The following is a 144,179-nucleotide window of genomic DNA, read 5'->3' as shown; positions in this document are numbered from 1 at the left end:
ACAAACAGTAAATTTATACATGTGCTAAAGTCCAACACCCCATAAAAACACTGGGTGTTTACGTTTTCAAGCTATTTAACACTCCATTTGTGTAAATGCTCTCATAATATTCTCCTCTGCGCCTGTTTTACGATGAGAAAAGGTCAGATGAAAAGCTGCAATTTGTAACAGTTTAGAAAAGGAAAATCACAGAAAGTAAAAGAAGTACTAAGAATTTTCCAAATGCCATTACTGGATTTAGCTGAGGACAGATGAGTCCATCCATCGTCCATACCCAAGGTCACAAGGGGTTGGTGTCTCTCTCCAGTGGTCACTGAGAAGGAGGCGGGGGCACCCTGGACAGGTTGTTTAAATTTCTGTTTCTGGACTCAGTTTTATGTGTTTGGATTTGTAATTGGAATCACTTCTCGTAAAAATTCTGTTGAACTCTTAGACCTTTTATATTTGCACCCACCTTTGCCTCACACTTGCCTGCACTAGATTCCTTACATGCATATTTGGATTGTGGGAGACCAGGACCTGGGGTGTTTGGGTTTCTTTTGTGTTGGTATTCTGATCATTTATATGTGGTTTGATTCTATATAAAGGTAAGGGTAAAGGCAAAGATAATTTTATTTATGTAGCACATTTTCAGCAACAAGCTGGCATTACAAAGTGCTTTACAGGAATTAAAAGGAAATGTAAACAAAATAAAGGAACGAGCAAAAGAAGAAAAAGCTAATAATGTTGATCCAAAGTAAATAAACTAGATGCTCCTGTTCAGGGTTGGAAGTTAAGTATAAGTAAGTCTTCTCTGGACTTTGTAAGTGTGCTCTAAATTTGTAAAAGTAATGAGTACTCCACCGTTTATAAATACTAAGTGTTCAATGTTCTGGAAGATTTTTTTCTGGATTCTAAGTTTGTTGTAATTCCTTTTCTGGGTTGCAATAATAGGAGTCTCTCTGCATAATAATCTAAAAAATAATCTAATATTGGTCTAAATAGTGAGTACTCTACAGTTTCTAAAAACCAAATTAAAATAAACTGAGTCTCTGGATTCCAAGTTTGTTCTAATTTCTTTTCTGGGTTAAAAGTAAGTACTCCACAGTTTCTAATAAAACAAGAAGAAGAAAGGACACATTGGGGCAAATGGCAACATTCAGACAAAACAAAGGATAAAACAAAGACATGAGTGAAGGTGGTGACAGCACAGGGCCATGGAACCACGTTGCTCAGCCTGCCGGCAGAAGTCCGATAAGATGTTGTTATCAAGGCTTGATGTCCTTGGGAGCGCTTAGCTCCACAGCTGCATGGATAACAGGAGGGGGTGTTTATATATGTTCACATATCTTCAAGGAGATTGGAAACATGCAGCCCCTCCAAGGCAACACGGGAAAAGCCTATTCAGATATAGAAAGTCTAAGGTCGGGTAGATTATAAATTTCAATCTTCCCTAAGGTCTCTCCGATACATCTCAGTTCCCAATCATCCAAATTAGTTTGGCCGTTCCACTGAACCGAAACTAGCAACTTATCCAAGATTGATTCCATCCGGTTGGTGAGTTTTTGAGTCCTCAGCTGGGCTGCGAGTCTCAGCAAGACTCACATCCAACTTGGGTCTCTGTCCACACCAACAGTCTGAGTGTTCGCCAGTTCGGTCAAGTCTGTTGCAAATTTGTTGATAAGCCAGAAATCCACAAGCTGTTTGGAGAAGAAATCCTAGTTTTATCATGAATAAATCCAGGGTGAATCCTGCCAGGTGTGTCCCTGCAGGACAAGAGGGCTCTCCTGTGCCCAGTCTTCTGGTCGAGAAAATTTGATCAATTGCATTGAGAGACCGGTTGACCAGATCCATAATTTGGAGGATATAGATGTTATGATATTCTTTTCAGTTTTCTGAATTCATTAGTGCCAGCAGGGCGTTGTCACTTGTGTTTATTTTTTTTAGTTAAGTCTTGGGTTTTGTCCTTTGAATATGTGAATTTATTTTCTTAGATTACTATTGGGCTTTCCCCTTTTGGTTTGGAGATCATTTAAGTTGTTTTCCACTTCCTCTATGTTAATTATTCTCCTTCCCTCAGCTTCCTCTCCTTATATTCTATAATAATTAGTCTTGATGTACATAATGTAAAACTACAAGGGAGAGGAAAACACAACACAAAGGAAAAAACAATCTATTGTTTCTAATTTAATTTTAATCATATTTTTTTAAAGTACAGTTTGATGTTCATTTTGTAAAACAGCCACATAATAAAACACCACTGTACAAACTGTGAAGACAAAAATATGTTTTGGTATTACAAGAAAAACAAATGATGTGAAGAAAAGGAAACTAAAGACCTGAAACTAGAGAAAGTTTCATTTTAAAAGGTTGCAAGAGGAAAATATCAGTCAGTGACATTTCAGATCCTTTTAGCAAAATGCCTTATTTACTGTCAGCAAGAAGAAATCACGAATCGACGTAAAAGCAAAACTACAAAGGCATTATGAGGAACCATGCCTACGCCGCCTCCACAAGTGAATCTCTAAGCATCTGAACACACCACAATTTGTACCAACCAGCATTTGAGAAGTTTCTTTTTCTAAACCTCCGTTTTGCTTATGTTTCCCCTTTAAGAAATGAGGAATTGGTTTTTACTCACAGATATTTTTAGTAAAATAATGAAGCAGTGATCAGCCTAACATTACTTCTCCAACCCATCATCTGTTTGTACTCCCCACTTCAGCTCATTACCTCCATTGTATTTTAAGCTCCATTGTAATTTTACCCTCCCTTTCTTAGCTGCACTTTTTGTCAATATACTGTCAAAGGAAGCAACCTTTGTTCTTAAAGAATAAAAGCCTCACCTACATTCATAGTTCAAATAACATGAAATGTCAGCTGGCTTCAAAGAAACTTTTGCTTAGAAGTACAAGTGGCATCCAATGTTGTGAAAGGTGTCAAAGTACAAAACACTTGAAATGTTTCTCACAAAAGGTTTCCCTTTTTTAATCTTGCAGTATTTTCTGTAATCCTACTGCAGATCTTCAATGGTGAGAAAATGCTTCTGAAGCATGAATGTCATGTTATTCAAGGTGTTTTAAAGGACATGATTTATTTTTTTCAAGGTGAAAATGAAATGTTATTTATTTATTACATGTTTCAGTTTCTGGATCTTCTCAAATCCACAGACTCATATGTATAGGCCTGCATTTTGAACAATTTAAACATACCTTTTTAAATGTAAAAATGTGACAAATAATCTCATGCTCTTTTTTTCTTGTCTGACCACAAAACATTTGGTCTCTAAAGCAATATGAAAGTAAATCTGTAGCATTTAAAGTTATAAATTAGTCTTTTTGAGGAAACAGAATTTTTTTGTCCTCCCTTTAATTTTTTTCTACCGTTTGGTTTTGATGTCGTTTTCTTTTGTTGAATGAAGCTCTTGAACTTGTCTCTCCTGCATGCTGAGACATGCACTTGGATCCCTCTGTGTGTAAAACAAATATTCTCACAACAGTCATATCAACAGAGCAGCTGGCAGAGAACAAAAAATCTCAAGGTGTGTGTTACTGAGAGGGCTGGATAAATGCAGGTGAGTTAATGAAAAAGAAAAAGTAGATGGTGACGGGAACATATGGGGAAACAAGGATGGAGCAGACAAAAGACAGCAGAGCAAAACAGAAATACAAGAATCAAACGTCTGAGATCAAAGACACAGTACAAGCAAGAGCAAATATAGCAATTATTTATTATTTTCTTCTGCTTTGATTGAAGCTTTTTATTTTTTTTATTTTTTGGCAAAACTTTAAATTCCAAGGCTCTAAAACACAATCCAGCATTTAACATCATCATGAAAGATTGAAACTGCCTCTGAAAGTACAGGAGCGCTGCGAGGATATTCTGTTCTTCCAGCATATCTGGATCCACGTTTGGAAGGTTTTTCCTCTGTAATCTGATTACAATGAGTTCCAGTGAATGCAACAATAAAAGCAAGACAAATGTTACTCAAATGTTGTGTCTTTGCTGGGTCACAGCACTGATATGAGGCTGATCATTTCAAAACGACTCTCAAATTTGATCATAATTTGGTTCATAATTTGGTTTTTTGCATGTCCATTCATGGAAATGATGCACGCTTGTAGTGTGGAGAGTGGATACTCTGAAAGACAATATCTCTGTACACATTTCTACCTGGCAGCTTTGAAAGTGGCATTGGATTTGCAGCTTATGATTTAGTGCTGAATCAAAGCCCCTTTGTTGTAAAATGTTTTAATTAGTCAAAACCATATTTCCGTATTTGATTTCTTTTGGAACAAAATCTGAAATATTTTAACTGGTTAAACCCAACTTGGAGGGATATGAAAAACTGAGCTGATATTCTTCAAAACATGATTTGAGATTTTGGGTTCCGTTTGTGAAAACATAGAAATGAGCATTTTTAGGAAGGAAAATATCTTACAGTCTGAGAATTGCAGCACAGTTTTCAATTTAAGGTGATATTCCTGCAAAAAAAAAAATTGTAGAAGGTGCTGTAATTATTTGACAAATTATTCGCTGGCACATATGATTGGGCAACCTGTCACTTAGTTTCTCGCTCTTATAATCAAGTATTATAAGGAGATGAAGGCTGTGTTACAGACAAATACCTGAGCACCCAAAAGTGAATTAAGGTTAGCAGTCATAAAGGTTTTCTTTAAGACAGCATCAGCAGAACTCAAAAGATTTTCATAAGAATAGCATTCTGGTATGTGTCAGCCTAGATGTTTGGCCTGTGATAATATCTAGCATACCGGAAGGGGAGATATCACCAGGTGTTAGAGCCAACGTCTACGTGACGGCATCTGCACACATCACACACGTTGGGCAAATTGCCTAATAGGAAGAAAAAAAACTAATGATTACAGCTTCTTCTCATTGTATCAGATTCACATGTTTTCTTGAAGTTTTTAGAACTTCAAGAAAAGGTAAAATGTTAACATACTATTTGTTATTAATTCTTCAAGAACTTCAATGACTCAAGTCTATGCTTTTATTTTGAAGTGGTTCCTTTTATTGGAAGGAGGTTTGTTCCGTTTATTTCTTCTTCTTGACGTTCAGTTGGTCTGTTTGCTGTTTACTGTTGAGACTGGTGCCGCAGTCACTGACGATGTAAGTTGTGGTGTTAGTCATGTGTCATGAATGGGTGGATGTTGGTTGTCACTTCTGACAGCGCTTCTTGGTCGGAAGTGTGTTTCTATAGTTTTTGAATGTCCGTTTTGCTCTTGGTGGTTGGGATTTAGTGTTGAAACTATCTTTGTATTTGGCTGTTGGTCTTGAGATTTGGGCATTTGGAAATAGACTGATTCCAGGTGCTGTTCTGCATCATTCAAATTTAAACAGTGCTTTAGAAAGGGAATGAATGCTGATATTTAGGGTTTGTTTGCTCACAGATGTTAATTTTTAAATAGTAATTTGAATCTGTATTATTGTATTTTCAGAAACTGCTTCAATTTATTTGCACCGGTCTTCAGTGAACCATTTAAACACCCTGATGACCAGCGTGCTTTCTGACCGGAGCCCTATCGTGATCAGTTAAGAAAATCCAGCAACAGAGGTCAAAATCCTCAACACTATTGGAAGAATTCAAGGGAAAACATGCCAAAGTGATAAAGATTACTTTATATATTCAATTCCAGGATGTACATTTGTGTATTTTTTCTTTCGTGAGACTTATAGCTCCATTTAAATGAATCTTTCAAAAAAAAAAAAAAAGACTTTAATGGAGGTACGTGCTCCGTTAAACACCCAGAGACACACATGTTGCATTCACTCCGTCTTATTCATGCCGTGTTTTACCAGTTGGCTGTCAGAAAGAGTAAATCAACAGGTGTTGTGTTTCTTATGTGTGTATGTGTGATTTTTTTTTTCCCCCTTGGTGGGTGTTTCAGGGGCTTTGTTTGACAAATTACAGGACATGAAGTATGGTGTGATATCAAGTCAGGCCTTTCAGCTGGCTGAGCACAATCACACAGATACGCTCTCTGTAAAAACTCCTCTGGGAACCGTCGTCTGCAGCTAAACTTATTGTCACAGAGAACAAAGGTGTTAAGCGCACCAGCATTTCTAGACTGTCTGAAATGATCAGCAAATTCCTTTCTGCTGTGCTTTTTGGCTCCATTTCATGGGGGACAAAAACAAATTTCCTTCATTTGCTAAATTACATCTTGATCTTGTCACACTGAGGAAATGAGTGAGTGCTTTTTGGTGCCTTGATGTTTCTTTATAGCAGCTTAAAAGAAACAATGCGGTACAGAACTGCCAAATGAAACAGGATCAAGAGAAGAATATGTCTGTTTTTAATCATTTTCACCTCAATCTTTTGCTGTCTTTTTCCTCCAAACAACTGTTCTGAATGGAAGTCACATAAATACTCCCCCTTTAAAATTATAGTTTTTGTACATTGCGCTTTACTGGAATTTCAAGTTTCATGTGAAACTTGAAAAGTAGGACACCTTTGTCAATGTGTAAACACAGAAAGGAGAGCATTGTTGGAGAGGAAAAACAAAATAATCTCTATAGCTCCTGCAGAGGAGCTGCAGAGATTCACAGCTCAGGTAGAAAGGCAACAGAGATCCCAGTTTAACATTTATCACAAGGAATGGAGGGAACAAGCAAACATATGGAAGAGGAAACCCTTGCAAGATGAGACAAAAACTGTACTGACCCACATACAAACACTATGATTTTCCTCTGCACAATACAGTGTCACCATCTTCTCCACAATGATTTATGGTGGTGGAAACGACATGCTTTGGGGCTGCCTTTCTTCTGTAGGGATAGGAAAGATCATCAAGTTAGATGGATGGAGCTACAAACAGGATAATTATGGAATAAAAAAATAAAGATTTGATAAATGGAATGAGATTCAGCTTCCAGCAGGACAACAACCGTACACATACAGCCAGGACTGTATTTGAATGATTTAGATTAAAGGAGAATGTCCCAGTCAAAGTCCAGAATTAAATCCTATTGAAAAAACAGAATTGGCAAGATATGGCCGAAATACATACACACATGCACAACACATTATTCAGTCTTTTATATACAATTCTAAAGTTATGTTCTTTTCACATCAGAATTCTGTTCTATTTTCTTGTAGTTCATCATCTATGAATTTTCAAAAACATTGAACCATAGTTATAAAATGAGCAAGTCCAAAGAGTCATGGGATGAGATTGCATTTTTTAGATGTTGGCTGTACTTTGTTTTCCAGGAAGGAGCAAAGGAAGCTGGAAACCTGATTTCTTTGTGACTTTGCAATTTTACAGGTTTTCTACTTCACTATTTCAGTCCAACTTGACAACATTCAGAGTGTCACGCTCATTTGCTAGGATTTGGAGATTATGTTTACCATGCAATTATCTTGTGAAATGCCTGTCCTGCTCATTAAAGCTCACCTGTAGTTTAAAGTGTAAGCATTAGTCTTTGGTATTCTTGCTGTGTGTTTGCAACTTACTGCTGATCTGCATGTAATCAAGCATGAAGAAATAGGCGGATATTGCACGCCTTATTTTGTGCTTCTTGAACATGTGTAATGTCACAGATTAGAAAGTTAGCTAATAGATCTTGTACAAATCACCCACCATAAAAAACCCCATCTTTCTCAAGTGTTATAAAGTTTTAAAATAATTCCTCTGTTATCTGACAGATTTTAAATTTCTTTGTTATCTTTTTGTTGTGATGATGACAAGGGAAGAAATTCAAGGGAATCAAACAGAGATAAAACATCTTAATAATTTTAAGTGTAGAGGTACCGGTCAATTATTTCACATCTCTATATAACAAATAAATGTTGCTTCTTTTTTTTTTGCTTATAGTTTTTCCATCTACTAGCTGTTCTACTACGCGTGTAATAACAGACAGTCCATTTACAAACATACAAGTTCCAAAGTGTTTTCTAGTTTAGATAAGACACCAATAAATCTTGAAATACTTTGTACCATGACAATAGAGCTGAATCTAAACTAATCTGGGCTAAAAAGTAACTAAGTATTTACAGCACAGAACTAACCCACATCTTATCTGTTTGGTGTTTCTGTCAAAGAAGAGGGCACTAAAGAAACTACTAACATTTTGCTACATGAATGTGCAGAATTAGGGATTTCTGCAAAGTCAAAGACACAATGCAAATTGAGAAATGAGTTTCCTTCACAGCGTGTCTGGTTTTTCCCTTTGAGACAGTGTGAGATGCTCAGGAGTCACTGCTCCTCCAGATCCTGTAGATTTGGCTCAGGTATCTTGTTAAGTTGCCTCCTGGATGCCCCCCTGCTGAGGTGAAAACTGCTGTCCCTGCAACCCAAACCCAAATTAAGTGGAAGAAGATAAAAGTTGAATTCAGATAAATACAAGCTTACACAAAACATCCAAAATAGTTTGCCAAGTTTTTTGACATGAGATACTCCGAGTGGCATCAGCCAAGTAAAGGTTCAAATTGAGATGAAGATTTTACCGCAGCTCAGTATGTACCTTTGTAACCCAACATCAAGGATACGCTACACTTCGCAACTTCCCATCTTCACACATGGGTGTGTTTGATGAGTGAGCGACAAAGTATGCAGGCATCCCACTCTGCAGGAATATGTTCACCTGTACGCACAGTCTGCCGAGGACATCCTGTCCCAAGTCCTTATAGTTTCAAGAGTAAAATATAATGATTTACACATTTAAAAGCATAAAAACATTTTTTCCTTAAGAACGAACTAAAGTTAAGATAAGGATAAGGAGATGGCAGAGATTAAAAAACATGACGTCAGCATCCATTTCAGGTGGGGATTACGACTCACCTGCTATGTATTTTGTTCAAAGGATGTAGATGACCACACATTCATCCCAGAGGTTCATTATCAGTTTTAACGTTTATTAGAAATATAGTAGAGTTATTAGTGAAAACAAACACGTCCATTCTTTCTTGTTGATGTTATAAAATTCTATCTATATTTAGCACCAAACTTCTTATTTGTTCCCTTAGAGAGAATATTAACGTAGTTAGACAAGAGGTGTGGAGGACACAGTGTTCCCGGACTTGCCAGAGACAATGACATTGTCTTAGACAATTTTTTTGAAATGAGAACATGGATTGTTTAAGTTCCAAACATTTCAGAAGGAATACCTTTTGACTGAATAGGTTAGCATAGTTTTCTGATTATATAAGGATCAGAAAATTAATTTTTGAAATGATAAGCAAAGTAACATCATTTAGTTAAAGTTAGTCATAATGAGCATTAACATTATGGATATTTGATATTTTTTGTGAAATCCCAGATGCATTCCATTCTGTTTTGGAGAATGCCCTGGTTCTACATCAGTTTGGACAAAGCAAATCTCACAAAGTCTTTTTTTTCTTCTTTTAGGTTATCACAGTGAGCAAGATGCCTGAGAGACTGCGGGTTGTATGACACAAGATTAAAAGTGTAGATATGGACAAATACGATTAAATGTTTTTGTTCATATTTACCATGTTGCCTCATTTCTTCCAGTGTCATGCTAAGTCGTTTCTTGTGACGTCATGATCTCAGGTGTTGCCAGGATACATTCAAAACAGTCCGGTGGATTACGGTTTCAACCACACCTTCTCGCCGTCTATGGTGTATTGAACATTAACATTTTTTATTTGTTTCTTTAACAAATTTACAAGTTTGGAAATCTGGATCACTTGAGGTAATATTTGATGCCATCAAATGATTTCAATCACTAAAATTGAAATCCATTTTATTTTATTGATTTTGTTTGAATATTTTAAGGAACATTTATAAACTGTTATTATAATTAAAGCTGAACTAATTCAACAGTGTCTTCCTCTTTATATGTATATGAACATTTTTACAAAAAAGAAAAGATGCTTGTTTTTGTTTCCTCTGTTATAATTTGATATTCAAAATGGGTTTTTTTTACTGAGAATAAAGCAGAACCAAAATCAATTTCCTTACAAACATTAAAAAAAATCTGACTCTGATTGTTCATGCTTTATTTCACTCCTGCATAGATTGCAAATGTATATTTACTGGTCTCAGTAAAACCTCGTTGGTCATCTGCTGTTTCTTCAAAATGCAGATCTAAGCTTTTTGACCAGATCCTCTTTTTTGCTCCCGTTCTGATACAGTCTAAGTTACTGATCTGGAGTTGTAAAGCACTTCAGTGACATAGTCACACATTTTCTTTTTTCTTCTCCAACCGTCTGTCACCACCATAGAGTTAGAGAGCAAAGGTTGAGGAGGAACAGAAATAGCTGCCAAGAAGAAGGAAAGAGAAAGACCAAAGAAAAGATTTAACAGAAAAGTTAATGGGAATCTGCAAAAAACTGTTGGGACAAAGATGCATCCTAGACACCAGGATAGATGGATGATCCACTTTTGTGACATTTAATAGACTCTGACCCTCTTACCTTCCTCCTGTTGTCAGGTCTTTTCTATTTTTTTACAAACATCTTCCTTAGTTACCTATTAGCAATAATTACAACTGGAAAAAGTCCAGACTTGATCGACTTTATCATCAGTTTCCCTCAGTTTACAGAGAAATAGTATGTCTTATCACCAATAGTCCAACAGTTAAGCCACAAAAATGGCATGTAATTATATTTATCTAAGTCATTATGGCAACTAATAAAAACATTGTGATAAAAATATATTATCTTTGTCACAACTTTTCAATGAAATGCAAGTTTCCAGCAGTATCATAGCAGCTTTCCTGCAGTGGAACTAATAAAGAGGATAGCATCTTTGTCGCAACTAGGCCTCCTTTTCAGAACCGGGGAAAAATTTTTGCACAAGCTGCCAAACACCAAATGCAATAAATCAGATCACAACCTGTCGCACAGTTAATTGTGCAAACTGTATGGATAGTTTGTATATGGCTTGCAGATTTTGAGAACTAGGTATCTTGTCTGCAGTCGATTATCTTTGAATGACTTCAGCTTATAATTAAAGGGGTTGAAGCTCTTTTTTTGTTTATTACAGGTATTGATTTGCAACTGCTTCTGCTTGTAGATTTTGTTATTAAGGCAGGCATTAGTACTTTAGGTGAAATCTGGTGAGATAAGAATCGACCCCTAAAGCATGGAGCACTTCCTGATCTTCGACAGCATCTGAACTATGTGACTTTCAGCTTAAAATACAGTAGATGGCAAGAGAAACAGGGTCTGATTCGGGTTCAAAAGCAGCTTAGCAGCAGAAATTGCTGGCTCAGGAAGCTTTCCAGAGACCAGAGGCAAATTGTGCACAATGGTTGTCAGATCTTTTACACTTTTCCCATGTAATAAATCCAGGTTATGAATATTCTTTACGTTTCAGGCTAAATTTGGTGGGAATGTAACTCATCAGAGCCACTTTCCCACCGAGGACCCGGGTTTTCACACAATGTCCCATTGTCTGGTCAAGTGCCACAGCTTCAATGGCAAACATTCAAAAGGAGCAAAGTGTCACAGCCCTGTGATTTGGGTCAGTTTAAAGGTTTGGTGGAAGAAAGGGAAAAGGGGGTTAGGGTTAAATCCAAAATTGGCATGGGGGCTTGGCTTTGCTACATGAAGGAGGAAAGTGTACAAACGCCTTGAACGCCTTTCTTCAAGATCTCTACACATTTTTGAGCCAATATTGCAGACTTTTTCTTGTTCAGATTTATATAGTCTGTCTTTTGCCAATATGGTACAAAAAATTAATAACTATCTCGGTTTAAGTACAGAATAAACCTGTGACTTAGGTAATGGACAGATTGATGGATAAACAATTTGATTTGACAGAAAATAAAGTATGGAAAACCAAATATTTTTGCCAGTTTTACACTGACCTCAAAAATCCTGAATCAAAACTCCACAAATGTCCAGAGTCTGTAGAAATTCTGCATTTACCAAAGTCCTCTTTTTGAAGAAGTTCCTACTTTCATAATGTATGGTGGTTGTAGGTGACTAAGCGCAGAAGAGCAGAGGTGTGGAGTGGATAATGAAAATATTTAATGAAAAAATGATAAATTAAACTTACAAAACTCACAGCTGTCCAGGCAGGAACAAGCCTCAAGGAAAAAACCATGGGAATAACAGAGAAGCGACGAGGAGGAACCAGCAAGGAGTAACTGAGGGAGAGGTGCTTAAGTACTGGGAGGTTGAATGCTGAGACAAAAGACCTAGCTGATGAGCTAACAGGTTGCAGGTGTGACTGAAGGGGGCAGGAGGCAGACTGAGGACAGAGAGAGAGAAGTGGCACCAGGTAACAGGAGAGAATAAACAGGAAAAATAATCAAACATTAAAGAAATTCTAGACTTAAAAAAGACAGAATTACACTAGAATGACAGAGAGTAACTAGCGACAAGAAATAAACATAACTAGAAACACTAAGAGAAAACTGAAGTGAAAACAAAGCAGACCTAATAGAAACACTAAGGAACACCAACAATGACAAAATTTAAAACCAAATTCAAAGAACCCCAGATCCTACAGCCTCTCCGTATAGAGTCGACATGACCGCTTACTTTTAATGCCTGAATGATGCAACTAAGAGAGATGGTTTACCAAACAGTGTAATGTATATATGCCAGCAAATGTTTACTATTTTAAAAATGTTTCTGTTGTTTTCAAAAATAGGTAGAAAATAAAACACAAATCCTACAAAAAAAAAACAAATTCCTTAACACATGGAATGTGTTACGGGACACATAACACATGTTTTATGTGTTCTCGTCCCTCCAGACGAGAAGGAATTGTTCTTCCTTCTCATCTGGAAAAAGAAGTCTGTGTTGCATATTAGTGACTAAAAATCCAGGAATGGAGACCAGTGCCTCCTCTTGTGGTAATGACTACTGCATACGAGAAGGGCTTGGGCTTGTGGTTAACGTATAATTTACATTGCCAAAGGTGTCAACGAACTAGAGTAACCCTTTCTAAGGTGAGGCCACAACTTTCAGCCAATAGGAACAGGTCTAGAATGAGGCATTTTTCTCAGCCAATCAAGGGCTTCTTGTACCCTCCCCCTGGTTTCAGCTCTTTTTTCAGTTCCTTGTATTCCCTTTCATCCTTTTATAAAATTGTGTTTTATGAGTAACAACCCACTCCCAGAGGCGGAAGTGGTATTTAATCGTTAATGTGTACCAGTCAGGCAGTATTTTTTCTTTCTCTCCTTCCCCTAAAGCTGTTGTTCTTGTGGCTGTTGCGTTTTTCTCCCACTCCATTGTTTGGCACCCATTCATTCACAAAAACCCACAACACTGGGGGAAATCCCTCACATCCACGTCTGCTTTACTCCTGAATATGTTTGTTTGCTCTCTGAACAGCAGTACATGCTTTTTGAGATCATACTTTTATTCAACAAAGCAAGTTTGAGGCGGAGTCCACAGCCTTGCTTGCTCTCAAATGTCCCACTGCGAGTGTAATTTGAGGTGGGAGTACTATCATCTAACATCAGCTGTTGCATCATCCACGAAGCAGGTGTTTCTGTTTCTAGCTCACCATGGATTCCCACAGAAACTCCGAGCTCAGGTGGTATGTACAGTGATAACTCAGGTCCGGAAGGAAAGATAACCTTGAGATATAAGTCCATCTTCTTAATAAGGCGCTTCCCTCGTAAAACCCCTTCAGGAAACTCTGTACATTGGACATAGATGAAAAAACTCAGCTATAACAGATTTGATTATCTTGCTTTGAAATTTAAATAGCTGTCAAACTGATTCGGGCTACAAAATGTTTTCTGATTCTGAAGAAGGGGATATCTTGTTTCAAATATCAAAGAACAAAAGAAAAACTAAAACAGCTTGGAAAATTAAAAAAGATACACAGGAAAAACAATGCATATATATATATATATATATATATATATATATATATATATATATATATATATATATATATATATATATATATATATATATATATATATATATATGAACTCAACTTTTAAGCTATCTGGGTTTGTGTATTCTTTGATTGACTCCATTTCTAACATCAAACAATAACATAAAACATCATGACGAATGAGACAACACTAATTATAACACATAACTGGTTTTAAATTCAATAAATGTTAACAAAGGCCCTCTGCACCAAGACATAAATATAGTAACACAGAAGAGCAGTATGAATAGAAAAGACTGTTTTGTTTGAAATGCCTTTAAACAATTACAGATGTAAAATGTTTTCAGCAAAACAGTAAACGTTGTTTGTTGTCACGCCCAGGAATTAACTGAATTGAATTAACACTCCTTTCTTCACTTTAAGGAAACTTAAAAAAAAAAAAACACCCGATTTAGAGTTTATTTTATCTTTAAATTCCTCATCTATGAATGAGTTAAAGAGAATTGGACAGGATGTGGGTGATTTCATGCTTTAACACGTTACCTTTGTGCAGCACAAAAATGTACAATCCATTATTTTTGCCTGACTCATTGGAATGTGGTTAAAACAGTAGCTGGGTAGTGCTGACAGAAAATACGAAACTAAAGCCGCATTCGGGGAGTGGAATGTTTGTTTTTCTGAGCTTAAACTCTTTTATAATACCAATGATTTACATTGCTCTGGAATGCGGGACTGCACCTGATTCACACCAAGTTTTAACATGTGACCTGGTTTAATTGGATGCAAGTAGACCGTTCACACCAGGCTTTAAAATTCATTCCACATGATCAAATCACAGTTACTCCCTCAGAATGGGGATAAATTGGAGCCCCGTTGCAAAGTGGATTGTCGATATGTTCATTTGATTTACTGACGCTGCTGTGAAATCCCAGACATGTAGTCAGTTGAGCTCTGTTGTAATTCAGGACTAAAGGGAGACAAATGATTCGCTGTGGCAACCCTTGAAGAGAAGAAGAATGTGAAGATAAACCACTGCTGTGGCAGCAGCTGTTTAACCATTTTAAAATCTCAAACCTACCTCAGATACATGTTGGGAAGAATTGCTCATTTCCATTAAGAAACACTCATTTCTGTAGCAGTGGAGCAGGCAGCACCCCATATACATAGGCTGGTCTTTGGTGCATCTGTTCAGGATTCAAATCCTCATCTTGAGAACTTTGTTTCATGCCGTCTCATTGCTGTCAATTAAAGCCACTAAAATAACAAAAAAATAAATAGTAAACCTGACATGAAATTTTTGGTGGTGGGAAATGTGTCATGTTATCTAAATAAAGCCATTTTTTAGATACAATCATACAGTTTCAGGCTTTTCTCCTTTTCTTTTCTGCGAGTCATTTAATCTACCACGATTCTGAGATTTAATTCTCTGTCTGGCAAAGGAATTTATTTAACAAGCAGCTTTTGGAGTCATGTGAGCTTTAGATTGTGGGAAAAGAAATCCACCTGCCTGGAAATCCCTGCCACCAGCCCAAGAAGGACCAATTTAAGGCATAGATTATTTTATCTTAGTTACATGCAGCTAGGTCACCGGGTAAACGCTATGACCTCTGGCAGAATTACAATACAGAATCACGATTTTGTCTAGTCAGACACATGAAGAAGCAATCTTGTGCAAGTGGTCTGTGGCTGGAGGGGCATTTGTAGTGTGAACCAAAAGTACACACAATGCGCCAAAACTTTATCAATCTAACTATGAACAGATTAGCATGCTAACATTAGAAAATGTGTAAGAAAGGTTTTCTCAGTACAAGAGAGGAAGAACAGACTGGACAACCAAGGATCATGTTAAAAAAAGATTCATAGATTACATTATTTGCTTTAATTTCACTAGACTTTATGTTTTGAACCGTTGGAACATATATATGGTGAAATGGTGGTTTGCCTGTTTCTCTCACTGAAAGGCAAAACTTTGCCTGTTTGTATTTTTGCAGCTTGTATAACTGGCTTTCCTCTGGGCACTCTGCTCTAAACCTCAGTCTAAAAACAGTCTTGGTCTCAAGACAGTGTAAAAATGTGTGTGTCTGCATGGTTGCCTGTCTCATGTGACCTGTCAAGGCTGTATCCCAGTAGACCTCTCACCCATGGACTACTGGGATAGACTCCAAGACATTGCAACCATGAAAGTTGGTGAAAGTGGCATCACAATCACAGCCAGTGATGCAGAAACACTGATGGTTGAATGAAAATCAAATATGCAGTTTGATTCCAACGATACTTTTCAGTGTTTCCCAACCTGAAACCTGAAGCCTCGGGACTCCCCTGATCTTAAGGCCCAAGGAAGTGGTCCTTAAGGCCACTTCCCATGGTTCCCTGCTTTAACACACCTGATTCAGACAACTGCACTTTAGCAAACACCTGTCGATCATTCATCAATTGAATTCACGGATACTGAGGCAGTTAAGCACCTAAAAAATGAGGTCCAGGATTGGGAAACACTTTAAATAACATGGCAAAATAAAATATCATTCTGATGTTTTTATACAGCTTTGCTACATGTTGCTCTCTAAAGTATCTATAAGACAAAAGTCCAGTTTGAGTTTCTAATGACCAAATTGAGCTTAAAACCCAGAATTGTTGCAAGTTATAAATTTAAATCAAATGAATGTTAAGAGCTGTGGAAAATTTTGAGCATCAAAATATTTTCCTTGTTAAAGCTGAGAAAAACAGTTGCACAAAACAAGGGCGGTGGCACTCAGTTCTTTTCTCAATCTGTTTCTATTTTGTTTTAATAGTGTTAGTGTTTCTCTAGTCTTGTTTCCCGCCTTTCTAGCACACCATGTCCTAGTTTACAAATGATTGCACGCTGTCCCAATTAACTGCATTCTCAGTGAATAATACATTTTCAGTAGTTTTTTTAAATTTCCTTTTATTTTGCATAGATGTTTCCTTTTGACTTCGGTGGGGATCACAGTTTTTTCTGTGCTTCTGATGTGGCGTTCATTCATCGTACACAGTTTACAGTTTGGCATGAGGCAGGTTTGCAGCAACTCATGTACTTTGCGCGTGTTTGCAGCTGGAGCAACAGTCGCTTAGTTCCCATGCTTCATGTGCCAAATTCTCCAACCAGTTAGGGTGTTCTTCCAGTTGCGTTTGCCTCCGGTTAAACGGATGATTCATTGGTAAGTAGGGCTAAACTAATAGGGAGGAATTTGTTTGCACTGAGTTGAAAGGTTAGCAGCTACTTTATGCAAACTGAAAATACCAGAGAGAGATGCTGCAGGTTGATGCTTCAGCAACAAGGAGCCTTGACCTTTAGTGTGAACCTCACTTCATTAACCAACAGGACTGATGTCTTAATTCTCGTCTGCTCTGCATCCCCAGAACCAGAACCAAACGAGGAGAAGCAGCATTCAGATTCTATGCACCACAAATCTGGAACACACTTCCAGAAAACTGTAAAACAGCTGAAACATCTCAACTTAAAACCCACCTGTTTAGTGTTGCTTATGGCTAAATTAGGGTTAGAGTGTGGGTTTTGATGTCTTTGATGTTTTTAATGTTTTTATCTTTGCTTTTCATCTATTTAGTAATGTCACATACTGTTTTTATTTCTTCTTTAATTATGTAAAGCACCTTAAAATGCCTTGAATTTCTTTTAAATGGTGTTTTAACTAAAACTCTGAGGTGTGAGAATCCTTGTTAAATGGCATTTTAACTAAAGCTTTGAGGTTTAAGAATCCTTGTCAAATGGCGTTTTGACTAAAGATCTGTAAATTCCGTCCTGTTAGGCGACGGGGCCTGGATTATACCCGTGTTAAACGGACGGTGGAGTCCGGCGACGACAGGCGCTTAAATTCTGTAATTAAAGTATGTTTTTTTTTTTTTTTTTTTTTTTAATGTTTTTAATGTTTTATATTTACTTTTCATCTATTTATTAATGTCACACACTGATTTTATTTCTTCTTTATTTATGTAAAGCACCTTGAAATGCCTTGCTGCTGAAATGTGCTGTACAAACAAAATTTGATTGATTGATTAATTAAGGCTTGCAGCCTTTAGCTAAAACTTGAATCATTGACGAGCACTGTCTCAGCATAACAACTGCACTAAACTTTTTGAAACGTTGAGTTTCTTGTAAAGATCTAAGGACCTACTAAAACAATGTCACTGACCAAAGACACATTTGCAAAATTAGAAGTTCAGTTTAATCACAAGTTTCCTTCTTGTTGCTGCCTTTCAAAAGACAGAAGCAGAACAGCAGGTAAAGTAAATATGCCAATACTTGTGTGTTCAAGGACCTTTGTTGGCATTTTTGTCTCCAGAAACCATTTTTTCCCTCCTGTGTTTAATTTCTTATTACTGTGTTCAATTTCTAATTTATTTCCCACAAGCATCTACTGATTAGTTTCACCATGTTACTGAAAATAGATAAGATTGCAGCTTTGGTGAAGTTTCACTTTGTCCATTTGGACAATATACTTTTTCGGAAATAAGTGACCTCTTGAGAATGTGCAGACTCCAAAAAAATATTCATGTTTATTCCAACTGGAAAATAAAGCTCACTTAGGATATAGACCAAAATATTGACATGCCTTTTCTCTGCGCTTCTTACTTTTGTTGTTTGTTGTAAAACTTTTGTAATGTTTTGTTATGCAGGTTGAAACAAAACAGTAAAAACAAAAGAAAATCTGTTTAGTTTTTATGGAGTAATAATGTTTTTCATTTTATGCTTTTAAAACTGAAAACGGTTTAAAATCTTTTCTATTTCTTCAGATTTCTAAGAAATTGCTTTTAATGAAAATCATATATCAGTATATATTGCAGTGGTTTTTGAAACTATCCCCTGACATCACCTCATATAGTGACTGGATGAACTTATTGCTCTCTGCTGTCTTCCCCAAATATGAAAGAGTTTTAGACGTGGTATTAAAAGCTTAACAATAAATCCTCAGTCTACAGGAGAGTTGCTCTGATGAAAAGTGAAGTCCCCTTTGCGACAGGATCCATCTGCAGCTGCTGGGAACCGGACCGTGAACACACGTCTGCGTTTGATCTGTTGTAAAAAACAAAAAAATCAACCTGCAGATTATGTGAATCAAATAATGTGGCATCAAAGTCAATACCTTATATACAGCAGCAGGATTTGGAGCAGTAGTGGTTCAATAGTCACACTCCACGCTAGTTACGGCATAAAACTTCTCCTGTGGCGAAGTACAAGTTATTTAAATATAAATAATGATTCTGGCTCCCGTCCATGTTGAGTAAAAATCTTTATGCAGATTTAACTCAAAACTTCCATCATAAAGCTGATTAGTTTGTTAAGCAGATAAAATAGGCGTCATGTGAGACGCCAGCTGTTCAGGCATGTGCAGCGAAGCAATAAATGCATCCCACATAATCCAAGCCAAAGGTTTACTTTCTTATGTTTAATATCAACTGAAATTTAAACTTGTTAACGTGTCAATAATTTGTGTTTTGTATGTAAACAAGATATTTAATTGTGAAAACTAAGTTTTAATTTAATGAGGAACATTGTCATGAACGTGAATTGAAAACCAATTTAACTTTTTAAAGAACTTAGAAGTGAGGACTTCTGCTGACAGAAGTCCTCACCCACTTTCCAATGCAGCTGTAGATGGAGACAGGATCTTCAGGACAAGGAAGGACCTGCCAGAGACATGAATCCAGTAGGTGAACCCTACTGGGCCCCCAACTTGAAGGCAGAAACAAGATCCTGAGAAGGTGAATCCTCACAGACCCCTTTGTCTGGAGCAGGAATCTGAGGATGACGACCCTTTTGGGTAACCCTGGTCAGAGAATTAGCTAGGGACCTGAAGATGTGGATTTTCATGAACTCCTTCATTGGAGATCAGAACTTGAGGAGGAACACCTTCCTAGCTGAGACCAGACATTAGGAGTCAACCCTAATGCCCTGGGATCCCTTGTTGGACACAAGAGATTGAAGTAAATCTTCCTGAATCCCTTTCCAGAGGCAGAAACAGGAGCTTAACCTGTCATTCACGAGAGGACCCAAATTTGGGTCCTCTCGCTGTCCTGCAACTTTTAGATGTGCCTCTGCTGCACCACACCTGAAAAGAATAATTAGGTCATTAGCAAGGCTCAGGAGAACCGATCTACACAGGGAGGAGGTAATTAAGCCATTTCATTCCACTGTTTTTTACCTGTGGCACATCTAAACACTGCAGGACAGCGGCCCTTGAGGACTGGAGTTTGACACCCCTGTCATTGTGAATGACAACCTGTGAATGACAGGTTAAGGTGGTGGAATATGGTAAATGGACTGAAAAAGGTGGTGGAATATGTTGGTTTTATGTTTCCACCTGGCTCCCCTCTTCAAGCTCAGCAACTGGATCTAATGGAGGTTGTTCTCCAAACTTCCACCAGGAGCCAGAGCAGCTATCAACAGAGTGGCTCAAGGACAACCTCCTTCCAGAACTTTGTGTTTTGACAGGCTGGCTTCCCGAAGGCCTGCCCAAACTCTACTTTGTTGGGCCAGCCTCCCGACTGACCACCTGAACTTTGCATCTCATTTGAGCTGAATTGTTTTTAAGTTTAATTACCTCCATGCAGTTTTTTTTTGGAGAGAGTCTAGTGTTGGATTTTGATCCTTTTCAGTGTTTTCCTGTTCTTCATCAGCCAAGTTTCTCAGTCCACCTTAGCTCAGTCTGTTCTCACCCTCTGTGACTCTTTGCTGGTTTTTTCTTGCTTCTGTTGTTTCACTCATGTCTGCTTTTGTCTCATTCTGATAAGGTTCACATCATTAAATCAGGTTTTTTTTTTTTGCTTAAACTCAGTGTCCCATCTGCCTACCTGCACTTGGATCCTACACATTCAGTACATTGTTCATGTTCTGTGACACATCTCTGCCTCCCCAGTCCTGGATGGATATTAGGAGTCCAGTTACAACGGCAGTGGGCTGAACTGTTGTAGAAACAATGGCTTGCTTATCATCTGTGTGGCTGTAAAGACAGCTGTCACATCAAAACAGTGATGAGACGATAAAAGAAGCAGCTTGGTCGATTTTAGAGTTTTTAACGCAAAGTAGAAAATAAAAGAAGTGCTGCAGTGATTTAGATTACAGCAGCCTGATAGATGAATATGTCCAAGGGTATGCAGAGAGAAACAATCTGTTATCAGTCAGTGTTGAGGACAGGAAGGCATCCTTCAGGGTCACTGATCTGGCCTACAACTGATATGATTTATATGTGACTGATATGAAGCCTGGTGCTCCTTTGCAAAACACAGAGAGACATTCAGTGTATTACAGAGACAAATAGAGCATTTATAGAGGCACGAGGAACAAAATCATGTTTTAGCTTCTTCTGATATACATTTTAATCCCTTTAAGACAGTCACAGCCTCATTTAGCACTTGCAGTTTCATTTCGGTTTTATCTGGGTGCTTTCATGCCAAGATGGAGCAAAGGTCTATGTAGGAATCCAGGAAAAATGCTAATTTGGCATTAATAATACTTCCTATGCAATCAAAAATTACATTAAAATGCTCCTTTTAAGTTCTTAGCATTTGCATGCTAACATTATGTCAAATTCTTTGATTTAAAGCAGTGTAAAGAATTATGTCTCAGACCTCACAGGAACAATGTATAGTAAGTAATATGTAAGAATTTTTTAAATCCTTTCTAAGCAGATTATTTTTCTAGGCATGTCTTTGTATTCTTTGCACTCCTTTTGGCTTATTCCTAAGCAAAAATCTCACTACAAAGCTCCAGACATTGTACAAGATCTAGATGAGAAGAAATTCCCAGCGTAGAGGCTCAACATGTGGGGTTGATTTATTTTTACAACAAGAATGAAGTTCTCTTATAAAGATCTTGCTAATGATTCTATAAATTAAGAAGCTAGGTTTTGTTGTCGAGATATCTAATTCTTGGCTTCTTTACTTTAACTGCTTATTGTTTTTTTTCCATTTCAATCTAAACATCACAAGCCTCCGTTGTTTTTTTTTGTTTGTTTTTTTGTTTTTTTTTGGCAAATCAATTTTTTTATGCTGTTATACTTTGAGCTTTAATTTAAGGTCACAATTAAAATAAACTTTAAGAGTCATTGATACTGCAGAATACATAAATGTTATGTTTTTCTTGTGTAGCTGAGTAGCTTTAAGGTGTCGTAATCTGTGAGTCTTCATCGTTTAGGTTCTGTCTTGTTTGCTCTTGGGTAATTTTGTTTTTTTTTTCTTATTATTATTGACACTAAGGTTGTCCCATATTTATATCATTCTTTCTTATTGAACTTCTTAGTTTTTTGCTCATTATGTGTCAGTGTAAGTTTCTAGAAATAGTATTTTAGTGTAGTTCAGATTAATTTCAAACACCCACATCCTTGTCATATGGTAAGACGCAAAAGGTCAGAGACTCATTGAGCATAATACACTGAGTGGTGCTACAATATTTTTTTGTGAGTTTCTACATATCCATTAATCCCCTTTATGTATTCCAAGAACAAGAAAACAATGAAAGTAATAATAAAAAGATAAAACTGCAACAAAAGACATTCTGGTTGTAGTTGAAAGCGAAGAAGACTTCGCTGGTGGGTGTTTGTATTTGTACTTACAGTCCAGAGTGCACCATGAACAGGTGGGCAAACAACCATGCACACACATACCAAGGGCAATTTAGCATGACCAGTTAACGTGTAAGTTATGTTTGTGCATTGTGGGAGGAAGTCCTAACCCCCACATACATGGGAAAAATTAGCAAACTCCATGCAAAAAACCCCCCCAAATATTTCATAAGCACTAGTTAAATTAGCACAGAAATCAGTGTTGTGTTCAAGACCACCTAACCCGAGACCAAGACAAGACCAAGACCAGAGTGTATCGAGACCGAGACAAGACCAAGACTTTTGGGGTCCGAGACCAAGTCAAGACCAAGACCGAGGGGAGTCGAGACCGAGTCAAGACCAAGACCAGCGGCCTGCGCTACATGACACAATAAAATGTAAAATATGATCGAAATTGCTTCTCAAAATAATCTGAAAGATCCATATTCCCATAAAAACACCGAGATATTAAATACTTAATATATTTTACCAATATTAAATATTCCATTTCTGTGCTAAAAAGTGTGATGGTCTCGTGCCATCCCTAAAAATATAACGCCCTGGGCATTTGCCCATATTGCTCATATAAGAAACCACCACCATTAAACATAGCAATTGAGGCAATGCCCTGAGGGTAAATAACGCTCAACCATGAACACTGACCAAGGAGCAACAAGCAAGAAGTGACCAAACAGAAGACGCTCACCGTGACTGTTTTCACTCTCTATCCCAGTACATGAAGCCAGGTAGTCTGACACCATGGTAGACATTACTGCTGCCACTTGAACAAAAACAATCAAAGAGCAATGTGCATGCTCTGCGTGCTCTTTCGTTCTTGTGTTTTAGTTATTTGTTAATTTAAATATTAACGTACATAATTAAATAAAATAATGATGCAGTGTACAAAGAGCATTACTAGAACAAAGAACGGGTGTTCTGTCAGGTCAGATCGTCATACGCTTAACACGAACTCACGGTGTTCTGTCATACGTTGTCAGATAGTCGTACGCTTAGCTCAGACATGCATATGCTGTCATTACCATATGATTTTATTTAATCAGCAACATAGAATCATGACGTAGATCATTATTAACAGTTATTAACAGTTGAATGGCATCCAGCTGCAGCCAGACCTGCTTTAAACACACTTTGAAACCACGACAACGCATGTATATCCATCTAGTTATCACATTATGTCATATTATAAACAATTTAATTACTTATTTTCGTCATAACTTGTTGCGTATACTGACAACTACGCTGACGGTCGGACTTCTTAAGGCGCATGTGCTGGCATGGTACTCACTGCATGTATGCTATTCTGACAGCGTATGGCTATGTGATAGAACACCGGCTATATCTGTCAGACACGTCATTACCATAAGATTTCATTTAATCAACAACATAGAATCATGACGTAGATCGTCATACACTTTGTTATTAACAGTTGTATGGCATCCTGACTTAGCGGTTAAGTGAGTTTTACACGGGCGTGTGTTGTAGCTGACTCCAGCTGCAGCCAGACCTGCTTTAAATACACTTTGAAACCATGACAACACATGTATATCTATATAGTTATCATTGAAAACAATTTAATGACTTATGTTCATCATAACTTGCTGTGTATGGTGAACTGACAACTCCTCTGACGGTCGGACTTCTTAATGCTTAATGCATGTATGCTAACCTGACAGCGTATGGCTATCTGATAGAACAACGGCTCTCAGTGAGTGATACTCCAGTCCTATCTAATAAGTAAAGAGCCGTGGAGAAGAATCGACTGTTTCTGAATGTCACCTCACTATATTGCAGACTTTTGGACATAGCGTTGTCCCATATATGCGACAAGTCAGTCTACACCTCCGCACAATAATTCAGCACAGTGAGTGATAACATTTTTCATCACAATGCTTATGTGTCTATACAGCTAGCTTTGCTAACATCACGTTAACGGATCTTACCTTCTTTGAGCTACTTTTCTAAGTGACGAAAAAAGTTAGACGTTGTCTCCACCGTCTGTGAAAGCAAAGCGCTGCTGAGTTAGCTGTGGCCATCGGATTTCTTACTATTTATGCAGCACTATTATATTACTGACGATTAGACAAACATTTTCTGCCGCTGAGAGAAAACCACTGCGCATGTCCTGGAGCGCCGCGTGCGAGTGAAAGGTGGGGAGGGGAGGAGGAGGGAGAGTAAAAGGTGAGGAGGGGAAGGGGGAGTAACAGAAACACTTAGTTGCTTGGATTTTAATCTGTGCGTTTTGCATCCACTGAAAACAAAGATGTTAACAAATAAACTGGACAGTATGTTGTACGTTTAGTGATATTTTCACAGTTGCGGTCTTGACTGGTCTTGAAATAAAATGCCGAGTCCTCAGAGCCCGAGACCGAGACAAGACCGAGACCAAATGCGGTCGAGTCCGAGACGAGACCGAGACCATCAGAAAATGGTCTTAAGACCGGTCTTAAGACCAAGACCAACTTCGAGTACCACAACACTGACAGAAATATTTTGAGATTGTGGGGGAAAAATTACGAGCACGTGGAAAATCACTGGATTTGCAAAACACAATTCATACACGTGTTTACAAACACTGACGGTTGTATAATAGTGTTTAGACTACATCTGACGCTGCGACCAAGTTTTGTTATTGGTCTCCACTGAGAAACTTGAGAAAGGAGGAAACAGTTACACTTAAAGATTCAACTCTGGAACATCAATAATACATGAGCTTCAGGCTGAGAGGGGTCAGTGTTCGGTGTTTACACCCTAATGAAGTCATCAGGATTCAAAATCGATAGTAAAACGTTACTTCTACTTGAGTAAACTTGATGGAAAATGCTTACTGCAACCAACTTTAGCTATTTGGTATTTGAAGTGGCCAAAAGAGTGAATTTACATGGTTTTAATCCATTATTGTAATTTTATTGTTTATTGTAATTACTATTCCATATTAGCTAAAGGATGTTACATCTCTCAGGTCTCATTTTCAACTACTTGTTTTCTCAGTTCCTACACAAATCCCTTTCAAATCCTGTTAATATTTCTGTTCACCACAACTCTATTAATATATATTTGTAGAATCATTCATCTGGAAAGTGGGTGACCAAATTTGCGATTGGTATAAAGATGTGGTAAAAAAAAAAAAAAAAAAAGGCATCTTCGTTGGACTGTATCCACTTTTGTGACCATAACAAACCAACTAAATGGGAGGCTAATTCTACTTATTGCTTCCCACACCGTTTATGTCAGAACAGAGTCCAAGATGTCTTTCATACCGTAGCATTAAAAATCAGTCAGAATGCCGACGTTCTCTGCAGACTCATTAAAAGGTTTTCTGGGGTGCACAACGAACACAATGAGTTTCATACAAGATTTTCATGGCATGTACATCGATTGACTTTATTCACTTCCTTTGCTGAAATTGCTAAAACTACCGGGATACTGCAATTCAAACACAGCACAGAAAATTGACGTCTGTTCACCGATTGGCCCAGTCGAAAATCAACCAGAGACAATTCAAGTCAACGAGAGAAAGTCCAGATTGTGCAGGAAGCAATATTTTGTTTTGCTTGAGTTTTACAGGAAGGCATTTGCCAGGTTAGTCAACTGAAGGAAGTAGTATACTTTCCATGCTGCAGTCCCAATGCAAAACATGTATGGTGCACTGCCAAAGAAAATATTTTAAGAAGAAGGATGGAGTTAAGAAATGAAAAAAAACAAGCAGTGGATTTTGGGGGGTTTAATACAATCTTACAATAGTATAACCCATAAACACTATTTCAGACTCCAGAGGCAATGTGTGATCAGGGAAAAACAGATTTTGTACTTTGTAATATTTTTTCTGACTGTTCTTGCTGTGTTCAGAGCAAGGTGGCACGCTCAGTGGTTTAATCATGCTTTTGTTAGTTTTATTTCTCCATCCCCTTACTTCTGGTAATTACTTCTGGAACTGATTTTTAAGCTTTTAATGTCCCACTTTCCACATTCATCCCCTTTTCCAAATATGGTCACTTCTGGCTCCCCAATGTCAACATGTGCAAAACTGATACCTTAAACAAAATCAAACAGGAAACTAAAAATGTAAACATGAAGCAGGTATTAGAAAATAACACCCACTAATTCCCAGATTCGCCAACATTTAACAAAAACATCGCATTAGCTCTCTAAACCATTTTCTAATGATATTTCATGCAAGTCAAAGCTAGTGACTCCCAAAGTAGTACATTGACTGTGCAAACATGTATTACAAGAAAGCTAATGCAGAGCTTTGCATGTGAACATCAGATCCTGGATTTTCCCTGGAAAGGGGTTTTTCTGAAATCTGTAAATTACCTCCTTCGGTGAAAAGAAGTGCTTCTGAATTTTCTTGCAGCTCCTTGAATCCTTCACACAAATGAACTTTTTCAGAGGTCATGTTGTCAGGATCTTATTGCCGGCTTATTGTTTTCTCAGAAGATAATATCCAGATGCAGAAATAATGTTTATTTTTAGGACTTTAGAGGGATTTCTTCACAGAAAGTGTTGTTAGAGAAGTTGAGCCCATTGTTTCTATTATAGCTGCAGATTCTCTCTGCGTTTGCTTTCTCTGTCATTTTGTGATGCACTTACAATTATGGTGGGATGCTGTAACTGTTTAGTCAGTGAAGGGTCACTGAGGACAGCAGCAAAGGTAAGTCAGGATGTTGAGGATCTGGCACAAGGACAGTGAACAGCACCAGTTCTTGTGTTTGGATATAACAAAATCTATTTTTAAAAGTGTAAAAAAGTGTAAATTTTTATGGAAGGATGCCACATCACCTGGGTGGTGCAGTTTTTAGCACTGTGACCTTACACCAAGAAGGTTGGAATCACAGGGTCTTTCTGTGTAGAGTTGGCATTTTCCCTCTATGTGTTCATTGGTTCTCTCTGGATACTCCTGTATCTTCCAACAGTCCACTGATGGATATCAAGGCTGTCTGTAGGAGTAAGTGTGTGCCTGGTTGTTTTCCCAGTGTGTCCCTCTGTTGTGCTGTGTATATACTCTCCGTCCCGATTCATATTCACAAGCTCTCACCCAGCCCTTGATCCTGCAAAGGCAAACAGAACCAGACGACTGATGGATGAATGAATGGAAACCATATCAAAATTCATGTCATCTTGTAGCAATCAGTGTCACTCAATTATTTAAATATTTTTGAATTAGCTTGAGTTAAAACAGTACCTCAAGTTTAGTTCATAACATTTGTTACTTTAAAATCAATAACTTCTTACAAAGATGATTTATATCTTCATTCCTGATACCTGTTCTTGTTCAACTATATTGTCAGGAGCACTCTGAGGGAGGTGAGTGACCAACTGTTGACTTTGTTTTACATTATTTTACTGATCAAGTCTGGATCAGAAAAACACATCACTCAACAATTATGATGACATGACTAAATAGCTTAAAATTAAGAAATTAAGTCAATTTTGACTTTAATTTTTTTACTGCATTTTAGACAGTTTATTGGATCAAGAGATGAGATTTGACTTTTTATTTTGTGGGGGAAAAAATATTTTCCTGCATTCTTTGGGAGCTTAATTACATATCAATCATAAAATCGGACCCTGACACTTCCCAGAACCGGATTTGAGTTTGTTGCCTCAGGGCAACATTGCGCAACATTGCGCAACAATGGGTGTAAAACGCCAAGTTTTCTACAGTGATTATGAGAAATGAAATACAAATCAAACAAAAACTATAGTCATAAAAAAACTTTTTTTGACAAAAATAAATCAGATATGGTTCCAACTCACCTAATATAAAATAAACAACTAACTTTCATTAATGAATGGTATATTTCAGCAAATTACTAAAACGAGCATTTGTGTGTTTGTACATGTGTGATGTGTCGCAGAGCTAGAATCACTCAGGATGTTGAAATCAGTCTTTTTCCCTATTATATGTTAAACATCAGGAAGGAATTGCTTGTTGATGTGAAAAAGAGTGTATATCACATTTTTGGCACTTGATTATTGGCATACCTGGGAATCACCATCTGTTTATGTGATTATCTATGGGTTGTAGCGACCAGATTCACATCAGTGACAGGACTTAGGGCTTAGGGCTAATATTGTCTGAACAAAAGGGCCCTAACTGCGCAATGTTGCCCTGAGGCAACAAACAAAAAAACACAGTTTTAGCATATAAATTATTTAAAAAAATGTCTTGAAATGATCTACAATGGTTCTTTACATACTCACAGATATGAAAATATTTTTAGTTGGAGTGACCCAAATTTAAACATGAAGAAAAGTGATGTATAACTTACAAGTAGGAGGCAAGGTGTAGCATGCACCTCTGCTTCATAAAAAGGACTGCTCCTCTTCTAAGTAAAAGATCACATGAACCTCAATACCTCTTTTATTTGGACAAAAATATGTCTGGAGTTATTTTAAATCATCAACTCCCAAAAATAAAATAAAGGAGCAACGTGAGGTACAGAAATGTGGTTTGTTGCCTGAGGGCAACGCCATGCCATAGAGGGTTAAAATTAAGAAATTAAGTCAATTTTGACTTTAATTTTTTACTGCATTTTAGACAGTTTACTGGATCAAGAGATGAGATTTTTATCTATATTTGACAACATTATTCCCCTCCACTGTACAAAGGTCATCCTTTGAACCTCAAATATGAATTTTACTCTTGTTCTTCCACATAAATCCACAAGACAATAATTTATGGTCCAAACAACAGCTGGGCATTCTTACATATTGTTCAGGCTGCCCTCTTGATGATACGAACAGCTCAAACTACGCACGCCACGGATGGCTGATGTCAGCAAAAATGGCACAAATGTGATACCATAACAGTTGGTGTCAAGCACTGACGCACATAAGTTGTGTCATTTGGAAAATCAGCTACAGGCAACAATCCTCCATAAAAGTAAAGCTGCATAATTATAACCTCCTGTAAATATGGCATTAATTCTTATCCACTTTCCTTTCTTGCTGTTTGTGTTTTGTGTAGCTCTTATTTGGTATTCAATTTCTTGACTTCCTCTGCTCTCCACAGTAAAAGCAGATCATAATGTATTGTGGAGTCTGAAGCAATAGCTGAACACCTGTTTAATCATCCCGTCACATGCTAAGCATAAACTTGATTCTCATGTCAGATTCTTCCCTTCTCGTCCAGAGATTTTCAAAAGATAACCTACTTGGAAACACAGAGAGATCATGTGACCTGGATGCTTTCAAGTCCTGCCAGAAGGCCTCAGCAGACCTCACACTGGACAAATTAAATGCTGTGTCTGCCGACATCCATCACACTACAGAGAGTCTACGGAGTGCTATTCAAACTGTCTGCCTCTCTAAATATGAAATCGGTATGTTAGCCCTGGGTTGAGGCAGTGTGACCTCCTCCCTCATGATTTGGTGTGTATTTGCAGGATCCCAGATAACTGAATGCAGACAAACCAAGATGTGGCAATTTGTGCACCACCTCCTTTTAATCTGCGAGGGACATGGCTCTGAAGTAATCATACAACCTACATATTCACGTGTTGTAGGGACGCTGGATGATGACTGACTTAGAGGAAAACATTTCATTTCAAACCTTGCTTGGTTGATTTTAAAACGATGTGAAAGAGTTTAAAGAATTGAAACTTGATCTAAAATTTCTGTCAGGCATAGGATTCACTGCACTGACGTGTTGGAGCTGTTATCGAGTGGAAAAGCGGATAATTCATTGTGTTGGTTATAAACATAGGCTGAATGCAATTTCCAAAACATGTCACGTCTGAAGGTCATGCTTGCTATTTGTTTTGTCTTTACATACTTTGTAGTCTTGCCAATCGTCTGTGTAGCATAGCAATAAATAAATTAAAATATAACCATCTTTTGAAAAAGCAACATCACTTACGCCTCTCCTGTAACAACTATTATCTTGAAGCTGTTTTCCAACTTGAAGGTCAAGACATAAATTACATTTTCTCTGCCTTTTATATGTGGAGGAGTGACAAAGAGAAAAAAAGTGCTGTGTCACATCATATTTATACCCCAGGGAAACAGGACATTCTGGATTAGGTTCCTAGGTACTCTGGTCTCCTGTAGACTTGTGTCACATTTGTTTTGCAGGAATAATAAGGGTGTCTTCTATAAAAAAGATTTCGTAGACGGCAATTATTTAAAGGTTAACATTTCTTTGTTTTTCTACTACTGCAAAAAGAAATTACTTAAGGACCTTTTGAAGAGTGGAGAATGTTGTCAAACCATGAAGACCTCTCAATAACTATTATTTAGTTGAGACATAAGGTTGAACAGTGAAGCAGTTGGTTCTGTTGCTTTGGACCCAGAAGGTTCTGGGTTCAAATCCCGGCATGCTGTCTTTCTGGATGGAGTTAGTATGTTCTCTCCAGTCATGTGTGGATTTTCTCTGGTTACTACAATGTCCTTCCACTGTTCAATAAAATTGGTCTGTAAAACTTTAGAGACATTGTGTGAGCATTGTTGTGTATCTGTGTTGCCCTGTGATGGACTGGTGTACCCTGCCTCTTACTCAATGACTGCTGGGAATAGGTACCAGTCCCCTGCAAGGACAAACAGGTATGGACAATGGATGGATAGTTGGGATATCACTGGATTAAAAAAAGAAAAAAAAAGGTATTTCCTAAGATCTGTCACTCAATAATCTTTTAACTCATGCTGTACAAATGTTACTCAACCAAATTGGATGACGATAAATCCTTGCAACATCATAAGTGGGATGAACATAACCAGTACATACATGGAAAATGGCACAACGATGTTGAAATGTTTGACAGAGGGACTTCACTTCTTTCTTCCTTTTTTCCCAGAAAGAAACTAAAACAAGAGTGTACTAACCTTACTTGGTATATTGGTAAAGAATCATTAGGGCAGGTTCTGTTTCCTCAAGATCTGAAAACAGAAGCCGTATGGCAGGAGAGCGGTGCCTAGACTTGACTGGATAGCAGAATATAAGAGAGAATGCTACAGTACATCATGTGTAAATGAATGCAGAACAGTTTCTGATTATTGAGAAATAGCAACGATCCCACTGAAGGAGAATCATCAGTTTGTTGTAAAACCCTGCTGTGTCTTTTTTCATGACACAAAGTTTCTGTTTTGAATCTGGAGTTCCCCTGAATTTTGGCATTTGTTTTTGAGGAACAAGTACAGACAAGTAAAAGAAGAACCTCTTTGCAAAGAAATTGTTAGAATAAGTTTATTATACTATATATATTGAATTAAAAAGTCTTAAACATGTGCAAGCAGTATAGCAACCTCTTGAGGGAGGGGAATATCAACCCTGTTTTATTTTAACCCACTTCTGTGGCAAATTCTTAGTTTTTTTTCCCCAAAAAATCTGTGTCATCATTCCAAAGAAATCTTCTTTAGGGATCATGGCCAGCGATCAAAGATCTAGGATTATTTATTTTTTCAGCATTGATGAAGCTATGTTGTCTTTTTCTAAATTTGTTTTGAGTGCAAATAGATTTTTATCAGAAATGCCTGTTATTTTAGGTTCCCCTGTGGTTTAAGTCATGAATAAAATGAATGGAGATCCAGCTGGCTTCAAAGTTGGACTTTTATTCATTTGCTGCTAAGTAAGTAAGTAAGTAAGATAAATAAATTATTTGGAAAATCAGGACCCCTTGAAATCTGGTGTCTGGACAAAAGCCCAAAGACGCTCAGACTCAAAGTTTTCCTTAAGATTCACCACCTCATGGAAGAGGCGCCTGAATTAATCTGCTTTCAACATGTTTTAAGCACAATTCATATGTACAATGCATTGCAAACGTATTCACACCCCTTGAACTTTTAGATATTTTGCTGTATTATGATTACAAATGTCAACGCATTTTAATGGCCATTTATTTTTTAAAACTGAGCTGAGCTATAAAGCTTCAAAGCAAAAGTAATAGAAGGACAGACTAAAACAAAATGAAACCTTTTAGTCTCTGCATGAAGGCACTAGGTGTGGGATTGTATGTCAATCTGAGCACTATCCACTCAGCAAATCCCGGTTGTGGCATCATGATGCTGTGAGGATCATGCTCTTTCTTCAATGGGAGAAAGTGAAGATGGACAGATACAGGTAACTACTCAAAGAGAACCTGTAAGAGCTTACTCACTTGAGACTGTGATGGAGGTTAACCCTTCAGTACTGTTTCGAGAAATGTACATCGTGTGTTAAAATGTCCCAGTCAAATCCAGACCTAAATGTATTTAACAATGTCTGGGAAGACTGAAAAACTGATACTCACAGATGGTCCTTTTCCAAAGAAGAAGAGGCTAAAATATCAGTCACAGCTGGTTGATACATATTAAAGTTTTATTAGTCAAAGTTCACAATCCTTGTAGAACTGTGGCTCTTCCAAGGTCTGATTCCTGGAAACTCCCTTGAAGAGCCAGACACTGACACAGACTGTGATCTTTACATGAAACTGATGGCATTAAGCAAACTAATATACTCCTACTCCAAATGATAACAGAGAAGTGAGTCACCCAAGCAAATTGATGCTATGGCGAGGGGGGAACATAGCCTCCCCACACAACCAGACTTATCAACCTTCTGCAGAGATTGTTGTGTCTTCTTCTCTGTAGAATAAGTCATCAGTTTCCAGAAATAATAAGGCAAATTCATGAGTCTAATCACAACCAGAAACACGCAGTGAACACAATAGTCACAGTAAATGTAATTTTACAATTATGTGTGGTACCCATGAAAACATTCTCGCTCTGCTACTAGTACTTTGGGATTTCAGCGCAACATGACCAGACAGGGCATGAGGTATTTCAACAATCTTGTTTCTTTTTATCCAAGGAAGAAAAAAAAAAGGAAAACGAAATTGAAATCAAATTCCAGGCGAATAAAGCTGACACAGCTGATTCTAATTAAATTTAAGAGAAAATGATAGATATTAAAATTTCACCACTGCATGCAGCAAAAGATGTTCTTTGAAAATCAATATTCTGAGTTACAGTCAAAACAGAACTGGATGCACAGGCTTTCGTTTATATTGAATTGAACTGAAAGTAGTTTGTTGATCACAGGGGAAATTCACATATCAGTTCAACCTGTGCAAAGAACAACACATAAACATTCATTCTAGACATGACATGGGAGACAGATGCAACTATAAACCAGTCTGTTTACTGAATCAGTGGAAAAACTCTGCTAAAACTAAGACTCTTTTGTCAAAGAGTTCAAATTAGTAACGAGCCGTTGCAGCATTCCTGTGTTGAGGTGAATGAACTTTTGAGAATTTAAAGTGAGTTTAGCTTGAGGCAAAGTCAGTTTGATCAGTTATTCAGACAAAATGAATAACTGACATTATTCAACTCGATTTTTGTGAAATGTTACTCATTTCACAAATGAGTAACAGCACTTTTCGGCATAAAATGACTTCAAACTATTGAACCCCAACTTCTGTCTCAGTCCTGCATGTTAGTACAGGAAGCTGTTCAGATGCTAACTATGAGTAAAATGTAAATATTTAATCCAACTTCTTCTCCAAACCATTCAACCTTCGCTGTCCCATTAAGGAACCAATATTAAATGTTGTCCATGTTGGTTATTTTCCACCCGTGTGTTCTTGCACGGTGGAGGAGTGTTGGTGCTTAATCTCCAGCAGCATTGGGCGAGAGGTGGGGTACACACTGAACAGGTTTCCAATCTATTATGAGGCGTTACAGAGACAACTATGCACACACTAAGACCTAAAGCTGTTTGGAGTAACAACCTAAAATGGAAGAAGTCAGATGCAAGTAAACGTGCAAACTCTATGGAGAAAGAGCCAAAGTCAGGATTTGAACCAAAAGCATTCTTGCTTCGAGGAAACTGCGCTGATCGTATTCATCACTAGTGGAATAATGTTTATGAAAACAGATTATATTCTTACAGTTTCTGTCAAATCACCCCAACCCTCTCCATCCAGTCTACCCTCAAACTCACCTTTATCGTACACTTCTCATTTGGAAGGCATTTAAACTTTTCCACTTTTAAGTTTATATCACTCCACTGAATGCTTTCTGTAGATCCAATATAGTTCTGACTGCATTCCTGGGGAAAAGGGAGGGTAACATATTTTCAAACAGAATTAAATCTTTAAGACTGAACTGACTGGTTCCTGGGATGGCAAGAGAAGAGTTTCTCACTTCTCTTGCCATCCCATCAGTGCAGTTTACTCATTTAGTCCCAGTTCAAGCACCACTCAACTCTTTCCCCATACATTTATGGATCTGGTTCCCCCAAAATATTGTGGAGACTAGATTCAGATGACGAATGCCATTTCAAAAACACATCCAAATGTAAAGTCTATTGCAAATCACAGCCACAATTAGAGTTGCTGTACAATGACTGACAGAATATCAGCCTCCATTTAAAAGGGAAAAAAAAATTACAAGAAAAGTTTCTACAAATGACTTTATTTTGCAAAACTATTTACAGTATTTACACACACACACCCAAAAATGACACTTTGTAACACTATGTTGTATATAACGGGTCAAAATACAGTGTATCAGTAATCTCTCAGCAGTTCTTGGTCACAGACACACACACACACAAATACTGCATCTGGAAGAATTAAACATGTATCATTATGGGATGTGCTGATAAGTTATGTTGGTCTTGCAGTGCTTTATTTTTTTAATAAATAAAATATTTAAAAAATTTACAGTATGTAATACAATGGCTGGCATTTCCTGGCACGAAGCTCTACTTCACTAATCCGTACAAGAGTAACGTTCCACGACTTTCCCAGCAGTCTCAATGCAGACGGGACCTCCAAGGCTACGACCCAGTGCACCATTTCCCAGCTTTCTTGTAGACAAGACCCCCCCCAGTCATCATTCCAAGAAACTTTCAAGACCTGAAGCCTCTTTCCCCAGTGCATCCAGCAAAAGTGCAGAAGTGATAAGATGCTCCTCCTCCGACCCATACTGGGGCTCCCCGTGGTGACTGTGCATTGGTCATTTGAAGTCTCAACTTCTTACATTGGTAACCTTTAAGGAGATTCGGAATTAGACATGGAAAAAAAAATTCAAGTGTGACAAAAATCTGTAAAAATCAAGTAGGGTACCTTTTTCTAGGTTTAACTTCCCAGCCGTCACGACATTTAACGAAGGTTATCGACTCTCCTGGAGAGATCTCCGTTTTTGAAGGGTCTTGCGCACAGAAGGCAAACCTGCAGCAAACAAAAGAACTTTAATACAGTGCTCTCTCAACATGCCAGATCCAACTTCAGATCAAGGCCCTACATGGTTTAGACATTAAAAGAGCAAAAGAAAACTGTCACCAGACCTCTAGAGAACTTTTACTCACCGAGATGGTAATTTGACAATTAATCCAATTGTAGTGCATCAGAGACCAGCTCTTGATAACCATGTTAGACCTTGCCATCTCCAATGCTGCTTACTTTTTCTGAGATTCTCCAGCTTTCACACGAATCCGTCGGATTTCCAGCACAGGCTTGGCAGGCTTGGCGTTCCAGTTCCAGAAAGAGTTCTTGATGTACTTGAAGACAGAGCTCAAGGATTCAGAGTCCCCCTCCCAGCTCAGACGGATCTTCAGCAGATCACCAATGTCCTCTTCAGTGAACACCAAGAAAGTGTTTGTGAAGTTCAGGCCAATGGGATCAGCATGGCTGCAAAAGAGACATTGGGGGATCAGGAAACCTGCTAAAGCATCTGAAGACTGAGGAACAGCAAAGATCAGGTGAGCAAAATCAGTTGCATGCAACTTTTAGAGCCAGAAGCAACCAAATATACATTATATGGCTTTTAGCATGTTTCCAAGAGAACCAAGCAGGCAGCTGCTTTGACATAGCTCAACCAAGAAGCTTCATGCATGGTCATGTCAAAATATTCCAGCAAGACTGGTTTTTCAGGCTAGATTTTGAACTTACACAACAAAGATGTTTCCCGTGTCGTTATGACCACCGTACAGCTTCACGTAAAATGTTGGGTCTGCATTATCAAACTGCTTCCTGTTGAACACGTGCATCTTCATTTGATAGTGGTATCCTTCAAGAGAAAACAGTTAATGTTTACTCAGTAGTGCATACAGTAGCAGTTTACATGTCACAGGACCTCCTCTGGTTTATGGCAGTTGCTTATCACTTACTACATCAAGTGTACAGAGTATAAGATAAAGTCGTAGTAAATTTCCAGGTCATATTCGTTTTCTTACCTCCAAAAGGAGTCTTGGCTCGGGTCTTCAGGTACATTTTACTGTTGCGTCTCTTGCGCATCTTTCTGGCATTGTAGCCAATGTTGTTGCAGCGGTTTTTGCGGCAACTGAGGCAGATCCCCTTCTTGAAGCGATCTGGCCCAGTGCATTGGTAGGCGTAGCTCATGTGCTCCTTGTTCATCAGGGAGTCCACAAACAAGTGCACGGCTCGTTCATGTTCACACTTCATCACCTCCATGAAGTCTGGAGAAAACAGAAATTAGGCACAACATTTAGGAAATTGGCACACCCGTTGGTTTAGGTCTTAAAATTAAAAAAAGGTCATGATGGACCATCTTTAAGGACTCACTTCCTGCTGCTGCCAACATCTCACCGAGCGCACAGCCAGGCTGTACGTCACCACCGTTTGGATAGATGTCAATGTCGCCAATTGGCTGCTGGATCCCAATGCTCACACCTAAAGCCTCCCGAGTGTACGTGTGCAGAACATCCACAAAGTCGGCATCGTCAGGGGACAGGCGTTTCTGCTCCTCCACACCCTCAAACATGGGCCCCGCTGGGTCCAGACCTACAAGAAACCCAGAGTGGTAAGCTAACAGAATCTTAACATTTCCTAAGCAAAGTTTATTTAAAATGGATTAAATGCATTTATCTTACCAGTGATTCTACCAAGAGTCCCTTTTACATATGTTCCTGCAAAACCAGCTACATGAGCACCTAAACTGTATCCAATTAGATGAACATTCTCCAGAGGGAGCTTATGTTCCTCCTGTGTACACAGAAAAAGAAAAAAACAATTTTATTAACAGCTGCTATAAAATAGATTAATCATCCGTTTCACAAAGAGGCATGTCTGCAGTGCTGCTGAACCAGTTGCAATCTGAACATGGAAACTGTTAAACTATACAGCAGCGAGGTGTTTGAGACGTCACTGGAATACGTGCATGCAACCAAGTGTTATTTTCATTGTCAGTTTCTGCAAAAAATAAATAAAATACAAAGTAAATCTATGACTAATCCTTTCAATGCTTTTGCCAGTATATGTAAAACCTAGTGACTCACTCGAAAAGGGAAACTTAAATGTTTTCTCAAACCTTGTGGTTCATGAGTATATTCTTTGCTAGCATTTATGCAGTTTTCACTACAACTGTGATTCACAAGAGGAAGTCTTTTCGGAGATTATGTCACACACACCTGTAGCCAGTCGAGCATTTTGGCAATGTCGACCCCAACAGCAAGTGTGTGGTTGACTGCGTCGGGGTAGAGCTGCTGAGCCAAAGGCATCCAGTCGACAACCACCACGTTGGCTTCGTTTTCACGCTGCATCACTGCAGAGACGAGCTTATGCATCCAGGTTTCGAAAATCCCGCTCATCTGAAGGGACATGAACAGAATTAGAACAGAGGCAGATTTCGTCTTCATTGGGCATTTCACTTCCTTTTAATCTTTGAGGTGGATTTTAAAACTAGATTAACGTAAAGCAGGCGTTTACCGTCCAGCCATGGATGATGAAGATGGTCTTGGATGTAGAGTTGAAGCCACATTCTTCCAAACAGGCCTTCTTGCCAGTTTGCAGGTAGCACCCTTCTTGGTCCAAGTCTAAACTTTTCCTCATGTTGTACTTAATCCTGCCATGGACAGCCTCCGTGTCTGTCGATTCAAACCCCTCATCTTCACCTGGTGAGAAGAAACGCAATTAAATGCATTGGAACAGATCAAGTGGTAGTTCAATTCAAATGTTCCATCAGAAACTACAACTAAAGAATGGCAACAGCTACAAAAATCAAAAGTGCTCCTAGAACTGCAAGTGTCATTTGTGTGCTACTCGGTTTGAATCCAGAATCAACACATGCATGCTGAATTGCTACAAAGTCACAGTGACTGGATGGAACTGCCTTGGCAGCACAAAATGAAATTTCATTTGAACCCATTGCAATAGTACTCATTATATTCATTTATAAACGGTGGATGTGGTGGCTTGTAAAGCCACTGCCTGCCATGAATTGGCTTGTATATCACTGAATCAAAAATACAAAAAAAAAGATACAAAACGTTTGATAAGAAAAAAAAATCCTGAAAAGGTTGGTATTAGAAAATGTAAAAAAAAGACTGATTTGGATCATGCGACTTTAAACTAAAGCCTATTCAAGGTCTAAACTTTGGCACTTGAAGCGGTCGACCGGCTGATGCAGCAGACATCTGCTGCACAAAGGAGCGCAAACCTGCATGGCCACTTCACTCAGCTGCAGCTCGTAATTACGGCATTTTACACGCCTCATTCAGACCTGAATGCCACATTTCTGAAATGACCCTGCTGCTCCGGTGCAAAGATTCTCTTTAACCAACCAGAACCGAGTCAAATAAAACTTGTTTCCCCCCCCCTCATTCGGACGCAGGAGATCTAATTTAATTCAGCGTTTAATTGACTGGTCGAGTAGATTTTAATTACAAGCTCCCGCAGACGCTTGCTGCGTGGTGGCTGCCCATCACCACAATTTGTTCAACACAAACACCCTTCAATTGGGCACAGTGACCAGAATGACTTCAGCCGAGCGGTCCGGAGTAAAACGCGGATTCAGCGGAACACATGTCCAAATGGTTTAAACAGACAGAGGTGGGGGAAGAGACGTGGCGGGGTGGAGAGAACCTCCTTCAAGAGTCTAAAAAAAGGACACGTCGCAGTCTTGGCTCATTAGATCCATCCCGGTTTTCTGCTTTGGATCGCTTATTCTGGATGGGTTTCCTGTTATACATTCATCCCATTCAGGGCGGGAAATGTAAAATGTATTAAGAAATCACTAAAGGTTATTGTCAGCTATGTTAGAATCAAGCAATGCCATTAAAAAGAGCAGACAAAGAAATGAATGAACAATAGACTTGGAGCGCTTACCTTTAAGAACACCGTTTTCCCCTAAAGCGGACGACACATACTGTAGAAAAGTCCATAGTAAAAATATTTTGAGATTCATTTCTCAATCACAGAGGAGAGGAGAAACACTTTAAAAAGCTGTAAACGACTCTAAAATGTTCTGGGTAGAGGTTGTTTTGTTGTTGTTGTTGTTGTTGTTGTTGTTGCTCCTTGAGGTACAGCAGTGAATGTTGATCCAGTGACAAAAGGGGACAGAGAACCGGCGCGTCCTCTTTTTGGATGCTCGCCTCCTGGAGACCGACTCTACAACTACTTGAATCTGCCGGCTGAACGTCCCCTTTTCAGTTTTAAATACGTTCTCGTTGTAAGTCATCTGATCATCGGCTGATCTATCGTGGATCTTATTGGTCAAGCCCCCGATTGTTTACGCTGAAGGGCGTGGCGTCTCTTGAATGGAGCAGGAGTAGTAGTTCCTCACGTTTTTGTGGTGACGCAAGCCCCGGTGGCATGGCTCGTCAGATGCCCTGTAGCTGTTTGACGCTCACGGGAATCAAACACAAACAGTAGATGGCAGAAACAAAGCGGGGGGGTGGGAGGGGAAACGCAGTGAGTTTGTTTTCTTGTGGTGATAAAAGCTGAGGATATTCTGAGCCGCGTCATGGAATGGAAACAATCCACCCCACCGTGGAATATATTTAAAAGGCCGTGTTGCGTGGGGGATGGAGACCCCCTGCCCATACCCACACTGAAAGCATCTTTCCCCTATTCTTGGCGCGCAGCCAAACCACCAGCTTAGTGGACCAGTTTCAATGCAGGAGGCAAAGAATGGGCCCACTCACGCAAGGGGGTCTACAATACAGTCAGTGTTTGTGTGTTCATACATCAGGGTCTAACCAAAAGGAAGTGGCACCTGCCACTGCAGCAGCCCCCCTTGGTACCTGGTTCCTGTTCTATGCATTGCAACCACACAAGTAAATATGTTTTGTTAGGGTTTAGAGGTCATAGTCCTGAGATAGGGTAGCTCGTGACTGTGAAGCTGAAAGAAAACACAAAGCTTTTCAATAGCACTAATAAAAAAAATCACCTGTGCAACTTGATGTTGCAAAGGTGCCGCCAAACATCTTTGAAACATCAAAAAAAAAAAAAAAATCTCTGCACATCAGAGTCTCAGTTGCATTCAGGTCTGAGCTTTGACTATGCCATTCTACATGAATATGTGTTGATCTGTTTCTTATTTTCATCACTGATTTTGTCAACAAGTCCTTTGTGCTTTATCAAAATACAAGTGAGATAAAAAGTGAGCCAACTTGGATAACAAATGGTTAAAACTCAGCTGAAAATGCTGATTTTTGCAAACTAATGAAAATAAGACAAAAATGCTGACGCAGACCTGACTTTATTTGTATGGAAAGGCGAAGTGAAGTGGAAAAACTTCAACTTTGCGCATAGCAGATATAACTTCCATGATTTTTTATTTTTATTTTTGTTTCATGAAAATGTGTTGAAAAATATCTAAATAATCATCTGTGTGTTTTTCCAAATTTAACCCTTTTGCAGGACACATTCAATAAAGAAATTTCCTGCTGTAAAAGTTGTCCTCAATAATTTCACATTCATCAACTGAATTCTCAATTAATTGTTGTAAGTAGAGCTAAAAAAAAGTTCCTAAAACTCATAGATTCATCAGTGTTACTTTATATTAACACCTGAGTCACAATGTACTTTCTGATTAATTTGTTGTGTAGCATCCTTAAAGACACAATTTGTTTCTGTTATTTTAGTTAAATATGTGACAATTTCAAAAAATGAGCTAGTTTCTTTTAAAGTTAGGAGAAACATCTTGTTAAAATGAAACACACATATGACACAGATCAAGCTCTGCATAAACTAATTATAGTCTCCAACCGTCAACAACAAAAGCTGTGTGGAACAAGACGTCGCGTCCTGAAGTGTGTTCATGTTTCACATACTGACAATAATCACCTTTACAAGCAAAAGGTCAGACCCTCTAGGTTAATTTGACATTTTCTTTGTCAAAAGTTGGTAAAAAGGGGGGGGAAAAAGAAAAGAAAAAAAAAACTCAATGTCCTAAATGTATTTTAAAAAATGAGGACAGGGACACAGGATTGTTTGAAAATAATTTCTTCTACTTTTAGCCCCTTACCTATTAATAACTGTGTGCTTATAAAGCTTCACGATAGCATCTGAGGAGGTCACTGGAGTTCAAGCGGAGACGTCCAGGCCATGTACCCTCTCTAGTGTATAAATAATTTATCTGATGTCACTCAGAATTTGGAAACGCTGGAAGAGGTTTTGGATCGGACTTCTTCGGGCTCGGTGGTAAGTCGGGACGGATGCAGAAATCTGAGTGAATAAGTCTGATTAAACTATTACTATCAGCCAGTCTCACTGAAATTATGTGCATTTTTCTATACTCTTCCCTGGAGCTTGTAATACCGCTGAAAAGAGGAAAATAGTAGTAAGTGCATTTAATCATGTCTACCCGCCCATACAGAGGCCAGGATTCTAATAAAACAGTTAATAAATGAGAGTGAGAGACGGGCGGTGCCTTAGCATTGAATTTTATATAGTTTGGTGCTGTTTTCTGTAAATAACTTATTCTTTTATATGTCTAGCCAAATAACGTTAAACAGGTCGGATCCTAAAATTGAAACAGTTGATATTTCATCTGCTAAAAATCCTTAAATTCTTCACAAGATTCTGTCTGAGAGGCATGTTTAGTGATTCTGGTTTAACAATTAAAAGATTAAATCCACACATTGAAAAAAAACAACAAAAAAAAAAACATTCATCAAACATCTTATTTCTTGAAGTGAAAGTAAAAAACGTTCCACAAATGTAGCTGACATTTTCTTTCACTCTGTTTCAAGCTGCAGAACAATGAACAGCGTTGCAGCTGTCACTTTAGAAATAGTCCTGGAAGTCATTAAGATTCTGCAAAACATGTTGCAGAAATAACAAAAAGCATTAAATCATCCTCTTAAAGTATTTTTGCAGGACAAGGAAGGCTCTGTTGTGTAAGATTCATTGCATTTCCAGCACATCTAAATCCGGAGACGTTCCACGGAGCAAGAGGTTAAAAAGAAATCACAGTTTAGTATTAATCATGAAAGCAGCAGGGATTCTTTAGTTTGCTGTAAACATTGAGTAAGATGAGCAAACAGTAAGTTTTCCAGAAAGTCAAATGACGTTATATTTATGTTTTTCACCTGAGCATGACAACGACACCAAAGCAAACCGACAATACGTCTCCAGAAAGAGCTCGATGTGCTTCTCAGAACATGTGGTGATGTCAGAACCTGGCATTCATGTTTACTTTGACAGCTAGAGAAGCCTTCAGTGAAGGCCTCGTGTTATTCTTTCCGTCCACTCAGCAAGATGTCAGGTCTCGGTCTGGGAGCCAGGTCGGTTCTGCACCGTGCCGACCTGTCCTCAGTTTGTTCTGTGAGGTCTGCGCGGCAAGGAACCACTGCACGAAACTTAAATAATCACACAGAGCAGAGGTTGTCAAGGACAGCAGAAAAAAACCTGCTTAAACATTTTTCAGGTGTCAGGCGGAGCTTTGATTCATCCTTTAAAGCCTTTGTTAGAAACTGCAGCAGTGAAATATCAAATTAGAGCAAAGCTCGCAGCGTCTGCAGACACTTTTGGAAGAGACGACACGCCACTTGTTTCTGAAATTTCTAAACTGAGCTAAATTATAGGTTACCAATCGTGATGTTTAAAGGTGACCTTGATGTTTTCAGCTAAAGCGGGTGATCGAGTACAAGGAAACAATGACACTGTAGCAAACAAGCAAGACATGGAAAACTGTTGAGTAATTTTATTTAATGGAAATATTTCAAAGGGCGACTGGTTGGTGTGATGGAAAACACTGCTGCCTCACCTCAGTATACTGCCTGGTTTGCATGTGAGGTACAAACCAGGCAGTTCTACCTTTGCTCGATGGTTACATGTTCTCCTTGTTGTCTTTCTGGCATGTCCGGCGGTATTCCGTCCATGATCATAAAACTGTAATCAAAAACATATGTGTCGTCTTGGGGATGAACTGGCTATTTTTTTCCTCCCACAATTTATTTGTGTTTTTCTTCTTCTGGATGTAAACAGAGGATATAGTTGTTAACAGAGGACAGGGTGAGGCGCTGTGCTGTTCATGCAGAGCTCATGAAAGGTGCATCCTGATGGGGTGTGGGTGTGTGATCAGAATGCCTCCACAGCCGGGGTGTCTATCTCATTTTCAAAGGGCCAGTTGTGACAGGATGTATTGATAAAACTACCCATTAACTACCCTATAGCAAACTGTTAAAACACTTACGAAATAGCTGTCTTTGCATTCAATGAGTTCCTCTTTAATCAAATAATAGAGAACATCTTTTCATACTGATGTAATTTGACAATATATAGAAACACCGGGCTTTGATTTGATTGATGAAATAACATTTAAGCACACAACTGTAATCTTGTAATCTATCTAGGTGTTCTACTAGATTCTACTAGCTAGAATCTAGAGAGCCACATAAAAATGTATGGATTTGGCCCCTTGGCCTCGAGTTTGACATGTGCTCTGCAGACTTAGCCCTTGAACATTAGAAACTCTCCAATATCCAGGTAGAAAGAACTCAGACTGTATCGCTACTATCAGCTCTAGTCTGCATTCGAAGGTGTTGGATAAGACTGAGGTGGTTGGGCATCTGAGCATCTGATCACTACTCAAATGATCAAATCTGATCATGTATGGATAAATTGAAGTTTAATGTTTAGACTCTAATTAAGTGTCTTTTTTATTTTATGTGTGTTTCGTGTGTATTTATTTATGCATATGAGCTTGAAATTGTATTAATCTGTACGTATTTTTAAAAATATGCGAAAGCTTGTACAGTTTAATAGTGCAGTCAAATATTTAGAAAATTGCCGCTTCAGTTTACGTCAGCCATGACAACTGTGGCACCAAAAGTAAGACAGCAGCGCCCCCATGTGGCCAAACCAGTTGGCCGGTGACACAGCAGGAGGCGGAGGGGAGCAGTGAAGCCAAACCGGATCCTTCATGAGGGAAGAGGCCAGGGACAGGCACTAGCCCCGGCTTCTCTTCTCTTCTCTCATATTATTCTGCATTGTAAGCCACGGGAGCCCAAATAGGGGGCTGAGTCAGTGTTCGTAGGATGTCCCGTCATGAAGGTAAGACCTAATTTTAGCACAGACCGGAGGGCACCCCGCAAATTGTAATAAAAACGTTGACACAGTGCACCGTCGGCTAACTCTTGCTAGCCGACAAATTCTCTATTTGCAGCTCGTCTTAGCTAACGTTAGCTACTGTTAGCAGCGTGTGTGCGCTAAATGGTTAACAACCCATTTTGCCGGTCTTAAAATAAATATTTAATATAACGGCTCATCTGTTTGCAGTTACTTTGAGTAAATATTCATAATTCCACTTTAGTCAGCGCTGTCACATAGGCGGAAGAGGCTAGTTGAAGTTAGCCGAGTGCTAACTTAGCATGCCAGCTCTGCTATGTGGTAATGTAGGTGATCGTTGAGGAGCAAGGGGAGTGCCGAAAATAGGCAACATTAGAGGACAGCGGATCCCAGATGGCGTTGGAGGAGTGGAAGCTTGGAAATTGTTCCTGTTAGCTGCTTTAGCTCCGTTCCTGGTGAAAGTTGGCCTGTAGATATCAGCTTCGTTAGCTAACGAACTGCAAAACTAACAATCACCTCGTCCTTGTCACCAACCTTGTTTGGCTTGGAGTTGTTTACTCGAATAAAATGTAAACAGATGTATTAACTGCGATATTACTATAAAGTTTATTCAGGAACATTGCACTGGCTTGTCAGTTAACATTTTGCCCAACGGTAGCTGGTTAGTTGCAAAGGTTAGTTCGGCCCTGGACGGCCTCTGTTTCCATGTTTGTGTTGTTGTTGTGAACTTTGCTGTCAGTTGTCGTCAAGTTATATATCTGAGAGAGTTGAGTAATTGTCCTGAATTTAAGAAACGCGTATTGACTGTGAATAAAATGTTTACCGGATTAAAAGGCAGGTCTAGTGTCAGCCAAGGTTCATACTTTCATTAGTTTGTTTGGAAAACAGAAGACGGAAAAGTATTTGTGTTCCCAGATTTAATTCCCTTCAACTTCTTTTGTAAGATCATTGAATTCAGAGATCTCAGCTGCCTAAACAAACAAATCAGAGGTGAGATTTCTGCTGCTGGACAGTTTCTAAACGTTTTTAAATGGGTCCTTTAAATTTAGACTATTTGCTTTTTTTTTTTTTTTTGCATGAAATGTTTTAGCTTCTGAGTTTGTCGGTGGCACTACCAAGTTTTGTTTGTTTAATTGCAGTACATTAGATAATGTATTTCAAATCCAAAAGTGTGAATGACACAGATTAAATTATTTTATAGTAAAGATTATGGCTCATTTTTGAAATGGGCTTTTCTTTAAATCACAGCCAGACTGAGCATTGTACTTGTGCATCAAATTAGCTGATATTGCTTGTTTATTTGGGTAATTAAAAACAACAAACTTCCCATAGAAGTGAGGATTTATCGTGAACAATTTTGAATTATTGTGTTGTCATGATAAATTCCAATTAATATTTAAGGGGGGGAAATGAAATATTTTCAATTATTTTTACTAGTTTTGTAATTTTTGTTCCATATAAACATTAAGTAATATCAATACATTTAAATAATGTGATTTAATCTGATTAAATGCACTTATTGTCTGCAGTGTAGTCTTACAAATCACACTTCATTGTGTCACTAGTGTCCTAAAGAAGCCTGCTTTTAAATGGGGATGTTTTTATAGCTCCGTATTTGTGCTTGTGGGACTTGATAATTCTGACATATAGTCACAGCAATAGTTACTTTTTTTTTTTTTTTTTAATTTGAGGCAATAGATCATTTGATTTTATCATAATCATACCAGTACCAACAAATATTGTAATAAAACTTTAGTTCCATATCCCTCACCAACATCTTCTCTTCTTAAAGTACATCAAACAGGATTTTGGTAGACCAGAACCACAACAATAAGCTTTAGTTATGTTGTTACAAATGAAAATAAAAAAATATACGAATGATGATTCTAGGTATCTTTGTGTTCACCTCGAATCTCAGAATTTCTTCCAATTATATAATAGCTGTTTGGTTTAAATATGTTACGTTGACCAACCATCAGTTGGTCAGCGTTTTTTAATTCACGCGTTTTTGTTCATTATAATTCAGCTTGTGAAACGTTCCTCTTTTTCTACGTACTGATGATGTTAAAGTATTTCTTGACTGTGTGCATAATGTAGCATGATGTTCACTGTATCTAAAAAACGTAAATGTGTGTCGCATCAAATGTAACGGTCGTTAATAAAAACAAAAGATTTATTTTTTTCTTGCATTAGATAATAGATTTAAACGTCTGCTGTCACAGTCTGATGCGGTCATTCATATTGTTGAACTTTTGCATGTGTTCTCCTTCAGGTGTGAGCTGCGACGCGTGTTTAAAGGGCAACTTCAGAGGTCGACGGTACAAGTGTTTAATTTGCTACGACTATGACCTGTGTGCGTCATGCTACGAAAGCGGTGCAACCACGACCAGACACACCACAGAACATCCCATGCAGTGTATATTAACAAGAGTGGACTTCGGTACGTGAAGCTAAAGTGAACATGAGGCACATTTTGAAAATGTGTATAACATGCTACATTTTGGCAGCATGACTCATCTGTATTTTTAATTTGAAGTAATTTGCCAGTGAAGTCTCTTAGGAATACGACGTTCGTATTCATTTGTAGTTCTGTTTCTGTAAACAGAACTCAATAAAGGTGTAGTTTTTTTCTGTCCAGAAAACATGAATTCAATTAATTAAAGTATTAATGTTCATGTAGTTGTAGGTATTTTGCTTTTGTCTCTGGTTTTGAACATAGATAATTGAAACCTGGCAGCTGGATATTTTGCATAGATCTGACTTGATTGAATCTTAGAATGTTATCTACTTTTTTTGACATATTTTAAATTGAGAGGCTTTAGTTTCCAAATGAACTTGCAGTACTTGTCGTTCCTAGACAGACTTAAAAAGACATCAACTTTTTTTTTTTTTTTTTAGTATTTTCCATGTCTGTGTGGAAAAGGATTGATTTTTCTTTGCTGTTAGCACCATCCTCATCACTACTGCAGGCACAGTAAAGACGCGATCAGGTTAAACTATCGGCCTGCGTATGTAAAAAACTGGACTATTTGTTATTTAAGCGATTGGGTCTTTGAGTTCTTATTCTGCATTTTTACATTTATAAATGCAGATGACCTTGAAAAACTTGAGCATTTTCTGGAAAACTTTGTGAGCAGTAGAACCCTGAGTGGCGCTGACTGACGTTGCTGCTTAAAACTGACATCCATCTATCCTTTTACCCGTCCATCCATGTGTCTGTCCATCCAGCTGTCCGTTCATTCATCTGTATGTTTGTCCATCCCTCTGTCTGTTCAGCCATCTGTTTGTCCTTCTGTCTGTTTGGTCATCCGTCTTTCCATGGATCCATCAGTTTTTCTGTCTGTCCTTCTCTTTTTGTCTATTTTCTTTATTTAACAGACTAAGTCAAATTATGTTTACTCCAGTTAAGGCTGTCACAATAAGCAATTAATCATTTGATTCATTATATTGTGATGACTTTTGAAGGGCAATTTTGTTTAGAGACTTCATATGATCTATTTTGTTTCTGTTTTTGGTTGTGTGTGGTTTTTATTTCCTTTTTATTTGTTGTGCTTGGTTGTTTTATTTTTGACATTTAAAATGTCTTTCACTTCTGTTTTTAAGTGTTCTGTACAAAATTAAAGGTATTTTTAGTCTTTGAGAAGGCAAACTTGCGTTATTATACCATTCTAAATATAATACTCAGTAATGATCTCAAAACAACAATATTTATATTTTATCATCCAGTAATATTTGTTACTGTGTTACCTGACTCCACTTTCATTCAGATGTTAAGAATTAAGTAAATAATCAGACTGATTTATGTAAGAAGCTTTAGAAACAAATGTGTGGTTTAAATGACATTTTAACTTGATGACCACAGTTGCATCGTCTACCGGGGGTCTCGACCTCCAGTCTGTCATGTAACTCTTAGATGCATTCCTAACTCTACACGTCTCAATCAAGTAATTGAATTATTGCCTCAGCATGCAGTCAAGTCCTGCTTAGTGACCTAATTATTTGATTCAGGAAGGCTGAAGGAAAAAAAAATCTCTAAAGGGTGCAGGGCGTCACCGTTAACAACGGGTCTATGAAATAACAATCTGAAGATATTATTTAATAGCTTTATTAGAATCACAGATTTTTTTTTTTTTTTTCTTTTGTATTTTTTCTGGAATGCTTGTGTGCACGCCAGAGCTGAAAGCAGTTTGTCTTCGTTTCAGACCTGTACTATGGCGGAGAGGCGTTCTCGGTGGAGCAGCCTCAGGCCTTCACCTGTCCCTACTGCGGCAGGATGGGCTACACAGAGATCTCCCTGCAGGAGCATGTGGCTGCAGAGCACACGGAAACCTCCACTGAAGTGGTGAGTGGGCGCCTTAAGATCGGTCGTCTCCGTTTAACCCCGTATAAATGTCTGGCTCGACTTTACCGCTGAAAAAATAAATAAATAAATGCTTCCAGCTGCAGTCTGAGTAAAATAAATGGATTGCAAATAATTTGTGGTCGTTAAGTCTTAGTTTCAAAGCCAGTTCTGATGGGAAGTGTTGTCAGGTTGCTTGTTTACAGGCAGAACCGATAAACAGGGAAACAAATGGTTTATTGCTGTGAAATAATTCAGCACTGTGCTGTATTGTTTGATATTTTTCTCTTGTGTTACAGTTTTGCATACAGATTATGACAATTTTGCCGTCCTGCTATATGACCATTGTATCTGTTAGGCCACAGTGGAGAAATATCCCAAGATGTGAGAAGAAACTGATTTGCAAAGCTCTCGTGTAATAGAGGGGAGTTTGTTGATCCTGACTGTCAAACATGTAGCGTATTTAGTCACTCTAATTAATTGTTACTTCATCTGCACGGCTTTCTGTGTGGGAGACGCACGAACTCACACAAGATTAGGATTCAATTACTGTTTGAAACATTTTCTTATGTCATCATTTTTTTATCTTCCTTTCCTGGAAGAACTGAACCCTTCACTTTCAGTACACACTGCTGGAAATAACCATCAAGCCTTTCGCTGATCTTGCCTGCGTTTTGTTTGACAAGAGAGGAACTTATTGTCATGCAAGTTGTCAAAGATGGAGACAGAGGATGTGAAAAGGGGGTAATTCAGAGAGGACACATTTAGAAAATCCAGACTGCAGCTGATGAATACCTTCAACGGTTTCTTGTGAATTAAACAAGCAGTTAATGAGGTCTACCTGTTGTGTAATTAACTTAAGACGATACAGTTTAATTATTAAGTTGGGACAACATTAAACTATTAAAAGAGGAAGTCCTAACTCCAACACTTCTTATATTAGTGTGGTGGTTTATCTTGATGCTGAAACACAGACTTTAATTTCCATCAGACAATTTTCCAGGATCAGTAAAGGATACGTTGATCTCTCAGGTAGACAGCAGTATGTAACATATTTTTAACTGTATTTCTCTTTATTCCAATGTTTGAACCTCCTTTGGTTAGTGTCTGTTGTAACATAAATATAATTTCAGCTAAAAACATTTAAATCTAAAGAAATTGAACAGCTCACAATCATCAGCATCACATTTCTACTCTTAATTTGTTGTGAAACATTTTATTTGAAATGTGAGCCACACATTTTCCACTTCAGCTCATAAACAGTTCGGATTTAAGTTCCTCTGTTGGATGGATTGACTCGGGTGACAGAGCTTCCATCAACACATATATTGATTTTTTTATTTTTTTTATTTTATTACTTGGCTTTTAAGATTAACTGAGAGTGGTATACTGCTGCATCACTCCAGACATCTCAGGAGAATAAGGCTTCAAGTGTAGAGTATTTGGTTTACATGGACAGAAAATATCACAACAAATAATGAAAATAAATTCTAAATTAAACTTTACATACACAAAAAGCTACTTTTCTAAATGTCAGTCTAGTAAACATGTTACCATTATAAAAAAAAATACTGTTCTAGGTGCATTTTTCAGTAAAATGACATTTCTAAATCAAAAACAGATTTGATTTGAGAGTTGATGAAAATGAAGTTCTGTTTCCCCGTCGGCTACAGAGTCTGCTCGTCAGCAGACAAAGATAGAAACTATTTTTATGCTGATCTGAGTGAGAAAAACCTTTATAAAAATAGTCAGAAATGGTTCGGGTCATCAATTTACAATCTGACATGCTAGACCAAATCCAGGTTATTTGTTCTCATTCGATGCTACATTCATGTCGGAAACGTTACGTTTCCCCGGACAGAACTGTGACAGATTAAGGTGGTCTTTGAGTAAATAGAAATAGAGATGTGAACTTTTTTTTTAAAACATGAGAAGCTTGGTCTGATTTAAATTCAGACAGTTAGCATCACAAATTATATCTATTCACTTACTGCCAAAATAATGAAAGAATTTGATTTTCTTTTTTTTTTTTTTAATTAATGTAAACTTCTGGTTTCATCTGTACGTAGTGTGGACTAAGCATCTACAGTTATTTAAATTTTTATTAGGATCAAACATATTGTGATTAAAACATTCTGGTCTAAACTCTTACTTGATAACGTTTGCAGTCCTTAAAAATAACAGTATTGAAATTGTTTCACATATTTATACACAGTTGGCTGCACAAGAGCATCAATAAATGTTTATTTACAATTTCTTAACTATCTTAATTAGTGTGCTGAAGTAGTGTATTATTAATGAGTGAGGCTTGCTTATAGATCAGTAATTGATATATAAGCAAATAGATCTGATTGTAATTTTTAAACTGTTTTTATTACTATGGCGATAACCATCTCATCAACAATTGGTAGTGAAGGGGATCTTGTCAGGATGTAATGTTGGGATCTATTGCTGTAATATTTCTGAAGAAGACCCAGTTGGTCGTTGTGTGTGGTTCAGTTAATATCACCATGTTTTTTTTTTCCTCTTGCTGTTTTCCAGATATGCCCCATATGTGCAGCACTGCCAGGTGGCGACCCAAACCACGTGACGGATGACTTTGCTGCTCATCTCACACTTGAACACAGAGCCCCGAGAGACTTGATATCCTTTCATCACTCTGACAGTCACACGTATATTCAGAACTCAAGAAAAATGTCTTTTTTTTTTTTTTTGGTCAACTAGATTTGCACCCATTTAGTCTGTAAATCGGACATGCTTTATTTCTCTCTAAGCCTCAGGTACAATAAAGTATTGTACTGGTATTATTTGGTAGTTCAAAGTTCAGAAAGTGATTTCACCTGCACAATTCTAAGAACCCTGAACCATTTTAAATGTTGTTGTGCAGCTCGTAATGAAATCAGTTGGTTTGCTTGTCAGGAAGGAGCTGAAATACCTTGGTTCTAGAATAGCCTCAGGTCTGACCACATCAGCCTTGTGGTCTATTTATAGGACACTTTGAGCAAATGCTTCAGAGAAAACAAAAGAGGCAGAAATACTCTGAAATGAAACTCAGAGCAGGGCTTTCAGAAAGCTTTACACAATGTGTCTTGGCTTGGTTTGGGTTGTGCAGCACGTTTCTCTGTGATTGGGAAGATTGGAGCAGGATGCAAATATGTTTTCAAATCACAGCTGGTGCTGAAGCTCTGTCAGGCTGTAGGAAGCACGTTCTAGTTGTTTTAATGCTGCAGTAAGCAAATATACAAGAGCCAGTTTTTCCAATGTGAATATCCTCTTAAACTGTTGACAAGAATGTTTTCTCATGAGAACATTTGACAAGATGTAGCTGGTTTTTTTTTTGATACATACAGCAGATTTAGCTTCCAGTTTTTTTTTCCTTAATGGCGAGCGTCACGACGAGTCGAGCGGGGTGCGGCACGTGAGGAGGATGTTTCACCCCGGGCGTGGGTTGGGGGGCCCGCGAGCCCGCAGGTCTAACATGCATTTCACCAGCAGCACCACAGGGGGGCTCTCCACCAGTCAGAGCTCCTCACAGAGCTCCAACTACAGCAGAGAGGCCATGGATCCCATAGCAGGCGAGTAGACGGCTGCAGGCTCTGCTGGACCGACGTTACTGCAGAAGCTGCTAAAGTTTTTTTTTTTTTTAAAGATGTATTTTGCTCAGAAATGTCCCTGTCAAAGAACAACTTCGTTTTGTAAGTTGTCTTTAAGAACCTCATGTTGTAGAAATGTATACAAGTTTTAGTGTGGCCTAGTCAAAGCCAAGACACATCTCAAATTGATTTGAGATGTGTGTGGTTCATGCACAGAAACCCTTCAGTGCTGCTGAATTAAAACAATTCTGCAAAGAGCCGGCCAAATGTTTCCACATGTGTGCAAAAACTAGAGATATTACTAACATATTGGCATTGATCCGATGAATAAAAATGAACCGATATTAACATCCAATATTTATATTAAAAAAAAGGTAAATATGGAATTTCAATATCATCCCAAATTTTAATATTAGTGCAGCCATATGAAAAACACATTGTCAGTTATTGTGAACACTTCAGGCAGCCCCATTTTGTTAATAAATAGCACAGTTGCCTTCCTTGTGTGTCGATGAGCGCATCAGTAATTAGCAGATATTTAAACCCTGCTAATGGCTTAATTGTAGAAAAAAAAACATATCCTGTTGCTTCACAATTTGCTTATAAAAGATGGAGATTTGCAGTAAAGTCAAAACCCTCATTTTGACTCATTGATATTAAAACATTTAACAAATTAATTGGTCCTGTCAGTGTCTGTGCTACAAAAGGGGACAAATTTGAGAGCAGTCAAAGCATCTTTATTCCATCTTCTTTGCTTAGTTTTAATCTTTTTTTTTTTTTAATATCTAAGGCATGTTTCAGTGGCTTTTAAAAAGTTTGTTTTGTGTGGGAGGGGATTGTTGCTGCGGTAATTCCTTGTTTATCCTGTTCCTGATTTTAATTTGGTTCAGCGCTTGGCATTCGCTCCGCCACCCCCAGCTGCGTCTTAATGAGGGCCAGTGTTCAGCTCCAAACAGAGCGCCAGTGTCCTTTTTAATGACCCGCTGTACCTGCTGAGCTTTGATCCCACGGCTCTGGTTCTGGAAGAGGAAATTTGTCTGTGAACGTGTAGCTCACACCAGTAAAGAAATGAACGATTTCACGTTGCAGCTGTGTTGCCTTTTGTTTTTCTTCGTGAGAGCTTGCAGTCTGGTAATGATCTTGCGCTCAGCAAGGTCTTCCCATCACACTTCCTGACTCTGAACTCTGTGCGTCTGCTTCTCGTAGAGCTCCTGTCCCAGTTGTCGGGGGTACGGCGTTCGGCGGGGGGCCAGCTCAGTTCGGGTCCCTCTGCCTCGCAGCTCCAGCAGCTTCAGATGCAACTCCAGCTGGAGCGCCAGCAGGCGCAGGTGGCGCGCCAGCAGCTGGAGACGGCCCGAAACGCCAGCCGAGGGGGCGGCCGAGCCAACGCCATCCTCAACACGAATTCGACCGCCGCAAACCCCAACCCCAGCGCCAACCACACCAACAACCCCAGCCCCCACCCGGGGGCGACTGAGCCCAACACACAGCACACGGCACACAGCTCCCAGTTTCTACTCAGCAGGTAGGAACATCTACCCTCCGTCTGACACTCATTACTTCTGATGTGGCTTTTTACTGATAATTTCATAAACCACAGGATCCAGATACTTTGATTTGCCATAATTAGTTCTGTGATGCTTGGTTTAACAACAGAACGCCAAATGTCAATGTTTGATCTTAAATACCTCATTATGAACAGCAGGGGGCTCCAAACCATCTCTATGATGCAGTTAAGTGTTGAAACAGCAGGTGGATTATGTAAAAAAAAAAAAAAAATCACTACAGGCCCAATCGCATTCAAAGTACTGTGAGGTAAGATACGTTTAGAGGATTTTGAAGCATCTAAAACATGGTGACTTTGAGTCGCCTTGAATTTTATACCTTTCCTCCAAGAAGACAGACACACAAGGTCAGAATGACTTATGATCTCCAAACTGTGTTTCCACACAGGTATCTGTAAAAGTGCTAAAGGGTTAATATGTAGAACAGACCTCTAAGTTGATCCTTGTGTGAAGACATAACCGTTTCCCGTTCCGTCCCGCAGGCTGAGCGAACCGCGGCTATCTGAGGTGGAGCGGCAGGCATGCGAGGCCCAGTGGGCCGACAGGAGCCTGTTCGTCACCGAGCTGCTGCTCTCCACGCTGCTGCCCGACGACGACGCCTCGGCCTCCTCCTCCGAAGACGAGGACGATTGTCACGGCTCGTTGCGAAACTTCGCCGACTTCGAGGCCATGGGCTGCGTGGAGGTGATGACGTTGGACGTGGCCCTGGAGAACCTCAACCTCAAGGAGACGAGCCCCGCCCCGAAGAAGACGAAACCGGCGACTAAAACGGCACCCGCCAAGAAAGAGCCCCCCGCGCCGCCCCTTTGATGACATGGCCGCTCCCTTTCCCCCTTCAATCCACCATTGTGACTAGCCGACTGCTCCGTCAGTCCAACTGCCAATGGATGACAAAGACTGCAGTTCTTCATGGCTTTTTTTTTTTGTTTTTTTTTCTCAGTGATTGTCATTTCAGTTCTGTCGCTCCCCAACTCCACCCCATGTTTTACTTTGTGTACATTGAATAAAAGTAGTGAGACGAGAGAATGTGAAAGCAAGCAAGCGTGTCGGGTGTGTGAGACAAAAGAGAACTATATAAATATATTATAAAAAAAAAAAACTCTATATGAAAGTTGATAATCAGTCCCACATAACCCGTGTTTCCTCTAGCAGAACGCGTAGTCCGCTGTTTTCCAGAGACAAAAACTCGTCACACACTCACAGAAGGAGAGGAGGCCGACTGAAACCCCTCCGCTTAATAAAAGAAAAAAAAAACGCTGCTGTGTATTTATAGATATAAATTAAAGTGCTTGGATGGTTTACCACAACTGAAGCATGAGCTTAAATCACCATGTGCCCATTTTAAACTGCACAGTCACCAGACGGGGAGGCCCTGACTAACTATCAACTGTTCGGTGCCGCTTCTCCGGCATCTTTCCACCACACACACACACACACACACTGACTGTTTTGTTAACCCTAATGTCAAAGTCTCAAGCCCCTCCCCTTTGTGTGACACCAACTTTTTTTTTTTGGTTGTGTGACCTGGCTTTATATCGACTGTGGGCACTTTGGTTTTGAATTTGCATATCCAGTGTCCATTTATGTACACTACAGCTGTTCTGCACAGAAGCGAAACACACACCTCCGAGGCGAAAGAGACGAAGCGATCTCTTGGTTGTGACCGTTTTCAGGCCTTTTCTAACAGAAGCAACGCGAGCCTTGGTCTCCTCACACGGTTGTTTTCTCTCTCCTCTCTTTGTCTTTCACAGGAGATCAGATGCTTCTTTCCTCCAGCTTCATGTGTTCTGAAATTAATCTCATGAATACAAAGATTTACTCATCATGTGACTTGGAAGGAGAGGATCCCATATTGCTCTTTCCGTCAATCTCTCTACGAGTCCAAAAAGATCTTTGTATGCCTCCACTGCTAAACTGAAGAAATGCAATGTATGTTTTTTGGCTCAGGAGAAGAGCCAAACGACAGGGTAAACCTTTTCAGTTTGGAGGACAATAAAACATTTTTTGGATGGAAACAGACTAACCCAAATCCTGCTGTCTGGTTAATTTGTTTTTTTTTGGCTTTTATTTTTTTCCCCAGTTGCCAATTTTCCTGGCGAGCATGTACAGAATAATGGTATAAGAAAAAAAAATAAACACATACCTTCCAGGTCGAGTTCAATCTCATGTAGTCCTGTCATCTGATGCATCAGTTGTGCAACTTTATTTGTGTAGCACATTTCAGCAACAAGGCGGTACAAAGTGCTTTACTTCATAAAAACAAAGTTAAAAAAAAGCAGCTGTCCTTGTTTACAGCTGCTCCCTGTAGTTGCCTTTAAACAATTACATTAACCAGCCATAACTCGCCTAATTCATTGAGAAAAGTAAAAGGTTTTGACCCTATATGTCCTAATAAACTAGGAGAAACTATGTAGTCTAATTTTGTTTCTGCTTATTTGAATGAAAATTAAAAATTGTGCATTTGGGTAAGTTTATTCAATTACAAATTGACTGAGAAAAAAAATGTTTCCTCCCTCAGGTTGTTTCCTTGAAATAACACAGCTGTGTTATTTCTCACAGAAAGATTCACTTACAAAGAAAACAAGTTTTTGGAATGCTATCTGGGGAAATGTCAAAAGCATTGCACACTTTATGAAACACGGTAATGGCCACATATTTGAGCTAGGAACAAAAACAGCCTAGAGGTGCATCTTCAGTTTAATAAAAAGGTCATTTATTCCTGTAATTCAGTTGCTAAAGCAAAACTCATACAGTGCTGTAAAAAGGCACCACTTTTTTGTTGCACATAAATATTTCGGGATTTTAATTTCAACGATAACCAAAGAAGACACAATGCATCAGGGAATTACCCAAAGAGAACCTATCCGACTGCATGAAGTAGGCTAAGCGATCAAAAGCAGCTCATGGCCCGATCTAAAGACATTTGTTGACATTGGTCTGTCTGGAAAAGTTTACAAAGACATTTCTAAGGCTTTGGGACGCCAGAGAACTATTATCTATTATTAGAGAGAAAGTGGAACCTTCACAGGAGTGTCAAACCTACTAAAATTACTCCAAGAGCGCATTGTAGACTCACCAGAATGTTTTCCAGCAAACCTCCGAGGCCTTCACCGAACAGCTGCAGCCTTACCAAGATTAAATTAGACACACATGGTTACTAATTAGAGGTAAATGTATTGGATTGAAACAGTAAATGGAACCAAATACAAAGGCAAGCCACAATTCAATTTGTTTATAAAGTAATAAAAATGTCCGACGGCTGTTAATACTTTTGCAGTGTGTTAAATTCAACATAAACCGAAGCCGATTTGCTATTGGAAACAAACAAAAAAGACCTCAAAGGTGTTTATCTAGGTTTTAGTTCATTTTCATTAAATCTAAGCTGTAATTTAAAACGGTTGAGTTCTGTAATCGACTCCGGAGCTTTTATAATTTGCAGAAGCCGCATTTTATAAACAGCCAAAAGACTTCCTGTTGTCAATTAGGATGACAAACCACAAACAAATACCTTTTACAAAACAGAAACAACGCCATTATAAAAGCCTTTCAAAGCCCCAGACAGCAGGGGGGTTGTGGTTTCTATTTCTTTTTGGTTACTGATTCAACCGACATGAAATAGGAGCCATTATCCCGTTAAATGTACGCGGTGTCACTTGCTGTGTGCAAGAATTAATCCAGCCTCTTTTTTTTCCCTTTTTTGTCCAAGCATTACTGGAGAGGTTTCTTAAATTAAACCCAGCAGACACAGACACGATGCTGGGAAAGTATGTGCCAACATCTAAATAAGATCAGCCTGAAAAGATGTGGCAGATTCACGCAGCCTTTGTCCATGTCGGTATCCGTAGGAGACGGAGAGAATGCGAAGCAGAGGGGGGGGATGAGAAAACACGACTAAAGTCATGGAAGCATGTTTCACATGGTCTCAATCTATGTTTAATGTTTTTTTTTTCCCTCCGACTTTCAGCTTTAATCACGTTTGTTTGAGTAACAGGCACACAATTCTGTCAAAAATACCCAAAACCTTTAAGAAAAAGTTTCAACCTCTTTAATTAATCAAGATTGCTTAATACAAGATGGTCTCCTAGGGTTATAAGGAAGGAAAGTTTCTAAGATGCATCTTTATTTACACAGTTTGTCACTTTCTGCCATCTTTGTACTGCTTTTGTATTGTATGCAGCTGAGGTAAGAGTCTGTTCCCTGACTGAGCTTGATTTCATCTCCAAACAATAATGGGCATTTCACTGAAGAGCTGAACAAAAAACATCTGCAGTAATTGCAGTGAAAATGGTTCTTGAGGCTGTATAGACTCACGAGAACTGAATGCAAATTCATTTGTTTCTACTTCATAAAATGAATCCCCCCACAATATAACAAAGTTTAGGGTTGAAACTTGAACTGTGAAAACAAGCGAACTTAAAGAAAATTACATTTTAAAATCTGTTCTGCACTTATGGTTTTAGTTGGTCAAATTCTCACTGAAAGGCAGAATAACAAAAACAACTCCTCTGTCCATCCCATAATGACATGAAGACCAAGTGACCTGACCTCTTACCTGCATTACTGGTAAGTACTTGGAGAAACAGACACTTCGGCATGCAGACATCACTCCAAAAAATAAAAACACAACTCAGTTGTTTTAGGTATCCTTTGTAATTTTAATTCCCATAATTTAGTTTAAATGACATTTTTTCCACTAAAATTCTTAAATAAAACATTACAGTACAATATATGCAAATCAGAAGAGCATAAGATTTTGTTGTTGTTGAAGCAAGCTACAGTTTATCCTGAATTTCTTTGCATTTTTTTTCTTCTATTTACCTTTAAAAAGGACTGGACAGTTGAGAAGCAGTAAACAGTAAGAAGACGACACAGAACTGCAAAGCCTGCGGCCGGCCAAGGAGCACGTTTTATTACAAAAACGACCAGAGAAACAGACGATGGCACGCCATGTTCAGACGAAGGTCTGATTTTTTTAACCCCTCTTATCTGTAATGAGAGATGGTTCTATACAACCATGAGAGGGCGCTATTACCCCAGTCCTGTGACGAGTTGCACCTTTAACAGCATGTGATGTACATTCAGGGAACGAGAAGAAAATGGCACATTCTGTGTAGTTTCTGTTTATAAAATTATTATAACAATACAACAGAAGCACACGTGCTCCCTAAATGACAATTTAGCCAGTTGCCAAAATGATGCCCCTCTTTATGGTGAGGAAAGTGGCAAACTACGCCATCTATCGGCTGAATTTACTGAACTAGAAAAAAAAACAAAAACATTTTTCATTTATAAGATTTCAAGTTTTTTTTCTGTCTTGAGGTTACTTTGTAATGTTTTTGTGCACAGAAAGTTTTGGACCAGATGTCAGATAAATCAATTTATTAACCTTAAAGTTTCAAAAACAATATGCAATGTTTTTTATTTTATTTAAAGTTTAGCTTTTCCTCCCATAGGACTGAGCAATGTGCCCCTTTTTGGCCTATCAGTACGATGAATGCATGGAGAACAAAGAAACCAAGAGAAAGCGAGTTGCACAAGAGGCTTGCACAGCGTGTTGATGTTCACTTGAAACGCCACAAGGTGAGGAGCTAGAATATCAGCCTCCTGCTGTTAAAAAGCAAAACACCATTCAACTCTGAAGTGCCCTCCACACTCAGAAAAAAATTATGTAGAAATAATTTCACTTTTTATTACAGTAGCTTTCAGTTTATATATATGCTACTGCAGTAAAAAAAAAAAGTCTAGCATGTCTAGAGGGCGCTATGGAAGCAGCTGAAATGGACGCAAGGGTTAATGCCGAAGTGAGATTTTAATTCCATCTCTGTAAAATGAGATTCTGCTCTGTGTGCTGATTACAGTCGTCTCCCTGCTGAAAGGTCGCGAGGTCAAATCTCAGTCAAGGCATATATGTGTGGAGAATAGCGTGTCTGGCTCTTTTCCCAAATTGAAAGCCATGCATGCTAAGCTAAACTGCCTGCCGTACATTGTGTGCCTGCAAGTCTTGTACGAGATGCATTCAGTAGATGCAAAAATATGAGCAAGCAGGGGTTTTATTTGTTGGTTTTTTAAAGAGAATTCAGATTAATTATACTGGGAACATTTTCTGCTTTGTACTTTTATATTTTTTCACATGACAAGTTACACTGACTGCTTACGGACAAAAGCAGAGCTTCTTCAAAAGGTGCACTTCTTCCTTACCACTCACAGCAGAAATCAGAAATCATGAGAAAGTGAACATGCCGGCTCCGTGCAGACCTCTGTGCAGCACGGTCTGTGACAGAGTAAAAAGGTCATGAGCTGCAAGGGAGGTCAGCTGCTCAGAAAGCAGGGAGCAAACCCTGAAGGGGAAACTTTTTTTTTTTTTTTTTTTTTTTGCATTTTAGACATGATGTCATAGCAGATCTGTCCTCCTCTGGCAGCTCACAGCCAAAGTCAATGCAGTAGGGAAACAAAATTACAAAGTGTTTTTATCTATAGTTCAAAAATAAAAACGGTCATTTCAAAATCTGATCTACTCGCGATCGACACGTCAATCTACATGCTAGAGGAAGACACTGGGCCTGGTGGGAGTGGGCGCGAGTGCCAAAACAGACGTGGATGGGAATATTTTCCGCCCTTTCTCCCCACTTCAAGCCCACGGCGTCTCCCTCTAAAAGTGCGCGGAAGCTCACCCAGGTTAAAACTCAGATATGGTAGAAAAATATATAGTTTTGATGAGATTTCTCTAGTTATTCTTTTCATCACTGAATTGCACCCACACATGTAGTGTTAACACATTGCAGTAGCAGTGTAAAGTGACAGGGATCATGATCAGCACTACTACAAAAACGACTGAGGAAAAAAGAAAAAAAAAATCAAACACACTTCCTCTCAACGCTCTTTCTCTCTAGACACTTCTGGTTATATTCTGTTTTTTTTTACTTGCACTTAAAAATTCATGGTTAATAGTTTGTCTTTCATTGGCATCATTAGGCAACAGTTTTTTTTTAAACAGATACTCTACGATATGGTTACAATGTAAACACCACAGTACTGAATTATTTTACCGTTTCTGCACAAAGTAAAACACGTTACAAGGCATGTGGCTACTTAAGCATAGATTTGTTCATGAAGAAAATAAAAAAAAAAAAAAAAAAAACAGGAAACACACCACTAAAACAACAAAAACATCCAACAGCTGGCATAGAGTTTGTTCAAACAAAAATAACTTTAGACTTTGTTCATCCACAGGTCACCTAGGTAACCTTGTTTTAAAAGCTGGTGATGATCAGTTTTTATTTTTTTTCTAAATCACTTTCACTTTCAGACAAAATGAGATCAAAGGGATGGTTCAGGATTTTAGAAGTGAGGTTCTGTAAACAGATAATAGAAAGCTAAAATCTTTCCTGCAGTAAAAAAAAAAAAAAGGCGTCTCCATTTAGGTTAAATGCAAACATGTTCATCCAGAGGCCAAAGCTAACTGCTCATATGAGTGACGCCAGTTTTTAAGCCTAAATCTTAAATGTGATTTTGGCAAATGCTATTATGAAATTATTTTGGCGGGCAGATTTACAGCCAGATTCCAGCTCCGTGGAAACCAGATCTTTCTCCCGTCAGTGAACGAAGAGCTACCAGGTCGCAATAACAAAAACACTCCTGGTGGTGTTGAAGTCGTTACCGAGGGAAGTAAATTCAACGTTTCTTCTTACTTTTAGCACGAGGAAGGTACTTAAAATATCAGATTGTATCAATTTAAGAGACAACTTAACAAAGGAACAACATCTCTGACATGACTCAGTTTTTCGGTTTGATCGTAACTCATAACCCGTCATATTTCATAAGAGTAAATTTGCCCAAACAGGGAGTGGAAGCAGAGTCAATGGAATTAACTGGTGGTAAACATCCACTGAAATTAAGATTTCAATGTTTCTATGAACATTAGGAATTAAAACCTCTTAGGAAAAATAAATTAATATGTAATGGTTAAGTTTCAAAATGGCTCGTTTACAAAACTGCCTGAGGATGAAGTAAGGAGACAACCTTTCTTTGCCTTAGAAATAATCTGCACATGAAATGCTGGGATATTTTTAAGAGTTGGGTTGCTAAGACTTCAGAAGTGTGTTTTTGAACCAACTCTGCTCATATTAGCCATTAGCAGTAGCCTCTAATCCCAGTTAATTGCGATTTATATAAAATTAAGATCATAGTAGTACATTTAAGTCAAAGTTTCCAACATCAAAGAATGCCAGTTGAAATCAAAACTGAAATCAAGACTTTGAAAGTTTGGAGGTAACCAACAGCCCTAGGTTCACCATCCAAAATGGCTGCCAGGCTTACTGAACGTGATTGGTGGAGATATTAACCAATGGGACACAGTGCTCCATGATCACCATTTGTAAAACTGTTCCTTCAGAGTTGAAACGCATCAAACAAAGAATTTTGCTGTGATCATTTTTTATTGCTAACAGTTACCATGGATACCACTACCAAACAGTTGTTTTTTTCTGACTTGTAGCTGGAGTCTGATTATGAATTCTGGCTTCAGAGGCAATATCATAACAAAAAAAAAACATAAAAGTTTCCTTCTGCAGGTTAGAAATCAACTGCTTACAAACTTCTAACAAAGCCTCACTTCTTGTAGTCCCTGACCATCTCTTTAAGACAAGATGTCTTATGATATTTAGCGTTATGAGCAGCCTGAAATCCTGCACCAGGCTTTAGGTGAGCCTTCACTCCGACTGTATGGAATCAAGCTGAACCTTTAGCACCGGCGGGCAGAAGACGCCTCTGCACTCCGAACACACTGAGGAGCTATGCTGCTTTTTGCTTTACATGTTTTAGTGTTCGACATGATGCCATTTATCATGTGAAAGTAGGGTTCGGTATGACAGTGACTCAGCTGTATGTATGAAAATAAAGGCATAAGGATAAAGATATGTTATGGGACCTCGTCAGTTAGCGCTCGCACGCCTCAGCTCAGTTTTAGTGTTTTGGCATCTTTCGGCTCTAAATTGGCATGCTGAAATGTTGACTTTGGCATGGATCGACTCTGAGGAGAGTGACCTGTCTTTCCCCACCCAACCTTTCTGGTTCATTTCCTCAAATTGAGCTGTGTCCAATCAAACCACACTTGTTTGTCCCTACTCTGAACCTCAGGCATGAATCATACTTTGTATGATGACGATAAGATGAAGAGCCCCTCCCCCCGCCCCCCTCTCTACAACAATAAAAACAAACCAGGATCCCACTGCCAAACTCCATAAAGGACAGTATTTACAGTACAAATTACATTATAATACATCATTAAAAAATATCAGACTCATCTCTAAAAACATACAGGAGCTCTCCACAAAAATGAAAATCAAATTCTTTAGTAAATTAGGTTTCTATGGTATCATGGAAAATAAAATGTTGCACGACTCTCTTTTACTGAGGCGTCCTTTCCTTTTGGCCCCGGTTGTACATAGCTGGCGTGTTTATAAACTGACATGATGGATGGGTTGGTTAACCACACGCATGTCTTTTCTTATTTTTTTGTGCCAAAGCAAGCTGTAATACAACAGATCACACTCAGTCAGAACGACAATATGTACACTTTTTTTTTTCCTTGTTCGGATATCAGATATGTGCTCACTGGTATGGTTACTTTTTCTTTTTTTTTTGTAATTCTTAATTTCTTTTTCTTAATTAAAAGGTAAATTTCCTATTTTTGTATTTACAGCAGACTGAATGATGCATTTCCCCCCAAAAAGAGAATAAATATGAACTGATTGAAACTCAAATGAGTTGAGAGGATTTCCGGACGACAGAGCCAGGCAGCGCGGGAACCAACCCTCCTCACATCCCTCACAGTACAACCAAAGTCCATTTGTAAACCTCTGCAGCTTCCTCAAACTCTTCTCCTCACTCCAGTTCCTGCTTGCCTTCCCTCAACGACACCCACGCTACGATTTCCTTCCAAGTTTCCCCTTCTCTGACTCCCCTCTTCCATTCTCCACCGCTCGCCCTCCCGGCCACGTTCCCCCTCAGACGAAGGGCAGGATGCCGTAGACGAACAGGGCCATGACGGCGGCGCTGAACAGGCCAGCCACCGGCACCGTGACGAACCAGGCCAGGAAGATGTTCCTGAAGAGGCGCCAGTCCACAGCTTTCTGGGAGCGGATCCAGCCCACGGCTACGACCGAGCCCACCTGGACGGCGCCGACGGGGAGAAGAGACAGAAAGACAATCAGCAGCAAAACCGAACGCGTTTGAAGGCTGCAGAGACGGTGAAGAGCTGCAGGGTGTCTTTGCGGTTCTCAGGACTATATGGCCAGAATATTTTCACTTCCATTAGGAGACATCGCTGTCGTCGCTGTGAAAAAAATTTATTGGCACCTCAGGTAAAGATTTGTAATAAATTCTTCTGTCATCACAGCTGCATATTAAATATCCAGCCTTTTTTGAATATTTATGCAAGTAAGGGGGGAAAAATGTAATATGTGGCTCACTTATTGGCAACTTCTGGCTACTAGTTTGTACATCTCCCCTTCTGTCAACGGGGCAGCATGTTCCAAAGGTTGGAGCACACAGAGATGGATCTTAGCATGGTACCTCCAGATCATTCACAGTCCTTTCCTTCTTCCTTCAGCTCACCCTACAACTTTTAAATATGATTTGGATCTGGAAGCTAATTTTGTGTCTACTGAACTTTTATTTAATTTCTGATGTAGCCCAGGGGTTTGCAACTCCAGTCTTCTAGTGACGCATCCACTGGATGTGTCCCTGCTCCAGCACACCTGAATCAAGTAAATGGCTAATTATCAGGTCTTTGCAAAACTTCCTGAGTTTCCAGGTGGCTCCAGCCTTTAGATTCAGGTGTGTTGGAGCAGGAATGAATTGAAAAGTCGCACGACACAGAAGATTCACTGCAAAAACACAAAATCTTAAAGAGTATTTTTGGTTTGGTTTCTATTGCAAATATGTAAGTAAATGTGAAATAAGACAAAAACTAACGTACAGGTAACATTTCAGCAAGATATAGCAGCTTGTTTTAAGTTTATAATTCCTTAATTTTGATTTGAAAAAAAATTACTAGTTTCTCTTATGGGAAACATGTCTAGTTCTAAGTGAAATAATCTGCCACTGGAACTAATACTTTATAAACAATATTAAGGAATCATTCACTTAAAACAAGCTCCTACATCATGCTGAAAAGTCACGTGCAAGTTAGTTTTATGTTATATTAAGTTTACTAAATTTGTAACTCCAGAAAGTAAATCAAAAATACTTTGTGAGATTTTGTATTTTTGTAGTGCAGACCTCTGATTAAGCTATATATTTTGGATAATTACTTTGTTAAATGACCCCATGGCAGCCTCTTTATTCAGCTTACTATTTAAAATCAAAGTTTTTTTTATTCCTATGCAGAACTTGAATGTATCAGGAGGTAACTCAGTCATTGAGTGATGTATTGTAGTACAATTTATTTATGCTTTTGGCACATCTTTACCAGGGGTGCCAACAAATCGGTCTGTGTAGCAACTAGCTTCTTCAACAACTAAACAGATTGAATGTTACACTTCTTGTGTAATCAGAAGCATTTGACTAGATTTTGTATGTATTTATATCTGCAAACCTGTAAAGGTTCTTATCCTTTAGCATCAGCCTTCTAAAAAAGAAGAGCCTGAGTAAAATTGCTAATAATATCTGAGCTGATAGAGAAGTGACAGAGGTCAGCTGTGAATAGAAGAGCGTGTGCAGCCTGCAGCTCTTCACATTTCAGACTCAAATGTGTTAGTAACGGCAAGCCTGGAGGTTATAACCGACTAAACCAAAAAAATAAATTCCCAAGTGAAAGTCTGACACGAGCAGGTTTAGCTTGTGAAACACACTCAGTGTCAGACTTTCACTTGGGAATTTTTTTTATTTACCTTTAAATAGCAGGAACCCAGTTCAGTTGGAAGAAAAAATACGATTTCAGACACGTTTGAGAATCATGTGCAGTGACTTGGTGTCAGTCAGAGCAGCAGGTAACGCCGTATCCGCCTGCTCGCATTCAGCCAGAGAAACGCGAGACGCCGAGCGCACTCTGATCTCTGCCGACCTCACCCAACACATTTAAATTGGTCCACTTTTGTAGTTAAAAGGTCAGACGGACAAACAGTGAGCAACGCTAAGACCTGGAGGTTCGTATGGGAGATTCTTGTCAAATTGTTTGTCACCAACATGAACCCCAATACTCCAAGAAACAGTAAAACAAAATTGTTTTTAGATCATTTGCATGTAGTAACCTCAGTCTTAGTGTCGCCTGCCCACAGATCCTCTGAAACAGCAAAGTCACTGGACATGATTATCTTATATTGACTCACACCAAGGACTGGGCATCGATTTAGCCTCAACAAGAGAAAAGCCCGATCTAAGAAAAAGATCAGTCGGACCCGACGCAAGTTAATGAAACCCAATCAATGCCCATAAATCCTCTCCTTCAGACAAACTGAACCACTGGAGATGCACGGATATGAAGTTAATTTATTGCCAAAGATTTGAAGGACACTAAGAAATCTCAGTTTCACTCTCTCTGTTTAAAATAACAAAATGGCTTTAAATCCAATCAATTTACAAATTAGAATTTAGTTTTTTAGATGGCATTTCACCAAAAACATCTGTACATCTCCAGACCGAATCATTTGAAAATGACATAATTACCACAATCATAAACCTCTAACCATCATTAGATTTAGCATCTTGGCAAAGCAGCAGATTATCCAAAATTTTAGGGAAGAAACGTGATAGGGTTGTATGTGAGAAATGGAGATAAGGAATGGTGCTGATGGTGATAATAGTGATATTTAGACAAACTGATCATCAGTAACCGGACACCAGTTTTGAGTCTCCTGCAGTTTCCCCTCAGGGAATTCAAGCTTCAGGATATGGACACCCAAAGGTGCCAAATTCAATAACTCAACTACTAAATAACTGGGGAACATTGATTTTCTATAGGCAGAAAATCTGTACAATACAGAATTGTCTCAAAGAAATATTCATGCTAAAGATGTACTATTTCACGACAGTCTCAGTATGCAGATTATTTGAAGCTTTTATGACTGAAATCCAAAAGTGCCATCATTCAAAAACCAAATAAATGATTAACTACTGGTATGGAATCAAAAATAAATTCATATGTAGATAAGTAAATAAAAATTAGAGATAATTCAATATGAAGGCCAATTATTATTATTCTACAAAAAAGCAACTTATTTTCATTAATTGAAGTTTAAATATGGCATTAAACCCTTATAATTTCAGGGTGAAAATAATAATTTGTTAAGGTAGGCTAGACTACAAATACTTTTAAGAGTAACAACTTAATCCCCAACATCAAACCAAGTACAATCTTTGATGTTGCAAAGTTCCCTTTAAGAAAATGTGGAAATTTAGTTGCTGGAGGAAAACTGCAGGAGAGATCAAAACTTCAACTTCATTAGTTGCGATTGATTTCAGTGATCAACAGCTAGAGATGAAGCGCTGAGGAAGAGCTCTCGTGGTGGAGGCTCCTCACAGCTTCACCACCAAGGACTCCAATACCTTGCAGTGGGTGGAGCTTATTGGGATGCCCACATTTGATGCAACAAGCACTGTTAGCGCACTCATTACTTCAATGCAAAATCCGCTGTGAAGACACATGAGTGGAGAGACAGAAAGATGAAGAGGGAGAGGTAAAAATAGTGGAAAACAAAGTGTGACGGGTGGGGTCGGGTAGGAGGACGCCGGCCGGTGGTGGGGGACGGTGGAGGGGAAGTCGGCTTACGACCGAGCACAGGAGGGTGGGGACCCACGCGCCAAACCATGCCAGTGTTGAGTGGGCAGCATTATGAGAGCTGGTGGAAATGAAACAGAGTAATGTAGGTGTGGAGGAGGGAGCAGGGAGCGGGGATCAGGCAGGACTGGGTCTGGACCGGTCCGCCTCGCCTTCCAGTCTGGATCTGGTGTTCCTGAAAAGAGCAGGGGAGAGGAGCTGCACACTGAGGCCCAGGGCTGTCCGAGAACGGCTGGATGGGGCAAAACGCCCGGTAGGCTTCTGCTCTAACCGGACGGTAAAATCTGGACTTTAAAAGGAAAAGTTGATAAAGGCGTGGCTGCAGATGAAATAGCTCTGACAATCATTTGAAATGATAAAGCTGAAGTTTAGTTTTTGTTTTAAAGTGTATATTATAGAGATATTTGTGTCTAAATAATGGCAAAGCAAAACTTAATTTTAAAAGGTTGTTTAAAAAATAAACTACATTGAAGGCAAGAATATTTCCTTCAAAAACAGAATGAAAGTGTGGTCATTATTACACCAAAATAATGTATTTATGACCAGATTTTATGGTTTTTCCAACACTTTTAATTTTATTTGAAAATAATGATTTTTAAAAATTTGCTTTTTTATTTACCTGAGAAAACAAAACAAAAAAAATATATATTTTCTTTTAAATAATCTTTTCTCTTTTGTGGGTTGTATTTGATACATTATGCTTTTGTGCTAATTATCATAAGCAAAAATATATCGTATGTAAACCCCAAACTGTTTCTAAAACCTTTTAGAAATTGCATGTATTATATAATTTTGTGAGTGTCACAGTTTTTTGCTTAGTCATGATGAGAAAAAAAACTCAACTGCTTATAAACTAGTTAGCTCCTGTAGCCCAGCTAAGACTGCTAGCACAGAACCAGTTTCACTAAAGAACAGCCTGTTGTTTTTCATGGTGGAAACACAATTACAATCACTTCTATAAGCAGTTCTCACCAATTTATTTCATGCAAATAGAATCAATTTGTGGGCATACAGGCTTACCACAGGTCGGGAAATTGATTGGGCTGGACGATACAAAAATGTAGTGCATAAAAAGGTTTCATGTCAGTCAATATCTATAATTATTGATTAGCTTTTTGTTTTAAATATACGAAATGATGTCAAACCGGTGAAGTGATCTTTCCTGCTTAATCCACAGCTTCCTTTCAGGCCGTCAAACTCATTTTCTCTTGTCACTCAAAGCCGTTATTTTTTATTTAAGGGTAATGAGGCATGCTGGTGAAACCTGAAACTGCTGCTGCACATGTTACCCAACAGGCTGTTGCTAGGCAACCAAAGAGTGAGTGAGTTAGTTGATGCCGCCCACCTTGTTTATCTCGCCTACATCCCCCAGAATGCTATGCGGTTCTAGAGCGGAGTTCAGTGAAATTATGGAAAATTTGATCCGACATCATATATCAATATTGATCACATGTCTATCGCGATACATATTGTTTTTCCTTTATTGCTCGACCCTAGAGGTGTGAACTAAAATATGCTTACCCAGCTTCAACAGTTAATGCTGAGGATTTTATGTAAATGACACAGCAGGAATTAAAATACTCCAAAAAATCTACCAAATCTCAATCTGTTTACTCTGCTTTTTTTATTTTTATTAACAAATTTGTCATATGTGATCTCTATTGTAGTCTTTCCATGTTTAGAGATGAGCTCAATCAAAAATATTTTCAGTTAAAAAAAAAAAAGATTGTCAAAGCCATCAAAAAATTGCCATAAATCAGAAAATTTTAACGACAATAAATTCAAATGTTAGAATTCAGCAAGTTTTAGAGGATTTACTTTCTGTCTTCAGGGATAATCTAAGGCCCGGCACTCTGGGAGAAAGTGTGAGCTCCCCTCTTCCCTGGAGGGACCTGCAGGGGCCAAGAGGTCAGTCTGAGGGAGTGGGAGGGGCCACTCAGTCATACCTTGCAGTGTGTGGTACTGACAGGGATTCCGATATTTGAAGCCAACACGACTGTGAGTGCAGAGGCCAGTTCAATAGTGAACCCACTGTGGAAGGAGGGAGGGGAGACGTTCTTCACTGTAATGACTTGGACGGAGCTGCTGGAGGCACCGCCTCCCCAGCATCCACATCTCCATGCACATTTCAACAGCTCTTAGATGTTTACACATCACACAGTCAAACAATAACAATCAAACTGTAATTACTAAAGCCCTTCATTAGACAGCCACACACAAAGAGTAGAGCACTTCTGTGAGGTCCCGAGTGTTTGCTGGTAATTTCAGGTATGGTGGCATGTGATCACAGACCGGTGTGACTCTGAAGAGCCTAATGCTTACAAGAAGACATAATTTCTCCAGAAATCACTCCCCGTTTCCAGGGAGCTTTGGCTCTAGAACAACGGATGAACTGAAAGAGAAAATCGTTAATGCATTCACAGAAAACACGCAAAATTGATGTGCATGTGTCGGAAAATTACAGAATTAAAATTACAGAGCACAAAGGCAGCAGCTTGAAACTAGATGATTCCTTTTGTACTACTTCCATTATTGATATTTGCTAAATAAAAAGCGGCAACACTGAAGCAAATTTCTGGGTGGGTTTCATTTCGCTGCAGAGATATAATCGTTAAAATGTCATTCCAGTCGCTGGTTGGTCACGAACAGCAGGGCTAATCTGTATCCCTGCAGGGCTCCAATGATTTCACCAAAGGAACTGTTGACCAAAGCTTCAATCCCTCTGTAAACGGGAACTGCTTCAGGTAAAACATTAATGTTTCAGAGGCTATTTGAGTCGCTGATGGGGCTTTAGTCCAGATATATGCCTAAGCCTTCTGTGAATGTAAAATGGCATAAAAATGGAATATTGTTGCAGTCTCTTTCAGTAAGACATTATTATCTGCACAATCTCACCTAGAATCCTACTGGGGAACCTAATCTCTGAAGACTGGCTTTCTTTAACAATCAAAGTGAGCTGGTAGAGTTCAGGCATTGCAGCAAGCAGAAGACATAGATGTTAGTCCTTGGCGGTAGTCTAAGCATTTTTAACAAATCAACTTTGCTGAATGTTACTCTAAATAGGTAGACAACTAGCTGATGTAGATTTCCTGACAAATTTTATTGTTAGTCAATTATGATTTGACATTTGTCAATATTGTGTCAGAAAAACTGATAATGCACTAAAGTGAACAAAATAAATGCCATTTTGTCACAATAAATCATTAAATTAGTCAGAGGTTTTACAGGTCAGGCTTTCACAGGTTTTTTCTGTTCTACATTTTTTATGAAAACCACAAAAGTATGTTTTTTTCCCCTCATACTGCTCATGCCTACTGTAGGTGTTAGAAATATGATATTGAATGTGCAGCAAATGTACTACAATAAAGCTTCCCTTTATCTCCCGCTGGTGTGATGCACAATGGATAACTAGAGAGGACTCAAACTAAATTCCCATGCACTGAGAAAAGTTACTTCACTTAAGAGTGAACTAAGCTTGACTACTGAGATTGGCAAATACGATTCTCTAACTTGAGGTTGAACTGACCGACTGATCTGACTGTATGAAGACCTGGTTGCTTCAAACTGCTGAAAACTCAAACAGCACAAGCAACATCTGCACCAATCTGATCAGGCCGAGGCTTGAGGGGAATGACGAAAATCTGTACTCCAGGTTTGAAAATACCTCACTGCGCCGGGGATTAGTGGGGCTGCTTAAATGTATGCCAGGGCATGTATTGTAGACTACACAAACACACACAATGTTCTGTTTTTGCCCAAAAACAAATTTCTTTGTCAGGCTGATTCATGAAAACGGACTCTGGAGAAAAGCGAGGCTTTTGAACTGTGAACCAGAGCAAATTTGTCTTAGGATACTGGCAGCCCAGTCAGTGCGGGGATGGAAGTGGAAAAAAAGAGGGTACACACACACAAAGAGAAAGGAGCAAATAGAAAGGTGGAGAAATAAAGAAAGAGGGAACATAATGAGATAGCATGAGCGTGGGAAGGACTGAGGGAGTGAGGGGGACAGGGAGACAGATTTAAAGGAGAAAGATGAATAAAAGACCAAAGGATGAAGAGATCAGCAGATATTTACTAAAGGGTAGAAAAAGAAACGACAAAGAAAGGGGAAAAAGGAAAAAAAAAAAGGAAAAGTGCAAGAGGAGTCGCCAGGCTGTCGTCCCTCCCTGTGGTTTGAGAGGAGAAGTTCCCACTGTGGTTTGTTCCCTCACTCCCTCATCCTACTCCGCTTCATCCGGAATGCCAAACAACTTCCTGTAACCCTCTGTGATGCTCCTGCCAGGCAAAAACAACTTGCGCGCGCACACAACCTCATAGGAGCTTGCTGGAGCAATTAGGCCTAAATAAGCAGGCATGCATAGAAGCGCACATACAACACATTCAACACAGTTCATGCAACCCCCAGGCAAAGTGCAGTTTTTTTTTTTTCTTAACAAACAGACATTGCTGAGGTTTGCGTGCACACATTCTTTAGATAATGCGTGGGAAGACTTAGGAGACAGCAAGAGACAGAGAGATGGAAGGAAAGAGGAGTGAAGAGCAGGGAACGATTAACGATGAGCTCCGACTGCTGCTGCGGCCGCGTGAGTTGTTGGACAGCGAGCTGCAGGGGTTCATTTACTGTGGTCTGAAAAACGACCCAATTATCCACATGCATTACGTAACAGGTCAAACCAGAAACAGAACATATACTGCACTGCTTAAAAAAAGTTGATTTTTAGGAGGATTCCAACAATTAATAAGAATCTGCTTGACAGAGTCTTGGACTCTTTATTTATACATCTGCATAAGTTCTTTATTGATGCAATTTTGACCTGTTCTCTGGATCATTCAAACCAATTTCAAAATGTTATTAAATTAAAAGCACACCGAGGATCTCCATCTTATTCTTTTAGGCTTCTGAGTGCAAACTTATTGGATACAATTTAACACCAACAGATCTAGAATGCTAAGATGTTAAAAGTGGTTTGAAAATTTTGCAAAGTACAGCAGATAAATTGGTTCAGATCTATATGAAGCGACGATGACTCTATAAATATTGTTTGAGCAGCTGGCGTAGTAACTTTAGTCAGTAACAGGAGTGTTTGTGTGAATTGGAGCATGCTCAGTTTAAACATAATGAGTCACAGGTAGCCCATGAGGCGTTTACAACCGCACAATGGAAGTGACTATTTCCATGTGTTTGTGTTTTTTTTGTCTGGCTGTTGTGGATTATTAACTACCCTCTAAGTGATCAATTACTCTAAACATTCTTCATGACCCTGAGTGCTGGGTCCTATTAAAGCTGTGTGTGTTTACTCACCACAGAAGTCTGCAGAATTGGATGAACCTGTTTGTGTCAGCCTCTTTGGGGCAAGCCAACCCAATCAAGTAGGAAATTCAATCTTTATCACATGAACAACCACCCAGCCGAGTACGAGCAGGCGCCTTCGCACCGTGTGTCCTATAAGGAGACTCTCTCACCTTGAAGGGGTGATGGGAGTCAGGTCCTTCCCCATGGTCTGGATGACACGCCGTCCCCACACCCACAGGCCGGCACAGATGCCCACACCGCCGTAAAACAGCAGCCAGATCGGAGTGGCAGCGTCCTGCATGACTCCGCCCTGTTCATAAATCATCCACAGCGCCACCAGGGGCCCGATGGCATTACTGCAAAATATGAGAAAATAATGCCTTTAGCTTATCTGGTGTCTCTGATTGAAAGAGCCAACTTGAGTTAAAGTGATCACCAAAAATTGCGCACAATTAAGAGAAGCACTACTTCAACATAATTTTACTTGTTTTTAAAAGTAAAAAGTAGCTGTGCAAGAAACTATTCAAGAGCAAAAGAGCATTCGATAAAACAGCTATTCAAGTACAGAGTAACTGATGTAAATATAAAAATGACATCATCAGACAGATCAAATTATAAAGTTATGTGGAAATGTTTGTAAACATCAAAATGAAAATTCATATAAATGACAATTACAAAATGAAAACATGCAAAATAACCATTTTTCTAAATCAATTTCTTTCAATATGAAACTTATAAAACATGCAGGAGTGTGTCCATATCTGGTGAGTTTTTGGTGAAAACATGTTTGTTCTTCATTCGATTTAAAATTGGTTTTTGAACACTTTGAAACGATTCAGGATTCCCAGGGCTAGAAATTGTGATTCTCTATAGAATAAATTTTTCCTCCGTGGAAGTAAAAGTACTCCTAAAAGATTAATTTTTTTTCCCCCAAAAAAAGTTTTTCAAGTAAATGTACTATCCAACTCTTCTCACCTGACATCATTGCCTCCATGGGCGAAAGAGCCAAAGCAGGCGGTGAGGATCTGCAGGAAGTGGAAAAGCAGAAACACCTCGGACTTGTCCTTCTCCTCATGCTCTTCCTCTACCAAGTCATCAAGAGGCACCGGCGCTGGAGCTCCTTCTTCCTCCACTCCCTCCAGCTCCGTGGCCAGTTTCAGCTCCACTCCCCCCTCCTCTGCTTCGATCTCAGCCTCGGCCACAGCGTTGCAGTACGACGAGTAGCTGTCGTAACGTATCCGCTTTTTGGAGTAGGACACGCTGTTGCTCCTGCCGCCGCCCTCTCCCACCAGCTTCTCGCTGTCGTCGCGGGACTCAGAGCGCCTGACAGGCTGGACGGGCATGCCGCATATCGCAGCCGTGTAGCAGGTGTAGCTGTTGTTGCGGCGCAGCAGACGGTAATTGTTGTCAGGCTGTTGCGCGCCGGACCGGTCGCCATCGTCCATGCGGCCCAGGTGGATTTTGTGGAGCAAGTCTTTGTAGAGGCCGGAGTCCTTGTGAACCGTGTGGTATACCTGGCCGTCGCTACGCATGTGGCCGTCGAAGGTGAAGCTGCCGTTAGCGATGGGCGACTTGAGGCAGCCGTTGGTCATGGAGTGGGTTCGACCTTTAAGGTGGAAACAAGGAGGGCATTAGGGAGAACATGCAAAGCCCTTTCAGCAGTCAGTTTTATTTTAGTTTTCCCTATTCAGTTTGGAATCTGAATGGTTTGAGACACATACTATAAATTTGGATTCAGGCCAAGGGCATTGACTGGACCAACCACTCTTACATAAATATGCTTTAATCTAAATATGTCGATCATCTCCCTGGCTGCACATTCAAGTTCTATTCCACTTCAAATCACTGAAACAGTTCATTTAAATCAAGAATAAAAAACCCTCAGAGTCGCCCTTGATTTATAATAACTGGCACATTGGTCAACATATTTGACGTACATTTTCTTGATGATTCTGATGATGACATTTGACAAAACGTAATGTTTATTGCTGTTTCATAATTGGTTACTTTATCATGTTTTGGTAGCACTTTATTTGAAGGGGTGTGCATAAGACTGACATGTCACCGTCATAAACATGACATAACACCTGTCATGAACATAAAGAAGTCTTTATGAATGTTTATGACAGTTGTCATGAAGTGTCATTCGGTAAATAATGACACTTTTAATGCAAAGTTGCTCTAAAAGTTGCATTTAAAGTCCATTAAAAATGCCAACTTTGCATTAAATTATCATAATTTACAAAATCATGCAAAGTTGGCACTTTTAATGGACTTTCAATGCAACTTTTAGAGCAACTTTGCATTAAAAGTGTCATTATTTACCAAATGACACTTCATGACTACTGTCATAAACAGTCATAAAAACTTCTTTATGTTCATGACAGGTGTTATGTCATGTTTATGACAGTGTCATGTCAGCCTTATGCACACCCCTTCAAATAAAGTGTTACCCATGTTTTTATGGTGTAAAGCACTTTGAACTGCCTTGATGGTGGAACATGCTGTACAAATAAACTTCATTTAACTTCTCCAGCGAACAGTCTTCCACATGAACTGTGGACTTCTTCACTATTTCTTGGCTTGATCCTCTCCTTGCTGACCTGCGGACAGTAATATCTTGGTAGGTTTGCAGCAGGAAGATATGGATTTTGTTTTAGAGCCAAACCTGTCTAATCTGCCGCTGGTTGTTCACACATGTTCTCTAACAAACCTCTGGGGCCTTTGCAGAACAGCTGGATTTATACTAAGGTTAAATTACACACGTTTGGACTCTTTTTACAATGTAGGCAACGTATGAAGGCAACTGGCTGCATTTTATTTTATTTATTTAGGGGTATTCAAGTAAGAGAGGATAAATACATATGCATGCAACACAATCAGTCACTACAGTAAGAATAAACATAGTTATTCTTATGTGTTTCTTTGTCTGCCACATAATATCCCCATAAAACACACAGAAGGCCAGGCATCTCAGAAAGTGTTTTCTACAGGAACACCTTCTTACCGTACACCCTGCCGTTGGGCAGGACGGTGCCTCCATTGGCCATGTTGGAGAGCTCTCCGCTGGAGTCCCGGGTGCTCCTGTCACTGCTGCCCCCTGTGAGCGGCACCACGGCCTCGTCTGTGCCTTTTGCCCCAGGCAGCTCCTTGAAGACGGGGCTCTCTTCTTCTTCTTCAGGGATTTTGTCCAGACTCTCATCAGATATCCTGGACAGAGCCTGCTCCTTCTTTAGGCGACCTGAGGAAAATCCAGAGATAATTAGAAGTCACGCAGACAAATTATTTGCAAATAATGCAATGTTTACAATGAAGAAATGAGGTGCAACAGGTGATTGTTCACATCCCTGTTTGAGTTACCACATAGGGTCGGAAACAAAGGTTTTAGTGTATGTAATTAAGAATGAGACGACTAAGAAACTAAAGAGCGGAGACAACTGGATAATTAGCAGCTTACATATTTAAACAGGTGGATTTATGAGACAAGGCCAACACAGTACCTAGAAAACCTTCAATTGGTTGTGAAATTGTACCAAAAACTGATCATGAATCAGCCTTGTTCTTTCAAGCCCATTAGGACTTTGAAATGCTCCTCCTGTAATAACCGAAGCCTTACAGTTCAACTTTTATTTGAAAGAATGTCTGTGATTTTTATTCTGAGTTTAAGGTAAAACCTTTTGTTTAACCTGAAAATGTTGAATTCTATAAATCATCTAACTTAATTTTACTTTCATTTTAATTAGAGACCTAAGGAGCAGCCACAACAGAATTAAATAGAAATAGACTTTATTGTCCCTAAGCAGGGTAACCCAAATTAAATCCAAGATCCAGACACCAATAAATTGCTGAATTGCTAGTTACTACGGTGATTTCCTCTTTTCCCAGGTAAACATGAGAGGGAAAAGCCACAGCTCTCGCTTTTCTTTTGAAGCAAACGGAAAAAGACAAGAATCTGTACTAAAACTCAAAGAAATTCTTGACACACAAGTGGCCAGAATGCCTTTTGTTAATGATTTTTGAAGGAGATATAACGGGTTTAATGCACTGTTGACCTGCTGTTTGGACAGAGGTTTGGGAGGAGTGTTACAGTGGAAGTGTATGGTAAGTTGTATGTGATTTTCTCTGATCTGTAGGGATTGTACAGGAAGCCCTGTGTAGTACAATGATTGTATGAATTTTAATTGAAAACAGACACAAAAGTTCCTACATTTTGATGGATAGATTGTATGTGCAGTTGAGAAAATGTGGGCATAAAAGAAGTGTCAACCAATACATTTCTGAATATTTCACAGGGTCAAATGTAATACTGGAAAGCTGCAAGTAACTGGATTTGGACTTTAGGCAATGTTTTTCTGTGTTAGAGAAATTTACATACTGTTGACAACGGTGTAGGCGAGGAATAGTGTAACTACGAGTTTTTTCTCCAACCTCACCATCATTTAATAAGCTCCCAAAAACCAGAGAGCTTTGTTTTCTTTTGGTTCTGCTTTTTGAAGTGGCACAGTAGAACATTTTGTAATTGCTAAGAGAGAAAACACATTAATATTTATAACTTGTTACAAAGAAAAATGAACTGTAACAACAGTACAACTATGCTTTTGCATTGGCACCCTTCATGACTGAGAAAAATCCTGCTGCTGATCCAAACTAATCCCAGTGCTGGTACTCCTGATGACGTGCTCCTGTACTGCAAGTACACAAACACTTTTTAAAACGTTTCATTTCATAGAAATAACCAACTTAAGACCACACTACGGTGCATAATCCTGAAAGGCATTTAGAGGTCATGATACTCTAGCCAACAGGTCAACTCAGACTTAAAACTGTGCGGAGTTAAAGGACGGAGAGAACTAAATTTAATTTGAACAATAATGTTTTATGAGTAAAGTTGAGTCTTTAAGTTCCATTCTTTCAACAAAGGAAGTTAGTGATTGTGTGAAAAGGGCCTGGCGTGTTAATCTAACCAGGTAGTTCTTATGTATTCAACAGCAAGCCAACCTAAACAGAAAGGCTTCCCTCCTCTATTCCAGACAGCCTTTCCACCGTTTTGGTTTTCTGTGTCATGAGTTTTATAATCGTCTTCCATGCTGTGGGCTGCTTCTCCCATTAGGAAAAACAATTGCTGGCTTTGATCTAAAAAGCTTTCTACACTGCAGGCATTGATCCTAACCATTTTCATCTGGCATAGTAGCTACATACAAAGAATACCTACTCCTGAGGGGAAATAAAACGCAACATAATAAGAGCACAGAGTACTTTGGTGGTTTTAATGACTCTAACCAACAAACAACAAAACCCACAGCAGCTCAACTCTGTTATTTAGCATCAGGACTTCACTAGAATAGACTGAGACCTCTCAGGATGTTGATCCCATGCTGAAAAATGGCTGGAACCACGCACACAAAAACATGCAGAAACTCACTTGCTATTTTTCTTCTCATCCAAGGGCAGACGAATATCCAGACCACAGCTGCACAGACCAGCGACCCGGCTAATGTGATGAGGAAGATGGCCCAAACTGGTAGCATCTCTATTCCAAGCACTGCACATCACAAAGCAGCACGGAGAAAATATTTCGCTATCTTGCAAGTACAGTCACCACCTATTTTTCTGTTCTTTGTCATGACACATAAAACATTATATCAGTTAAGAATAACTGTTTTCCAGTACTTACATGGGGCTCCAGTGTACATGATAGAAAAAGTGTTAATCCCGATGGTGGTGGCATAGAAGACGGGCAGCGCACGCAGACCGTTTGGGACAGAATCATCCTTAAAACAAAGCAGAGATGAAGTTTTAAATTATTATTCCAGTATTGTACCTTTACTTCAGTTATGTTTTTAAAATCATTAAGCATCCTTCCATCTAAAACAGTGAGTGAATGCCCTGGACTTGGGATTTCAATTCAACAACAAGGAAAAACCCAAATGTGATAAAGTGGAAGCAAAACTATTTAGACAGAAATTTAAGCAGCGACACTAGTTCACTTCATAAACTGTCTTGAGATTCGTACTTATACACGTTTGCAGTGGTGACCTTAAAATGATTTGCAACCGTTTTTATCCTCCCGGTGTGCCTGCTATCGCCCTGTTACATAACATCAGATTTGCATGTGTTGCCAAATCAAAATGGGTTTTTATCAGTGCTGAAGTTCTCTGGACAAGTTATGTCTACACGTGAGCCAGAGTTTGACTTGTAATGTTTAAACTCACGCCACCTGAGGAGACAGTCATACCTTTATGTAACCGTGCCAAAATCACTTCGAGCAATCCAAAAAAGTCCACCACCTAGACTTTATGATAGTCTAGGCTTAGTTAGTATGAGAATGAAACCATTTGTGAAACAAAAATCCACCTTATTGAGGATGAAGTGCCTGATGAGCATGAAGAGGAGTCCAGACATGAGTCCAGAGAGCAAAGGTGAGATGAACCAAGAAGCCACTGGAGGAGAAAGAAAAGCTTATTAGAAATTAACAAGACACACAGAAAATCTCAGTCCAAATGTTTTTGCTCCATTTTTTCTACTTTAATGAATTTCTGTATAACAGCAACGTAATGCACAGATTTTTCTCCCGACATCCTTACCGATTTTGACCAGCTGCATCCACTGCACGCCCTTTGTGCCGATGGCCACCATGGAGAAGCCGATGGTCGCTCCAACGATGCAGTGAGTCCCGGAGATGGGCAGTTTGAGGAAGGAGGCGATGAGCTGCCAGACAGCTGACCCTGTGACCCAAACAGAAACATCTATATGAAGCTAATGGTGGCAGCATGCAGGAGTTGATAAAATTCTTATTTGCTCTTTTTGTAGAATTGTTTTAATCATGTCTTTTTGGTTGAGGTATAGCTTTTTTAGACAAATAGTCTTTCCAGTTTTGAATGCTGTATAGCAGGAAGGATTTTTGTTCTTTACTTTTTCTGACGGCTGCGCTTCGTAACTGTGGCAACAATGTATTTTCTTTACAACCAGGAGAATCTGATTAGATGCTTAGCATCCCTAAAGCTCAAATAATACCTGAACTATGACCTCCAAATCTCAGTGGAGTTGAAACCATTGCTTTCTGAATGCAGAGTGCGACCAGAGAGGAGAGAGAGGAGGAGAAAGTTGAGTCATCTCTTCCATCGATCACAACAGGCAAAAAAATGGCCCTTCAAATTCGTTGATAGACAGGCTGCTACCAGAGATGTCCACAGTATCACCATATGCTAACATGAACAAAATAAAATTCACCTGAAATTATTTTAATTATTATTATTGATAAAAAATAGAATAAAATAGAACCTTACACATTCCCTGTCAAATATTACAGAGGATAAAGACGTAAACATTGTACAGTGCTGCCTCTGTGACCTCCAGGCAAGCATCAAAACCAGTTAAACAAGGTGGACGTTTCCTTGTATCGTCTCATCAATTTAAGTTTAAGGGTTTTCTAAATGTGTCTAAACAGTGCAGGAGAAACCATTTTCCTAAAAATGATCATTGTTTCCCAAAATGAGCAACAGACCTGGTCTGTTTTCTGTGTTTAGTTTTTTGAAGTAATGTGGGAATCCCCTGCATATCACAGTCTTTATTTTTAAAATCTCAATTTTATAAATTTAATATCCTATTTTAACAGGCATGTATGTTTTTTTAAAGTTATTTGAAAGCAGATTTACATTATTGATGTTGATTTCTTTGAATCTCCTTATGACAAAGTGCTAAAAGCTGATTTTGCTTCATCTTACGTCAGAGAGGTTCATATAATATTTTGAGATAAATATGTGTGATTTTGCAAGATTAATATTTGAAGAAGCTTATGCAAAGTATATTTTAAGACTGTTCTGGTCCAAAAAGTGCATTTACAGTAAAACCTTTCCTGTTTGAGGTTAGTTAGGATCATCACAATTTTATTTAATTATTTGCTAAATGCTAAAATAATCAGAAGCAGAATGTTTAGCAGATTTTTTTTCCCCTTATTCACATTCAGAAGTTTGCAAACATTTCCTGAATATTGGGTTCTTTTTTATGAACACATCAGTCAATCCTGCATCAGAACACCCACATATCCTAAAAGCCTGCAAGAATTTAATGTCTGGTTTGACGCAACACTATCTAAATACATTTCAAATAAACTAAAGCAATAAAAAAATCAAATAAAAAGATGTACTTACCGACCATGGCGCTGACCTCCCCCGCCATTAGGATGGGCACTGTGTCGTTATAGAGGTTGACGTCTATGATGCCCTTTCGAATGGTCTCTCCCACTTTGGCCCCAAGCAGCATCGAGCCCAGCGTCTCAAAGATGGACGCCAGGATGCAGGCCTGCTTCAGAGTGACCACACCGGACCCCACTGCCGTGCCGAACGAGTTAGCCACATCGTTGGCTCCGACGGAGAAGGCCAAAATGAAGGCGATGATGAAGCCAATAATCACCATCCACAGATACGATTCCAAATCCATCTTGATATGATTTTAGCCGAGCACAAATCCAAGCAGAAGAAAAAAAAATGCAGGTAAATTATTCTAAAAGGAAAAAGGTGCGTTTCGTCTTCAGCGGAGGACTTGGTAAGTCCACTCCTTTTCTTCGTCCCCTGGTTTGGAAAGAGTTCAAGGGGAGAAGCACAGCTGCTAACTAAGCGTTTGGAGCTCAGTCCAAATATTGGAGACTAGTGATGCTGGGAGCAGGAAGCATTCCATAGCTTAGTGTGAGGTAGCCTGTGTGCTTGCTCTTTCACCTGCCAGAGACAAGAGAGGAGACATAGAAACAGATTAGCGTCATAAGCTGTGATTACTCAGCTACTGTCTGACAACACCTCCATGTGACTTCCTCGGTAAAATTAAAACAGAGGAGTGGGGGCACAGAGAGCGAGAAGGAAGCAAGACTAGACAGAAGCCAAACGCAGGGAAAGTAGGCTTCAATAAAACAGGGAGAGCTCTCCAGCAGGGAAACATCTTGATTGGTGTAATAGGAAATTATACGGCACACTCCAGATAAATCAGTCCAGACCGTTCAGGGTTGTGGCTGTCAGCACTGACAATGAAAAGACCTTAGTGTCCACAGACAGAGAGAAGAGCAACACTCCCAACAACAGACGCACAGTTCATAAGTAATCTGACAACAAAATTATACACTTTGGATAATGGATGAGTAGATGGGTGGGTGGACGAACGGACAGATCAACAGGCGATGAACAAACCAAAAGGTGGATGGGTTGGTGTGTCCATTTGACAGGCTGTCCAATAGACAAACTGACGAATGGAGATAAAATAAGGGACAAATGGATAATAGGTGGATGCATGATGGAAAGCCAACGGAAAAGACAAATGGTTAGAGGTGGATGGGCCGATGGATAGACCAACCATAGATGGACAAACAGACGTAGAGTTAGATGGGTAATAGTTGGGTGATGGATGGATGATAGGTGATCTCTATAAGACTTGAAAAAGAAAATAAGATAAATTTGTTAATTATTGACTTATATCATATGAATGCCCCAATAAACTTTATAAACAGAGGAGAATAAATGTAGCAAATAGATTCAAGTCTGAAATCTAAATGTCTACAAGCAGTTTGATCAAACGGATCTCTTTGAAACAGCAGCAGAAACGTTAGCACTTCGACTGTCACACTCGCTGACAGACGAGGATGTTTGTGTGTCTCAGACTCTCCTCCCATCGTTCTCTCCTTCACCCTCAGCACTGCTGCAGCAGAGCTCGCAGAATGACAAAGTTATACAACAGTTTTAGAAAGCAGCTTCGGAGCACAAGTTCAAACAGAATCGAAGGCTTTGCTGCAGTTAAAAAGTGAGCAAAAAAAATGCTGCATTAATTTAAGACTGCAATGCAGCAGGAGCAACAGGGATGATTTTATGTTCTCACAAAAGAAATGGCTTTTTTATGGGTCAAAATATGTGGCAGAGGGAATATCAACAAATAACCCTACTCTCTAGGTGGAAAGAACGCCTCCCGAATATGCTGAGGTCTGACTTAAAAAGCTAACGTAAACAGCGTTGTATATTTATACATATACTATGCTTAGATAAGATTTGGACAGTCTAATTATCAAAATTTCCTCCAAGTCAGCTTCTATGATGATGGAAATTTGTAATCCGTGTCTTTTATTGGAGATGATAAGAAAATAAAAGTTTTTTCAGGGTTTCTCTTTTGGCACCAAGTTAACCAAGTTTCAGCAATGTTCTAGATGAGTTTATCTCCCAACTGATCACAATAGATCTGCTGGAAACAACTTGTAAAGATGTTCCCATGTGGGCTGTTTACATCAAAACAAAATCAACATGCTTTAAGCACACATGGCCAACCAACACCGGAGCTTCTTGTCCCCGAGAACCCACCGTCACAAATCACTTCTCCGCAACCTAGTTAGAGTCACTGCAAAGGAGTTAATGACATCACATGTCCCTCTAAGGTTTAAATCTGTTGTTAACACGAGACATCAAATGTAGCCAGCTTGAAGGCTGAATTAGTACATTCTCTCGGCATGGAGCGACTGCGTGCTCCTTGTTGCATGGGGGGCAGGCCCCTCATTTCTAAATAACCCCCAGCCAATCATGGCTCCCTCCTCCCGACAGAGTTCTCCATCTGGAACAGTTGAGGTCATTCACAGCTCTCCTTTATCCTTTGTTGAACCACAACAGACACAGAATGTGTCTCTAAATCACATCTGCAGCGGAGCTCCCCACAAAATTAGGATCATGATACAGGCGAAGCTCAAGTGTCTGCACATTTATTGTAAAGATCAAGTCATGTTAGATATAAGAGAGGTAAAAAGAAGTGTAAAGATAACCTATTGTTGTTCTTAAACTGGTATAAGCCTCAAGTAATTTTTCAAGAAAAGTTTCTAAGCTGCACAATCTATTTGAAATTCATCAACATCACAGTATCAATGTCAAAAGTAAACTTCAGTCATTTGAGTGTTTACTTCTGCTCATTTTGATTGATTATAGCTTAAAGGTCAACAATAACACCACCACATTCAGTTTTTAAGAAAATCGTATTACAAAGGATTTTTAATGCTTAAATTTAATATATTATTCTACACAATCATAAGAACAACTGCTGACTTTAGAGCCGTCCAGGAGATAGTCATTGATGGCCTCCAAAAGGATGGCAAGCCACAAAGGTTATCGCTAAAGAAGTTGAGTGGAAGGACAAAATGTAGTAAAAAAGGGTAATGAAACAACAGGGTTAACAGGCACAGGCTATTCAAGAGCTTAATGTATACAATGTGGACTGCAACTGGAGAGAGAGGTTCAAGAGACAGATGTACCCAGAATCTGGGTTAAGAAAAAAATGACTGTTTTCTTTTCAAATTTTCCATTTCATTTAAGAAATCAAGCTCCCAAAACCTGGAAGAAGAGTGGAAACTATGTAACTTAAGGTCCAGTCTGTACGTTTCAGATTCAGCAAAATTCTCCCAGCTAGGATTTCATATCATCTAGAGCTGTCAATTTGCTTCATTCTTTCAGTGTTCTCTGTCAAATTAAAGCATTGAAACAAAATGACTCCCCTTAGCAAACTAAAGACATTCAAAAGGTGTTACCTACGAAATTCATTTCGTAGTTTTGTTGTTCAGTTTTTAAACATGTATGGACTTCTTTAACACATCTGTCGGTTGATAAACAATTTGTTTTGGAGTGAATTTTAAAGGTTTGGAAGGACTGATGATATGGTGTGTAAATGTTTAATCCAGTGAGCAGAGCTGGCCCAGGAGAACCAGACCGCAGAGGACATCCACACACTCCAGATTCAAACTGAGGGAGCAGACAGAGCTCCCGCCAACTGCATGTCAAAAATACGCTGGAAGAAATGAGAAAGAGGAAGTGGCCCACTTATAACCCCATTTATTTTAACAGTATAACTCAACATGACAGCTGCACCCGACACCTTCTGGACACCATGAAGACCGGTCTGTACTCTAGCACTCCCAATCTGTAAACATAAAAAGTACTTGTCAGTGAAATTTTTAACCCCCCATGATCGCTACGATCCAATTGATTTTTTTTCCAGTCAATATTTATTTTGCTATAATAGGGACCACAACCACCTCCGAATAGCAAAAATCTGCAAATACTTGAGATAGATTCTAAAAGTGCTTATAACTACCTATTTTAATAGTTAAGACACCAAATGTTCCTTTATATATTAATACGCACAGTGGAAGCTGTCTTGGCTGCAACACAGAATAAAACATCCATGGTCTTTCTTATTTCCGCTATTGGAGGCACAGCCAATCAGCACCAAGGAAAATCAATGGCACTCCTGCATTGGCTACTTTGAGGATGCCAGCCAATTGCATGCCAAGTAACAGTGTAGCTAAGGTATTTTAGCTCCCCTCGCTGCTTTTTCTTTAGATTTTATCTAGGCTCTATAAAAAAATAAAAATAAAAAAACTGGGAAAAGGCAACATTTCCAAGAAAAAAAAATTATCACTAATAATAATTAGAAGATAAAATGTGATGAATAGTGTATCTACCCAACTAATTTCTAAAAAGAAGGGAGCGGATACCTTTCAGAAATAAAAGACATGAAGAAAATGCTATCAAACATTAAAGTGCAGCTATGAAAAAAATGGAAATAATTGTTGGATCGTTGTCTGATTCTCTTTTTAACCATAACATTCATCATAATGAACAGGTCTAACTCCAGTTGAATAGCCATCTGGGATTGATAAAGTTTTCTGAATCTGAGTGTTAAAGTGAACTATCCCTAAACAAAATAGTCTGATTGTGAAGCACAGCTTGAAGAACATAATGGCTATTCAGATTCTGCAATAGCACTAATGAGATCAGACATTTAGTAATCCAATAAATTGATGTCTTAAAATGAGCAAGCCAACATCTACAGCTGAGCTAATGAAATGGGCTAAAGAAAACAGGACAATCTGGCAAGATGCCCCTTCAGTCCTCATCACCGCCATTGTGAAACAATTTGGTAAAACAAGCACAGAATAAGCCAGAATGGGGTTATTTTTAAAAATCTGTTTTGTGATACAATCTGCAAAAAAGAAAATCAAAAAATGTAGATTCATTATCACTGATGGCAACAATTTTCTGCAGTTCGAGTAAGAGTGCTATAAATGAGTCTTTTTTTTCCTTGCTAGTGGAGAAAAAATAACCTAAATAGGAAGGTGATATTCTGAATACAAATTGGAATTGGAAACAGATTTGGTTCATAATAGAAAATGTTGCACCTCTTCAATCAAATGAGCATCCTGGAGGTCACACTGAACACTGGCTTCTTCCACAGCCATAATGGGCTAAAATCAGCAATATCTAGCTGAACGTGGAACCAAGTTATCAGCTCATGCATTTAATTAAAACATTTCTTTAATTAGAAACTTTGCCAAATACCTTAAAATTTCTCGCCAAATTTACACAAGACATCTTTCCAACAGGCATTACTTAACTGGATCAATTAATCCAAATATAATTTAGGGATTACGGAATCGGGTGCAATCAAATTCAGTGTCCTTGGACTGTTGACAAATGAACAGTATTCATTTAGATACTTTTAAATAAACAGATACTTTATTGGTCATTTTAACTGTATTTTCTCTGTGTTTAGTTATTTTTGGCCCAATTTTGTGGCAATACTAGACAACACTGTTTTTAGAAACTTGCCAGTAACTCATTGTGGTCCATGCTTAGGGTTTACTTTGCTGCAATGTCAATCTGTCCTCTAATAACACCCACCACAAATTGTTTCGCCACAATTAGCACATCAGAGACTTAGGAATATTTAGATTTAAAAGCTCCTCTAATAAAAAACCTGAGTGACACATTGTATGAACTGCCCTGCTCGTCAACTTATTTCTGGCAGACCCAGTTTCTTTCTGGGAGCGTCAGGTGGCAACCAGTTCACATAATGAGAGCTGTGACGCAGGCACAGCCACAACACGGGCAAACAGGACTAAATTGGGGGCTGCATGTCTGCTGTTGAAAATTGAGAACGAAGCAGAGGTTAAAGACGGATGTTTAGGAGCATAGCTGGCTTCAGACATGCCTCAGAGCCAGTGGGAGTCACAGCCAGGCCTCACAGGGGAAATGTGTCAGAATACTCAGACAACAGTGAAGTCAAGTTGTTATTTTTAATTCAAGACTTTGTCTTTGTCAGTAACAAAAATCTACCGATCTTTTTGCTGTTGCATCTTTCTCCTTCAGTTCTTTTACACCGACAGTCTCGGTGTCTGTCACTACTTGCTCGTCTAAAAGGGAATGGTAAAAGTCAACAGCTTGATGTAATCTGCTGGGTTTTAAAACTAATTTGAATAATAAACTGAACTTAATGACCTGTTTGATAACTAAGATCAACTTCAGTATGCAAGACTGAACTTAAATTACTCTTTACAAATTGCCTCTAGATGGCATTTGTATCTGCTCAACATGTTGAGATATTTTCTTACCAGCCCTTAATAACCACACTTTGTATTATATATATTTTTTCTCGCTCAGTTGTTGAAACTCACCAAGAGTGATGGGATTTTGTATAATGGTATTTGTTAGTATGTTTCCTCTAATTGCATAGAATGGACAGGAACACATAGTTATTAGCTTAATGCTACTGCAATGAGAACTGCAACAACTGGCAAATCCCATTTGTTTTGCAACTTCCAGCTGGAATAGACTCAACTTCTCTGTGTTGAAAGAAATTTTGTTTGCTCACTTAGACCAACATTTCTCAAATGTTTCAGATTTGACACAAGACAACTTACCTCAACTATCTGGCATGACAGCACTGAAAAAAGCTGGGGAGCAAATTAAAACAAGACCAAACTAACACAAAGCAATAAAAATCCAATATGTGGACTTCATGTTTACCATTATTTTCATTTAACTTTTTTAACTTAATATCTTGAAATGCTACAAGAACATCTAATATCTCAACATTTAGTAGGTGACAGAGAAGTCGTCTGAGGAAAGAAATTGTTCTGTTTTCAGTTCGATTTGGCTCAGACCACTGACTATAAACACACTATACCACTCACTGCAGATTTCTGCCAATGACACTCTTCATTGCTGAAGTTGTTACTGAGCAAAAAAAGTCTCAAGTGATGTAAGTAAGTAAAAGACGACAGTTTAATTTGTGGCACACTGAGGTATGTCTATGGTTAGTTCACCAAGATGTTAGCCAACATTTCAAATTCTAGTACATTCTATGAAGGACAGAGGTTCAAGTCGTCTAAAAATCTCAAACTGTATAAAGGACCACTGTTTCCAGAAGTTGCAAACAAATATAGCTAATTTTGTAACAAGACTGTAAAGATTTTTAGATCTGTAGGTCTGAAATTGGGAGCAATGCAACAAGGCGAACAGAAAACTGCAAAACAGAGAGAAGTTTAAAACCCTGCAGCACTATGCTGTTTTTTTGTTATTGTATTGCTTTTAATACCACAATGTGACTCTCACCTAGCTCAAGTTTTGAAGTCTGGCTCCAACTATTTAATTAGGGTTCACAATTGCCTGGAGTGTCACCTGAAGGACATTTTGTCTTGTCAACTGAGTTACCACATGTACCCCGTAAAACAAGAAGACAACTCAATTTGCATTCCAGCTGTAATCAGTTTCTGTCACATGAGCTCAACACTCTAAACATTTTTACTTATGCTTTCATTCCAATATTGCCATCATACATACATAAGTTTAGCTTTCAGTTAACAGTCCAGAGTAAACCGACCTGCAGCGTCTGGTGTGGCAGCCATTTAAAAAAAAAAAAAGAAGAAAAAAAAAAGAAAAACCTTGTGTGCAAACTACTTGGTGCGATTATCGTTCGAACCATTTGCTGTCACTGCTGTATGATGCTCATTAATCTGCCTGGGATGCCACTGCACCACAGCTGGTGCAAAACAGTGTCACGAGCTGAAGTCTGCATTGACACGCAGCTACGCTTTCCACACGCTGATTCAACCCCGCTGCTCTCAGCAAGCAGACTCATCTTTCAGCACAACTACAATGAATACACACACACACACACACACAGGGTCACATGATGACTCACAACAACATTGTTGCACCTGAAGCATTAAAAAACTGTTGTCTATGCCTCCAAGGACACAGAGTGGCTGCAGCTAACAGATGGCGTACCAAGTTAAAAAGAAAGACTCATAATTAAGGACAATGAGGACGAACCGGCAAGCATGAACAAAGCATCAGAGGCAGTAAATATAGTCCACTCGCCTTCGTGTTTCCTTACCTAAACAGAAGATGGAGAAGCGGCAGAGACGAATGAACGCTTCAAGACAAAATGACAGAGAAACAGAGAGAGAGGGAACGGAAAGGACAGGTTGAGTCTGAATTCAAGACATGAGTGGGAAAGAGAGCAGCTGATGACAAGAGAAGAGGAGCAGTGAGAAGGAGCATGAGGAAATCAGCAGGTTGAGGTGGTGTTGCAGGACAGAAGAGGAGGAGGAGAGCACCAGCTAACAAGCTTGGGGGTGGGGGGAAACGTGCAGCGGAGCCAGCTGAGCCGAGACTGCCTCTTAAAGGAGCGAATCTGCACTCAACACACCGGGCTATGGGGAATAAACATCTGAGAAGCCGAGGTGTTCTGCTGGTCGGAGTATGGAAATGATCATTGATAGATTAAGAGGAGAAGGCGCACCTCTGGGAGAGAGAAGCATACAGTTTGATTAAGGAGCACCTCCATTTAGCTTGCCCACAACAAAACAGAGGAAGCAGATTAATCTAAAAGCCTCTTTGGCACACAAGAGCTAGAGAGTGCCATTAGAGAGCAACAGTTTAACAGCAAGTGAAAAGAATGGGCTCAATCTTCATCTCAGGTGCTTTTTACTGAACTCAGAATCGTTTTCCTATTCTTCTTGCCTCAAAAGGTCGTCACACCAGAACCACGACTCCATCTCAACAGTATTTGGTTACAGTCCTCCATTTACTTTCTCTGCTTTTCTCTTGTTGCCACAATTGTCCCTTTTATCGACACGCTGAACAGTGCGTCTTTATGTCGCTGAGCTCCGGTGGGCAGGAATAGGAGCACTCACTCGCTGACACAATGAAGCGAAAAGACCAGACTCGCTGTAGGCGACGAGACACAAAGCAGGACCTGACTTCACTGCTCGAGTGCCGTAGTTCTCCAAGACACAGCAGAGAACGCAACACCGGCAGAAAGATAATTCAGAGACAATGGGGATGAAATGATTATCATTGTTTATGACGGTGAAACAGAATCAGAATTAAACAAATAGTTGGTTACAGGGTTATTAAAGACCGTCTACTGACTTCCCCAAGGCGAGGCGACTTTATTTATATAGCACCTTTCAGCCGGAGACAATTCAAAGTGCTTGAGTCACAGCGTCTCATATTGTTTTGCCTCAGACACAATCAGAACAAAGTAAAAAATACAGCTGGAATATTTCAACCACTGAGAAGCAACGTGTTTTAAATACTGCTGTTTTGGGACTTTAAAACTGCAAGAAAGGCTGTTGGAAGATACTTTGTTCTTCACTGCATCCAGAAGGACACATTAGTAGTATTTTGTTTTCAGTAGCCGGTAGCACAGAACACCAAGAACTTTTGTGCAGATGCTTACATTATTCAGAAAGATCAGATTTCCTGGATTTTCCCTATTTTATTTAAATGTCTGGTTATAGTCAGCAGGATGGCCAATATAATTAAATGACACTGTGGTTCAACAAGTATTTATGCTGCACAAAGCATCAAAACATCAAATGAACTCACATCAATCATCACAATAAAAGTTTTAAGAAGACTGTAAGTCTCTCAAGTTCAAATAAGAAAAACATCTTACAGTATTTACACCACTAGCATAAACAGCGGTGTGATGGCGGGGTCTGCTGTTTGTTCAGGCAGCAAGCTGTGTATTGTGTGTGACAGCATTTAATAAAAAGGACAGTTGTTAAATTTGCTAACTTACTGATTTGTAACTTCTACATTATGCAGGATCCTAAGCAGACATAAATTAGGCAGGCACATAACCTACGCTAAACCAAAAATGTAGAAATTTTGTGTTTAGTTACATTTTTCTTTGTTATGCTCAGCATTAAATCTTGTGTCTTATCGTGTTTTATCTTGCTTTGTGTGTTGGTGATTTTCACTATTAGCACAGCTTTTTAAAGAGAAAACATTTTGTGACTCAGTGAAATTATGAAAACTATTACTGACGCTGGAGAAAATCAGATAAATAAAACAGTCTCCAGTTTGTCAGGAACATCATCAGCTTGAAACAGCATTGTTTGCATAATTCTTACAAATTTCCATAAAATAGTCGCAACACTGATAAAGGTGACACATTTGTAAATAAGCTGAGGTCCTCTGCAGAGGTCAGGCTCTACTACACTGATTTACAAAGTGATAAACAGTAAAAAGCCACCTACACATCTAAATCTTTATATTAATATGAACATTTGCTTAAAAACTCCCCACATAAGATAAAACTAACTCCTTAACAGTATAATTCACCCATAGGTACCTTCATCCTCACATCTTATCTGTGAACTCTAAAAGCACCAGTTAATTATTCCAGAGGTCTTGCACTTGTTGAGGTCCTGCGGCTTTGTCCTCCAAAGTCTCTCACTTGTCATGTCCCTTTCTGCGTCTGCCCCCAGCCCCCCGTGATCTGGTCCTGCCTACAAAAAAGCCAATCTGCGTCAGCTGCACCTGCCCCCACCAACTCTTCGCTTCACAGCGGGGAGGCGCTGTCTCCAGGAACCCAAACACACCAAAACACAAACACACACTGTACAATGCTCAGATCAGTCGGCTCGGATCAGGAAGGAGGGGAGTCTCTTAAGAATGACAACAACTGAGCATGTTGCTTCTCAACACCATCTTCAAAGCTTTGCCCTGTGCTCGTATTTCCATAAAGCCTCTCATTTCTTTCTTTCTGCGATGCAGAATCAAGCAAAACAGTAAATAAGGACGCATCTATACCGAACAGACCATCCGTCAGACTTCTTTGTGACATAAAGGTAAAAAAAAAAAAAATAATAAATCAATTTTCTGAAATATTTATTGTTCAAACATATCTCTTTCAGCCTCCTATTCGAAGACATAATGCTACAGGGACAGCAATTTTCCTACAAAATAAAACTGCATTGTAAGTGGTTTTGCTTTCAGCCTTTATAAAGATGCAAAAACTCTTATTTCCAGGGTTTCACTTTGTAAATAATCCATGCACCCTTAAATTAAGGTTATCATTTGTTTTTTATCTTACAAATGGGGCTATGTGAACCATTTGCATCTAAAAGATTGAAAACAAGACAACCAGAGTTGTTTCAGGGAGCAAAAGCATGACCGAATATCATTTGAATTGTTCCACACAAAATCAGCTCCATCTTGGACTGCTGAGTTTTGCAGATCAAATTGATGTGGGAATAAGTCATTTCTTTCCAGCCTAATGTATTTTTCCTAAGGCTTTCACTGCAGAAGTGATGTAGGTGTGATAAAGGAAATATGAACCAATAGTGAGACTTAATCTTATCAACCAACTTCTGCAGAAGGCTTATTGACTGATTGTAGAGATGGTTTCTGGGATGGACTTTCTCCAACTCTCTAGGTGGGATGTGAACAAGCTGAGGTAGATCTAAAAAGAAGCAGCAGCAACAGAAAATAAGATGAGGTGAAGTTCCTCCACCCCAAGAGAGATGGACAAAGAGTGAAGCAGTGATATATTTCTCAATACTTCATTAGGTGACATTTAAAATCAAAAGGACTTAAAGCTGAAAGGAAGAGATGGAAAATGCTTTTTGAATGATGTGAAGTTGAAAGGACTCTTCAATGTAATACATGACTTGGACTAAAACTGTGAACATTAAGGTTGCAAGTTAAATAATTTCTATTTTATCTTTTCTAAAACAAATCGTAAAATTACTAACAGCTTTCCTCCAAACTGCTGTGTTGCTATAGAAGGTTTCCTCCATGCTGTCTGCAGCAGTTATGCGTTTGTGTGACTAAGTCAGCCGGTCTCTGCTTCAGTCACTGACCGTCTTCGCTATTTCGAAACAAACAAGCCAGATAGAGCTAATTACTCCTTAATGAGCCATGTTGGAAAAGTTTCTCAAATTTTCAGAGACTTAATTCGTCTGTAGTATTAAAGTACTTTACGTTAGGCGAGAATAAACAGAGCATTTGGAAATATAAGTTTCATTGCAAAACTTTTATTTCCAAACTATTGCACAGTAGCACACCCACCATGCATTAACAGATAGAGTTAAACATGTTGCTCGTCTGCTACTTTTGCCCCATTATTCTTCCGTATTTGACAGATTAGCTGCCTGCTTTTGTGTTAATATCCTGATGCACAAAACTATCTTTGCATTTTGATCCATTTCAATTGTGTATTTAAAGTCAATATGAAATGAATTAAATAAATTACAAAATTATATATTTATGAAATAAAAGTCCATTTAAAAGTACAGCCTCTATTTTTACATTGTTACTAAATGCTTTCACAAAACCATTGTTTTCCTTTTGAGATGAACTCTGATTGAACTGGGGTCCATTTTTGGTTCTTTCCAATTAAATGTGATCATATCTGATACTGAGTACTTAATAATTTTCTAAAATGCCTTGATTTTACTTCATACCAAACATGGCGAAGGCGTCAATTTATACTTTGAAGTTCAAAAACTTGTCTACATTTTAATTTGTGGTATGGAACAGTACAAGTTTGTTTTTTTCTTTTTTGTGGAGGAAAAACAATTGCCTAGAAAACCACATTTCAGATACGTTCTGTAGATACGTTTTTGCATTTCTTTTCAAATTGATCAACCCTAGGAGATTATTTCACACATCAGCTGAATCCCAAACAAGATTCCTTTTTGACAAAAAAATCAAATCTTAAAAGACAACTGACCGAGGTTTGGCAGAAGAGGACACAATCAAGCTACCATTTGGCTTTTCGAGTTGTGTAATCCTCAAGTTGAGATACTCTGCAGGTCAGCTCTCTCTGGTTTCAGTGGACACAGGTTTGACTCCTCACCCTGAAATGATACAGTGACATGAGCGGCTCCTCCCTGTTCCAGGGTCTATATGGCTGTTTTAAGTAACTGAGACAGACACACAGCACTGTTCTCAATGTTTGTACCCATGCTTGTTTCCAAGAAGTCTAAAAAAAGAACAGTGGCTAGGAACAAAACAATACAAACAGATATTTTGTATGTCCCAAGTATTGGATTTTGTATTATTTCAGAGTCAGCTGAGCACACACACAAAGAACATGCAAAGCACAAACAGCTGCAACACAAAGAGAGTGCTCATAATAATGCTTTTAGGCTCAGAGACACGATTAGTCACCTCTTAGAATAAACTCGTACTCACAACGAGATCCCAATAGAACAATCAGAATGTGTCATTAAAGCAAAAATAGAGCCAGCAATCCAATTGCAAGAGTCACTATTTTTGGCTCGCTTTCACATCATACGACCGACACAATGAGGATCAGGACCTACCAATAACTGTGGCTTTTTGAGGCTGGCCTCGTCTTTCCACCATCTGTGTCCATGTTGCTGAAGGTAGGAGTCATTTTACCCTTGACCCTCTCTCCCAGTTTTCCACTGCTCGCTCCCCCACCCACCTCCTCACCCCTCCTTCTACAATCTGCTGTAGCCGGACGGTTCCAGTTCTTTTCCACAAACCAGCAACCAGCTGACCGCTGAGCAAAAACTTCTTCACATCTGTCCTCCCTCTTTTTGTTTCTGCATTTCCACCTTCTCTTCCAAGAAAATCTCCTCTGAAATGTACAATGTAGGGTTCTCACAAAACACTGCCAGGGTCTTCAGCCTTCCCACCTCTGTCTTAGCTGCTAGGACTGGTAATCTAGAGTTGGCATGCTCTGAGGTTTTCAACTGTGTTACTAGGGCAAAGTGAGTGCAGGTATTAACGAGTACAGAAAAAAAACTAGCACAAACAGGCTGGGAGACTGTAAGAGAAAGGTGCAAAAGCTAAATCAAAGAGAAAAATCACACATCACCACCTTGGTTTTGCATTTTCTTTCAACATCTCTCTGCTTACTGACCCATGAAGTCTTAATGTGATTGTTAAAGTCTAAAAGTCTCAACAAACCTGCCATGTTATTTCATTAATAAAAGAATCCATGATGACTGCAGCACATTTTGTCAGAACCTATACAAATGTCGTAACTGAAGACAGACAGTTTAGAGTTTAAATAGCATTTTGAAAGCCATCAAAAGGCCATATAAAAGTCAGTTTTCAGTCATAAATCTTTAAGTCAAAACGGAATGAATAGGAGTGGCCTATTCAAAGTCCAGACTTAAATCTGGTTGACATGTTGTGGCAAGAGTTTTCATAAGCTATTTATACTTGAAATCCCTCTAATGCAACTACTTTAACTGTGTAAAGAAAAGTAAAACACATTTGTACAGTAATGAACAGGAAGCATTTACAGGTATCAAAATCCAGATGATGGCACTTTTTTTATTATTGTGCAATTACCATCCCTACTCACCCATTACACAAGGCTAGGCTGATTTTACTTGTAATAACAGAAAATCATCAGCTAAAAACTCCTTTCTTTGTTTACTAGGATTATCTTTGATTTATTTATTTTTTTCAAAATATGAAACATTTAAATCTGGCAAAAAAAAAAAAAAAAAAACATACTTCTCTCATGGCACTGTAGTTTTCCATGCTGACTAAACAGCTATGATCAACTCAGAGAATCAGAAAAAACTGATAAATTCAACTTTAGAACTCTGCACCACAGTCTGGGTCTTTCAGAGAAATGTATAAAGAAGTTTTCTTCTGGACAGCACATTAAATGAAAAGTCCGTCTAATATTCCCACTTTAAAAACAAAGGCGCTGTTTCACATACTATGTTTGTTTTGAATATTGCCTTTGGTAGTACGAGCTGTCTGGGAAAATCCTGCAGGGTGCTCACATCCTGCCAGTACATCAGTGTGTGGTGAAAGGGTTACACAAGGACAAAAAGCATGCCCATAAATGGCTGAAGCCGGTTAACATTATGTGCACGGCCTTTTTTAAACTGTACAAACTGTTCATACGGCAGAATGTTTGGTTACGCTAACTGTCCTCTCCAGTAACCAGCAGAACCTGTACTTGCATCCCAGCGTCCATCACATGTGACTTTAAGCGATGAGTAGAGAAGTGGAGAGGGAAAGCGGTACAGTGAGAGCGTGATCGGACCCTGCTAAGCTGAGCTAGTGGCCTGTGCCCTCCTGCTCTTAATCCGGGCTTCCAGCACATGACCCAGCTAACAGCATTACAGAGCACTTTGATTAGACCTGCCGCTGAGCGCATGTTCTGAAAGACGTAGCGGAGGCAGCGGGGTGGGACATGGGGGTCCTGTGTACTTCCACGACGGAGGAATGCCAGCCGTTTGAAGACACGCGTGGGAACCAGCAGTATTTGACTTCAACGTACACACCGGAAGCAAACACATGAAGCGGGTCGGATTAGGCTCACAAGTCAGCGAGTCAGTGGATTACCCTGGCACGGTGTTCTGGGAGGAAACTAAGAGCAAAGCTCAGAAACAGACTGCAAACGTTACCGGTGGCTGCAGGTCAAGTTGCAGGAGTGACAAATTCACATCATGACTTTATTTTAAGGAAAAGAAAAAAAAAACAGACTGCTACTAAAAGCTACTACACCAAGAGAAGAAACCAAACTGCATCTATTTTGTTTTGGGGGGTTTTTCAATCCAGAAGCAAAAGTTAATCCTAGCTAAATTCAGTCATGAAGGGCCTCTGGAAATATTTCGCATAAATCTGACTATAACTAATCTGATCAAAAGTCCTGTTTGAACATTTCTTTTCATTTCAAAATCCCACACTTTTCCAAACTTAGGTTCTTTAAGTAACTGTTTCTGCAAAGGTTCTCTACAAATTATCACACATTTTGAAGTTCTCGATTTCAGCAGCGCCCAGGTTCAGCTGTATGTTCTGCTGTAAAACTTTACAAACCTCCATTTATCCTCACCTCACTTTCACCATTTCTTCCTTTTATTTTTCCATTTGTGAACCAAGCTTGCACATCAGCATAAAGCCAGAGAATAACACCAGAATAACTCTGGTGTTACCACCGCCTCCTCAGCACAAACAGTAAACACAATAAAATTCAAAACTCGGCAAGCACTACATGAATCCCCACTACAGTCTGAACTCTGCTCTTGTTTTGAACACATTGGCATTTTCCAATAAAACAGAGTAACACAAATGTGTTACTGTGCCCAAAGGGGTCAGCATTTTGTAAAGCTACATCCAAGAGGTTCCACTTTTTTTTTTTTTTTTGTATCCAAATGCTGCTACAGCAAGTTGGTTTCTGAGGTGAACTCATTGTGACAAGCGGTCTGCTACCGTGATAATGACGGACAGTTTTTCCCCTGGGATCATCTCTGATCCAGTTGTAATCAACTAATCTAAGATATTAAACCACCAAGTTTTGTTTTGAAGCCACTACAATTTACAGTGCATGGAGGGAGTATTTTAGTTGCTATAAATGTCATTTGAAATATAAACAGCTCACAGCATTTATTACAGTGCAATGTTGCTGCTATCTATTAAGGTTACAGGACTTACTGGAAGTTGCAGGCAGTAAATGTCTGATGACACAGAGCTGCCTTTTACAGTCATTTGATCACAGTTTCTTCAAATTGGAATAAAGAATAGAGCTACCTTAACATAGCATTGTTCATCTGCAGCTATAGACCCTCCTACATTGTTGACCCTTTGCTTAGATTTGTCTATTGAGAGCCTGAAAGTTTAATTTTCCAAATACAGGACACTTGTTTGGTGGATAAAATAGGGTGTCATTGTAAATGTTTTTAGAGCCTATTATGTTCTGAATCACTTAACATTAAGAATGGTCAGCTCAATAAGTAATGCCATAAACTAGATATTTCCATATGAAAAGTGGGACCAGAATTTTAATGCGTTAATTTTGATAATTTTATAGATTTTAACGCATTAAAAATGTTAATATAATTAAATGCATGTTTTTTTTTATTACATACTAAAGTTTCAGCTAGATCCCTTAATTAATTAATTACAAACCCTGCAATTAACTCAGTTAAAAAGTTCAACACAGTCCCAACACTAAATAAAAGAACCATTTTCCAACAAGGGAGTACGGTGTAAAATAGCGGCAGCATCATGTTGTGGGGCTGTTTTTCTGGTGCACTTCACAAAGTAGATGTCATCATACAGAAAATCCTGAGATAAGACTTGGAAAGAACTCGATCTTGAAAACGGATAATGACAATAAGCATATCACTAAGTACTTTACTAAGTGGTTTCAGGACAATAAAATTACTGTGGCCATCACAGAGCCCTAATCTAAATCACATGGGTAATCTCTGAGGAGAGCAGAGGAGGTGTGTGTGTGTGTGTGTGTGCGTGCGTGTGGACAAGGAGGTCTACAAACCTTACTCAGTTACACTGAGGAATAGGCCAAAAATAGAAATATTTTGATTATTACCAAGAGACCAAAAATAGAAAGTCAGCTCCAAACATTTCAGTTCAGTTCCAGTTACTGATCTAAAGAAGAAAAAGTTGCAAATGTAGTTGGATCTCTCCTTCGTAAACATATCCCATTGCTTTCAACATTCGCAAGTGTTTTATCTGCCATTTGCAAAGCTTTCGTCCACTGAACAGCAATCAGCACAGTCTCATTTTTACTGTACAAATTGATGTAAAAGATGAAGAACACTTGATTGTTAGGGACTAGGCTGAGATTATTATAGATCAGCTGGCTGCACAGCTCTTGTGCTATTGATTCGAGCCCCAAAATTCCTTGACAGAGATTTGGGATTGGACTGGGACATCCATGGAGTATGTACTATATTAATGATATTACAATGTAATCATGATCTTCACATTGTGCAGAATCAGAAGTGTTTCTCTGATAACACAAGTCATGTTTTTAACACCTTGGTCCGACAGTATTCTTTAAAGCAAAAAAAAAAAAAAAAAGACTGGGTTGTGCCGTAACAGGGTAACAAAAAAGAAAGTATTCAACATTACTTATATCTACAGTTATGTCTTAAATGACATAAAAACATAATTAACAACGACAACCTAACAACCACAGGAGAAACTCTCAAGAGAAAAGCAATGAACGCTTGCAAACGCTGAAATGAGCGTTGGCTCAGATCAGAAAATCCTGATGAGACGCATCCTACCATGTCAAACTAAATAAGCAAAAGCTATTTTCCGCATCCTGGAGTTAAAAAAGCAACTTTGAAACATTTCAGCCAACCTTTTATGCCCTTCTATGTTAACACGAAAGATTATCATGGAAATGCTTCAACAACACTTTTACTCTTTTACAACCCTCCATAAAACAAGCTGCTGTAAAACAGAAATAGCCGATATGTTTTAAAATCAGGAAGCTATAATCTTTAAAGTACACTGGCAGAAAAAGAATTAACCCTATGATAATTTTTTTTAAAAAGCCAGAGGAGTGTTTATGGTTCTAGATTACGCAGCTGGTTTGTTGACAATGGTTCAGACAAATCCTGGGTAATCTCTCTCTGTATTATTTGTGTGCTTGTTGTTCTAAAGTCATAACAAAGCTGAATGTAAACATTATAAAAATATCCTCACCCAAGCAGCAGAGGGAACCATGGAGATCTTCAACATTTCATCCTAATCTCCCGTAGTTTTTCATTCTGACAGTACCCTGGGGAAACATTTGCTGTTCAAGAACAGCATCAGCTTATTCTGTGAACAGAGCAGTTTCAGCTGTTTCCCAGGGGATCTTAGCAGGTGAGAAGCATTTTTAAACCAGCTGTTTTCTAACGAGAAGTTAACATTACACCCAGGAGAGGTCTAAAACACACCAAATTATTCCATGTACTATTGTTAAACTCAAGGTCAATGAGATTTCTACTGGACTATTCATCATATTCCCCTGTCAATTCAATTCTCAGTATATACAAAAGAATGACTCCACCCGACCACGGAGGAAAGGTTTCAGACAAAACAATAAAGTTAGAAAATTATTCAGATAACAAGCGATGGATGAATAGCTGACAATGTTGTTTTTTCAGTTAAAGCCAAAAATGCGGCAGTGAAACAAATGCGATCACTTTGTTTCCTCAATCTAATTGCCGATTGTTTAAAAGCAACAATTCTCCTTTAAAATCCTTGTCCACTTCTATCAGCATTAGCATTACTCCTTTTGCGTCATAAAACAGAGATGTTCCCTTTCTACACTGTCTCCTCTGCAGAGGAAATACTGAATCCTGATTGCAACCTGTGCAGAGATTCCTTAACATTGGAAGAAGTTGGATGCAAGTGCATCTGAACACAATGAGCATCCGACTTGCTGGATAACTGTGTCAGCTACTTCTTTACACCAAGAAAAGACAAAAAAAGACCGAATTTCAGCAGAAGACTTTTTTTTTGAAGGAAAAACTCACTCAATTATCAACTGTGTGTAGCTGTGCCAACAATGACACATCCTGATATATTCAATGCGTACAGTTGTGCTTCCTCCATGGAAAATGAGCTTACTCACAATTCTGCCCAGGAACAAGATAATGAGTAAACAGTGGGATCACAACACCATCTGACCAATGGAGATACAAGTCAGTGATGATCTGTGTATTTTCCAGTATGATGGAGCACCATCTCATGAAGTAAAGCATGTAAAATTTGGAAAACTTTAGACATGTGCCCAAAAAACTGCCTATGTGTTAGCCCCATTGAGAAGTGGCCAATTCTGAAAAAGTGGGATAATATGCACCAAACAAAGTCCAAGATCTGATCACCATGAACCCCGAAAGTTAAAGCATGTCAGAGAGAATTACAATAATTAGGAAGAAGAAACAACTCCTAATCCGACAAATATTAACTACATCATTTTGAATCGACAGCAAATACAAGCTTTTCAAACTCTGGATATGTATGTTTGTTTTTTTTGCAAACCATTAAACATCTAAAGAAAATCTACCCCCATTAAAGTCACCAAACACATCATTTGTGTCACTGTATGAAAGTTGCTCCGACGGTGATGTGTGTTTGGACAGCTGTGAAGCATACCACCATTAGGCCTAAGTTTTGTTGTTCTTGAATATTTTCATATCTGCTTATCATAATAGCTTTATTTTGAATTGGTGGTCAACATTTTTGTTGGGTCACAATAATATTTCACAACAGAATGACATCTCAAGTTGGGTAAAATTAACCACTTAGTTTTATCTTTTTTTCTTGTCCAAGCGTTTTTTTTGTAAGGAAATGATTTACATGAACTTTTACTAGCAGTACAGCTTAGCCTAAACCTTTTGTAAATACATTTTGAATACAGTTACACCAGGAAGTCAGCTGGTGATGGGAATCAGCCAATGTAAGCTTGCTTGGGTGAACAGTCAAAACAATAAACATAAAAACAATTATAATCAATAAACATCCTACGGCAAGCGCTACCAGCTCACACTAACACCACTCTTTGCTGCAGATGCTGTTTCTTAGAAAAACTGCGTCAAAGTTAACCAAGTTCAGTGTAAGCAAATTGTTGAAAATAAAATTAGTTGAAGCACAAAGATGCCAGAAGCTGTTTATCAAGAAACATTTTTCTAAAAACACATCAAAGCATGCCAGTCTGCACAACTTATCATTTCACATCATTCTGTTTTATTCAAAACAGAATGACTGAAATGTCATTGTCTGCTGAAACCAGTTAGATCCAATCACACAAGGTGGTGTTATGAAAAAAAAAAAATGACAGAAACCGCTGGTCACTGACAAATGCCCGCACCAACCACGCTCACTCCTCTGAGGTGTCACATTTCCACCACTCACTCTTGTTGCTAAAGGCAGACAGGAGAAGGAATGAATTGGCTAGAAATAGCATTGTCACATGAGCGAGTGCAGTGACCAGTCAGCCAGCTGCTCATCCTTACATGGAGTACTGCCCCGTCCATCCATTCTCACCGTAAAATACTAACAGGCCACAACATTATCAACACCACAGCCTTAGTCTCTTGTGTAGCCGAGAACATTCTTCAAAACGGTGGTAATTTGTAAGCATTGGACAAATTACTAACAACACAAACACAGAATGGTTTGCTATTTTAAGAGCAGATTTTCCATGCTATTGTCAGCATCTTCTGCAACGCTTTGCCACCAAACATTTTCCTAAACCCCACTGACCTCAGGCATTAGAGGCACGGTTTTGACTCACTAAAGCTAAGAGGCTCCAAAAGCAGACCTATGAATGAACATGAGGAAGAAGAAAAGGAAAATGATAATGACATCCATGGCATCTATTCTACCTTTAGGGACAAAACCACAATGCCTCACAGTTTAGCAGTAAGCCTCGTTATTAGCATAGTTAACATGAGGCCAGCGCCCAAACAAGAGGCGCTCTGTGTGACAGTGCAGTGATACACAGAAGGCTACCAGTAAGACCACAAAACAGCTCTCAGGGGCCAAGTGGAGTGCACAAACGGGGCCAGAAACACAGCAGATCGATGGAGGTACGAGCCAATTCCACCTCTCACCCACTCACAAATTTCATACTTTTTTTTTTTATTTGCAGTTAAGTATTTTTAGAGCTGTACAATATATTTAATTGCAGTTTTCACAATACAATTGTATTGCAAGCACAAAGGACCCATGGATATATTTCAGGCATGACCTTTGTGGCATTTTAAAGATATATTTGCCAAAGTGGCTGTTCCATTGATATTTCACTCCTTCCTACTTTTATTTATGCCTGCAAGCAAACCATTTTGGACCTATGTACTGTTTAATTGCTTGTGGACAAGTAATTCCATGAGATATGGAGAGAATCAATCAAATCTAATGAAAGCACTAATAGTATTAATTAATTTAATTGTGTACCATTTTCAGAAAATGCTAAGTTAGATCCAATTTCCATGTCTTTTGATTCTGATCCACATTTTAGTCCGTTGACTGAAAATTACTTTAAATCATCAGCTGTCAAGGCGGGATGAAACAGTCGTTAATTACCATCAGGTTCAGCCATTGCACTATGGCGATGAACCAGGTCAGCTATAGCACTTTGGCGGTGGATCAGGTTGAGCACGTCAGTATGGATGGGCTCCTGGTTTTTATCAGGGGCAAGTTGAGCTGTGCAAACTTGCTGGCATGCATGGACGTGTTACTAGTTAAGCGTTAGAACGCTGGGTCCAAACCGATGGGCACACGTTGGGCAGGCCCCAGTTAAATTTCTTCAGGTATTTAATATGTCTAGTTAACGACTGTAGCGTGACTGTGTGTGGATGAGTCAGAGCGGAGCCTCCATTGACTTGAATGGGATATTGTCATTTTTCGCAATTTATGTCGTCATTTTAACTCAGAATCCCACTAAATATAATAGTGCACTTCTCGGGATCAAGCTGAACGTTTTGATACCACTTTTCTGGGGGTGTACGCAGCGGTCTGAGACGCATTAAGGGTGATGGGTGCAGGCCCCAATTACAAAATGAGTTCTCGCTGTAAATGAAAACATTTTTTAGAAGAATGTTAAAGATACAACAATCAATCACTCAGGAAACGTCAACAGCAAATCACAGGGTGACTGAGGTTTGTTTCTAAGACAGAGAACACAAGGCTATGTAAAAACAAAACCATGACAATTATTTCAGCTAGCAAGCATTTTCCTTATGCTTGGAACTGAACAAGAGCTCACTAGAAGCACTTACATACAAACAATATGAATTTGGCTAAAGAGGCAGAGCTTAGGGTGACATTTGGTCCAATTAAAATCTTAATTGATTTTTTTATTGTTTTTTCCCCTTCACTTTTTGTTACTCTGACCCTTGAAACATGACTCACATTAAATAACAGGCCTTCTGTCCCCTCATTACAGAACTAGCTGCTTGTTCAAACACACAAGGTGCATTTTTAATACTTAATATCTTAATTTTTAAACAGAAATATTGGCCTAATATTTGCACCACATGATCAATTATTCTAACCAGGCTTTTTTTTACAGCATGGATTAGCATAATTAATACATGCACAACAATACACACACACAGCATGAAGATCCACACTCATCATGTGACACTGCCATAGCAAAACAGGGCTCCGACATAACTGAGTCATTGTGCTCTCCGGGTGAGGTGGGCTGATCAGAGAGGCAGACTGTTCTCTGACTGTGACACTCCTGATCCCTGTGCCAACTGCCCTGCCACCCACAGACACTGACACACCCACTGGCAGAAGGGCCAGCCTGCATGGAGCCACGCCATCATGGAAACCGAACCAAAGAGCATTTACAATGCCTCTGGTTTTTTTCCTCCTTACTCTTCTCCTTAGTTCTCAGGGTCAAAATCTTTTATTGTTATACAAATTGACGTTTATAGAGCTTATTTGCTCATTTAAAAATACATTCCGTTCCTACCAGTATACGATGCCAAAAATAGAGCTTGGGATATGTCAAGTTTCGCACATCTATAAACTGAAGTTTTGCCAATTATTCCTCACAAAAAAGTTATAGTTCATTTTTTAGGGCTGGACACAGGTTCTAAACTACTGTATATTTAGGTCTGGACTTCAACTTTCCAAATCATTACATTCTAGCTCAGGTTGCATGAATGAACCTCCAGCCCAGTCTCAAGTCTTTTGCAGGATCCAAAGAATTTTTCTTCCAGAACCTTACTTTATTTAACTCCATCAATCCAGGAGTTTGCGTGTTCTCCTAGTGCATGCATAGGTTTTTGCTGAGTCCTACCTGAAACAGTAAAAAAAACATGTCCATTAAGCTACGCCACATTGCCCTTAATGTGTGCAAGCATTGATGTCTCTCTTCTGTGTCTCCCTGTGATGGATTGGTGACCAGTCCAGAGTGACTGCTGGAGAAAAGGCAGGGATGTTAAAAGCAGGACAGAAAAGTAAATGACAAGTATCATACTTTATTAACCTTGGCCATGGCATACCTTGAAAGAAACAAATAAAGGTCCTTCTAGAGAAACACATCCTGCATAGAGTAAGACTAGAAAGTAATGTAGTGTGACCTGCTCCTATTCCCCATATGAAGGACACCTGCTGTGGGCAAAAGCCTTAAGGTGAATTTAACACTGACCTGAAATAAAGTGTTGATGCATTAATAGCCCATGGTTCTTAGAAAATAAGACTTCCTAATAACATGTGTACTGAGAAAGCATACCCACATGAAAACCAGTCTCGTTCCTCTTTAACATTCTGTTGAATATGAAAACAGAGCAATACCACGTCTGTGCATGTAAACACCAACTTCTTTTGACACCTGAGTTCAACAAAACCTGCATGACACAAGCTCCAGATACCCATGTTATCTTCACATAAAACATGCAGTTCTGCGTTTGTGATGAGGCTTGTGGTTTTATGGATAGCATTGCCTCCTTTAACCGTGTGGCCTAGGTTGTGGCTACACACCGTTACACAGAACCAGCAATTTAGAGTGAATCACTCCTTCCTTTTTCTTTTCCAAAAGGATTATACTCACAAAAGGCAGGTCAAAGTACAGTCTAAGTATGCGTTTTCTGAACCCGCCTTAATTCCAAGACAATACTCAAAGTTCTAAAGACTTTCAATAAAAAGCCGTACGCCAACACCCGCATTCGTGTTTGAACATGGCTAAATCTGTTGGCCGAAACAGAAGGAAATCCTGATTCCTAAAAACCAACGCATCCAACTGTCCACATGTGAGAGCTATATTTTGATTTTAAATCCATGGCTGTTCATGTGAAAACCAGGCAAGCAAGCTTGGAGGAAGCAAAACATTTAAAGCCGTAAACAAGGATGTATGGAGACAGAAACCAGTTTCACTTTCTCGTTTGACCTTGCTTTGCTTAACAAAAGGGAACAAATGGTAAGATTACATAAGCATGGTCCAAAAATGGGTTGGTATGTTGTCAAACACTGCTGAGATGGTAGAAGGAGGGGCCAGCAACATGTTCCTAAGAAACATGTCAACAAAGCTCCAGACAGTCCACTCCTATGTTCATGCCAAGCATGTATAAAGAAGGAAGTGATTAATTTAACTACCTTATCGTATTGCAGGCCCATATCTGTCTTACAGCTTTTAAAACGAGCCAAGATACAGCAATCAGTGTTTGGCTCTCCCAGCGGGGAGGCCTGGCTGTGTCAAACAACTGATGCTCATATTAATAAGAAAAGCTTTTCATGAGGAAACAATAATTGAAGGAAAACATAAGGCCAAAGAAGAACCAAACCTTCTTCTTTCACATACTTTCTTATCGCTGTAGTCTAATCAATAATTAACTCATGAAACCTCATTCTGGCTGCTATCTGATCCACAGTATGGAAGTAGAAAATAACTCAAGATATTTTTAGCATACTTATCAGTGTTAAGAAATATGGAGACAGCTTGTCAAACACATGATAGTAGCATCTAAACCAAGTACCACCATATGATTTCTAAAGCTCTTTTGTAGCTTTATAAATGTTTACTGTGCATGGGGTGGGACCTGAACTGGGCTGAGAGGGCATCCCAGGAAAGAGCTGGCCTTCCTGATAAGCTAATTTACCCGCTTCCTCCCAGTTGTTGATAAGCTGCTTCTCTAACAAACTACACTGAAACTGATGGCACCCGAATAAAAAAAATTCCCCAAAAGATTTCAATTTCTTTGGCAGGGAAGAGCTACTCTGACCCATCCTTTAAAGAGCATCAGTGGCTCCAATCCAGTTCATTTTTGAGGCGACACCCAGGAACTTATAATAGTCCAGTATCTCAAATGTCGGTTCCAATGTCAGTTTGGTGGGTTTGCACCTGCAGATTAGGTTTACAGGTCAATGAGGGAAATCTTGGGATTCCTTCTCCAGCCTATTCGGGAAGATCACAGCTCATTCAAGCCTGGATTGACCCTCAACCTAGAAGGACGAACAAGTTTTTTCTGTTGAGAACCATGAGCTCAGACTTGGAACCATTCCAGTGGGCATTGAAAGTCACAGCTTGAAGATTACAACAAAACATACGTCATTTGAAAAAGAAACAAAAATGAAACCCTGATGTTCCCAAACCTGAGACCCTTTCTTACGCGACTACACCTTAATGATCTTATGCAAGACCACCACAAACAGGATTGTTACCAGGGTCAGCCCAAGTGGATCCCAACACCACACCCACACTAAGAACAACTTTTTACTGAGAGTGCAGACACAGCTCCTGCTGTGCATAGGTGCTAAACTCCAGGTTTTGAGAGCCAGTGTCCTGCAACTTTTAGATGTGCCTCTGCTGCAACACACCTGAATCAAATAATTAAGCCATCAGGACTCTGAAGAACTTGTCTACATTGGTAAATTTGATCATGGTGTATTGAACTAGTGGCACATAAAAAAAAAAAAAAACATGCAATACAGTGGCCATTGAAGACTGGAGTTTGACACCCCAGCCTTATTGCATCTTGAGCCTCCAATCACACCACTGACAAAAACCCCCAAAAAACTCTTACACAGGTATGATCACAAACCTTTTGCAAATTTGCAAAATCAGTGTAAATTGAACAACTCCTATGAGCATCTCAGCAACTCCCCAAAGGTATAGAGCTGGTCCACCATCACTTTAAAGCATGGTCCCTTGATAGCTGGGACTATCAAGGGACCATGAATCAAAAAGTTTCCCGTCTGCGTAAAGAGCCTGTGTAGCTGCATCCAATATATGTCTGCGCATTTAACATTGAACACTATGTGTTTTGAGTCAATGTAGCCAACAGGGACTGGTCATTTAGTTTTTATAGTATTTTGTAGTTTTTGTAATTTTGTACCTGATGTTTTCAGTTGGTGTACCTTTCTCTCCCAGAATGTGGTGTAGCAATTGTGTTTATAAGTTCATAAAAACCAAGACAAGTGATCATTTAAAGTAACTTTTAATAGAGTGATTAAAGTCTAGTGCAGGCCGATACGGCTATGCAACTTCAGTATGTAACACTTACTGACAGAAGGTTGCGCGGTTATTTTGGTTTGATGAGGCATACTATGGCATACTTTATTAGGGTCAACTGGGCAGTAGAGGAATTACAACCAATATACATGGAATCAGGCTGTAATACAAACTCTCCACACAATAATACATAACAAAATGTAATTATATGCAACCATTTCCTGACTTATCTCCACAATTCACAAAAACACTCAACTAAAACAAAATATGGTGCTTCCTCTAGCGCACTAAAATGAGTTTAAACCATAGCAATAGCATCATATATAATTTTTGCTGTTTTATTTTATTCCAATAAAATAAAATTAAAAAAACAATATACCTTGATACAGGTAACTGGCCCGTGCATATTCTTTACCCAACCCTGTATTCTGGGTGTGGATATGCTTCGAGGAAAATGGCCATTGAAATATTGAGACGCAATGATGACAAACTTGTTATACTGCGTATGATGTCCTGTTTGCCTGTGAAGTTGGAGCTCCCGAAAACAATTCAAACTGACATTATTAAAACACTGAGACAGTAACATTCCGGTTTTGGAAGATAGAAAGATCAAGGGAAAGTCTCCTCACACATTTCTGGCACTTAAACAGTCTTCTCTTATGTCACTACTATTATTGGGCAATGGGGAGACATAGGCGTCACTTAGTGCGCATGCCCAGAACAAAGATTACTCCGAAAAGCCCAACAGAGGGAAATAAACTCGAGTGGTAAACAACTAATTGACTTGATAGGAGGTGAATGCATCTCTTGGATGCTTGGTTTCGTCTTATGTCGGAATTTGCAGCTTCTCTTAATCGTTAAAATACAGCGAACAAGCTATAAATTAAGGAAAACGAGTCGGTGCTATTGTCAGCTGTAGAGCCAACACACGTGCAACTCCATTCACTCATGTTTGGAAACATTTTTCACTAAAATTAGAGGGAGATGAAAGATTGACACTTATTTTATCTTAAACGTGCAAAAATGGCGAGGAGTTTGAAAAAGCAACAGAGAAATGTAATATCTCACTGTGGTTGTTGTGGCCAGCTAATTTAAATGTGTGCATTTAAACGCTGTATTCACACTCAGCAGGCCCGTTTCCTTCCTAAAATATAGCCCACACAGACGCCAAGCACACACGAGCCGCTAACCGCGACTGAAATCCCACCGAAAGCACAAATCCACATGGCCAGCGGGGTTTTCTAACGTTAAACAAAATGTACTCACCAACGAAATAAGACACCGCAAGCGGAGAAATGTGCCACCGTTCTCTATCCGCCTCCTACTTCTCCACGCCTGTCTGTCTTCTGCGTGTATTTTCCCCAGAACAGCGTCTACGTGGGCTGCGTCGAAAATGTCAAGATTCCAGCAGTGGCTGACGGTTCTGTCGCTCCAGTCCGACCCGGGTTGATTACCCTCTCGACTCGGCCAAATCATGCGACCATGGTGCCCTGAATGTCGCCTGCTGCTACTGCTCTCATCCGGGCGTTTGCGGGAGAAGGAGGGGGAAGAGCCGTCCGTCCGTTTCAGCGCTACTCTGGATGTCAGATTTGAGATGAAGGAGGGCGGGGAGGGAGTCAGTCTGGTCATTGCATGGTGACAGCATATAGTGGGATGAAATGTTTTAATATCTGCAAGACATAGGTTTTAAAAAATGTTGAATAGATCAACATTTTCCCTGAATGCACATTTTATTACCACCTGAAGACATATTAATCTCTAATAGATTTCTACTAACACTGCTGTAAATCAGTGATGGAGCCATGTGAATACCATTCACTGTGTTTATTTTTTTTGCACTGTGAGGTCATTTTGTTCCAATGTACCCACGCTTGTACTCTGGCTTATTTTTTTCTTGAATTATGGAAGACATTGAGAAATGTAAAGATGGCGGCAGATAAAGATCCACATCTGGAGACTTTGGAGGCAATTAAAGCATCAATTTACCTTTTTACAGATGGATGTTTCTGTATGGCTGTCCAGACAATGCGTCCGTCCCAGACGGACCTTTCATGCACTTTCACCAAGACATTAATGTTTTGGTCATCCTCCTCTTTCTCACCGAATATACTTCAATCTTATCAGTCAGGGGGACGTTTTTTTTTGCCTCCCCTTTAACAACAAATGTATTTCATTGTACTTCTGACTGCTTTTTCTCACACACACACACACACACATATATATATATATATATATATATATATATATATATATATATATATATATGTGTGTGTATATATATATAGTATATATATATATACACACATATATATATATATATATATATATATATATATATATATATATATATATATATATATATGTGTGTGTGTGTGTGTGTGTGTGTGTGTGTGTGTGTGTGTGCATATACATGTATATATTTGCAAATGCTATCACCTCTGCTGGTATCAGAGTGTGCTGTTTGCCAGTCTGCAGGACATAAAATAAAGGACACCGCTGAGCACACCCCAATAAAGGTATTGGTCGTAACGAAACAATTAAAGGACTATAGTCTGTTACTCTACTTTGACAACCATAACATAATGCTAAATGAAATGTTTAAATCCAATCTGTTATTGTATGTTTTTTCCTCTCTTTCCATACAGGTTTCACAACTGTTTGAGCTGTTTGGAATGGACCTAAAAGGGAGACTGAAAGCCACAGAAAGTGGAAATCAATACATCTGTGTGATGACCGACTATTACACCAAATGGACACAAGCATACCTGATTACCTCAAAAACAGCAGGTCACAAAACAAATACTTAAATTTCTCTTTCAATTTGAGACATCAAAAAGAATTCTAACAGACCAAGGCACAGAGTTTGTGAATTCGATAAAGTTTTATTCCATCAACATTTCTGTTTTTCAAATATGACATGCAGTTCTTTGAGTTATGATGTTTTTATGGTTGTGACAGACAAAGAAGAACGTCTGTGAAAAACTTGGGATTAAAACGAGTCTCTGCGCACCCTACCATCCACAGACAAACGGTTCGGAAGAAAGAATGAACGGCACTATCCAATGGTAACAGATACTCATCTACAATTAGAGTCCCAATTTATATAATATTATAATGCCAATATTAAACTGCTTCTTTTCAGATCTCTGTACAAACTTTTGGGGTCCAAACCATACACTTAGGACGAGTATCTGGACACAGTAATGTTTGGACTTAGGACAAAAAAACAAATGACCACAAAGTTTTCATCTTTCTTTTTAATGTTTGGAAGGGAAGCTCGGTATCCATTTGAGATCCCTGAGAAATATGAGGTTTTAAACATTAAAAAGTGAAGTTTCAATTGTATTATAATCACATATCATTTCCATTGATGTGTGTTACAGAACAACAGTCCCCACAGTTTATGGAGGAAGAGACTGTGACTGAATGCAAAGCATCTGGATGCCATAAAAGATCTCATCAAGGAAAATGTGACCAGATCACAAACCTTGACAGAGAAAAGTCTGCACTCAGCTAGCAGAAAGTGTGAAACAGTTGGTGTTGAGACAAAATGTAAGAAGTCAACAAAGAAAAGGGGGTAAGTTGGAGTCCAACTTTCTTGGACCATTGATTAGCATTCAGCCCTCCAGGGAAAGAATGCTGACCTTATTGCAGACAATGGAGCACTGCATAAAAACATCAACATCGATCACCTAAAACACTTTAAACTAGAAAAGCCACGAATTCCACACAAGATAACAATACCAAAAACAGGAGCCCCGACATCAGCTCCTCCAGCCCCTCCAACCACCTCAGCTCCTACAGTCTCTCAAGCCGCCTCGGCTCCACTCCCTACAGCCGCCTCGGCTCCATTTCTTAAAACCGCCTCGGCTCCATTCCTTCCAACTGCCCCGGCTTATACAGTCTCTCCAGCCGCATCGGCTCCTACAGTCCCTCCAGCCAACTCGGCTCCGACAGTTGCATCCAACCACCTCGGCTGCAGTCCTTCCAATCGATTCGGCTCCTACAGTCCCTCGACCCACCTCAGTTCCTACAACCCCTACAACCACCTCGGCTCCTACAACCCCTCCAACCACCTTATCTGACACGATTTCAACAGGTATTATGTCATGTAGAAATTACGTTGACCTTGCATAATCTATTGCTGGGTTTCAGACACATGACCCAGATGACGCGCGAAATTCAGATGGAGGGCCGGAAGTGGATTTCTCCGGTTCAAAACAAAGCAAAATTGATCACAAGTACGCCAATTCCCTAAAAAGACTGGAACAAATGAGGCATCTCGAAAAAATATGATCCGTATTATCTCGGTAAAAAAGACTTCTCTTATAATCTTGAGGATTTACCCGGTGTCTAGGCGATTCACATAACTACCTGGAGCCGCAGACCTCATATTATACCACGAGTCAGAAGAAAGTTTTCAAAAGCCTGGAGAACACACTCATTTAATTTCCAATTGGGTCAAGCCTTTAGGATAAAAAAAGCTTTAGATGGCTATGGACTTGTTTCTGCCAGGTGAGAAGTGAATTCTGCTATTCTAAGTAATTAGTCTATGATAACAATGCTATTGCTAACAACGTACTAACCTATGTTATTTCTATGCGCTTGGATCTCCTGGTAAATCATTTATTTAGCTAATGCTGGAGTTGTATGTTAATGTTGAATCATTGTAGGACGCTGGATTCAGGTTTAATGTAGGTCAACTATTAACACGATCTAGATGTACATGTAGATATGTTCGTGTCTGGACACGAATGGCCAGACACGAAGCATGTGGGGGAATAGTCACAGCTCATGGTGACTGTATGGCTGGGTAGGGTAGGTTATATTTAATTTATTTAGCTTTTTTTTTTTTTAGCATGAAAGTCCTACTGAATAAACATATTTTCTGTCCGTGACTTGGCACTGAGCTAGCTGCTAACAACATTAGCACTATGAGGACAACCACGCTAGGGCGTAAAAATAGTACATCTTATCTTACATATGAATGCTTGTCTTTCTAAATAACTGTCCAATAAGACATCTGAAAATACAATTTAAATGATGCAATCTTACATGTTAGAAGGTGGGAGCTGCAAACTCTGGTGTTAGTTTCTGCACCTCCTGTTTCTAGCTGTAGATTGTTGATCCACTTTTTTCCTATTTTTTAAAGTTAACTCCCTTGTGACCAACTACCTTAAAAATACGAAAATAATGTTTATCTTTCTCTCTATTAGAACCGTTGGAACAACCGCACAGAACACAGAGTTTAGACATTTTAATGCTGGATCAACAGAAATAAATGGGCTGCATTTACTTCCTGCCCTCCATCTGCATTGGGTGATGTCGGTGCTACGTCATCTGAAGCCCAGCAATTCAGTGGTAGAATGTGTGTTTTGATATTTTCAAACTTTTAGATAAAATGTGTAATTATAAAATGTCTACATTGGCATAATATTTTAAATGTACTTCTGTATTTATTTCTAACATTTATTTCTTAGTTTTAAACAAAGTATGGAGATGAACACATAAAGGCACCCATGTCCTCCTGTCAAAGATAGGACCATATAAATTACTTTGCTGGGACTTTGCCAGAATTTGTCCTGGACAAGAGCTGGAGAGTGAGGTACCTTAATTTCAATAAAACTTAAGACGATGGATGGATGAATGGATGGATAGATGGAGCTATGCATTAAACTTGTTCTTTTAAAACATGAATCTTTCTTTTCAGTTTATTAATGCCTACCTTCATCTCATGGTCAACAACTTTAATTGGAATCAACAGCAACAAGCCACGCTAAATGACAGCTTTGAAATGTCACGGGTTTGGCTCAAAAAAAGTCCCAGGTTAAAGGTTTGTGTGGAAGGCTTTTTAAAATTTAAATGACATCTGATGACATCCGTTTGTGGTTTATAAAGTGTTGTAATTATTTTTCTACTTGTCTTTTTTTTTCTTAGATTGATCCAGAAAAATTCAAAGTAATTGTGGGGATTGTTAAAGTCACCATTAGAGGCAGTAAGGTGAGTAAAACAAGAAAAAATGTTTTATCAAAAATGCAATAATTGGTTCAGTAGAATGTTAATTTAACATTTTATCCTCTCACCAAGCGCATTTATGGGAAGCAAAGGGATGAAAGTATCAAGGTGGAAATGTGAAACAATCCAACATGCCATCCAGCAAGATGATGTTTCATGTGGTGTGTTTGCTCTTAATGTGCTGTTGTCAACAAAAATTTGTACTTGACTAGGACTACTTATGTTTTCTATGTACTGTCAATTTATATAACTTTAATGTCTACTGTGCTCTCTCTTTCCACATACATCTATATCTATAGATAGATAGCTTTATCTATGTCATGATTTGTCGTTTTGGTGATGGTAAGTATGGACACGGTGGACCCAGGTTGCAGAGTAAATGATGGTTTTAATGGTGTTAACCGTTCCTGCTCAATCTGCTGACCGTGGTCTGAAGACACAGGGGAGATGTTTCTCCAGGGCCGAAGTTTCTACTTCGGGGTTAACTCCCTCGCACGCCTTGAACATGAACCACGCGGTGGCACGGAGATGGTTGAGGTTAACTTTTAATAACTCCAGCTAACAGGTGAAAGCTGCACAGACTTTTCTTACAGCCGCTGCTCCGGTCGTCATCTACACACTCACTCCGCCTCACACACACTGTCTCTCCCTCGCTCCTCAAGGATGCAGGGGTTCTTTTAGTATGCAGCGCCCCCCCTTCAGACGGGAGGACGACTGCCACACATCTCTTGCACCCGCACAACTCACTAAGCTAAGCATCTCATACAGTGGAGGCACTTTCCGCAACAATGGTGATAAAAAAAAGGGCACAAAAAGTCCAGGCAGCACAGATGAGCATTTAGGCAAGGAACTCACACTGGTAGCAACTGGAACAAAACTAGTCAACGACAGACACGACCAGGATCCAACAAGGAGCAGAGAACACAGGTGGGATTAAATACACAAGGGATAATCAGGGAACAAGAGACACAGCTGGGAGCAATCAAGGGCAGCCCAGACAACACAGGAACTAAATTGACACACAGAAAACCAAATCCTCACAATCTACCAAGATATTGAATATGTTACTTTATGTCCTGTTTTTGATGTAAACATAAATATCAATATGAAAGTGGTGGCCTACTAATCACATTGCCATTAATCTGATGCTATTTTGCATGAGTAGAACTTTTAAGATAATGAACAGTTCTGGCTAACTTAAACTGTAATATAAAATTTTCTACATAATGGACCTCTGGTTTGTCATGCGTTAAGCTATTAGGGTGTAGCTTAACACATGAAAGAAAAGAAAAAGAGGGGAATTGCTGGCTTGCATGCTGGAGTTGTATGGTAACGTTGAGTTGTAGAACGCTGGATTCAGGTCCAATTTGGGTCAACTATTTCCTGTGATCTACAGAAACCCCATGTTTGTGTCTGGACACAAATAATGCCCAGACACGAACCATGTGGGGAATAGTCACAGCTCACTTGACTGACCGACTGTATGGCTGGGTGAGTTAAATTTAATTTATTCAGCTTTTTTTTTTCTTTCGCATCAAAGTCCTGCTGGATAAACATATTTTCTGTCCGGGACTCAGCACTGAGCTAGATGCTAACAAAGTTAGCACTCTGGGGACTACCACGCCAGGGAGTAAAAATAAAATATCTTACATTTTAATGGTTGTCCTTCTAAGTAACTGTCCAATAAAATATCTGAAATACAATTTAAACAATGCGATCGTTTCTGTGAGAAAGTGGGCGCTACAAACTCTGGCATTGTTAGCTTTTGCACCTTGTGTTTTTAGCCGTAGATTGTTGATCCATTTTTCTTGTCTTTTTATCGGTAAGTTTTTAAAAATCAACTCTCTTGTGACTACCTTCTATTTCGAACTACCTTCGAAACATAAAAATAACGTTTACCTTTCTCTCTATTATAGAACGGTTAGAACAACTGTAGGCATTTTGATCAACAGAAGTAAACGGGCTGCATTTACTTCCTGACTTCGATGCTACGTCATCTGAAGCCCAGCAATAGCAAACCATTAGCTATAGTCATCAGAAACTTCGACTCATATGTCTCAATAAAGGTGTCAAAACCGTATCTATTTCAGTTCATCTCTGAAATAAAACCCACCGTTTTAGGGCTTTCATGGTTAAGAAACATAATAATGTTACAAAAGTTGTCTCTTCGGTCATATTTTCTCATCAATCTACGAGAGTTTTTAGAACAATGCGCGTTCCCGCGACTGGGCATGTAATTCTCGGTAGGCATGCGTTTCTCGGCACAACACCAGGATCTAATATACTGGTAGAGGCTTTAAGGCGTAAATGTTATGTAACCGTCCGCGCCAGTCAACAACAGTGGGTGGAAGCGAAGAAGGAGGGGTGCGTTTTAGGGCAATTAAATGAGCTTAAACTTCAACAAGATTTCTCCGTTTAATCAAAATGCCTAATAACCGAAACAGAAAACAAACAGTAATCCATTTGTGCCAATTCTTGTTTTGAATTTTCTCTTCCAAGAAGGGTTGTAAAACCCTTTATAAGATCAAGTTAGCACAATTAAGTCTGACCTGAAACAGATTTTCTCCTTTCACTTATTGAAACTTGTTGAGGCATGACTGCACCAGTAAATTACTGTTAAAGACCAGAACAACTTAATACTCTGACAGTTTGTCCAGGTACACACATTAAAGCCATATTTTTTTTTAACTCTTCTACTTTGCTGCTAAAATATTTAAAAGAATCAGATACGTTTAGACATGATTAATTGTTGCTGAATATTCTGGCTTTGTGGAACTTTTTCTCAGATCAAAATGAGGAAAAACATACAAAAATTAAAGGGTAAATACCTACACAGATCTAATTATGAAAATGTTTCAGCAGGTAAGGCTGTTTCCATATGGGTTGTTTTATCATACAGTGACAAGGTATTCACCCCACTTTAGATTTCCTGTTTTAACTTTCTTTTTTTTTGGGGGGGGGGGGTCATAAATTGTTACACAAATATGAATGTCAGCCAAATATTTTTTTAGTAAACACAGGAGTAGTTCAAAAATAATTTCTTTTTAAGGAAATAAAATATCCAAACCTCATGTAAAGTAATACATTTCTGGCATCACTGCCAAGTTTTTGTCTTATACGTGTGCATGAATTGCTTTGCTCTGGTGTATAAGTGCAGTAATTGCGGCATCATACTGTTCATACTGCAAAAACATCTAACCTACCCGAAGCCGTCAGGTTTAGCTCAGAGGTTAGACTGCATATATGCTGCTGCATCAGGCGTAGCTCAGAACCGAAGGGTCAGCATCCTGTGCTTCAGATGTACAGTCAGCAGTCTCACAGTTGCACAACAAATATCACAGCTACATCACAGCTATATCAACCTGATTGACTTTATTTTTACTTTCTCTCTATCCTTCTGAGGTCCAGATCACTATTGTAACATTTACAGCGGAGTTTGTTTGATACTGGAAAATCAAAAGTAATTTTGAGGTGTGTGCATGTGTTTTGAGTTATGTAACCAGCGTATAGATTTGCCTACCAAACATGTATGTACTAAAATCTGCAAATTGGTTTCTATGTATATGTATTCATGTCCAGGCAGGCCTGGTCTGGGTGCGGTGTTTACCAAGATTTCTAGCACCACTCCTACCACTCAAACAAACCTTTACTCTAAATGTGTCATGGGTTCCACAGTCTTTAAAATCAATAACTTGTTTTCAACCAGAACTAAGTGATATGAACTTCTAAAAACAAACAAGACTCAAAATCTTGTCCATTTACCTTTTTTTGGTTGTTGTTGTTGTTGCAAAGCCTGGTACTTAAATACATTAGAAACCTCTGGTGTCTAATATTGAGACACCAACAGTTTTTACAAAATTCTTTGTCCTTTCTTTTGTTTTTCTTTTACTTTTTAACAATGGCGTGCTGCATTATGCACACATCTGTGAGACTGGTTGTTAAACTTAAAACAGTTAGAGCTGAGTAACTGCTACATGTTAGTTTACAACCGTGCACTGAACATATAGGGAGCAGCACAATATTAAAACTTAACAGTGACACGTTATTGCATATGTGCTGGAAAATATTGGCTAATGTTTGCATGACCTCTAGAATGGATGTAATGAGGTAGGCAGGGTTTATGTTAATGTTTATAGGAAAATAAGAATAGAATCATGTTTTCATGTCAACATTTGCACATATTTAATGTATAAATCTGAAAGTTAAAAGTATCTGTGATTTGAGCTACAAGAAAGTGTTGTGATGGTGTAAAGATTTATTACTTCCAAAGATAAAGATATAAAACCATACCAGAGTTTTCACCAATAATGACTATCTTACTCCTAAAAGCCACCAATTTTCTATAATTGTAAATCCATGTGAATTTGCTGTACAGTATGACTGATAACTGATCATTCCTTTTTCTTTTTTACAACCATATCTTAATTTTTATTCTCATACAAATTATTCATCTTCATAAATATTTTCAAAAACTTTTGCACTTTAATGTAAATGGTATTTTTATACTTCAATTAAAAAAACAGTGGATTTCTTTAATCAGTTTTAAGTAACTATTTGGTTCATATTTCACATCAAAAATATCTTGAATCGTAGAACGAACAGGCAGAGATGCCTTTTCTGCTCCCAAATTATCAGGTGTGACACAATTATTATTTTTTTATTTACACAATTTCATTTGTTTTCTTTATTCTGTTTTTACATATAATATATTCTATTTTTGTGAGTATTTTCTTTGATTTCCTGTCACTTTTGCACATACATTTCATGATTCTGAGACAATAAAGAATATTGCTATTCTATCCTTACTAAAACAAACATTTGCTGCCATCTTGTGGCAAATTAGTGTAGCACCCTTAGAGTATCCAATTAATCTGGAGAATCATGTACAAACTACAGGCTAATTTAAAAATACAACTATCTAAAGGTGCAACAAGGACTAAATGCCTCCAATTACACCAGTTTGACATAACACATTTTATGTATTGGTGCTTCATTTAGAAAATACTCTTTAATGTTGTGCTCCCAATATTAAGGTTTGATTAGGAAACACACTTTTGACTATTAAAAAACAAACTACCATTCTAGAATGCTCTCTGGGAATTATTTTTATTTCAGTGGTTTAAATAAAAACATTGCAATCACAATTGAAGCAAGAGATACAACTGTGATTGAGACTTTAAAAAAGACTAAAGCTGAATAGTTGTTTGTTCACACTTGGTCTAAGTGTTTCTATTGTTTTTCTACTTTTTGTCTTCACTACTATTTTACATTCAAACCACATTTAGGGTTACATGTATATGGTTGCTTCAAGCAATATGATCTCCCAGGAAGAAATTATTGTCAGTATTTTTTTTCATTACTGAAATATACTTTTTTGTTTGCTCTGCCTTCAGAACAGATTTTTATGTTAGATTATATTTGATAACTTTTATACCTTTCTACATAAATGTTATTTGGTGGTTAAACATCAAAACTCCTCTTCTTACTAAAAATCAAAAACATACTGTATGTAGAACATGATGATTCAAATAGAACCTATATTATATTACCCATCCCCTTTTGTGCACGCACGTACACACGCACGACGTACACACGCACAAATATGGCGGCTTCTATTTCACCTCTACGCTCCTCCTTCAGGATTTGCTCACCGTTAACTGCACACTTTCACTGCTGCCGTGCCAAACTGCGGATGCACAGAAAGTACGAGAGTCAAAGGAGGCATCTGTACCACTCTGCGAGAAGGTAAACGCTGTCACACTGAAAGTAGTGCCATGTTTTGTTGAAATAAATGGAAGGAGCGGCGTTTCGGCACCGGTGGAAGCAATGCGAGTACGTCAGATGTGAGAGGAAGGATTGTAACTGACGGCAGTGCTCATTGTAACCGGTAGAGGGCGCAAGGTAAATGGGCGTTAAACGGCATGTGGAAAAAAAACAAAACAAAACAAACTTACTTAGAAACGAGTGTTTACTAATCATGTTCACGCTCACTATTCCATTTTTATCGGTTACTCAGTGACATTGCCGAAGGACAGATAAAGCGTTTGTATAAGTCTGTGTGTCCGTTTATCCTGCACTGATTAGTTACTTTACGTTTAAATCCCACCCATATATATCCATATCCATGGAAAATGACTAAGATCAGTTGACACTTTCATAGTCAGTTAGTAGGAATTGTTTCAATCTTCAGAGGATTTTCTCTCAAAGGAAAATGTGTATTCTAAACATGCATATATATTTTTTTCTTAGAACACAGTTTTATTCCAGTTGCTTCTCAAAAATAAATTCTTTCTTTTCTTTACTATAAACTTCTCCAGGCACAGTGCTGTGGTGATTTCAGGAACAGAGTTGGCCCGTCAGATTCACAGAGAAATCCAGCGTGATGTGGAAGAGCTAGTCGCTCATGGCAACATGAGACCCCACCTTGGCGTCATCTTAGTCGGAGATGACCCAGCCAGTCATACCTATGTTAAGAACAAGACCCGGGCAGCCACCATCCTGGGTCAGATATGAGCAGTGTGTGTCTTTCTCAACACTTTCCTCAGTGTGTACGGTGCAGTCATGCACATGCATCTCATTAAGTTTGAATACACTATTTCTGTAATTCAGTTCAAATACCGATAGTGAAATATTATGCAGGATCTTTACACACAGAATATGTTTATTTTTTCTTTATAATGTTAAAATAATAAACAAGACCAATAGAGAAGGGATATTTATCGCACAAATGTCATATGATTATGTTACTGGCTACACATCATACATCATCCACAGAAGATCATTGTGAAAGAATCTGGTGAGTCCAAACATAGTCTTGAAAAATTTAGTTGAAAGAAAAAAACCCATTCAAGAGTTTGTCAGAGATTCACAGTTTGTGGAATGTGCCAGGAGTTGGTGCTTCTGTCACATTTCTTGTGACAGCCCATAAGAAGTGTCTTACCTGGGCTCAAAAAGTACCTATTTGGAGGTTTAAATAAATCTCTACATCACCAGATATTGTGGGCTTGTACTGCAGTACATGGACAAAAAAAACAACAAACAACAAACAAAAACAAAACGAGTTCTTGAAATATTTGGGCTTTGATTTGTTGCGATCTAGTATCATTAAAGAAACAGAAATTAATATTTCATGTGTATTGCTATGTTCTTGAATCTCTGTAATATTTGAGTTTCCCTCTTAGAATCTAATTGCTGAATCAAATTAACTTTTCAATGCTCTTTTGAGATGCATGTGTACGTCAGCCTTATGTGAACATACAAATTAAGAAAAACTAAGAAATTAGTTTTTCTTTGTTTTGCAAACATATTTTATAATGTATAAATTTCAGATCATAAAAACAGGACTACTGCATTTAAAAATACATTGATTATTGCTCATAGTGTTATATTTGACAATCTCCAGGTATTTCCAGTGACACAGTGGTTCGGCCCAGCTCAGTTTCCCAGGAGGAGTTGCTGGAGCTGATTGATGAGATGAACCGTGACTGGAGGGTCAGCGGTCTCCTGGTGCAGCTGCCACTTCCAGGTAAGCAAACGGAACACATTGGAGATTTAGTTACCCATGTTAAGAGGCGACTTTAGTGCAAACTATACATATATGTATAGTTAGATATATGTAAAAAGAGCAATTAAAAGCTTTAACTGTGTTGCAGCTTGTGTTGAAAGATTAACATGTCCATGTTAATTATTATTATTATTTTATTTATGTTTATTTATATTTATTTACTGTTGCGTACATAATTTTTGTATCAATTTTACATCTCTTATGGCTATATTTGTATTTACTAATTAACACCTTGGATGGAGTAGCTTGTCAACATATAAGCAATTTTCCTTTGGGGATCAATAAAGTATATTCTGTTCTAATAAAAAAAATTGCTTTAGCACTCCTTTTGGACTTATTTGATCACTTAAGATCAAATAAAGTGATAACTAGCATTTTTACATTTAAGCAACACCCCATCTTTTGTTGCTTTTTATACTGTTGCAATTAACTTGCAATTTAATTTTACCTTTATCAGACACATAGGTCGGTTTAGTAATAGTTAAGTAAATTAATGAATGAAAAGCATGTTGTTGTTTTTAAAGTATCACAAACTAATAATAATAATGAATAAGTATTTAGGTTTAATGTAATCATATGTATTTTGTTTCACTCTGTTCTTCAGAGCACATCAACGAGCGAGCTGTGTGTAATGCAATCGCTCCAGAGAAGGATGTTGACGGTTTCCATATTGTGAACATTGGAAAGTTGTGCCTGGACCAGAGATCGATGGTACCTGCGACGCCTGCAGCAGTATGGGAGATGATCAAAAGAGCAGGTAAACCAGGAACGGTTCTAAATCTCACGTATGTCTTTTTCATTTTGTTTACTTGTACTTGTTCTGAACAAATGATCCTCTAGAGGGCAGTAAAGATCTACTAGTTCTCATGGTAATATAACCATTCCTTGCTGCTAGTGCTGCTAGTAACCATAACATGTGCTGTAAACTCTTCATAATTCTGATCATGTTTGGTCCTTTAATAAATGGATGGGTTTTTTTTTTAGTTTCTTTTTGTGTTGAGTTTAATAAATGCTGTGTCAGTTTTATTCTGTGTTATAGTCTCTCCAATATGCACGTCATAGTACGGATGTGCCTTATTAGAATTGGCACAGTAATAGCCAGACAATCATGTCACCTAGTTTATCTTTTAGATCATTTATTTAAAGAAAATTGGCTTGATCAGTTGGAAAAAAATGAAACATCCTGTGTGATCACAGTATTAGAGTCACTTTTTTTCATTAACTTAATTATAGCCCTTCAATTTAAATAAATAAATGAAATGGTGGAAATTTTTCTTGCACCAACAACAAACTCAGAAAGAATGTTTGGTGGTTGTGCCCATAAAAAGCAAAACCTCCAGTCAAACTTGGCTGTTGACCAGTAAAGTTCAGTTCAGGTAACTGTTGCTTCACAGAATGTCACTGATGGGAGGTGAAAAGCATTGCGTAAAATGCAGGTTTCTATCTGCTGCAAGAAATCGGCGGTAAAAATATAAATGAAGGGAAAGAAAAAAAAACTTTAAAGGTATGAAAGAATTTCTTGATGTTTTTATTGTACATTTTGGAATAGCAACTTATGAGAATAAAGAAATTAGACATTTTATAAACAATCAGTGATATTATTTTTGAGATGTTCTTTTATCTAGAGCTCTGCCAACCTAATTTATGATGTGTTGATTAAGAGCAACACATTTCTAGTGTGATCAGCACTTTTAATTGACATAAATTGTATGGATTTAAGGTTTACCCTTTTGTTCTTCAAATAACTGAGTCCCTTGGCTTCAGTCTGCAGCTGTTTGCTTGTGGCAGAAGTTACAAAAGCTAAAAAAAAAAAAAATCTCCATCTAACCTCTGAACCCTAAGGTTTTTTTGGCTTTCTTGTGGAGTTTAATGCTACATCATTTTAATATCAAACAAAGCTACACTGTTATAGTATTCAACCTAAATACAATGTTTCGAAAAGGACAAAGTTACACGAAACTTGTTTGTGCAACCCTCCAGTTCAAAAGGCAACCTGACATAAAAATTTGCAACAAAATATCGGTGTATCTTTAAGATCAGGGTGATTTTTAAGAAAAAATGTTGCTTTCTTTCCTGGGAATGTGTTTACGCAGGAATTGAGACGGTGGGAAAGAATGTCTTGGTTGCTGGTCGCTCCAAAAATGTTGGAATGCCTATTGCTATGTTGCTGCATACAGATCGCAACCATGAACGCCCTGGAGGTAAGCTAAGTGATTTGCATTCATTCTTTTATCTGTACCACCAATCTAAGTTAGTCAGTCCAATAATATGACAAACATCTTCATAGAAAATTCAAGTTGCACCATCCTGGTTTTCCTTAAAGGATATTTGATGTTTTAAGCTTCTGTCAGGATATGAATGCACACTTCAATGACTCCCTGCCTTTTTTTTTTAATCAAAAAGAAAAAAAAAATGCTGATGCGTCTCCTGCTGGATACAAAGAAGGGAGTGTGAAAGCCTTAATCAGGGCGAAACATTTGGTTCCGTGCACCACTGGGAAACGGATCCAGTCCTTATATGGGTGCAGGAAGGAAGAAACGGATTTCAAAAGGTGTTGTCTGCATTAAGCAACAAGATTTACTTTAACTGTCAAAGTTCAGCAATATGACACGATAAAGAGACTCAAGGTGCAATACACATGCCAAGCAGTATAATAAAAGACTGCAGTAAGCTGTGGTTTCTGGACTCCTTTAAGAAATTACAATAAAGGAAATAAAGGGCTTTAGGGAGTCACATTTCTTTACATGTGTAAAGCAAATGATGTACAGCCTGTCTGTGGCAGTCCCAGCCAATCAGAAATCCTTTAGCTAATTCCAGCTTTCAGTTTCCAGGAATCCATAGAGCGGAAGAAACCAGTAAAGAAAACAAGTTTCTTACCAGTTTTACCAGTTTTTGAACAAACAGTTTTGAGATTTATTTCTAACTGCTGCTTTTCTTTCATGATTCATGCCCTTTTAAAAAATGTAGACACATTCTGTAAAATGGGTTACTTGGTAATCACATTTTATTAAAAATATATACACTTTTACTGGCCACTTCATTAAAAAAAAAAAAGTAAGATTGAGCCCTGTTTTTGAAACTAATTTAATTCTTTTTGCTATAAATTCAGCAATGTTTCTGAAACATTCCTTGAAAACCTGGGATCCATATCAGCATGACAGCTTCACACTGTTGATGCAACATTGTTGGCTGAATTTATGATGCAAATCTGCTGTTCTGCTACATCCCAGAGGTGTTCTGTTAGATTCAGATCTGGTGACTGTAGAAGCTGTTAGAGTTCAATTAAGTCAGAATCATTTTCAGAAGAATTCAAGTTTGTGACATGGTACATTATCATGTTGGAATGATCAATCAAAGCATATATACTCATAGATAATAACACTATGCAATAATACTTCCATAGCTTGTTGGATTTAGCTAATGGTAGTTGGTTCTATGGCATCCAAAGTGTGCCAAAAAACACCCCTTACACCAGTAACTTTTAGCAGGAAATGGCATGTTTTAGGTAAATAATTTTTAAATTTTGATGGAAAAAGTACTAGTTATAAGTGAAATAATCAGCCAGTGGAACAAGACAATTTTACCATATTATTATATCTTGTATGATTATTTCATTGTTAAAAATCTGTTGTTTTTTTTGTCATTGGTACAGCTGTTTGTCAGTTGCATGAGAGTTTATCTGTGTCACTGCAAAACGGGTATCTGGTAACACAAGACTCTGTGAGAACTTGTTTATGTGGTTCAACCCTTTTCAGATGAAAGGATATGTAAAATTCCAGTTGAACTTCACAGCATGTGCAGCCGTGAGCTCCTGGTTTCCCCCACACCTTCAGACTTGTGTGAAACCCTAGAAATCAGTGTAGGCGGCTTAAAGGTTATCCCCACATATTACTTTTCCGTAGTTTTTATCAGTTACAGGAGCAAAACTCTTTAGCTCTTCCTTTAACAGTTTCATTAATTTTTTTCTTTGTGGTTAATTCAGTTTTAAAAAAAACAGACCAGCAGGAATAGGAACAGTTCAGACAGAACAGCCAATGATCTAGGAGACTTGAAACATTTACTCACCCTCCATAATATATATCCTCCTAATATATATCAGAAACAATATGTGTTTTTCAGTTGGCAGGTCTGTGCTAGATTGACTCTTAATTTGGAAAAGAAACTCAGAATTACCAACAATAGAAGGTAAAGCACACTGTTCACAGCAGGTGACCATAAAGTTGATGTAAACTTCACAATGCAACAGCAACATCCTGACTGTGCCTAAATAGATCGTTGATCAAGTTGTAAAGGTGTTCCAACACCTTTATACCACAACTTTGTTCAAATTTTAGAAAATTCGCCAGGATATAAATTAAAGATACAAATACATCACAAAAAGTTTCAATTAGTTAGTTGTGTGCAAAGGCTATTGATACCTTTGTATGGACTAAGACGCAGGATCCATTAGGAATGGGCAATTATTGTCATATAGCAGAGAAAAGAAAATTACTATCATAGGCTCTGAAATATTATCAATGAATCAGAATCGTTTCTTTGTTCTAGTTATGAGAAACGTGAGCATATCCACTGGATTGTTAGGTTTGCTGTTTGAACCATTTTTTGTTCCATCTAACTATCATGTACATACAAAGTGATTATAAATCAAAATATGACAGTTATTCTGCACTGTGGCAGTACCTGTGGAACTGTTAAGTATTCTATTTTATCTCTACTTAATATTAAGTTAGAGACCAAGATGGGATTTTTAATCCCATCCCATCACATTGATCCCTTTGATCAATGTGACAATAAATCATCCGTATAGTCAATGGATAATATTGACTTTATCATAGTATTTGACTGTGACACATTCAAGGGTGTATTTACCATTGTGTCATAGTAAACTATTCCTCTTGCAAAATATCAAATTGTGGCACAGCTTTGTTTTTAATTGACGGTTTTACTTCCTGTCTGAGTGAGTGTCATCTTGTGCAGACTAAATACTTTTTATAAAGTATTTATAAAAGATTAAAGTTTGTTAAAGTTTTTCCCTTTTTAATTGTATAGGGTTTACAATAGTTATGTTCATTTCCCTGACCAAAATTGATAATTATACAAAGAACGAAGAGCAAAAAAAATAAATAAAATGGGGACCCAGCATAAGAGAAAGCAAATTCAAAACAATAAACTTCGGGTGGCGTTTTAGGTGATCAATAATTATTGATACTGACACATGGGAGTTTGAGCACTCCTATCTCTCTTCAAAGTATAATAGCTATTTTCTTAAGTTGAAGGAAACACATCTTATGCATAAGAGCATGGGCATAGAACTGCATTGCACAGCGCTCATAATCTCTTTGCTTTAATTGATCAACATTTTTTAATCCGTCAGTGTCCAACGCTGTCGCGTCGCCCATCCCCAGATAGACATTTACTGTATCCTCAGCCATTAATAAGATCTGATCTTTAGTGCAATTTTTAGTCCTGATTTGTCATTAACTCTCAAGAACAAATTTGTCACATTCATCTTAATATTATTTTTACCATTTGAATTATTATTATTAGATATTTACCAATTCATAATATACGTTTTATTACTGATGAAACTGAAGCACAACCTGTGCACTCGTTTTGCATACTAAACTCTTGCAATGACATTTGAATAAGCAAAATTCCTACAACATGACTGTATAAACTGATGTGCCCCCACAATGCATGTTTTAAAAGTCAGATAAAAAGTTCATCCGTAATGCGACCCGGAGGTTCGATGTGCTGGGACTTGTTGTACCTTACATCATTTTCTTTATCTCACCCAAAAATGTTCCAGTGTGACACATTCTATTTTTTTCTTTCTAAGACTTCCTTAGTCACACGGGCCACACACTATAGTGAAGAAACTTGGATTCAGTGGCGTACATGCCGTTTTTGAGATCTATAAAATTTGTGAAAACATAAGTATTTTATGGCATTGACAATATATGTGGTTTTTACTAAGTTTTAAAGTTCTGCCCTATTCTCAGTGTAATGTTCTTGCAATGTTAGCATCTTAGCACTGTGAAGGATAAATCCGAGTTTCCATTCCCATATTCACTAACTTAAATTTACATAAAACAAAGAACAATTACCCTGCATTAGATACAAAAAACTGTTTATTTTTGTTGCTTAATTCAACCTAACAGCTCCTCTTTGCCTCTCAGGTGATGCCACAGTGACGATCGCTCACAGATGTACACCAAGGGATCAGCTGAAAAAACTAACTATCCTGGCTGACATCATCATTGCAGCGGCAGGTAATTAAAGTCTAACAGACGGAGAAAGAGAGATTGTTTACTTTTTATCTTCATAGTTCAGCTAAGTGTTTGTTAATGGCTACAAAATGGTAGTAAGTTGGAATTGGATGGTAACTGAGGAAATGGAAGTACTATTAGTCCAATTTTTACTAAATGCAATAATTCCTACCCATACTTTTGGATTTAACAACAAAAAAATCAAAGGTAACGCTAATAGAATATATCCATAAATAGTTTAGTTTTTAGGTCAGTTTTTCTTTAGACTCAGGTTTAGTTTTTCTATAGACTAGAAAATAAATATGGATTTCACATATTTTCTAGTCTATAATTTGTATCTCATCAAATCCTGTTTTCATCTAAATTCATTGCCTAAGACGATGCTCAATAAAAATACTCTTAATTTAATTTTAATATAGCTTTTTTTGTCCAGTATCCTGGAGAGTTTTAAAAAGTTTTTTTAAGTAAAAATATATAGTTGTAGTATCTAAAAATATAAGACAACCTTTGTGTAAGGTCTAAAGAGCCACTTGTGGCTCCAAAGTCTCAGTTGACAATAAAGGTAGAGTTATAATAGAATGGGTCAGATTTTACAAAATCTGAGTAAAATTCATAAACATGTATTGCTGTAATTGATAAAAACTGTAAAAAGTAATCAGAGTACTGAGTTCATTTACTTTTCAAAGAACAGATTGAGTCACTTTCACACATTCAAGCCATCAGTTAGACTTGAATGTTTCTTTTAGTTTGTTGTTTGTGATTTTTATTGTCTGTTTTCATACTTTTATTTGTTAATTTATTTTATTTGTGAATTTTGGTCATTTTATTTTCTGTCTTCATTTCGCTGTGATGCTCTTTGTGATTTTATCAGTGAAAAGTGTTAATATAAATACACTTTGCTTACAGAAATATTTTAGATGTACTATAAATGCAGTTTGGGAAGCAGTTTGTTAAATATTTGGGGCTTATAATTTTTTTAAATTGGATATTATATGCAACCAAACATTTTTATTTACTTCATTTTCATAGGGATGCAAATTGTTTACTGTGCCAGAATCCATTCTCCATTTATAATTCTTCTACCTAAACAGGTTTAGATTCTGCTGTACACTCCTTAATCCCTTAGACTCTTTGAATTTGCCTAAAAGGAATTATGCAGGCTGGTGTTGTTCCAAGAAAAAGGAAAGATTATGAAAAAGGCTTACTAGTCCTTACTTGAATAGTTCTTGTTCAAGTCTGCATCCCAAATGTGGAAATTTCCAGATAATTGTTTTGTTCTCACCTCTATTCCTCTTTATGAAAAACAAGGTGGTCTTATAGGGTTGGAATGTAAAAGTATTAATCATTTGTAAAACTGTAGAAACGCCGTTGGGGGTGCCAGGTTACACTCCCAGTGACGAAGTGTAACCAATGTCCCATAACCAATGACGTTAAAGGATTTGTTTCCCTTCTTGACGAAAAGATGAACCTTTCAGTTAAGTTTATGTTTGTGAGATATACATTATATCTGTTTCATTATAAATATATTTTTTTCTTTTTTAATCTCACTCAATATGTATACTCCCAATGCATTTTTAAGTTGCTATTACTTTGGTTGGGAAATTTAACTGGATTATTTCACACGCCAAATAGATTCTTTGAAAATGTAGTTTGATATTTACAAAGCTTTTCCAATTTAAGAAACAAAAATAGCTCTTAGTACCACTGTAGAGTGTTGATGGAGCTTAAAAGAAGGAACCAATCCCTGATGGTAAGGGACATAAAAAAAAAACTCCAAAGTTCATAGTTAGGACATTACAGCATTGAGGATCAACTATAGTCCATAGAAACCATTAAAACCATATTTACATGTTAAGTGGTTATTGTCTCAAATTCCTTGGAAACTTTAAGGATGTGGGATAATGAGCTCATACTAGATCACATTAAAAAAATGAAACGGTGACGTCTGCTATAGAGCTGAAAAGAGATGCCTACATTGGGAGTAGCAGTATAATGATCCAACTACATGGCTGAATCAACTCAAAAATGCATCACCAGACACAAATTGTTATTCCTCAATGACCTTCTCAGTCCTCAAAAGTAAAGATAATGGAGAAATATTTGGGGAAACCTGAGGAGAAGGTTGAATAATAGAGAACAGAGGTCTCTAGAGTTATCTGGGGACATAAATGTGGCACTAAGGATATAAAAATATGTATTTCTTTTTATTAAATACATGTTCTGTTGTACATTATGTTTCAAAACATTAATTTGGAGATTGTACCATAAAAGATACATTTTTTATATATAAAAATCTTTTGCACATTTTAGCAGAGTAGAGGTTGCTGTATAGATTTACTTAATAAGGGATTGGACTAATAAATCCTTTGAGTTTCAAAATAAAGAAATGGTGAACACTAAATATATATTACTTCAATGTAATTTCATTAGAAGTTTTTGAAGATATTTGGTGAACTACTTCACTAATTTATATTCTTGTGCCTAATTCATACTCCCCTCCCCAAGTCTGAGTTTTTCTCACTAATTCTCAGTCAGGATGTACCAATATGAAAAACTGGGCTATTATTGATAATCGGTGTTAAATAAATAATAAAAAATAAACAGAAAAACTCTTCGACACCGACATGCTCCTCTGTGCTCCATCACTATCACCTGCCCAAACAATTCCCACTTGGACAACACCTTTCAACTCCTAAAACACAAACTTGAATAAAACATTATTGATTATTAATATTGACCCAGTTTTATTTATGAGACCGATACTGATATGTTAAAAAGTGATTAGTATCTGCCGTTACTGATCTTAATGCTGATGTATTGTGAATGCGAAATTCTCATGACAGGAAGAAAGAATAAAAAGTTTTTATTCCTTTTTATTGATAAATATGCCTTTTTGTTCCCCCTTTGGTCAGGTGTTCCAGGTCTGATCACAGCAGACATGGTGAAAAAGGGTGCAGCAGTTATTGACGTTGGCATAAATCGCAACCTGGACCAGCACACAGGGAAAGTCCGGCTCATCGGGGATGTGGATTTTGAGGGTAAAACGAGCAATAAATCTTGCCAGGATTGCCTCAGCAGAGGAAATATCTTAATACCTGCACATCACCTTCATTTCCTGGTGAATAAAGAGCATTGCTTAACACCGTATCATGTTTCTGATATTTGTTTTAGGAGTGAAGGAGAAAGCAGGTTTCATAACACCTGTTCCCGGAGGTGTGGGTCCAATGACTGTTGCCATGCTCATGAAAAACACTGTGACTGCTGCCAGAAATGCACTGATGCATTAAAAACCGTATACACCCTTCATTTTAGTTTGCATTGCAGAGAGGTAAAAGCATAGGAACATGCGATAACCTGCATACATTTCAGCACACACTCAAAAACGAACCCTTCTGCTGAACAATTACACACTTTTATTTCAACAGTTTTGACCTCAAGATTTCATACTTGCCTGGAAACCTACTTGATATGTACCATGTTTACTTCCATATTTATTATTTATTTTATTATTGCAATTCAGATTTTGCTTTTCTACATGTTAGATTAATATTTTTTCTACTGCAGTGTTTTGATTTATTGAATATGCTTAGAAATTAGCAAGAAAGAAGTCATAATAAAAGTGGGTTTCAGTCAGTGTCATGTCAATGGGTTTGTTTTTCCATTATCAGTATTAAATTTCTGTATAATTGGACTCATTGGATGCAAACTTTTTTTTTTTAGTCAAAAACACACCCAGGTTTTATATTCTAGGTATTAACTAATATTGTGCTACTCATGGTGGCAGCAGAGTATCTCTATGATATTAGTTCTATTTTTCTTTTTATAGACTTTTGCTCATCATTTATTTTGGTTGAGGCTTTGCTTGTTGGGGGGAAACATTCCCTCTGGCTTTGGATGCTGAACAGTGGTAATTATTTTTGCTCTTTCTGTTTTACTTTTTGACATTTGTTAAGATGTGCCAACCTGGTAAAATTCAGCCCCTTATCCTACACTATTTGCTTTGTCCAGAGTGTCTGGGCTCTTGAGGAACAGTTGCTTTCTGGAGGTGTGGACTGTGTTGGGATTTTAAATTTTACCCATTTGCTAACGTCCGCCTGTGACATATGTAGTGCACCAGTTCGACAGGAAGAAACTTACTGGAACTTGTCTGTGTTGTAGACATCCATCCTCCACTGCAAAGAGAGAAGAGCCAAGCTGAATGAAGCAGCTGTTAATGTTAGTTCAATATTGGGAAACGTGACCAACGGAGACTGAACAGCTTTGTTCACTTCCTGCTAAAACTACAGGCAGACCACGATTCTAAAACGGCACGGGAAGTATTGATGACAAATATGGAGTACAGCAAACAAATCTATGACAAAAATCTGAATTATACATCTATATAGAGCAATTTCTGGGCCAATCTATCTTTTTACAACTTGTAGACAGAAAAACACCATAACTAGTCTGTGTGCAACATTTGCTGCCTTTGTCCTTACACTGTGTACACATTTATTAGGCAACCGTATTTTTAAGGATTATTTTTATTCATCATCAACTGGAGTGCTCTGTTAATCTAAAATGTTATTAACCTCCAACATGAATGTTTAAGAAAACAAATGTGAGGTTTTGACTTTTTTAGGAGTATATCTGTATTTGGACAATTAGTGGGTGACTGTACTTGTGCAGAACTATAATGCAAGTGCAACCAAATGAAGGCATTTTTCCATCTCAGTGTTTAATATGCATCAATTTAAGTCAGAATTATAAATAAACAACTAAAAAACTTTCCAATAAACAACAGCAACACATTTGTGACCAAAATCTCCACCTTAATTTTCCTTATTTTCTTCCATTTCTGTCAGTTTCTTGATATGTTGGCAACTTTTTGTTCAACAGCAATCACAGCCTTGCAGTCACTGTTCAGAGAGGTGGACTGTTTTCATTCACCTTAAGCCTGGAGGTCCAGGCATATTTAATGGCTCATATCAACGTCCCACCTACACCTTCCTGCTGTCTGAAACAAAGTGTAAATTTGTTCTCCTTACTGATCCACCCATAGTCCCATCAAGAGTTGCTCTCATCAATCAGTCTTTTTGAAAAATCTGTCCTCAGATTGGCTCAGTTTATGTGTCGTATTCAGCGTTGGTCAGGTTTCAGCCTGTCTTTTCTTGGCCATGTCTATGAAAACTGAACATCTTGTACTTCTAGTTTCTCCAGACAGGTTGCAGTTACAGAATATGACAGAACTGAAAGATGATGGGTTCCAGGTAGTTTCACACTTGATTCTTCTCAAATCTTTTTCAGTTAATTTGCCTCCATTTTTTTTTCAACTTGTTTCCTTTGACCCAGACTGACTACTTGCAACAAAAAGTTGGATGGTTCTGTGATCATACCCCAATATCTTAGCAATTTCTAAAGTGTTGCATCCATCTGAGAGACTTGGCAATTTTTGACTTTTTAGAGTCAGTTCAATCTATTTTTTTGGCCCATTTTGCCCAAAGAAAAGAAACTGCCTGATAAATATACATCATCTTGATATATGGTGTTGTCCTCGATGGGCCAACCTCTACCTCATAACACAAATACACATCACCTGCTATGCTTAAATCCATTCAGCACTGAAGTTTCTCCAGAAAATGTGTAAAAAATAATTGATTAAATGGACCAGATAGTCACTTAATACCTGTGCACAGTGTAAATAAGTCCCACCTTATTTCTTTTCAAATACAAATTAACTGGCACAGAATCGGCAACATGCAGATCATAACTATTGTTTGACTTTATTCTAGACAAGTTAAAACAGGACCAACAAGCATGTTAAAAATGCAATTTAAGTTGCTACCTGCATCATAAAAAAATATGATTTAAGGAAGTTCTGAAGAAAATTCAGCTACCATAAAAAAGGATGACCCACCCTGGAGATAATTGTATGGTTTCACAATACTGGAAAATGGAAACCAGTCTGGGAATTATTCATCTGTTTCCTGACTTTCTCTCTGAGGATCGCGACCCATCTTTTATAATTTAGAGCTGGTTTAAGGATGGCTTAATCAAAAAATGTCTCCAAAATATCTCCAAACAAGGTGTAATAAATATTGTAACTCTATCTGGACCATACAGTATTACAACAGATGATCACACTGCTTCTAGATGTAACTGTATTTCCCTGTGGTTTAAGAGGTTTAGCTTGTAATAGTTGGCACACATTTTCTAGACTTGGAGAGGATACTGGCAAAAATAATAATAAAAAACATTGCAATTGAAGTTATGCTTTTTAAAACTGTAAAACCTCAATGGAATGCAACAGGGAAGGTTTAGCTCATCTCCTCTCTTTAGTGAAAACTTGGTACCAGAAAAATATTTTTTTCTCTCAACCACAAAAGCCCTGAAGAACTTAACCTACAAGAACTGTGATGTGTTTATTTCTCAGACTTGTGAATCAAGCTTTTGTTTACTTGAAACAGCCAAGCTAGATTTGTCTTGTCATCTCAAGAAAACACTAGTTTTTGTTTTTTTTTTCTCTAAAAAAAATAGCTTCAGGTTGTTATGCAGCAACAAACGGTCTCGACGGCAAAATTGACAGAGTGAAATCAAGGGGAGAGTATGGAAACGGGTCACACCCAGTTTCATTGTTTTCCCCTTAATATCACTCTCGGTATCACTTCCATGAAACGTCAGTGGAGACGTGATGCATTGTAGCTAACAGAAAGTGGGTACACTGTGGTCACAACGGGATGTATACGACCAGGACGGCTGGGCTGTTTAGTCATAATTGCTACTAAGGGGCCCAGTTTGGCCAAGCAAATACTCCCACACCATCACAAGCCTGAACTGTTGATTCATGCCGTCTTGCAGTTTATGCCAAATGCTAGCCATTCTTCCTAGATGACAGGAATGGACTCTAATGTTGTCTTTTGTTGATGTAGCCATCCGCTTCAAGGTGCTGTGTGACATAGTATTCCACATTGTTTTGTAGTGCAGAGTTCTTGCGTCAAGTACTGTTACCTTTTTATCAGCTGGTCTGCCTGTTCTCATATGACCTCTGCAATCAACAAGGCGAAAAGACATTCTTTTTTTTTTGGATCACTTTTCATGCATCCAAGAGATGGTTGTGGGTAAAATCCCAGTAGGTCAGTGGTTTTTAAAGTGGTTGGCCCAACCAAAATGGCACCAACAACCAAGTCACGTACGTAGTCACTAATACACACTGATGAGCTGTTTACAAACTGTGAAATCATAAAATCTTACCAAGTACTTTTGGGCTAGTTTCTAGTTCAAATATCTTGGTACACTTAAAATAAAACAAAACTACAGGAGCTTGTTTAAGTTAGTAGGTTGTTGTGAAATAATGTGTCAGTGGAGCAATACATTCTAACTTATAAAATGAGAAAAATGTTCCACTGGCAGATGATTGCACTCATAGCTAGTACCTTTTCATCAATATTAATAAATCGACTAAAAACAAGTTCCTATTTCTTGCTGAAAAGTTATTTGCAAGTTAGTTTTGTCTTATGTTAAGTGTATTCAGGTATTTGCACTAAAACCTAGACCAAAAATACATAGTCTAGAAGCCTAGGTGTGTTAAGTTATTGCCAGTAATGGAAGTGGACCCTACCACCACCGATTGACCAGTACAAGACCTGGTTGCCATGGAGACTGATCATTGGCTGTTGGATTCAGCCTCATCCCATTCAAATAAATTCAAAGTGTCTGGCAAGTATTTTGGGGGTATTTCTTTGTATTGAGTAGGCACAACTCATAAAAACAGCTTGTGAATTGTAAAATGAAACCATCAGGAGGAAGAAACCACTGCTAACGTCAGACAAACTTCACCTGCATTTTTCAGTTATGCATTTACCCTTCCTGTCGTACACAGATCTTGTCTGCACCTGTTGGACAGAGACACTGAGGCAGCCAAAGACAAGAATCTAGCCAGAAACTTGTAATCTCATCCCTCATGAAACGGAGGAGTTTACAACAAATGTGATTGTTAGTGGAGCTGCTTCTAACAAACTAAAAGACATACTTCAGGTAAACACTCAGCCTCTTGCTGGCTTGCGTCTGTGCTTCCAGAGAACAAAAGGAGCTTTGAGGTGAACACGTGACCTTTGCACTACCACCAGCACCCCTGCCAGCAATTAACAGCACAGGTGCTGCCTCTGCATGCAGAGGTGAAATGTAATTAAAAGAAGGATGTGGATGTTTTTTTTTTCCCCTCCAAAGGAAATGCCTCTTTCTTTGTTGAAACTTGGCAGGTCTTTGATTGGCTGTGAAACATCTTCAAAGGACTGGAGCACATTATATAGCCTGAACAGAACAGAAGTCTAAGCAGTCAGAAGACGATGAGCAGAAAAAACATCTCACTGACAGAAGACAACATGTCCACACAAAGACAGACATTCCTAAGGAAGGGTGAGTTTCTGACTGTTTTTTGTAACGTGTGCTTTTGAAATGATAACCACACTACAATTTTTAATTTTCTGAAAAGTGGTAGTAAGCAAACTGAAATTCAGCATTTTAGGGCATGGAAGTAGAACAGTAGCTGACAACTTTTAAAACGGTCTTTTTTTTTTTTTTTTTTTTTTTAACCACAACTGCAGGTATGCAAATTAAGCTGCTCATGCATTATTCTAATATTAATTAAAATATCTTATTTTCTTCCAGTTCCCACCTTCACAGTGACGGTGCTGCTTCTGCTGGCCACAACAGGAAAGTCTGAGGTGTTGAGTGACGCCACGCTGACCACTGTGTCGCCCTCTTTCTTAAATTCGTCTCTGACCGCCCAGACAGTCAACAGTACGTTTCTATAGTTTTCATGTGTTGGAAGAATTAATGTAAGACAAAAAGTCCCCAAAAATTTAATTCTGATGCATTTCTTATTGAAGCTATTTTAATTTTCCATATAGGAAAATAATCTCATTATTTTCATGATGGCAGAATAACTGTCGCAGAATGAAAGTATGAAGGAATTGCATTAAACCAGGCCTTTTGTTCAGTTTACCAGCTGAAAAAGTTTCCTTTTTTTTGTCTGTATTAGACTTTTTAATTATTTTAATTCTACACTCATATCGCAGCATCAGTTGGAAGGACTCTCTTTATTAATTTTGACATGCCTCTTTTTCTTCAGGCACCACGGACCAAAGTAAAGTCCAGCATTCAGTTAGGCCATGTGGAGCTGAAAATCAAAAATACTGTTTAAACGATGGCAAGTGCATCTACCCCCAAGACAGCCTCAAACCTTCCTGCATGTAAGCACACAACTGATGAGGCTGGCCTGTCCTAGTGCATTAACAATTTGACACAGGTTGGTTCACGTTTGCTTTAGGAATGCACTCACATTTTTTGTCTTCTCTACAGCTGCATGCCTTCGCACAGCGGGCCACGCTGCGAGATCTTCATCGTCACCGGTTTGACTTACCAACCATTGACCATGGACAAGATCATTCCCATCTTCTTTGGGTGCGTCATGATCTCCATCATTCTGGGTCTTGTCGTCTGCTGCTTTATCAAAAGGAGGTAAGCGACTGTGGGCTCTGATGCCACACATTTAGTGCAGAACCAAAGAGCTTGCTCGTGTTGAGGCGTGTTGCGAAGCAGACATTAAAAAGATTTTTATAGCTACTTTACATGTGTCAGTCAAGATTTATAGTCACTAATGACTTCACATTCTTACTGCGGAGTATAAGTTCATTTTTTCTCAGAAAAGATGGCATTTAATTTTGTTTTATTTTTTGCAGATGCATAAAATCAGCACCTCTGATAAAAGCCGCTGCATCAGAGACTTCGGTGTGACATCATCAACTCCTCTTCACGGTGTTTCTGCACGACTTGAACTGGATCTTGGTTTATAACTTAAAGCCAAGTTTTAAGTGTTTTTTTAACTTGAGATGTACATTATTTTAAATAACACTTTGCAATGTGAATGCTGAATTTTGTTATGAACAGTTCTGTGATGGTTCTTTCTTTGAAAGAAATGAGGAAAAATATTTTATTTATTGTAATTTTATTTTGATTAAATTATTTGCTTCTTTTTTTATTTAAGTTTTTGTAATAAATTATAAATAAAACATCTGTTTTAAAAATGTTATTTTGAAAGCGTGTACTTCTGTCAACATTTAAACAGTAGTTGATATCACAGTGTTAAAGATTCACTCTTGCTCTTTAGCATGTAATACACATTTGTTTATATAGTTTTTTTGAGAGTAACAAACCAAAGGAAAACTGTGAATGAACAACATTAATTAACAAAACGGTTATTAAAACCAGATTAAATAATTTATCTTTCAGCTGAATAACATGAAAATGTCAAGTGAAAACAACAGACTTTAAGCTGTAGATCAGCCTTTAAAGCTATGCTGCACTATTTAGGACTTATGAGCTCAATGGATGAACCAATGTTGTGTGTAGCAGTTTAATGTATTTAAATCCCACCTTTTTAAATGAATCATGCACACAGGTTTATGGTCACTTGCACACATTCCAATTAGTTATAAAACAATGCAATCAAGGTCAGTGTATCACTTACGTTTGGTAAACGATAAACTTTTCTGGAAACCCAGAGAAGTCAACGCATGGGTGGAGATTCAGCTTCTAGAAGGAAAACCCCAAACCAACAGCAGGAGCAACAATAGAGTGGATTAGATCCAAGGAAGCTAATGTGTTAGGGCTCAGTCAAAGCCCAGACCCAAATCCAGCAAAAACTTTGTGACATAATTTGAAAACTGATGTTATTTAACATATATTGTACAATTTGAACCCAAAAGTACAACCAGCTTAGGTTATTAGCAAACAAAATGTGCAAACTGGCCAGGAGGAGCTTCTTTGATTCCTGGTCAGACTTTGTTGGGGAAATTTACAGCTGAGTAAGTGGAGTAAATAGGTGGTATTACGAAACCAGGAAATGTTGGTTTCATGGAGTGCATAGGGCTTGGTTGGTTCTTAGGCAGAGAAATTCACAGATCAGACAGGAAGCAGACAAGGGCAATGGTCGGGAGGTGACAGAAAACAGGTTGGGTAATTGATCAAGGACTTGAAAAACAGCTTGAAGGCTGAGACCGTGGTTGGCAACAGACAATCTGGGACTGACTTAGTACAAAGCAGGTGCATATAAAGGCAACAGTTGTGTTGTTTTGATGTCTTCAATGTTTTTAATGTTTTTATCTATTCTTTTTATCTATTAATTTCTTTTTATTTCTCTTTCTCACTGTTTCCGAGAGGTTAGAGTCCTTGTCAAACGACGTTCTGACTAAAGTCCGAGAGGTTGGAGTGCTTGTCAAACGGCGTTTTGACTAAAGTCCGAGAGGTTAGACTCCTTGTCAAACGGCGTTCTAACTAAAGTCCGAGAGGTTAGACTCCTTGTCAAACGGCGTTCTGACTAAAGTCCGAGAGGTTAGAGTGCTTTCAAACGGCGTTCTGACTAAAGTCCGAGAGGTTAGAGTGCTTTCAAACGGCGTTCTGACTAAAGTCTGAGAGGTTAGAGTGCTTTCAAACGGCGTTCTGACTAAAGTCTGAGAGGTTAGAGTGCTTTCAAACGGCGTTCTGACTAAAGTCCGAGAGGTTAGAGTGCTTTCAAACGGCGTTCTGACTAAAGTCCGAGAGGTTAGAGTGCTTTTAAACGGCGTTCTGACTAAAGTCCGAGAGGTTAGAGTGCTTTCAAACGGCGTTCTGACTAAAGTCCGAGAGGTTAGAGTGCTTTCAAACGGCGTTCTGACTAAAGTCCGAGAGGTTAGAGTGCTTTCAAACGGCGTTCGGACTAAAGTCCGAGAGGTTAGAATGCTTTCAAACGGCGTTCTGACTAAAGTCCGAGAGGTTAGAGTGCTTTCAAACGGCGTTCTGACTAAAGTCCGAGAGGTTAGAGTGCTTTCAAACGGCGTTCTGACTAAAGTCCGAGAGGTTAGAGTCCTTGTCAAACGGCGTTCTGACTAAAGTCCGAGAGGTTGGAGTGCTTGTCAAACGGCGTTCTAACTAAAGTCCGAGAGGTTAGACTCCTTGTCAAACGGCGTTCTGACTAAAGTCCGAGAGGTTAGAGTGCTTTCAAACGGCGTTCTGACTAAAGTCCGAGAGGTTGGAGTGCTTGTCAAACGGCGTTTTGACTAAAGTCCGAGAGGTTAGACTCCTTGTCAAACGGCGTTCTGACTAAAGTCCGAGAGGTTAGAGTGCTTTCAAACGGCGTTCTGACTAAAGTCCGAGAGGTTGGAGTGCTTGTCAAACGGCGTTTTGACTAAAGTCCGAGAGGTTAGAATGCTTTCAAACGGCGTTCTGACTAAAGTCCGAGAGGTTAGAGTGCTTTCAAACGGCGTTCTGACTAAAGTCCGAGAGGTTAGAGTGCTTTCAAACGGCGTTCTGACTAAAGTCCGAGAGGTTAGAGTCCTTGTCAAACGGCGTTCTGACTAAAGTCCGAGAGGTTGGAGTGCTTGTCAAACGGCGTTCTGACTAAAGTCCGAGAGGTTAGACTCCTTGTCAAACGGCGTTCTGACTAAAGTCCGAGAGGTTAGAGTGCTTTCAAACGGCGTTCTGACTAAAGTCCGAGAGGTTGGAGTGCTTGTCAAACGGCGTTTTGACTAAAGTCCGAGAGGTTAGACTCCTTGTCAAACGGCGTTCTGACTAAAGTCCGAGAGGTTAGAGTGCTTTCAAACGGCGTTCTGACTAAAGTCCGAGAGGTTGGAGTGCTTGTCAAACGGCGTTTTGACTAAAGTCCGAGAGGTTAGACTCCTTGTCAAACGGCGTTCTGACTAAAGTCCGAGAGGTTAGAGTGCTTTCAAACGGCGTTCTGACTAAAGTCCGAGAGGTTAGAGTGCTTTCAAACGGCGTTCTGACTAAAGTCTGAGAGGTTGGAGTGCTTGTCAAACGGCGTTCTGACTAAAGTCCGAGAGGTTAGAGTGCTTTCAAACGGCGTTCTGACTAAAGTCTGAGAGGTTGGAGTGCTTGTCAAACGGCGTTCTGACTAAAGTCCGAGAGGTTAGAGTGCTTTCAAACGGCGTTCTGACTAAAGTCCGAGAGGTTGGAGTGCTTGTCAAACGGCGTTCTGACTAAAGTCCGAGAGGTTGGAGTGCTTTCAAACGGCGTTCTGACTAAAGTCCGAGAGGTTGGAGTCCTTGTCAAACGGCGTTCTGACTAAAGTCCGAGAGGTTGGAGTCCTTGTCAAACGGCGTTCTGACTAAAGTCCGAGAGGTTAGAGTGCTTTTAAACGGCGTTCTGACTAAAGTCCGAGAGGTTAGAGTGCTTTCAAACGGCTTTTTGACTAAAGTCCGAGAGGTTAGAGTGCTTGTCAAACGGCGTTCTGACTAAAGTCCGAGAGGTTAGAGTGCTTTCAAACGGCGTTCTGACTAAAGTCCGAGAGGTTAGAGTGCTTTTAAACGGCGTTCTGACTAAAGTCCGAGAGGTTAGAGTGCTTTCAAACGGCGTTCTGACTAAAGTCCGAGAGGTTAGAGTGCTTGTCAAACGGCGTTCTGACTAAAGTCCGAGAGGTTAGAGTGCTTGTCAAACGGCGTTCTGACTAAAGTCCGAGAGGTTAGAGTGCTTTCAAACGGCGTTCTGACTAAAGTCCGAGAGGTTAGAATGCTTTCAAACGGCGTTCTGACTAAAGTCCGAGAGGTTGGAGTGCTTTCAAACGGCGCTCTGACTAAAGTCCGAGAGGTTAGAGTGCTTGTCAAACGGCGTTCTGACTAAAGTCCGAGAGGTTAGAGTGCTTTCAAACGGCGTTCTGACTAAAGTCCGAGAGGTTGGAGTCCTTGTCAAACGGCGTTCTGACTAAAGTCCGAGAGGTTGGAGTGCTTGTCAAACGGCGTTCTGACTAAAGTCCGAGAGGTTGGAGTGCTTTCAAACGGCTTTTTGACTAAAGTCCGAGAGGTTGGAGTCCTTGTCAAACGGCGTTCTGACTAAAGTCCGAGAGGTTAGAGTGCTTTCAAACGGCGTTCTGACTAAAGTCCGAGAGGTTGGAGTGCTTGTCAAACGGCTTTTTGACTAAAGTCCGAGAGGTTAGAGTGCTTTCAAACGGCGTTCTGACTAAAGTCCGAGAGGTTGGAGTGCTTGTCAAACGGCTTTTTGACTAAAGTCCAAAGGGTTGGAGTCCCACTTGACGGCGTCTCATCTAAAGTTCTACAGCTTTTTATTTCTCTTTCTCACCGTTTACGTTTTAATGATGTTTTTTAAGTCTCTTTCTTACTGTTTATTACATGCTGTTTTATTTTAATTATGTAAAGCACTTTGAAATGCCTTGCTGCTGAAATGTGCTATACAAATAAAATTTGATTGATTTGATTGATTGATTGAACAGTACAGGTCAAAGCAAACCGGCAGCCAACTGGAGCAGAGGGGTCAGGAAAGCAGCATGAACCATTGCAGGAGAAAAAGAAAATCATGACATGTTAACAGTCACACTCCCTCCAATCTGACTGAGCCTGAGCTAATTTCCAAATGATGGACAAAAATTTAAGTCTCTAAATGAGTAAATTCATAAAGGACCTCTAATGGTAAACAGTGGATTGACAAAGTAGTGACTTTGAGGAGTTAAACATAAATACACTCCACACTTTAAATCCTCATTTTAGAATTTCTTGTAGCAGGAACGATTGAAACCAATTTCTTAACTTTCAAAGCAAATTGAAATGAAAAGTGGTTTAAAGCTGTGTCAATCTGTTGTGAAAGTAAAGACTTAAAAATAGCAAAATCATTATATATTTAAAATTAATATGAACAAAAGCTGGATTTGTACATATTCTTCCAAGCAAATAAACCTGCACGTTCTTGTTTTTGTGTTTTTTTTTTTTTTTTTGTAAAAACAAGAACCACTGAATCAGCGGAAGCAATGAGTGAGAAAACCATCACAGTGCAGCGTCATGAAACTGCGGTAGACGATCTCTGAACCACGTTGATGTAAACTGTCTGCGTGGCCCTTTGAGGTATAATTGATGTAAATCACAGGAGTCCCTCACCACACCCACCCACGCCTCATGGCCGAGCCCCCGCGGGGTTTCACTCATCCTCTGGCTTAAGGAGCCTCAGCCCGCACCTTCTTCTCTTCCTGACAGACACCTTAGCAAGTCGCCAGCGCCTCCTTGTAATAACCCAGACAAGCAGCGGCTCTGAAATGCGGACCAGAAGACCCTCAGCGTTCCTGTCCCTCATCGGTAAAGTCTGTTTTTATATAAATTAGTGGTTAGCGGTGTTTACAACGGGATATTGTTCTCGGTTTGGGACGGCAGGCAAGTTAAAACGTAGCAAAGGGAAACAAGTGGGACAGGCTTTTAATAAGCACTCCTTACACAGGTATAGTTTGACAGTCTGCTTCCACCTGTCTTTACGTATCATTAATTCAGCTAATTTAGTAGCTTTGTTGTTACTAAAGAGAAGAATGAAAACATCCAGACTTCAATGAAAAATCTATAGCTTGTTCTTATTTGCTTTAGCACCATTTTCTGAATGCTAGATAATCAAAATGGTATTACTTTTTCAACCTGTCCCTTTGAAAATCCTTCCTATTTGAAGAGACTAGTTCACTATAAGTAAACCTGATTTCTTGAGTTCACTTGAGTTTTTTTTAAATGCATTAAACTGAATCACTCCAAAAATAAACACAATCATATTCATTGGTTGATTGTGTTTACATGGGCTTCAAAACTATTTCAGACATGAAATGCCTTTTAATTTAGCAAAATGGCCGACAATTTAGACTTAAAATGGCAGGAATTTAAGTTAAGTTAAGGGCTGATCCACACAGAAAAGATTTTTATAAAATGATAAAGTGTTTTTCCATTTGTTTCCTGCATCCACACAGATACAGCATTTTAGGGAACCCTACGTGATTTTTTAATTTTTTTTTTCTAATGGGATCCCAGAGTGAACATTTTATTTTATCCCCATGGATACCAAACACATCTTTTGTAAATCTGCTGAATTATCAGCACAACCTGTAATCTAATCTGTAACATTTTAGGTGTATTACATGTTCGGCATGGAATTTAATTATTTTAGTTGCATTAGCACTTGTTCCCTCAAAGCATCAGTGGACATGCTAACTAGCCTGAGCACTCATGGCAGGCTCCATTGTGATGAACCAGAGAACAAGGGGAACGATGTGAACAGCCTGATTGACAGCGCTAAGACCCTCCTCCTGGCTCTGATTGGTTGTTTTTGATGGCGCAGTGTATTTGCGCAAATAACACCAAGACCATATGGGGAAGGCAGAGAAACTGGATTTTTTTTCACAGATTGTCTATCTTACACTATACCACCATGACTTAGTGCTAATTTTACATATAAAAAAACTTATTTATTTATATATATTTTTAAATAAAAGTTACACACTGAAGTTTTAGAGGCTTAATGGGGAAACATTTTTGTGATGACATGCTGAGCACCTGAAAATGTAGGAGCT

The 144,179-nt window shown here is 38.6% G+C and overlaps 6 protein-coding genes across 13 annotated transcripts in view; 4 read left to right on the top strand and 2 right to left on the bottom strand.

The window, feature by feature from the left end:
• Positions 1-34,746: 34,746 nt before the first annotated feature.
• Positions 34,747-39,737, bottom strand: lipg (lipase, endothelial). Its single transcript, XM_015000691.2, has 10 exons — positions 39,418-39,737; positions 38,020-38,204; positions 37,722-37,901; positions 37,185-37,296; positions 36,877-37,095; positions 36,528-36,770; positions 36,244-36,361; positions 35,755-35,982; positions 35,419-35,523; positions 34,747-35,341 (listed from the first exon to the last, which is right to left on the bottom strand). Exons 1-10 carry the CDS (start codon positions 39,494-39,496, stop codon positions 35,329-35,331), a joined length of 1,482 nt encoding a protein of 493 aa, XP_014856177.2. The 5' UTR covers positions 39,497-39,737; the 3' UTR covers positions 34,747-35,328.
• A 4,693-nt stretch (positions 39,738-44,430) lies between these two features.
• On the top strand, positions 44,431-56,265 carry LOC106926053 (E3 ubiquitin-protein ligase KCMF1-like). The gene is made up of 7 exons (XM_015000706.2): positions 44,431-44,592; positions 46,880-47,047; positions 48,810-48,949; positions 51,488-51,589; positions 52,341-52,521; positions 53,746-54,064; positions 54,587-56,265. The coding sequence occupies exons 1-7, from the start codon at positions 44,577-44,579 to the stop codon at positions 54,912-54,914; spliced, it is 1,254 nt and encodes a 417-aa protein (XP_014856192.1). The 5' UTR covers positions 44,431-44,576; the 3' UTR covers positions 54,915-56,265.
• Positions 56,266-58,735: 2,470 nt separating this feature from the next.
• Positions 58,736-109,546, bottom strand: slc20a2 (solute carrier family 20 member 2). 7 transcript variants are annotated; one of them, XM_088008723.1, is made up of 12 exons: positions 109,241-109,546; positions 93,998-94,124; positions 81,325-81,888; positions 79,759-79,899; positions 79,529-79,614; positions 78,849-78,945; positions 78,597-78,716; positions 76,182-76,415; positions 74,150-74,780; positions 73,345-73,530; positions 69,828-69,912; positions 58,736-64,273 (listed from the first exon to the last, which is right to left on the bottom strand). In XM_088008723.1, exons 3-12 carry the CDS (start codon positions 81,611-81,613, stop codon positions 64,109-64,111), a joined length of 2,034 nt encoding a protein of 677 aa, XP_087864849.1. In that variant the 5' UTR covers positions 81,614-81,888; positions 93,998-94,124; positions 109,241-109,546; the 3' UTR covers positions 58,736-64,108. The 7 variants fall into 7 exon arrangements, 6 of the variants coding, with proteins under 6 accessions (XP_087864849.1, XP_087864851.1, XP_087864850.1 ...); XM_088008725.1 differs by having other exon boundaries at positions 94,032-94,124; XM_088008724.1 differs by lacking the exon at positions 109,241-109,546 and adding an exon at positions 94,593-94,693.
• A 5,335-nt stretch (positions 109,547-114,881) lies between these two features.
• On the top strand, positions 114,882-131,456 carry mthfd2l (methylenetetrahydrofolate dehydrogenase (NADP+ dependent) 2 like). 2 transcript variants are annotated; one of them, XM_088008722.1, is made up of 9 exons: positions 114,882-115,480; positions 119,630-119,734; positions 120,307-120,491; positions 121,392-121,514; positions 122,158-122,310; positions 123,647-123,754; positions 127,733-127,825; positions 130,735-130,860; positions 130,994-131,456. In XM_088008722.1, the coding sequence occupies exons 1-9, from the start codon at positions 115,473-115,475 to the stop codon at positions 131,107-131,109; spliced, it is 1,017 nt and encodes a 338-aa protein (XP_087864848.1). In that variant the 5' UTR covers positions 114,882-115,472; the 3' UTR covers positions 131,110-131,456. The 2 variants fall into 2 exon arrangements, with proteins under 2 accessions (XP_087864848.1, XP_014856208.1); XM_015000722.2 differs by lacking the exon at positions 114,882-115,480 and having other exon boundaries at positions 119,273-119,734.
• Positions 131,457-136,065: 4,609 nt separating this feature from the next.
• On the top strand, positions 136,066-137,888 carry LOC106926089 (epigen-like). The gene is made up of 5 exons (XM_015000757.2): positions 136,066-136,216; positions 136,469-136,600; positions 136,932-137,052; positions 137,162-137,320; positions 137,542-137,888. The coding sequence occupies exons 1-5, from the start codon at positions 136,147-136,149 to the stop codon at positions 137,594-137,596; spliced, it is 537 nt and encodes a 178-aa protein (XP_014856243.2). The 5' UTR covers positions 136,066-136,146; the 3' UTR covers positions 137,597-137,888.
• A 4,761-nt stretch (positions 137,889-142,649) lies between these two features.
• Positions 142,650-144,179, top strand: part of LOC106925748 (proepiregulin-like) — an 8,485-nt gene continuing 6,955 nt past the window's right edge. Inside the window, exon 1 of the mRNA XM_015000222.2 lies at positions 142,650-142,932. Coding sequence (XP_014855708.2) covers positions 142,893-142,932 — 40 coding nt within the window. The 5' untranslated portion in view covers positions 142,650-142,892. The remainder of the gene's footprint in view (positions 142,933-144,179) is intronic.

Source organism: Poecilia mexicana, unplaced genomic scaffold (assembly GCF_051168715.1).
Source record: "Poecilia mexicana isolate PSO_F unplaced genomic scaffold, ASM5116871v1 scaffold_9, whole genome shotgun sequence".
NCBI lineage: Eukaryota > Metazoa > Chordata > Actinopteri > Cyprinodontiformes > Poeciliidae > Poecilia > Poecilia mexicana.
The sequence above is the reverse complement of the archived record's forward strand: the minus strand, read 5'-3'. Positions and strand labels throughout refer to the sequence as shown.

Coding starts and splice junctions, on each gene's coding strand:
- mthfd2l (XM_015000722.2), top strand. CDS start 119,592: ATGGCGGCTTCTATTTCACCTCTACGCTCCTCCTTCAGGATTTGCTCA. Junction 119,735..120,306: donor CTGTACCACTCTGCGAGAAG/GTAAACGCTGTC, acceptor AAACTTCTCCAG/GCACAGTGCTGTGGTGATTT. Junction 122,311..123,646: donor GGAGATGATCAAAAGAGCAG/GTAAACCAGGAA, acceptor GTGTTTACGCAG/GAATTGAGACGGTGGGAAAG.
- lipg (XM_015000691.2), bottom strand. CDS start 39,496: ATGAATCTCAAAATATTTTTACTATGGACTTTTCTACAGTATGTGTCG. Junction 38,205..39,417: donor GGAAAACGGTGTTCTTAAAG/GTAAGCGCTCCA, acceptor TCTTCTCACCAG/GTGAAGATGAGGGGTTTGAA. Junction 35,983..36,243: donor ACGGGAAACATCTTTGTTGT/GTAAGTTCAAAA, acceptor TCTCTTTTGCAG/CCATGCTGATCCCATTGGCC.
- slc20a2 (XM_088008723.1), bottom strand. CDS start 81,613: ATGGATTTGGAATCGTATCTGTGGATGGTGATTATTGGCTTCATCATC. Junction 78,946..79,528: donor GGCACTTCATCCTCAATAAG/GTGGATTTTTGT, acceptor CTTTGTTTTAAG/GATGATTCTGTCCCAAACGG. Junction 78,717..78,848: donor CATGTACACTGGAGCCCCAT/GTAAGTACTGGA, acceptor TGTGATGTGCAG/TGCTTGGAATAGAGATGCTA.
- LOC106926089 (XM_015000757.2), top strand. CDS start 136,147: ATGAGCAGAAAAAACATCTCACTGACAGAAGACAACATGTCCACACAA. Junction 136,217..136,468: donor ACAGACATTCCTAAGGAAGG/GTGAGTTTCTGA, acceptor ATTTTCTTCCAG/TTCCCACCTTCACAGTGACG. Junction 137,053..137,161: donor AGCCTCAAACCTTCCTGCAT/GTAAGCACACAA, acceptor TCTTCTCTACAG/CTGCATGCCTTCGCACAGCG.
- LOC106926053 (XM_015000706.2), top strand. Junction 48,950..51,487: donor CGGAAACCTCCACTGAAGTG/GTGAGTGGGCGC, acceptor GCTGTTTTCCAG/ATATGCCCCATATGTGCAGC. Junction 52,522..53,745: donor GGCCATGGATCCCATAGCAG/GCGAGTAGACGG, acceptor TGCTTCTCGTAG/AGCTCCTGTCCCAGTTGTCG.